The following is a 144,179-nucleotide window of genomic DNA, read 5'->3' on the forward strand; positions in this document are numbered from 1 at the left end:
TTAGACTCAAATGCATTTTATGGGGGCTCAATACCAGGAGCCTGTTGTTGCTTTACAGAGCTTTGATTCGATAGGTTATTGATTTTGGCTCCAGGGTATAAAGTTCATGTTCAAAAAATATCATGCTCACACTGAATAAAATACAGTCCAAAGCTTTAAAAATAGTAGGGAACCATTGCTTGTAGCTGTGGTACTTCAAATGGAATGGGGAGATATGCCTTATTGCCTTAGACCTCTGAAAACAGTTATGTGTATTAAATACTGGAATAATGTGATATTTTAAAAGCTTATATGCTGATCCAAGTAAAATGGTTTTAGAAGGCTTCTGGGAGTTTCATTATTTTATGACTAAATCAATACCCAGATTTATGCCTTTTGGACGTAGAAACTTGAATTTAATTGAGAAAATGGATCTAATGAGGATGGACATATTTTGTGCAGAAATACTTTTTTTTTAATTTACCATTTGAAAAATGAACCAGTTAGTTTTGATAGTCAAATGGCTTTAACTTTGGAAAAGAATGGCAAATGTGAAAGAAAGAAAGAAAGAAAGAAAGAGCTGTGGGTCCTGATGGGAGTCTGAGATCCTAGAGAATAGCTGCTGCTATTTTTATTCCTGAATCAAAGTTCCATTAATTATATAGAAAAGCATGTTATATTTCAATGTATACAGCTCAATCAACGGCATTAGTCATGTTACAACTAGTAAGAACAGAAAGAAATGCTGATTCAAATACAGCTTTAGTACTTGCCTGTATTATGAGGAATAGGAGGTATTGTGAGTTTGTTACAGTCTTCCTACAATGGGCAATTGGTTATATTTGTACAAAACAGACTCACAGGGCAACTATAAGAATTCATTTGAATAGATTTCTGTGGAATAAAAAAAATTAACTCCCAGTTCAGCAAAACACTTAGGCATGTGCTTAAGTTTATGCATGTGCTTAAGGTCCCATGCTCAGCCTATAGACAGAAACTCTTCATAATACATATGTCCTGTTCTTCTCCAGGCCCTTTTAGCATATTGAAAGGCAGAGGAGAGCTGGGAGGAAAAGCTAACAAGTGTAGGAATGTAGATGGAGGGAAGGTATTTACAGTTCATTTCTTTTAAAAACATATTTCTCCACTGGGGACATACACTTTTGCAGAATGAAGATAATGGATTTCGAGAAGGCAGACTTTAGCAAATTCAGAGAATCAGTAGGTAAGAGTCCATGGGAAGCAAGTCTAAGGGGAAAAAAGTTAAGGAGAGCGGGCAGTTTTCAAAGAGACATTATTAAGGGCACAAGATTAGACTAAACCAATGCACAGGAAAGATCGGAAGTACAGTAAAAGACCACCCTGGCTTCACCAGGAGATCTTCAATGACCTGAAACCCAAAAAAGAGGCATGCACAAAGTGAAAACTAGTTAAAATTATGAAGGATGGATATAAAAAAAGCAACAAAAGCACGTAGGGACAAAATTAGAAAGGCCAAGGCCCAAATGTCGCAAATAGCTAGGGACATAAAGGACAAGAAGAAGACATTTTACAAATACATTAGAAGACAAAGGAAGACCGGGGACATAGTAGGCCTATTACTCAATAAGAAGGGAAAGACAATAACAGAAAACGCAGCAATGGCCAAAGTGTTAAATAACCTTTTTGTTTCAGTTTTCCCTAAAAAGGTTAGCAGTGATCAGATGACTAACAGAATGTAAATGGGGTAGGACGTGAGGCTAAAATAGCAAAAGGACAAGTTAAGAATTACAAAAGATGTCTTCAAATTGGCAAGGGCTTATGAAATACATCCTGGAATACTTAGGGATCTGTCTGAAGGGAATCTCTGAGCCACTAGAAATTATCTTTGAAAACTTGTGAAGAGGAGAAATCCCATAGGACTGGAAAAGGGCAAATATAATACCTATCTATAAAAAGGGGAATAAGGACAACCGGGGGTGGGGTTAGGAGGACAATCAGCTTAACTTCCATTAAGATAAAGGAGCAAATAATCAAACAATTGATTTGTAAGAATTTAGATAATATAGTGATAAGTAACAAGTCACATGGATTTGTCAAATCAAATCTGTCAAACCAACCTAATATCCTTCTTTGATAGGGTAACAACCCTTGTGGATAGGGAGAAAGCAGTAGAGTGATGGATCTAAAATTTAGTCAGGCTTTTGATATAGTCTCACATGAACTTCTCATAAACAAACTAGGGAAATATAGCCTAGATGAACCTATAGTACTATAAGGTGGGTGCACAACTGTTTGGAAAACCGTACTCAGAGAGTAGTTATGAATGGTTCACACTCAAGCATATTGGGTGGAGGTTTCCCAGAGATCTGTTCTGGGTCTGGTTCTATTAGATACCTTCATAAATAATTTGGATAATGGCATAGAGAATACACATACAATTTGTGGACAATACCAAGCTGGGAGGGGTTGCAAGCACTTTGGAGGGCAGAATTAGAATTCCAAATGATCTTGACAAATTAGAGAAAAGGTCTGAAATAAATAGGATGAAATTCAATAAGGACAAATGCCAAGTATTACACTTAGGATGGAATAATCAACTGTACAAATACAAAATGGGAAATAACTACCTAAGAAGGAGTACTGAAAAAAGGGGATATGGGGGTTATAGTGGATTACAAATTAAATATGAATCAACAATGTAATGCTGTTGCAAAAAAAAGCGAACATCTTTTGGGATGTATTAGCAGGAGTAAGCAAGACATGAGAAGTAATTATTCCACTCCGCTCAGCACTGAGAAGTAAGGCTAAGATTTAGCCACAGGTATTTTCAGTAAAAGTCATGGACAGGTTATTGGCAGTAAACAAAAATTCATGGCCCATGATCTGTCCATGAGTTTTACTGTAAATATCCCTGACTAAATCTTAGCTTGGGTTTTTCAAAAATTGGGTTTGTTTAATCTGGAGAAGACTGAGTGGGGACATGATAGTCTTCAAGAATGTAAAAAGTGGTTAAAAAGAGGAGTGTAATAAATGGTTCTCCTTAGCCATAGAAGACAGGACAAGAAGAAATGGGCTTAAATTGCAGCAAGGGAGATTTAGGTTAGATATTAGGAAAAAACTTCCCAACTGTAAGGGTGGTTAAGCACTGGAAAGCAATTACCTAGGGAATTTGTGCATGGGTGGCAGGTCGCATAGGCTGTGCCTCCCCAAACAGCCAGGCGTGGCCCCGTCCCCTGCCTACCACCGCTCACTGTGTGCGGTTCCAGTCCTCCAGGCTCCAGTGCTCTGGCTGGGTCTGGGAAAGCTGGGGGCTGTTTTCCCAGAGCTCCAAGACTGGGGTCATGAGCACCCCCCCCCCGTGCTCCCGGTGCAGCTGGGGGCTGTGCACCCTCCCGGCACTCCTTTGGGGCTCGGGGGCTAGCCTGGTGTGGGACTGGGTCGGGGTGGGCCCTGGCTGGGATGGTGGAGGAAGGGGCGGAGCCTTGGGCAAAAGGGGTGGGGCTGGGGGCTAACCTCCCCCAGCCAGCGGTTCACTCGCCTCCCATGAGTTTGTGGAATCTCTGTCATTGGAAGTTTTTAAGAACAAGTTAGACAAACACCTTTGAGGGATAGTCTAGATAATATTTAATCCTGCCTCAGTGCAGGGGACTGGACTAGATGACCTATCAAGATCCCTTCCGAGCCTACACTTCTATGATTTAGTGAGAATTTTTCAGGTATATAGTTGTCAAGAAATTATCATGTACTGAGAGAAAACATTATGACTGTATTTTACCCACTGATATCAATGGGAGTTGTGTGTGAGGAAAGAAGGTAGGAGCTGTCCCTTTAACTATTGCAGATGATAGCCATAAACAATAGTGATAGTCAATGATTTTTTATCTGTAGTTACACAGTGACAATAAACAATATCTGTGTCCTTTCTGTTCTCTAGCCACAGTCAATAGATTTTTATTTTCTCCTATTACCTTGAGCAGGAAACTTCTGTAAATAAAACCTCACATACCCTCCTTATTAAATGTAATTTAAATGAGCATTTAGAAACACACGATGGCTTCTGTTACAGGAGGTAGGAAGGATGATGCCCTGGTTAAGGCACTGAGCTGGGAATCAGGAGATGTGGGTTTAATTTCTGGCTTTGCCACAGCCTCCCTGAGTAAGTCATTTGATTTCTCTGTGCTTCAGTTCCCCTTCTGTATAATAATACTGCCCTTCTTCATGAGGGTGTTGGGAGAGTAAATTCAATAATGCGTGTGAGGGGCTCAGAATGTTTTGTTGATGGGGCCATATAAGTTCCAGACATATACACTGCATGAGCCACTGAGCCAATGGTCTTACCCAGCTGTAACTGAAAACCAAATGTAGCCCGTAGAATATAGAGAGACAATTCATAAATAGGAGTCGCATCATTCCTCGGTAGATTCTCACTCACTATGAACTCTCATGCACACCAGTCAATTATTACCCTTACAATGTGTGCCTGGAATGCTAATTAGCATTAATGGGATTTATGTATGTGCATCAAGACCCTATAATATTTGACAGTATGTGCTCCACCCCATATTAGCCCTGAGCTTGCATTCACTGTACACTCACATCTCCCGCTGAAGTAACTGGAAGCTTTAGATGCATAGGGAATGCATAGTCTTCCCATAACAATAACATACAGTGCACAGGCTGCAGCATGTAAAAATGAGGAGCACAACATGCCTGCACGTGCATTCATGCTTGGGGAAACGTTGGGTAGGTTAAGCTGGCCCTAGAAAGAGCCCCAAATGTGCCGCTGCAGATACTTCTGTAAATACCGGTCAATAAAAATCAATCTTGGGAATGAATAACTTCAGGCTGTGCACTTTGTATCCATTGCCACTTATCTGGGATGACAGAAATTCTGGAGCAAGTCCTTCTTGTTTTATTCACATAAGTGGTGTCCTATTGAAGTTAATGGGATGACCATTAGCTAAAGTGAGCAGAATTTCTGCATAATTTTGGCTGAAATATTTGTATAGGAAGGGACCACTTTGTTTATCTAATCTGACCTCCTGCATAACACAGGCTTCATAAATAAAAATTATAGGATATCTCCATTAATTTATCTCCTAGAACTGGAAGGGACCTTGAAAGGTCATTGAGTCCAGCCCCCTGCCTTCACTAGCAGGACCAAGTACTGATTTTGCCCCAGATCCCTAAGTGGCCCACTCAAGGATTGAACTCACAACCCTGGGTTTAGCAGGCCAATGCTCAAACCACAGAGCCTCAAGCTTCAGATCTGCTCCTGACTAATACCAGAAGCGTAGGGTGCTTTACTAGGGAGTTAGTTGTATTAGATAAATAGATTGTTTTCTGACAAATTATTGGTGCTTTTGTCGCACTAATCTTTGTAGTGTCTCGCTGTTCCTAATATTTCTTAAGATTCTGTTTCTTATAAACAAGGGCTATGATACAAATTGGTGGCTAATCTCCAAGAAAATTGCCAAATGTCCACAAAGCAATTTGAAGTGCTGAAAATGGGAGCATTTTTGCATGTTGTTGTGACTTCAAAATTGGTCTTATTTTTCTGGAATGTTTGCACTCAAATGTGCAGAGCAGGACAGACCAAAATAGAGCCTAGCTGTGGACCTTCACACCACCTATGTATTGCAGAGTTTTGCTCTACAGGCACGCTATCCCTGGAAACACAGAGGAATGTTGTTGTAGGAAGGAGCAGGAATGTAGCCAGTAGATTTGCAATAACCCTCACATCAACATTTGTGTACAGGACCTTTAGTTCAAAAGCACAGGCTAAAGGAGCAATTCCATTAGGTGACAGTAGTAGCAGGCTGTTACCTTCTATTTTTGACTATCCATTAGAATGGAACATGGCACACACTTCATAAGCTTGTTACCAGTACAGCCAACTCCAAGCATTCTCAAATCACGAGTCAAGCCCCTCCAGAAATCATGGGATTAATTTAAAAATCCTGAGATTTTAAATAATAGTAAATTTGGAGTTCTGGGTTTGGAGCCTTTAAGGGTTTACATTTTTAAGCTTTTCTCTTCAACCTTGAGGGCTGGAAATATCTATTCTTTAAAAAAAATATGAAAGCTAACAGTCTCATGTAATAACATGACTCCAGGAGCTGAGGCTTTAGGAAAAACACCAAATACCACAATCATGAGTGTTGCCAACACTGCACTAGATGAGCAGAGTGGCCACAAATCAGCATGAGATCTGCAGAGAACAGCTCTAAAATGTCTATTCATTTGACCTTTCCTCAGAGATGCAATCACTTAGAGCTAAATCCTCCTCCTATCGAGACTCTATTTAAAAAAATAATACTGCACTTTTATGCCAGGGCAGTTTGAGTTAGACTTTTGCCAAGTGAATTTTTGCAAGCATGTTTTTTTTTTCTTTATTTTGTATATGAATGGGGTCCAGGTAAAATATTTTTAAATTCACTTCAGGCTGGATTAGTTTTGGGGCGGGGGGGGGAGGGGGAGCTATTTTATTCTCCTTGTTGCTACTTTATTTAATTAGTGTTCTGTTTTTAAAGTGGCAGGTTCAACTTTGCCAAGTCTGGTTCTCTGACTCATGCTAGAACAGTTTTATGATCCCAGCTGCAAGTAGGGAAGTTTAAAAAAAAAACTAGCCCCTCAAAGCTTTATTTTTAAGTCCATGGACATACGTAGTCCATTCCATTAAATTAGTACAACTGCCAGATCCTACTGTTTATATATTTCTGTTCTATGAGGACCCTATTCAAAACCCATAGACGTCAGTACGCTTTGGGTCAGACTTCTGCAGAGGGGGGAAATGTTCACTGAAGCACTTGGCTTGTTCATAAATATGTGCTCTTCTCATCGGGGGCTTTTTATAGGCGCCATCTCTACTCATCCCTACTGCTAGAATGCCCTTTCTATAGAGCAGAGAGCTGTCAGCAGTAAGTGAGACAAATAAGCAGCCAAACCCTGTTTTCCATACTCACAACAGTTGGCCTGTTGAATTTAATGGGTTGAGTTCAGATTCATCTCCAAGAGGGATACAACGTTTAACTCACCTTGTAATTCTCTGCCCTTTTTCTTTCCTCTTCCCCATTCATTACACCCCTGGGAGCAACTTGGGAGACTACTACTGCATCCTTGGTACACCTGACATGAACATTGACCTCCATGGAGGATTGGGCTCTAAGCATGTGTACACACACACACACACACACTTAGCCAACCACACAGCAAAGTGTGTGTGTATGAGCCTTCAGAAATTTTCATTCCTTTGTCCACATTGGCTTCCCCATGGAGTGTTGCATCATCATATGATGTCATCACCGACAACAACGTACAGCCGTCAGGATTGGTTAGCTCCCCCTTGTATTTTTATCTGCATTAACCGCTCCTGGCTGGACCTTTCCTGTACCTGCGTAAACATGAGCAGATAACTGAAAATCATGGAGCCTGCCCTATTACTGTGCAACATGAAACTGAGTAGAGGGCTTAGCACCTGGAACACACATGTGCCCCACAATCTATGCAGAATGCTTGGGGGATTCATGGAGGCATCAAGTTGTTGCTTGGAGACCCTGGGACTCTATGCTGCCTGCCTTTGCAGATACCTCACAGTTCACAGGACTTCCCCTGCCAGCAGTTGCCCCTCAAGCCTTCTTGTAAATGGGATTAGGGGGTTCTGCCTGTGCCAAGCATCTCCCTGTGAACAGTCAGTATAGCCCTTGTAAGCTCCCCATTGGTTTTTTTGGGAAGGGTAATGGAGGAATTATTATTATTTAATCTTTTATATGGTGACTGGAGACCCCAATCTTGATTGTTCTAGATGCTCTGCAAACACTGAGGATGACATGGCCCCTGCCTCAAAGTGCTTGTTAGAAATGGAGACCATGCTCCCCGTCGTCCTTCCTGTGCATGGGTCCCCAGCCCTAGATAGGACTCTCTGGAGCACCAAGGAACGAGGAGGATGGTGCCATGAAGGCAGCTGACCCCCTCTACCCCCACTTTTCCGTGTAGTCCCAGGCAATCTGTACATGGTGGCTGGGAAAGAAGCTGGTCCCTTCTCTGCTTTGGGATGACATGGCTGTCCTCACTCACTTTTTTCCTCTCATTTTGGTTATATCTGACCATGGGTGGGTTTTTAAATACAAATGTGTAACAAAACATTAATAATAATCTTGCATAGCTCCAATGCCCCTGATAAGGACCCAGTCCTGTTCTTATCTCCGTCGGTAGTCAAATCTCCCTTTGGCTTTGGACAGACTGGGCCTTTATGGGTTGATTTTCCTGTAAACTGGTTACTTGGACATCACGGTGTCAAATGTTACCAAATGCCCTTTTTGTTTGTAATTTAATTCGGGGCACAAAATGCTGGGTTCAGCAACCAAAGGTTTCTAGAGAATGTATCATTAGTCAATTCAATCAGCTTGTAGTTATGCTTCCTGGTACAGATGGCTTTGATTATGATGCCACCAAGGATGCTACATTTAGGAAGGGACCATAAAGGAACTTGGGCCCTCCAAGGCAGGGTGGCTGACTCAAGGCAGGTTGGTGCATCACCTTTTCTCATCATACTCTGGGATCAGGAAAGTAGTTTCTCCTAAACAGGCTGGGATGGGTGGTTCCCTTATGAAATTCTCCATCTGAGATGACAAATAAAGCTAGGGTTTGCCCTGCTTCTTGGAACTGTCTTACTGCATGAGCAAATCAGCATTTCTTCAGCTGTAACTTCATTCCTGGAAATATTGTTACATGATGTGCCCTGGCTGCCTGTCTCAGGGAGAATGAGAACACAGTCACCCTCATGTTTTCCATTGTTGAAATACTAGCATAAATCTTTCACTAATGCACTGCTGTCTTTTATTATAACAGTCACTGCAGCATAGAAAAATACGTCAAATCCCTCCTTGGTGGTACAGTCACTTGTTGGCATAGCGCTGACATGTTGTTTCTTTCCTTAAAATGGCTTTGTAAAGGGACAAAAAATGAATTACTAATCCTCTGGCAGCACCAATCATGTTTTGACAAATCTGAGTCTTAACTGTTGTACATAGGAAGGTTCAAAATAGTGGGACGAACAAAGTCCTATTGACAGGTTTTGACAAAATTCAGTCCACTAACAATCTCAGATCACACTACTGGGGCAAATTCTGTTCTCACTTCTGCCTGTGCTACACCACAGAGGTTGCACAGGCAGAAGTGAGCGATGTTGTACAGGAAGGAGTGAGGGAAGACAGAATTTGGACTGGTGGAAGTAAGCTCTCTTCAACCTGCACTGGTAACTCTGCCTGCCTTGAGACGCCACTGACCCTGTGACTCTTGTCAAATCTAGCTTTTGTGTAGGAGCAAGGTACTTATTGGTCAATGCTTCTCTCACCCTGGCACAGTGCCTCATGCCCAAGGAGCTTTCACAAGGTGGCATACATTAGAGGAGTCCGGAGGTTGTTCTAACTTGCGTATGGAGCCAAAGCAATCCCCAGACTTGGGTATGCACAAAGAGCCAGGTCCTCAACTGATGTAAATCAGCACAGCTCCACTGATTTCAGTGAAGTTGTGCCAATTTGCCCCCAGTGAGGATCTGGCCTGCTGTGTTCAAATCAAAATTGGATGTCTTTCTAAAAGACGTACTCTAGCTGAAACCTGAGTCCTTGGGCTTGATGCAAGAAACACTGGGTGATATTCTATGGCCTGTGTCATGTAGGTCAGACTAGACCAGAGGTTCTCGAACTGTGGTCGGTGGACCACCAGTGGTCCACGAGCTGCATTCGGGTGGTCTGTAGATAGTTCCCTCTAAGGTGCGCACCTGGGCAGCCGCACGTGAGAGAATGAACAGGCGTGGCTCCACTAATTAGGTGCCTAGCCCCTGAGAAGAGGCACATGTAAGATGAGGTGGTGGCTTTGGGAGAATACGGGGTAAGTGGGAGGGGGAAGTGGGGTGAGAAGAGGGGGTGGGGGGAATTTGGGACATGCAGGGCTACAGCGGCCAGAGAAAGAGATGACTTCCCCCAGCTCCAGGGCTGCAGCTGCCATGAACAGATCCCCCTCCTTCTTAGCCCTAGCTCGGGGGCTGCCGCAGCAGGGGAAAGAGGGAGAGACCCTCCCCTTCTTCCCAGCCCCAGTTCGGGGGCTGCCACAGCAGGGGAGAGAGGGAGAGACCCCCCCCGTTCTTCCCAGCCCCAGTTCGGGGGCTGCCACAGCAGGGGAAAGAGGGTGAGACCCCCCCCCTTTTTCCCAGCCCCAGCTCGGAGGCTGCCGCAGCAGGGGAGAGAGGGAGAGACCCTCCCCTTCTTCCCAGACCCAGTTCGGGGGCTGCCGCGGCGGGGGAGAGAGGGCACATCGATTGCATTAGAAAGGTAAGACTACTGATATTAAAATGAGTTGTGTGCTTCTATTTGTAGAACAAAAAACATTAATTATTATTAAGGTTTTTTTATATAGCGCTTTTATCCAAAGTGCTTTACAATAGTCAGCTAACGGTACAAACAGCATTTGGAAAGATCATAAAGTGGTCCACCGAGACCCTCAGCAATTTTCAAGTGGTCCACGAAAAAAAAAGTTTGAGAACCACTGGACTAGACCATCATGATGCTTCCTTCTGTTCTTAAAATCAGTCACCTTTGCCCGTCTTTCCTCCCTGTCAGATCTTGTGCCATGCAGATCTTGCCCAGATCTGAAGTTACTATTAAGCATTGAGTTCTTAATTTTCGCCATTCTTTAGCATCACCTTCAAAAAATGAGTGTTTACACAATAATTTTTTTAAAAAACCCTAAGATATTAGGGTGAGGGGCAGTTAGGAAGAATTAAATAAACTATTAATACAAACAAATACCAACCAAACCAAAATATGGGACTAACAACTCCTTTGTCCATCATCACCTTGACCACTTCACTTGAATCTTGCATCTCTTTCCTTGCCATCTCAACTGGTTTTTTGTTGTTGTTTTGTTTTTCTATGTTTTAAGATTCTCTGGATAGGGCCTATGTCTTTCTAGATGTCTGTATGGTACCTCGCAAAGCTTGGGCGCTCCTGTAATATAAATAATTTTTCTTTCATTTCAAATATTCTTTGTCTCAACTCTCGGCAACATCAGCAACTCAGCCTGTCTCATTGCAATACAAAGTACTGCTGTCACAAAAGCACAAACTGTTTGAACGTGTGTTGCCAAGAACAACCTACAGAGAGAGGAAAACTGCAAATAAAACACACACACATGACGGCCAAAGAGCTGCTGAGTTAAAATGTTCCATTTTCTATACAAAACCTTCCATGTCAGGACAGGGTACATTTGTTTTTAGACCCTTAGCAATAGCTGTGATCACAGCAAAGGCGACCACCCAAACCTTCAGCCTCTTGTTTCTTCCACATTCAAGTTGCTTGCCCTCACCTTTCTACACACCTCAGCCTCAGACTGGATCTTAGCTTGTTACCGTCTCTTTCTTATGTGCTGTGTGTGTCACTCCTCTGGTCTTCTTCTCCCAGTTATGACACCAGCCTTTTTATCATGCTGCCACCAGTGCTTAAAGCTGCCTTGTTCACCCCTCTTCTCACTCGCCTCCTTTAAATCTCTTTAAACTTGCTCCTTCCAGCCAGCTTTGCATGTAAAGATGGGGCACGCTTGGTGGCCACGCCCCAGCTGCTGATGTTACCTATCACTGTGCAGAAGTCTGGAGAGCAGGACGGTTGCTCCGAGGTGTCCTGGTCTGAATTTCTCATCAGCCCTTTGCTTGTCTGGGGAGCAAAGATGAGCTTTCCCCCAACCATCATCTGTGCTTCCTCTTACCTGGCTTCTGTTGTTCTCTGGCTCTGCACAGGGGTCCCAGGAAAAGACTCCGTTCTAGACACAAAGTGAGAAACAGCAGCCGTTCTGCGACTGTAGCTGCAACAAAACCTTGTGCTAGGCCTGAGGAAGACTTGCACATGAGCTCCCTGCAGAGCTATGTATAAAGGTGATGTCATCACACCACTGCGAGAGATAGGAAGTGCCAATAACCAGCATCAAAACAGCAACACTGACTCTTCACAAAGTGCTGCCCAAAGTACAGAGCAAACAAACTAAAACACCAGCCATTTTTAATCCCTGATACCTGCTTTCTAGTCACAGGCCCTGTAGCAGTTAGGGTTGCAACGACAGAAGAGATGACTATTTCAGAGAGAAGTGGTTTTTTTTTTTAAAGTTGACAATGTTCCTTTAATTAATCCTCAGGACAGTTTTGCAAAGTAGGTATTAGTGCTATTTGCCAGATAGGGAAACTGAGGCAGGGCTGTTAAGTGACTCGTCCTAGGCCGCAGATGGATTTGACGTCCTAGCCAGGATGAGGACCCTGGAGTCCCTGTTTCTTAGACTGCCAGAGAGACTAAAACTTTAACTGAGCTTCAACCTGCCAAATTTGTATGCACGTAACCCAGAATTAACCAAGTCATAGGAAGAGGGCAGCTCTGTTTTGGTCCTGTCTCGTAGAGAGCTGATATTGGAGAAGGTGATAGCTGGCCATCTGGGAAACACTTTGACTTCCAGGGTATATGCAGGGTAACATTCTGGTGCCCCCTGAAAGAGGTTGCCAATCGTTTGGCATGGGTGCAAATAAGCACAAAATGTCTGGCAGAGCTCTCGGGCAATTTTTTCCCTCTTTTCCCTCCTCTCTGCACCAAACGTTTTACAGTCTTTGTGAGCCTATATAGATCCTGGGGTCTGGCAAATGAGGCTGCAGACTGTAACAGCAGCTGGCCTTTAAACTCTGTTTTATAGACGGGGAACTCTGGTTCCATAAGGGGTGGGGGTATGATCCTTTGGCGCTTGATGGAACTAGAACAGGTTTGGTGTGGTGGGAGGGGAAGAATTCCAAGGCCATACTGGTCTATTAATTGTTTTCCAAATGCAAGTTAAGTCTGAAAGTTTTTGGCTGAATCACCTGGTTTTTCACAAGGTAATTTGTGAGGCGAGCCCAAGACACAGATGCAGGGCAATCTAGTTCAACCTAAAAAATAAACTTAACATCAATCTGAAGTGTATTGTAGCACAGAGAGCCGTAAATTTTGTTCTCAGCTATGTAGCTATTTCTTATTAAGGCTGCAGATGGATTTGGTGTTAGAACCAGGATTAGAGGGGTCCCTGTTTCTTAGCCTATCCTAGGCTGCTGGGGCTTGACTCCAGACTTAACTGAAGTCCATATTGAATAACGCCTGTGTATCTAACCCTGCCCTAAGAAGCAAATGGCTCAGATCTGCAGAATGCAGGGGGCAAGGTCTAAGAACGTATCATATATCAAAAAAGAATTAGAACCAAGATCCCTTTTGAATTATTGCAAGGACGTTTTAAAACGATTTGTGTCTCCTGCTGTTCCTTCTCTCTCCTTTCTGTAGACATGTCCATCCTGAATTGTGCCATGTCTTGCAATTAAGGCCCTGGGCTGGGACTCAGCGGCTTGGGGCTCAGTTCCTGGCTCATCCCAGATTCCAGGCAAGTACCTTAGGGTGGAGTTCTCAATCTCTCTGAGGCTAGGTCTACACTACCCGCCTGAATCGGCGGGTAGAAATCGACCTCTCAGGGATCGATTTATCGCGTCCCGTGGGGACGCGACAATCGATCCCCGAATCGGCGCTCTTACTCCACCAGCGGAGGTGGTAGTAAGCGCCGCCGACAGAAAGCGGCAGAAGTCGATTTTGCCGCCGTCCTCACAACGGGGTAAGTCGGCTGCGATACGTCGAATTCAGCTACGCTATTCACGTAGCTGAATTTGTGTATCTTAAATCGACTCCCCCCTGTAGTGTAGATGTACCCTGAGTGTGTCTACACTGACTGGGGATCGATGCTGCGGCGATCGATGCACTTGGGGTTGATTTAGCGGGTCTAGTGAAGACCCGCTAAATTGACCCCAGATCACTCTCCTATCGACTCCACCGGAAAAAGAAGCATAAGGGAAGCTGACGGGAGACACACCCAACGTGGTGCAGACACCGCAGTAAGTCGACCTAAGTTACGTCGACTCCAGCTATGTTATTCACGTAACTTTAGGTTGATTTAACCCCGTAGCGTAGACAAGGCCTTAGTCTCAGATTTTCATCTGTAATAATAATACATCCTTTGTCTATTTAAATGGTAAGTTCTTCAGGGCCGGGACAGTCTCTTCCAAGGTGTCTATACACTGCTAGCACAATGGGGCCCTGATCTGAGTCAGAGCCTCCGGATAGTACTGCAATACCAATAATTAATAATAATAAAGCAGCTTCTTAAGGTTATCAAATGACACTGATCTTGGCTCTGCCTGATTTCAGCAGTTTCCTCATGCATAACCTTTATATGTGCCTTGGCCTCCAATCATTTCTTACTGGATTGACCCACTCAAAAGGAAAAATATGTAGCTCTTTAGTAAGAAAATACATTTTTCTGGCCCGACTAGGCAATCAAGGTGAAGCATCAAAGCTTAATTTATTTCCACCTGGAATATGTAAGGAGCAAGTTATATTTGACTTTACTGTGCCATGATAAACTTCGTGTAGTATAACTTTTATAAAGGTAAAACTCATTTTCCATGACTTAAACCTTTGTGGATGGTTGCTATGCTATGGGCAATTAGATTTAACATCTCTGGAAGCTCTAAAGGCATTTTAAAGGACTCGGTCTTTTGTTCCAACTCTAGCTCTCAAAGAGACTGAGACATTTTTTGGAATGAGTTTTGATGGACTTATATGAAAATTTATATAACTAAGAATTGGATTTGTTCCTCTGGAATATTATGGATTATTTTTTATGTTGGAATTACACAAGTGTGCAGAGCTGCATATAGTTGGCTTAATGTAACTAAAAATATATCTTGTGCTTTCCAACGGGATGTTTCCAGTTTTCCCTCTCCTGTCATGACTTTATGGGTATGTATGGGTTATAGGCTATACGAAACTCTGAATTTTATATTAAAAGTGAGGGTTTGGAAATGGATTAATTGTTGGTTATTATATTTTTGAAAAGACAAATCTTGATGTGTGTCCCTGATTTTAAGCTCTACTGAAATTAAATATTTAGAAAACTTCTTTTAAAAACTGTCGCTACATGTAAACTCGGAAATGATTGAGCAGGTCATAAAATAAGATAGTGAGAGAAGAAAGTGAAAACTACAGGGGTTAGTGAATAGTACATATCCACAGAATAAGACGTGGCTTTGCAAATTCTTCTCCAGCATATAGCATTGCACATTTGCCTCTAATATAGCAGAAAAGAGTGGAGGTTATACCAGCAAGAGAAAATTCCAGGAAAATTAAAGATCACTTGCCATTTTTGTTACTGGCTAATATCTATCTATCTATATCTATCTATCTATCTATCTATCTATCTCTAATCTGTGTTTGTGTGTGTGTGTATTTAATAGAGCTGGCCAAAACTTCTTTAACAATTTTTTTTTTGTCAAAATGTGGTGTTTTGGCAAAGGCAACATATTCTGCAGAGGCATTTTGATTTTGACAAAGTTCCTGAGGTTCAGGGTGGACTGTCCAGTCCCTTCCAGAGAGAGGGAGACCCAAAGAGAAAACCTGACCTTTTTAATCTGAAAAACAGATATCTTGATACAATTCCATTTTGTGAAAACATTGGAAAGGTTTTGTTTTCATTCCAGTGCAGAAATAAAATGTCGGAGAAAAACACAGTTCTCGCTCTTTTCAAAACCTGTAATTGTCATTCTCCAGCCAGCTATAATATTTAGAGAGAGAGAGTGTGTGTGTGTGTGTGTGTGTAATTACTTTATCTACTGATAAAGAATACTAAAACTTTGGGGAAATAGATGATACCCATTTACTGGAATAAAAACGAACAAAGGATGTTCCTGTAACTTAGCTGTGCACTTATTATTACATAGCTTCAGCAGGTACCGTATAAAATAGAAGCATTAACAGGATGTTCAAGCCAGGGAGTTGTAAATACTGTACAAGACGAAACATGCATTTTAACACTATAAAACTAAATTCTCAGCTGTCTTCTTACTCCTTTCTCTGTGCTCTGTCTTTTCTAAACAGGACATGTCACTTCAGTTGTATAATTTTCTCATATTTATATTAGACTTAAATCTTGTCCTTTCTCAACTGTGCTGTGCTAATGGAAGCCATTCATGCTTTTTATACAGTTGATCTAATAAAATCTCCCTCTCTTCTTTGCTGTTATTTTTATTTCATAGAAAAACATGGCAAAGCTGCCAATATACATTGTGTATACAGTTTAATGACATTGATGATCATTTGCTTGTGCACTCATATGATTCTTTTTCCTTTTGTGCCATGTTCATTTTAGTAGAATGTTGTCTGGGGATGAACATAACTATGTTTCAGTTGCAAGATTGTCTAAGACAGAAGCATAGTTTTTCAATATTATTTTGTCGTTTAACACATTCTGTTCTGGCATGCCTTCCCTAGAATGTCTGTGAACAGCTTTTTTTTCCTTTCAATTTGATAAGGAGGCAGCATGATCCACTGGGTAGTGAACTGGCCTCGAAGTCAAAAGAACTGGGTTCTATTCCCAGGCCTGGTGCCTGTGCAAATCACAATGACATCGGTGCCTCAGTTTCCCCATCTGTAAAATTGGGATAATAATGGATGCTCAAGCATTTTGAGATCTAGATTAATTCTGATGCATAATTATGTCCCCATTTGCCCCCCAATCTATCCCATTGAGTTTAGAGGGGAGGCAGAATTTGATCCCTAGATTTCGGAATTATATTATTACCCTTATTTTAAAGTGGACATCAGACACCAACTGATGTTTCTGGAGAACAAAGCCCTTTATTAAGGGAGCTGACGCACCACAGGCACTGCTCTTTACATTGTGCCTTGACCCAGGGCACGGAGGAGCTACTGTAAGGGCCAGGAAGGGCTCTGTGTACACTCAATCCTTGGCATCTTTGCTCAGGGTGCCTATTATATTGGTGGTGCTTATGATGTAGGCACATGCCCATTAGGAGTTGGCCTGGGTCCACCAACTCATTTTATCTAGGCCACGGAACACAGATCAGATGCCAATGTTCCTTACTCACATGCAATATTTAGACAATCCAGGTCATTATGTGGGGTTCATTATTTTGCCTGTACTTGTTAGACTGTACAATTTATAGGCTGTACGATGAAATAATGTGCAATTTCTCAATAGAAAAACAACACAGGAATGATATAATCATAATAATTAGTAATTTATCTATATTACAGCAGTGCCTAAGGATCCTAGTCGGAGTCACGCCACCACTGCCAGCTTGAAAGACATTGGTCATCCTGGTTAAGCTGAGATTGTGTCAGAAGGTAAAATCAGCCCCGGAGCTCTCAAAAGTTGGAGGATATTGAAGGGGGCCAATTCAGCCTGCTCGCCTCTCTATACCTGGCCATCTTCTTAGGTTGAGGACATGGGTCCTGGGTTCTTCTCCTGCACATCTTGAGGGATTCAGATTGCCATGGAGAAGCAGACGCCAGGCCTGTGGTCTGTGGGAACAGAACTGAGTTTCAGTGCAAAGCCTGGATTTCCATGATTATTTATTTTGTTTAACATTTATATTGCAGCAGCAGTGAGAGCCCAATCATGTCAGGGCCACGCTGTGCTAGGAGCTGTAAAAACATATAGTGAATGGCAATCTCTGCCTTTAAAGTGATTACAGCCTAATCCATGTTGTGCCCTATGCGCCTTCTGTGAAGTGCAAGGCCATTTTCTCCAGGGTGGGGTGGGGGAGAGGAGGATGCAGAGGAATCTTCATGAGGAGACTCTCAGAAAGTTTGCAGTGGACGTTATCCTTTTCTGTAGGAGGGGAACAAGTGGCTCGTTGTGATTGGCTCTCTCCTCCACCCAATCTGTCAGTGTTTTATGGATTAAAAATAAAGTTGCTGAAGAAAGGCAGAGTATCAGGGAGATGTTCCCATTTACAAAATGGTGATATTTTATTCCTTGTCTTAAAGAGTTGAGGTTTCACACATTGCAGAGCTGACATTCACTTTGGCAGCACAGCTGATTCTGACAGCATGGACCAATGATGCCACCCAAATGCCTCCCACTTGGGTGAGTAGGCCTTTCTCTAAGGGAAACAAAAAACGCAGCTCTGAATTGCTTCTAGTACCTGTGCTTAACCTGTCTGTACAATGTCTGTCTAAGTCTGAATCTGATGAATGGTTTTTGTCTGACTTGTGAAAGTCAGGTATGTGTGGGAATAAGATGGATCTCTAAATAGAAAAGCTAATTTCTGGAATATTTCAGGGGGGGAATTATTCTAGCCCACTTGCTCTGCTGTCTGATCAAAATGTGCTAAATAGTTCCTCTGTGTCAGGAACATGCAGTATGCTGTATTTTACAATTAACCGTTTTATGAGGGAAGACATGAACTGTTAGTCCTTTTGGTGATTAAGGTAACATAAGGATGAAGAACATTTTCCAGGGTTTCTTAGTTCATGCTGTAGAGCACAAAAATATCCATCTGCATTATAAAACAAGAAACCAAATAGCATGCCCCCATAACCATTAGGTGAGGAGACACTTCTGTACTATTTAAAAGACCATCATTGATTGCTGCAGTGGTTCTCAAATTTTTCCATGTGCTGACCGCATGTCACAGCAGAAAAAAGTGTTGGGAGACCTGACTCATCTAGCCATTGTTGTGGTTGTGACTCTCCTGGTCCTGTTCTCACCATTTCTCCACTCCCCTACGCACAGGTTGAGAACCCATGGATTCCAATATGAAGAAAAGCTGGCTTTGAAAGGTAATTGGAAATATGGTCCCAATTCTACAAAGGCTTAGTCAAATAAACCCCGATCCTGCTAGGCGATGCACGTGGACAGACCTCTTTGCTCCTGATGAATCTGACTGAGGCCAACTGGGCAAAGGTCCTCCAGAATGCATCACATTGCAGTGTCAGGGTCATGAGTAATCTTCCTTATCTTTTCACATATGTGCATTGAAATCAATGAAACTATTTGCATAAATAAGGAAAGGAGAACTAATGTGAATAAAGGTTTGAAGGATGCAGACCTCTGTGTCCAGTTCTCCACACTGAAAATTTACTCCCCAGTAGGACATCTGGCACAGGATAGACAATTTGGAAACACACATTTTAATCCTTAAACTGGCTGAAGTTGAGAAAAGCTTGACATTGTATGGTACGTAATACAACAAAATGTAAACAGACCTATTCTACTCCACCCCCCCAGCTGAACAAGAGGCACAGAAATCAGGTACAGTGGAGTCTACTGCGCCTTTTGCCAGATGCAATATATATTTTTATTATAATAAAAAGTGTTGAATTTGCAAAGGAGACTAAAAGGCCTTAAAATATTTATAAGAAGAGTATTCCAATCTAACATTTTTACTGTACGGTCTTTTTTTAAGAAAAGAAATACACGAGTAGTTGTTGCATCTTTTTAAATCTCTTGTAAATTTCAGGGTTGATGCTCACATGGTATAAATCAGGGTATGTCTGTATTGTAATCCCAGGTGGTATCTGTACTGCCATGGGTTGTGATTGCAGCTCGAGTCGACCTACCCAAATTAGCTTTTACTGGAGTGGTACCCTGGGTAATTCTTTGTGGAGCTAGCCTGCACTGGTCCGAAGCATGTACTACCAGAGCGTCACTGATCTGAGCTAGCTAGATTAAAGCTAGTTAGAATATGTCTGCTTGAGTTGCAGTCACAACCCGTGTAGTACAGACGTACTGTGCATTATAGCTGCACTGCTTTCAATGGAACTATGTTGATTTGTACCCGATGAGGATCTGATCTTGTACACTTTCCACAACGAGCCTGTTTTGGACCCTATAGGCACTCTGTTTCTTCCGTACTGAAATCAGTGGGCTTTCTTGGAAATCTGTGAGTGCACATAGAAAGCAAATGCTGCCACAGGGCAGGCCAGCTTCAGTATGTAAACCTCCCACACGAACGAGCAACTTATTGTATTTTCCTTTTTGCTCAATATGCAGATTCTCCGCCCCTTGGTAGCTGAATTTCCATCCTTTTGTTGTCACACGTGTAATGTACAATGTTCATTTCATTTTTATTAATCAGACCCATTATCAGAAAAGAAAAATACAGAGAGTGTTACAGACTGTAGTAAGTGCCTCCAAGTTGGATACTGTCATTTTTTATCTTTTGTGCATTTTTTTATCTTTTGTGCACTCCTGTCTGTTTCCCAATACTGTTATTGCTTACAATATTTTGCTCTTTACAAAAAAAATCATACAAACAAAAATTGGGAAAAAGCGTTACTGGCTATCCGTAGGGAAATTCTCCTCTAGAAGTGTGCATTCAATTTCTATTAATGCTAATTAGAATTAAGGAGCTCTTTCCTAAACTAATGAACAATAGGTATAACCTGATATTACATAATGATAGGCACACACATTAATACACTGTTGAATTGCAGTACCCTGTTAAAATGCATCCTCTTCAAAATTCACTGGAGATTTTTTAGAGACCTTTATTGTAATTACATCTAGCATGGTTTCTAATTCACTTAATTTTCTTTTCTACCTAAACTGAGCATATAAGTGTGTTTTAAGAGATTGTATAAATACATTTTTAATTATAAAATGATGTTATAGCATACATTATTAATAATACCCCACAATATGTAATACATGTTTATGTATGAATCCATTAGGAAGATGACTTAATATATATTATTCCTAAAAGAATATCCTAATGTGTCTTATGTTTGTGGATGGAGGGAAATCCATGTTGAATGCAATAGAGAGATTTATAAAAGCATGAGACTGACCCTGGGCAAAGCAATTAGCACAGCTGGTATTTAGGAATTTTGTTTTCATCTGTTGCAAGGTAGGAAACAGGTTTTCATTCTTTATTGGCTTCAGTGGCTTGTGAAATCATACAAGCAGAATTTTCTTTGGTAATGCTATACAGTTCTTCCAAAGGGACATCAGAGAATGCACACAGCCCTGGTTAGCAAACACTCCAATTATTTAAAAAATCTTATATCCTTTTTACTGTGTCAGTTTCCATTCAGACAGTTTGTGGGAATTCTGTCAATTGTTTCCTATTAGCGATAACAGACTTCAGAAATCTCCAAGGCAAGTTCCAGACATTCACTGGTTTCGTGACAGGATTCAAAAATGCTGCAATCAATGTCACAGTCACAGTTACAGTCATTGTTGGAGTGGTTTTCGCTGGAGGTATGGTGATATCTATAGGATGGACAGCACATATTTATCAACCAATTTTCACAGGTATTAGGCAGCATTATAAGAAAGTCCCAAAATTGGCAGAACAAGCAGGCCAGGATAAGAGATGCACATTCATCTAAGAAAAAAGAAAAAGAGTGAGATACAGGAAAGAGAGAGGGCTTGATTCACTACCATAGTACTCCAAATTTAGGCAGATGTAACTACATTTAAATGAGACCCAGAAGTCAGAGATCTCTGCAGACTACAAACTAAGCTTAAAATATAATTTTGAAAAATTACAGCAGTAAAACATATTACATAAAATGATGTCCTGTGGTGTTTGGTCTGGATAGAAAAAAAACCCACCATCTTTTGGATGAAAGTTTTCCATATGAGTGAAACTCACCTTTGTACAGAGGGATTTAAGTAGGGCTGATGCCCTGGGCTGGCCCTCTGCATAGGCGTGAATTTCACTCAATGAGGATACTCTCCATTGTACTACATTATTACAAAAAAGCACAATCATATCTCTAGTGTGATGCCAGTAATTCCACTCATACACAGCATCTGCCATAAGCTACAGAATAGATTTTAATTTTTTCAGATAGGAATTTGTAATTCAATGTAGAAATCCTCAGTCCCAATCTTGTACCCCTTCTGAAGGCAAAACTTCCAGTGGGGATTTTGCCTGCATGTAAAGATTTCAGGATTGGGCCCCTGGTGTTGAAATAATATTTTTCTGGGCTGTCAGCCCATCAAAGCATTTTAGGGCCTGACCTAATGCTCACTAAAGCCAACAGAAAGAGTTCCACTGGCTTCAGTGAGAATTGGATCAGGTCCTTAAAGTCTGCTAAAAGCTTAGTTATTAGTTGTTCAGGTGGAAAGGGTCAGTTACGATGCATATGATGCTGTATAGCTGAATCACAGAATTATGGCAGATGGATGAGGATTTAGATGAATTTATGGGTGAGAGCAGAACTCACTTGTGGAGTGGTGTAAAACAGCACAGATTAATCACATGCTTCTAGTCTGATTTTTATAAGGAGTCTGATTTAATAGATTCACAGATTCTAAGACCAGAAGGAACCATTGTGATTTTCTAGTCTGACCTCCTGTATAAAACAGGCCATAGAACTTCCCCAGAGCAGATCTTTTGGAAAAACATCCAGTTTTGATTTAACAATTGTCAGTGATGCAGACACCAGTACAACCCTTGGTAAGTTGTTCCAATGGTTAATTACGCTTACTGTTAACAAATGATGCCTTTATTTCCAGTCTGAATTTGTCTAGCTTCAATTTTCAGTGAAGTTCAGTGAATGCTAGTTTGCAACACTTACCAAAAAGGGGGCAGAAAAGGAAGAGTACAGAGTAGAGTTAACACATTGCAGTTTGGTATTCTATGCTTTGCCCGGGGTCACAGTTCACCCTCTCTCTTAAATAGGCTTTTCACCTTCTAATTCACATGCTTGTTAATTTTTAAAAGGGAAAAAAATGTGGAAAAAGAGTATCAACTAGGAAAGATACATTTTAAAGGGAAGTCGTTTTCTTTCCAGCATTGTGTAAGGGAGTAACTCTTACATATCAGCAAGCATCAGCCCCAGAAGAACTAGCTTATGACTAGAGTAATTGTCCTGTAATAAGAACAGGAGTACAGACTAACACAGCTGTTACTTTGAAACCTGTCCTGTAATGTTGCAGGTGCTTTGGCAGCCACTTCATACTTACAGGATATATAACATGCCCCAGAAGTTTGCCTTAATGTGCTCACCCAGGCTCTGATTTCCCCGTGCTTGGCCCCTAGAATTGGAGCCCGATTTTCCAAACAGCTCAGCTCCCATTTGTTAGCGTTGAAGGAAGATAAGGTGTTCAGAGGCAAATCTGAACTATTTGGAAATTGGCGGAGACGCAGTTTGAAGTGTGGTGGATTCTGCCAATGATTTGCACTTCCAGTGCGTTCACTTATTTCAGAAACCCTAACATGACCTTTTCCCTTGCTCATTCAGCTTTTTGTTTCTCTTTCTCTGTTGGTTGTTATTCTTAAGCTATACTTGTGGTGATACCATGTCAGAACCCACACTTGACTGCACCTTGTAATGCCTATCAACAAAGGTTTCTGTCTTTTTTTTTTTTTTTTTTTTTTTCCTCCTGAAGGATCAACGCAAGTAATTATCAGGGCCCAAAACTTTTCAACTGTTTTTTATTTTCTTTATTTTTTTAAGGAAAATATTTCTCAGTAGTGAGAATTGTTTTCACTGGTACTTTCAGGAAAAAATATTGGATGTTATCAAATTTCTTGCTCTAGTATGACAAACTGTCAGATCCTACTCAGCAGCATTTGTCCTGTTGTGGCGTGATATATATCATGTAACATAATGCAACATGACCAGTGAAGTTAACTGAGAAGTTCACAGCCAGAAAGTTTCCAGAAGAATTTTTTTTAAAGCTTCCTTGATTAAAATAAAATAAAATAAAAAATCACTCCAACGTCTTTATTTTTTTTAAAAACGTCTATTCAGCAGGTAGAATAAAGAATAAACAGCATGTGATTGAAATTCTTTCCGTAAGTAGCATATCATTGGCAATGTTATCAATTTTAATACTTATTTCAATATGTCAAGATCTATTTAAGTTCAGACAAGCACAACTAACTTCCCAGTCAGTTCTGTAGAATGAGAATGACTAGATTTTGGTGATACTTAGTAAATTCATGCTTATATTTTTTTCTGAGTAAATGAACTGAAATAATTAGAAAATTGAAACATTTTATAAGGTGACACTGCTGCATTTAATTGTATGAAATTTACAGTGTAGAAAATGTAATCATTTTATCCAGTAGTCCATGGTGTAATTAAGACTATTCTTTTTAGGTATCTTATATTTATGAAATTTCCCCCTTGCACCTTGATAAGATATATCAAATTCAAAATAATACAGCAATTAGGGATCTTTTCAGCTTTTTTCTAAAATAAAAAAATAAGATGTGTTTTCTAATAACACAGATTTTCCTGAATTTATTAACCTTACTGGTGCTCACATAATCTTCTGAGAATAGATATAGTTCTTAAGGGTCTGCCCAGGAAAGGGACCACAGAACAAGCACAAGACTTTAATAATAAAGTAATGTTTCAGCACAAAGTCTGTGATGTGCAGTAAAGATGCTTTTAAATTCCCATCAGAGCATACACCATGAACTGTGCTAATGGATGTAACACATCTTGCAAAATCTGCATGTGTGAGGCTTTTTTGTTCTGTTTTAAGTGGAGTAATGTATATAAATAATAGATATTAGCAATTAAGCATCCATTCCTATGCATTCATTTATATATTTGAAAATAAATTAGCCACAAACTGCACAAAAGAAGATGCAATCTCCTGTTTTCTCTTCTGTTTTCCCTGCTGCTTGTGAAAGGCATTATTGCATTTATCTCAGTGAGAACAATGACCTCAGCTCTCAATTTCTACATTATTAGATTAATTGCCACAAAAGAACTATTTTTAATAGTGTTCCGGGTCTGCCTTTGCTCTACATTTTCTTGCTCTTCGTGGCTTGTGGATGTCAATCCATCCTTAATTCATACTGCTGAGTCTCGGTATGGGCCTGATCCAAATCTCATTGAAGCCATGGGCCTCTTCTCCATTGACATCAGTGGATTATGGATCAGACTCTCCTAGAGCAGTTTCTGCAAAGTGAGCCAAATTCTTCTCTCAGTCATAGCCAGGTAACACTGCTGGCTTCAGTGGGGTTCACTGGCTTTAGGGTTTTTCCATGGCTGTATCAGAGAATAGGAATTGGCCATATGTGTGCCTAATAATCAGCTACAATAACGAGTCAGAATAGATTGAATGAAGTGTTCAGTGACAAACACAAATCTGGAGTTTCCTTGCCTTTCTTGGCTTAGGTCCAGTTCTTAACATTCTTAATTGAGCACAGATTGTTTTCGTTAATTTCCTTTGCTTTTCGTTTTTTAACTGTGTGAAATCTGTTATTGACTTCACATATGTACCACTCCTGTGTACCAGTAACAATTTACGAGACCAATCCTGTAATCACTACCCAGGTAAAACACCAATTTGTGTTGGAACTGCTGGATCAGTCCCCCTTAATGGAATAACTACTTCACCTCTTTAAAGAAGATTGAATGCACTCTGCTATCGCTAGAAGTATATGAAGCACTACAATTATTACAGAATCAGTGATACAATATATCATAATGGTTCCTTTGGAGCATTGTGGTTTATTGTGTTGATCTGTACTTAGTAGTTCTTAATGCAAGGATCATTAACATGATATAGCTGACATGTTTCAGCTTTATTATAAAATGCCCACATAAGGAACTTTAGTCAAGGAACAAGAGCATCACAGATATGTCTAGGAGCATATTTAGGACTAGAACCTCAGCTGCTGTAAATCAGCGTAACTTCATTGACTTCAGTGTCGTTATGCTGGTTTACACAAGATGTAGTCTGTACTAAGTCTACAGAACCTGGGTGTTCTGCTTTGGTGCATGGATATATGATGGTTAGTGAAATTCTTATGAAAGCCAATGATTGTCTTGGCACATTAATGACTTGTGTAATAATGAAAGAGAAAGAAATAACTTGTTTTGTTCATATGAAAGAAAAACAACCCCAAATAATAGCCACACGCAAATTTTGGACCAGCAGCCGAATACATTTCCTTTTAGAAAGGGCGAACATTTCTTTGGGTTAGAGGTGCACTTGCAAAGTATGCAAAAGCCATGCGAGTTCTGTATTTTAACAGCCTTATATAGCATTTTGCTTTCAAGTTGGGAGAAAACAAGTTTTTAAAAACCCAGTCATGTGACGTACTGAGATAAACATTAGTATTTTGCAGATATGGGGTCATATTGGCTAGCAAAGGCAGGCCAGAATCAAAAGCCTTAAGGCCATGCTTCACCTAGGTTCAGTAGCACATGCCTATATTTAAGCACATTGAAGTCAGTGGTGCTATTACCAGGCTTAAAGTTAGGCAAATGTTTAAGTACCTTGTCGAATCAGGGCTTGAAAGCAGCATAAGCAGGAGGCTGGATTCTGCATAAGTAGGGGCAGAATACGAAAAGGCCTCTTCACTGAGATCCTCTGAGAGTCTTTGCAGCAGGCTCACAGCGGCAGAATTGGGACTGGGGGAGGGGAAGGGAAGGGGGAAGGAATGGACCCACAACTATATGGATCCAGCAGGCAAGCCACTGTGCATAAGGGGTGTTCTGTGCTCTTAGGCGCAGCTGCAGAAGCAATAACAATGCTATTCTGCTGCCTAGGGAGAAGGAGTCTGTCCCTCCAATGCCTACTGAGCATCCTATTTATATATATCTGAGCAAGACTATTTCCTAAGACCCATGCACAGACATGTCCCCACTGGACTTAAATTCTCGTATTGTGGCCCGGCAATAGGAACCCTCATGTCATGGGCACTTTAAAGCAATCTTCCTTAGATTCCCAAGTCTAGAGTAAACAATCTCTAGGACATCTCACGATCGCTTAGTTTCGATTCTTTAACTTCCTGTCCAATGTTTAAGCAGGTGTTTCAGGACACTCTTTAAACGGATATTATCTAGAAATCTGCTTACACTTAATCTGTTTTACAAAACATACCATCACTGTCTCTCTGATGAACTGATGCATCATTTTCGATGTAGGTGAATTGTGTCCTGCACTTCTCAAGGGAAGATAATGATGATGTACTAGAGTCTGACAATTTCTTCTCATTTTTGGTGTCCTTGGATGGAGCGTCTGTGATGCTGAATTCCGACACTGAACTCATAATACCTTTCATAGGTTTCTTGTCTTTATGTTTTTCACTTGTAAGCTGGTTATCTGGGGGAAGGGAATAAAAGGTCTACATGTAGTACTAAGCCAATGGACCAAAGGAATGACATTTTCAGACTTTCCCAACCTGTGGACCCAATCCTATAAGCCCTTACTCCCCAGCCTTGGCCTTACTCATCATAGTTGTCCCAATGACTTCAATGGGAATATTTGCCTGGGAAAAGTGTATTCAAAAAATAAGGGTTTGCAGGCTTACAGTTTAAGGTATTCTCCTACACCCAGAGAATTCAGTGGAAAAACTACCATCAACTTCAATGGGGCGTGATCAAACGAGGCTATACAGACTTTTATTCAAATGGAATCGAATTGGAGTGGCATGCTAGCCGTTGCAACTATAATTCTTGGCAGTCAACTAGGAGGCAAAAAAGTTATCTTACTAGTTTTCAATTGCATCACTGTTTTCTTTAGACTGGCAGCCAGCTACATGATGTACAACTGCATGTAGGTGGTACCTGTGTGCAGCTGAGACAGCACAAATTTTTTTTTTTTTTTTGTTTTTTTGCCATGGCTCATAATTTTCTTGCAAAGAGAGCCAGGTGGTTTCTGATTAGAACCCTTATGCCGTGTTTCAGGACTTCATTTTCATTTGTGCCTTGGATGTCCTAGTTCTGGGGACTAAAAGATGGGCTATAGTGATGTGAGAGATGCAGCTTAAAAACCAGGGGGAAAATTATGACTTTCCAAATAGCTCTTAATTTTAAGGACCAATTAGGGAATAGTTTAAGATAATTTTGAGCTCAGTCTAGCCTTGAGGAATGTCTCAGGCACTAGTAAACTTGCTCTGATATCTGCTTTCTACCTGCTCTCCAAAGTGACCGAGGGGCCAAGAAACATCACTAATAGTCAGTCTCACTGGTACTGGGATGATATAAAATCATCAACTCTTATCTCCAGTTGATTAATGCTGGCACCTCGCATCACACAAAGCCTTACTTTTTATCTAACCTAAATCTCATGATATGCTTCCTCTTAAGCTATATACAGAAAATCAATCTCTACAAACAGCTCAGTTTTGCAAACATTTAATTCTAAGAAGAGCCATAAAGGTTTTCAAGAAGCTGGGCTGCCTTCTGCCGCAAGGATCCAGAAAGAGATCCTGCATGTCATTTCCTCCCCCCCCCCCACATACTTTTGCTCCGTACTGTATAATAAGGAGCAGCTAAGGAAAAGGTTGATAGCTAGAGAAACCTTGATGATTATAGAGATTGCAGTAGCTATTTACTTACAGAATTAATTAACAATCAGTTTAAATTATCACACATAGTCAGCCTGCATGTAATTTAAATTGCCTGTACACGAAGTAATTCGCAGAGACCAAAAAGTTGGCTAGAGGTTAGTGAAGTATAAGAACATGGGGAGAATATAAAGTTGAAGTACGGGGCTGTATATTTTACTTTTTAACTTTGAGCCCTTTTTTAAAAAGAAGACAAGGTACGCTACGAAGGAACTCTGGAGTGAAAATCCCTCCTTTGTCCACATAGGCTTCTAAGGGAGCTGAGCTGTTGTTGGTAAAACTATTTTTATTATTACTAAGGGGTGCACACTCCATAGCGTCTGTAGCTCCTTGCCTCCCTTCATCCCTCCACTAAGTTTCCAGTATGCACCCTCTCATCCCCCTCCATTTCAGGAACTTCCTGCAACTCTCCCCCATCCTCTCTGCCAGAGGTTCCGTGTGCCCCTCATTGCCCCCTCCTGACATACCCAGGGTCCCCCATTTCCCCCTCATACCAACTGCTCTGTGTATACCCCATTCCCACTTCCCTCCATGGCAGGGGCTGTGTGCCCCCATGCCATGGGCTCTGTGTGCCCCCCTTTCCCCATACCATGTCCCCCCAGTCTCCGTCCCCCCAGAGGTTCTTTGTTCCCCTCATTCTCTCCTCCACCCATTCCCAGGACCCCATTTCCCCCCATGACTTCATGTTAACCCCATTCCCCTCTTTCCTGCTGTGCACCCCATTCCATCATGCTAGGCACTGTAGAAACACAGAACAAAAAGACAGTCTCTGCTCCAAAGGGCTTACAATTCAAGCAAAAAACAAGAGACAACTGGTGAATTCAGGCAGACAAAGGAGCACAAGGAAACAATAAGGCAGTATTGATCAGCATACTAGACAGTGCTTGCAGCACACCCAAGCTTGGCTGTTAAGTTTTTTGCAGGCATCAGGGCAAAAGAAAACGTTAAGGAGGGATTTGAGGAAGGACAATGAGGGAGCTTTGCAGGTGTTTAGGGGGAGCTCCTCCCGAAGTGTGAGGGGCAGCACAGGGGAGGGCTTGTTTGAAAGGGGATTTTGCTAGTTTAATAATATACCCTTCCTGAAGATAACCATCTCTTTCACATCAACTGCATAAAATTGAACATATATTGATTCATTGTCCAGCCTGGTCAGTCCAGAATGCAGTAAAATTGATTATCTTGGAGTGTATTTACAAGCGCACGAACTGGCATTTTCCACCTTACATAGATGAGGGACTAATCAAAAACGTTTCTGCCATTTTTATTTGATGACACTGTACTATGTAGTATCTCCAAGTAGGAGAGGCTTAAAAAAAAAAGAGGATGCACAAATAGAGGTATCAGATCTCTGGAGGAAGCAATTTACTTCTAACATATCAGTAAGCTTTTCTCTGACATGGGTTTTATTGCATAGTCCACACTATACTTATCTGACAAAGCAAATAAAAGTCATGCGCCTGAATATTCGTTGATAAGTACTGTGATAAGTACTCTCTGGTATCCAGTGTGTTGACTTAAACTGGAGTTGCACAGGTGTATCTGAGCAGAATTTAGTTTTCTGTGGGTTACAGAAATGTTCTGAAATGTTAGAACATGTTCAGGAAAGTGAAAGTGTTACAGGCAAATATGGAAGTCTCTACACCAGCAACCTGATTGTGCTTCGATAAGAGTTAAAGGTAACGCTCCCATTGATTTCAATCAGACTTAGAATCAGTGACATTTTCCCTCAGGTCATATTTTGTTTTAACTGATATGTTAATCCCAGTTACAAGTATTTCAAGAAGCAGGTTGGTTTACTACCATATACATCTTGTTCAAACTATAATATAGGTGTACAGATATAGATATGAAAATGTGGATGTAGGTACATATGTGGGTGAATCTATTTTTATGAGTTGCTGATGATAGACCCACCTACAATTGAACAAATATTGGCTCTTACATTAAAGTACATTTTGTTTCATTTGAATTCTAAAACAAATTCTCACTTGAAAGCCTGGTTTTCAAAAAAGGCCAGTAATTTTTTTTTTTTAAATGGAGATATCCTATCTCCTAGACCTGGAAGGGACCTTGAAAGGTCATTGAGTCCAGCCCCCTGCTTTCACTAGCAGGACCAAGTACTGATTTTGCCCCAGATCCCTAAGCGGCCCCCTGAAGGATTGAACTCAGAACCTTCGGTTTAGCAGGCCAATGCTCAAACCACTGAGCTATCCCTCCCCCACATTAGACACAATCAATGTTTCCCCCACAGTTGATGGTCATGACCAATTGCAGGCACAAGGGATAGAATTTAGACAACTACCTGATTTGTGGGTGCAAAAGACATTCACTCTCACAGGTCACTCAGGTCCCAATCTTGCAAGCAGATCCATATGGGCAGACCCCTCCATACCCACTCTGAGACCCACTGATTTCAGAATGTGCAGATCCAGGAGTCCATCCTATGCAGAGCTGCTTGCAAGATGGAGTCTAGTTAAAATTTTGATTTCTATCATTTGCACCAGCATTTGTTGGTGATCACAAACTAGTGTTTGACTGCAAATATAGAGGCCAGGTTGAGAATTGGACCCTTTCAAAATTTCCCCCTAACATCTGAGCAGGATTTTACTTTTAATAAGAAAACAAATATGTCAAGTGCTCACTTTGCCCTGTTATGTAACAATGCACTCGCCCTCACAATACACTTATTCCTTCAATGGAACTAGACTGAAAAATCAGATGGAAATAGTCAATAAGTGCCAGTCTAACATTTACTGCATCCACAGACGGCTAGTATTTGTGCTTCAAGTCAAGTTTTATCCTTGAAGTGCGTTTGAGGAGAAATCAAAACTAGAAATATAAATGCATAGACACAACCTGAATTTCTCAGTACAGCACCGTCAAACAAAAGAGTAACAAAAGATGCCACTCAAGGACTTCTCTGTTTTTTGAAGAATACGACATCTTTGAAAATACAACAAAGAGTCCTGTGGCACCTTTAAGACTAACAGATGTATTGGAGCATAAGCTTTCGTGGGTGAATGCCCACTTCGTCGGATGCAACCGACCAAGTGGGCATTCACCCACGAAAGCTTATGCTCCAATACATCTGTTAGTCTTATAGGTGCCACAGGACTCTCTGTTGCTTTTTACAGATCCAGACTAACACGGCTACCCCTCTGATATTTGAAAATACAGTACATTTTTGGTGTCAGACTCTCCCCCTAAGTAATGTTATACTTATCTTGTACAGCTAGATCGAGTCACGATGCAATCACCATAGCAAGCAACTTGCTATGACCAGCAGGTTCCTTGCTTCCAGAAAACAATGCAATAGGGGAGAATGCAGTGTACCGTTATAGATCTCCATTTCATTTTTATGCAATTACCTTAAGTTCAGCTGTGGGTCTATCTGCATTATGTCTTTTATCAATTTAATGTTTGCACAAAGTGTCTAAAGAAATAAAGATTATGCTAGACCAGCATAAAAAAGTGGGTAGCATTTTTTTAATAGTTTGATACTATAATGGTCAGTAATCGGTTTAGTGCTTGGAAAAATAAATGAAGCCAAATAATCTTTAAAATATATTATGTATAGTTGATGTTATTTATCATCAATTTGAAATGTGAATATAAAAAATAACTTACCATTAGAGATTGGCAGGAGGTCAAACCCCATTGCCACCTTCTAACTATGTGTGTAGCATAGCTATCATATACCCATTAACAGTCAAATCAACTTCAACAAACTATCCACTGAAACAAATCAAGAGGGGATGGGGAAAGAAATGCACCCTGATGAAGAAGTCTCTGTCTACTCATATACCTCCTCAGGTCCGTCTGTGCAGCCATAGACTGTACCAGAAGCTTCAGAGGAAAGTGTTAACCGCCCCCACCACCATCGTGCAATCTTGAAATAGCATCCCTATTGAGCAAGTTTCTTCCTAAGCCCAGGAAGTTAGTGGTTGGCATAAGTCCTAAAGCATAAGGGTTGAAATCTCTCATACATTTTTTAATATTAAAGCCAATATTGTTTTTAATATCCCTATGAATGTCCAAGCCTTTTTAGAATCAGACTAAGATCTTTGCCTTAATATCATGTGGCAAAGAGTTCCACTGGTTAATTATGTATTATGGGAAAATTTCCAATAAATTTTAAATATTTTGCTTTTTAGTTTTATCGAGAGTCACCATGTTCTTGTATCAGGAGAAAAGGTTAAAAAGGGAATGCCTGGCTGATCTTCTTTATCCCATTATTTCATATATCTCTGTCATTCTGTCTATCTAATTTATCATGCACCCGTCACTGTAATAGCTATGTGCCATGTCCATTCAATCCCTAGATGAAGTAGGCAGGACTACATTGGACCTGAAGGAAAATAACTCTTGTATTTTTAATGTTTTGAACTGAGCTCACTTGGCTTGAATAGAGTCACAGCAAAAGTAAAACCAAAAGCCAAGGTTTGTGTTGCCATGTGAAAAGGTGGAACTTTCTAGCTCTTTTAACTGACTTCAGTTTGGTCTGTTTTCCCAACAGCCACTGCCTTACGGAGGTACAGGGAATTTGAAGGCTGGGAAAGAAGTGGAGTCCGCGGGATTACAATGAGAATATGGGAAGGTTATAGAATCTTACCAAGAATCTAAACATACACATCCTCAGTACCAAACACTAGGTGAACTTCACTTGAGGTTCTGAATTGTTCAGCAAAGAAGCCTTTCAGGGGAGATGGGGCAGGTCCTGCAATTCTGCCACCAAGCCCCCTGCCTCCATATCTTACCTGCTGCGGCAGGTCTTCTGGGGGACTAGAGGAGCAGGCCCATTATCTCTGATGTCTTCCAGGGGCCAGTCACTGCAGGGGCAGCTGTATAGAACTCCTCGCCCTCTGCTGGATGGGCATCATCTCCCCCAGCGCAGTCTAAAGGCTGGCTAGCGAGCATACTCCTCCCAGAGCAACAAGACCTTAGGTGAGGAGGTCCTGCTGTTATGGTCCTTTAAATCTCACTGTATTTTGGTGCATTAAGAACTCTGAAATTCCATATCTTGCACAAGATCATTCCCTGTTTACTCATTGCCACTGTGAATACTTTGAGGGAACACACCTTAATAGAACTGTTCTGATTAATTTCAAAGAAAGAGAGAGCTGCAACTATTCTAAACCCAACTGTTAAAGGAGAGCATATTCATGGCCATTTTTACTGTCTCAGGCCGACCATATTTTACTGGGCGCAGGCTTTAGGATACAAGGGATTTACATGCTTATTTTTGCAGCATGGAAGCAAGGCTGTAAATACATGTTGGGCTTATCATGACATTGTGAGAGCTCCTCTCTTCTGATTTATGATGATGGATTAGTAATGCACAGAAGCTTTGGGTTTACTGGGTTTTGCTGTTGGAAGGGTAAAGCGAATGATGTGATCTCTATAGGAGGGATTTTTGACCCCATCACATAAATTCTTAGTTCATGAATCAGTGACCCAATAGACTGTAAAGTCTTCTATTGACTCATTATAAGTCTATCACTGGGCTGGCCAAACATTTTGGCCCAGATCCTAAAGTCTGACAGGAATGTGTTGATTAACCCCATCCCATCCAGTTCCATTAATACTTCTTACAAATTATACAGATATTCTAAAAATTAATTAAGCCAATATATGTATATAACTTTAACTGGTTTTGAAATAAGAAACACCCAACCCCACCCCCTCATTTTTCCACCTTCAACATTTTTTATTCATTTTGAATTTTAATGTGATGAATGAAATTGAGGCTTTGGGGTTTTTTAAAATATTGAAATCTGTTCAATGAATGGTTTAATTTACTTCCCTTTACTAATCTAGATTCAGGAAGTGAGAACAGCTGGGCACAGAAACAAGCGGGAGGCAAATGCGGAATGCAAGAAATGTGTGAGGAATAGATGGATATAGGAGGGAAAATAAAGAGGAAAGTCAATTGGGTTAGTACCAAAGCCTTCCCACCTGGTGACATAAAAATACTTGTGCACCATGGGTCAGATTATAATATATCCTTTCCCCCTCTCCCTGGCCCTTATCTTGCAGAGGCTTATTATGCATGTGCTTAACTTTATGCGGTGTGATTTGATTTGATGACAAGGTCTTTGCAGGATCAGGCCTACCCCACCACCCCGCTGCAAGGCAGAGGTCCTGAGCTTCTCCCCCGTCTGGTAGGTGGAGAATGGGGGTGGGGGGAAGGCTCTGTGAGCTCCACTTTAATGGGGTAAAAGAGCCAAATATGGCTTGCAAGCCACAGTTTGGCCACCCCTGTCATGGCTATCCACACTATATGAATATTTATACTGCCATCCTTACAGCGAGTAGTGCCTCTCTTCTGGAGTAATCCCCACTGAAGTCAATGGGACTAATCAAGGAATAAAGTGCAACTCTCAGTGAGTAAAGGTGGCAGAAGCTTGTCCAAAGAGTGAAATTCATGCCATGCAGGAGTCACAATGAGAGCTACGATACAACAGGGGACTACTGCACTGTACTCCACGCTAGCTCTGCCTATGCGGGCACGGTGGCATGCACAGTTCCAGTGGGCAGAAGGAGCCAGTTAATAGCGGTTTGGCAGGGCTCCCAAGCCAGTCCAGAGATTGGAACTAACTGCCACGAAGGGGCTTCCCTGCACCTTATTCTTGTATTGGGAATAGATTCTATGGCCAAGATTTTCAAAGTGGTTAGTGATTCGGAGTGCCCAAAATGAAACATAGAAGGGGTCCAATTTTCAGAAAGCGCTGCACACCCACCCTCTGAGATTTCTCAAGTTGGGCATCCAAAATCACTAGTCACTTTGAAAATCCTGTTCTATGTCCCTAACTCCTTTAAATTGCCTGTGTTTAGCCTATTTACTCTGGCTCTGTGCAGGCTTAAAGATGGAAGAGGTGAAGGTCAAATTCTGGTCATGTGCGCAACTCCCTTTGAAGTAAATGGGAGCCATGTGCATATATCTAAGCATAAACTTAGGCCCAAACTATCATTTTACAGCTGGCTCCCAGCTTCATGAATGCCAAGACAGTAAAAGGCTCCATCCGAGTGATCTGATCAACACTATATTTTTATTCTTAATTTAAGGCACACATGCAGTGGGAGCAGACTTTGTTTTCCTCACTCTCAAAATCACCCTCCTCCCCGGAGTTGATAACATCAGTATAAAATGTTGCTCTCATCCCACAAACGAGAGAGACAGCTGAAAATATATGTCAAATAAAATACACAACCTTATGTCTTTCTGACTCTTCAGCGGCTGTTTTTAAAAATAGATTTGTTAATTTTGACTGACTAAAAGGTTCCTTTTAGGGATTTCAGTAGGTGACATGAAAAATGTTAATGCAAGTGATCAAGACAATGGAGGTTAAAACTGTTTTGAAAATATGTTTCTTTTATAGATCTCAGCTGTTGGAAGAGTTACAGAATAAATATATGGTAGTGCTGACATTCAGTGCTGTTTCATCTTAGTAAAAGAGTTTTTTCATAAAGCAATTTCTTTTCAAGGAACATATTCTGCAGCCAGTCTTAAAAAAAAAAAAAAAAGAAAAAAAGAGAGAGTTCCCCCCCCCTCCTAGTTTAATAAAATTAAAGTAATTTATGTCATATTGATATGTCGATATGTTTTTCAATAAACTTTTTCACAGAGTTTTTTTAATTCTCTTCACTTTAAAAATTATAATTATACGTCTTCCTCCCACTTTGAAAATGGCATAAGGTGCTCATTTGCAGAGTTCTACTGTTCAAATCTTCACTGAGAATAGAAATGTCATGACTCAGTTAACAATGCTTTATTATTCACATTGATCTTTTTTTGTAGTGTTCTTTATCTCAAAAACATTGTAAATTAGATATCTTCCTCCCACTCTTTTGTTCATTTGCAAATTTTTATTATTCTAGTTTAAGAAAGCAATGGAGTGTCAAGAGTCAGTGTATATTGTTTATGTTCTTTTTTGCTTTAAAATTACTTTTAACTATAAAAAGTAAGGCTGTACAGCCTGCAAAAAAAAATAGCTGAATTTAAAGACGCTTCGAACCATGCTTGGAAGGAACAGTGTGTTTCTATTTTGTTTTCTCACACAAAAGATAACTGTAGTTGTAACGGACCTTGAAAGAAGGTTGACCAAGCATTTTATAGAATATTTTTGGATGTGTTAATCCAAAAACACCCCTATTACGTTACCTATCTTATCCACTTCAGTTCTTAGGTATAATTTGTCCTCAGAATATAGATCTCGGCAAAACAGTCAAATGCATTTACAGTGTGTGAATCTGTCTACATGCATGTGTGTATTCAGAGCATTTTGAAATGCTCCGTACTCACAATATGGGTCAGATTTTCAAAGTATTTAGTTCCCCGGCTGGCACCAAAATAAGTGGCCAGATATTCATGCAATCAGGGAAATGGCTCATGCAGACAATTATTCAATGGTGTTTGCCAATTTGGAGTGGGGTTGGGGTTGAAAATACATCAATGGTGATCATGTTTGAAAAGTTGGTCCTTTGAGTCCAGCATTATGTACTTCACGTGTACTTGGGCCTGAGCCGCCGAGTTTTGTTTCTGGATCAGAACCTCTACACTGTGTGGAGGTTCTAGTCTACAATTCTGGTTCCGACCCATCTCTAATTCCTACCAGATTTCTTTTTGGTTTGCATTGTACATTTTGGTGGTTGTGGTGGTGGCCTGAGGTTTCTGACTATAAGCTCTTCCTCATAATAATGAATCTGGCCACCTCAAGACCCCCTTTAACCTCCTATTTTTTTACTTATTTTTTTATTCTGAATTCTGTTTGGTTCAGCTGGTGGCAAGAAAATCTGTGTGAACTTTTCTATTTGCTAAGTCTTGAGAAGCAGATAAGCTCTTTGGGGCAGGGATGGTCTTTCTATTCCATGTTTGCACAGGGCCTAACACAATGGAGTCCTGGTCCTTGGTTGGGGCTCCAGGTGCTACCATAGTACACAATAATAATAATAATTAATAATAAATAATGAATTGCTTGGTCTTTTGGGTAGGGATATTGTTCTCCAATTTGTCTATTAAGCAACATATATGTTTCTTTCACTTTAAAAAATAAGCAAATAATTCTAATGTGGGGCTGGTGCAGAGAGCAGCAGGTCTTTGTGGCATTTCACCTTTGTGGTAGCTAATCTTTTTTCCCTGTTTTTAATTAATTCCCTCATGTCTGTGGCCAAGGCACACTGGCATCATGCCATGACGCTTTCTGCATTTGAGAAGGTGAGAGTCCCCTCTCGGAGACAGGGCCGGCTCTAGGATTTTTGCCGCCCCAAGCAGAAACAATTTTGGCTGCCCCCCTGCCATTTTTTTCTTAGCCCACCCCCGGCCCCGCCTCAGCTCCGCCCCTTCCCCAAATCCCCAGCCCTGCCTCCTCCCCCTAGGCTCTCAAGCCTAGGAGGGAGGGGGAGAAGCGACGCGCCGCGGCCACTCGGAGTCTCCCCCTCCCTCCAAGGCTCTCAAACCTGGAAGGGAGGGTGAGCAGCGGCGCGTGAATCAGCTGTTTCGCGCGCCGTGGCCGCTCGGGATCTCCCCCTCCCTCCCAGGTTTGAGAGCCTGGGAGGGAGGGTGAGCAGCAGCACGCGAGCGGCAGCAGCGGAGGTGAGCTAGGGCGGCCAGGGCACATTTTTAGGGGCGGCATTCTGGCGCCGGCCATGCCGCCCCTAAAAATGTGCCGCCCCAAGCACCAACTTGTTTTGCTGGTGCCTAGAGCCGGCCCTGCTCGGAGACTCCTAGAAGGTATGTCTCTGTTTCTGAGCCTGAAGTTAAGCTCCAGGTTGGATCACCTAAATGGCATAGCTGGTGTTCTAGGAGGCAGCCCCACAGGGCTTTTATAAAGAAGCTGTCCTGTTATTAGTTGTAGTTAATGGTTTTTTTTGCACTGCTCTTTTCTGATCTTTTTGCCACTAGGGATGATTGAACCAGTTCAGATCAACCCGAGCCTTTGCCTGAAACCACAACACCATCCTCCCTCTTCTGAACAGAGAACAGGTTTTATATTTATATTTATTCTTATTAATGGAGCATGTTGTGGCCTGTCCTGGGCACCAGTGCAGGGGAGAAAGAGGGCTTGAAGCAGTCCTCACACTCCTGACCTGGCTACTCATATTGTGGGCAGCAGCATGGTCAGAACCACCCTGTACGTAAGTGGGTTGGGGAGTGGGCTAGTAGGCACTGCCCCATAAATCTACCAGACAGCACAGCTACACCAGTATGCCAGCGGACATACACTGCACTGAATACAGGGCTGAGGCCAGGTCGGTCTCCTTTTTTGGAGCGGGGAAAACCAAGAGGTGAATTCAGTCACAATATGCTTCCCTGGCTACCGCTGCAGTAATGCAGCTATGTGCTGTCCCACACATGGGGCTGGTGGCAAAGCCACCAGTGAGTATTATTATTTATTACAGTTAAAGAACAATTGGAACTGTCTCATTCACAGTATTCTTCACTGCAGATGGTGAAGCTTAAGAGTACGATGCATCTTTCTACCTGTATTGCTCAGCTTGTTTTGTTTTAAAAAATCCCGTGAAATTCTAGCTTTTGCTATGTTAATTCAGTCTTCCTGCATGCCTCTCAGGGTTCATTGTTCACCTCAAGTTAGACGATCTACCAATATGATCAAAAAGAAGAACAGGAGTACTTGTGGCACCTTAGAGACTAACAAATTTATTAGAGCATAAGCTTTCGTGGACTACAGCCCCCACGAAAGCTTATGCTCTAATAAATTTGTTAGTCTCTAAGGTGCCACAAGTACTCCTGTTCTTCTTTTTGCGGATACAGACTAACACGGCTGTTACTCTGAAACTTGTCAATATGATCAAGTTTCCAAAACAAAATTTCTGATCAGAATAGAGGAGCCAAAAATGGACATTGTTTTATTAATACATTGACACTATTACTAAGGGTAAGTCTCCATCAGATACACATAATCAAAGAAATATCGGGTTGGAAGGGATCTCGAGATGTCATCAAGTCCAGCCTCTCCAACTGCAGTAGGACCAAGTAAACCTAGACCATCCTGCGCAGGTCTTTGTCCAACCTGTTCTTAAAAACCTCGAATGATGAGGATTCAACAATCTTCCTCTGAAGCCTATTCTACATGTTAGATACCTGTACAGTTAGAATTTTTTTTCCTAATATCTAACGCAGGGATGGGCAAACTACAGCACAGGGGCCGCATCCAGCCCTTCAGATGTTTTAATCTGGCCCTCGAACTCCAGCTAGGGAGCGGGGTCAAGGACTTGCCCTGCTCCACACGTGCCGTGGCTCCCGGAAGCAGCGGCATGTCCCCCCTCTGGCTTCCACGGGTAGGGGCAGCCAGGGGGCTCTGCACGTTGCCCCTGCCCCAACTGCGGCCCCCGCAGCTCCCATTGGCCAGGAACATGGCCAATGGGAGCTTCAGGGGTGGCGCCTGTGGACGGAGCAGTGTGCAGAGCCGTATGGCCGCGCCTCCACGTAGGAGCCGGAGGGGGGAATGCTGCTGCTTCTGGGAGCTGCTTGAGGTAAACACTGCCTGGAGCCTGCACCTCCGACCCCCTCCTGTGCTCCAACTCCCTGCCCCAGCCCTGCCCCACCCTGCCCTCTAAACCCCTTGATCCCAGCCCGGAGTACCCTCCTGCACCCCCAGCCCCTCATTCCCAGCCCCAGCCCAGAGTCCCCTCCCTCACCCCGAACTCCTCCTTTCTGGCCCCACCGCCCACACCCCATCTGGAGCCCTCACCCCCTCCCACACCCTAATCCCCAATTTCATGAGCATTCATAGCCCGCCATACAATTTCCATACCCAGATGTGGCCCTCGGGCCAAAAAGTTTGCCCACCCCTGATCTAACCTAAATCTCCCTTGCTGCAGATTAAGCCCATTACTTTTTGTCCTACCTTCAATGGACATGAAGAAAAATTGATCACAGTCCTCTTATTTGAAGACTGTTAGTAGGTCTCCCCTGATTTGTCAAGGTAGTTTTGAAGTCTAATCCTGTCCTCAAGAGTGCTTACAAACCTCCCCTCCTCCACCCGGGCTTGGTGTCATCTGTAAATTTATAAGCATACTCTCCAGTCCATTATCCAAGTCATTAATTAAAATATTAAACAGTACCAGATCCAGGACTGATCCCTAGGAGGGGACCCCACTAGATATGCCCTCCCAGTTTGACAGCAAATCATTGGTAACAACTCTTTGAATATAATCCTTCAACCAGTTGTGCACCCACCATACAATAATTTCATCTAGACCACATTTGCCTAGTTGGTTACGAGAATGTCATCTGTGACTGTCAAAAGCCTTACTAAAATCTAGATCTATTACATCTACTGCTTCCCTCCATCCATAAGGCCAGTAACCCTGTCAAAGGAGGAAATTAGGTTGGTTTGACATAATTTGTTCTTGACAAATGCATGATGGCTAGTCCTTATAACCATATCATCCTCTAGGTGCTTACAAATTGACAGTTTAATAATTTGTTCCAGTATATTTCCAGGTATCAAACTTAGGCTGACTGGTCCATAACTCCCCAGATCCTCTTTCTTCCCCCTTTTAAAGGTTTTATGTTTGCCCTTCTCCAGCCCTCCAGGACCTCACCAGTCCTACATGAGTTCTCAGTAATAATTGCTAATAGTTTTGAGATTAATTTAAATTGTTTTGCTCTGTTTAGTCTGCTAGAATATTTTTAAAAAATTAAAAAAGGGGGGAAAGACTAATGCTGAGTATATTAGGAGGGAAATGTTTACAAAAGTCATTTAATGAAACCTTCTGAACCACTTAAAGCTTTAAGTTTAATTTTTGTACAGTGCTATCTATTGAAAAAATGAAACATTTGCATGGATCAGAGGCCAGAATTTGTGGATTTTCCAGAAGAAAATTAGCACAGCCCCCGCTTCCTGTTCCTTATTCTTTGGCAGTGGTTTACTTTCTGAATGACAAAGTATCCAAACCTTTTGAATATGCAAAAATTGAGCTGGAAATCACAGGAGAATCAGCTATTCTCAAAATAATTTAGCCTTGGAGGTTCCAAGTTGTACGTTGAAAAATGAAGTGATTTAAAAGAAAAAAATCCAAATCTCTTACTAATTAAAAAGCTTTGGTTTACATTTGATCCTAGAAATGGATGAAGATTCTGTGGTGTCTTGTTCCTTCTGCACCGCCCAGTCCTAACCACTATTCTTATTTTTGCATTCTCAACTTCATACACTACTTGAACATATTCTATATTTGGGAGATAGGAGGAGGAAATTACTTTATTTTGAATTCTGAAGCATATGACAGTATCACCTGAACTAAAGCTCATTGAAGCCAATGGAAAGACTCCCATTAATTTCAATGGGCTTTGGGTCAGGCTCCAAAACAACTTTTGCCATTGTCCTCTCCAACTGATGTTCTTATTCAGTTATAGTTCTTGTTATCAAGGGGCTTAACAATTTTTTTATGGAACAGACAAGGATGAACCATGTTATCGAACTTTTTCCAAAACTCTCTTGTATTCTAGGGTGCCCTTACAAGCAGAAGTTCTATCATTGGGGCATTCTAAATCCATTTAATGCACTCATCTATAGTATTTTCTTAATAAATGCATTATTACACAGTCAATCCATGTCTGCACTGATCAAGGAAAGCATCATAACATCCTGCAAGATATCTGGTTAAGCAAGCTTCTGGCTAATGTGGTTCAAATACTATACGACAGTGTAAGGGTGTGGGTTTAACGACCTCCATTTTATCACAGTTCTAGAGGAGAGGAGAGGGGGGCCAAAGGAATGCAAGTTTAAGTGGGATTTCATGATGTATAAAAAAAAACTCCATCAGGCTAAAAGAATGAACTAGGGAGCCATGAATCCCTGGCATCGGATGCAAGCTCGTTTGATAACTACCTTGGAGGCTTCATCCAACTGTAGTTCATCCACTTGGAGGCATACAATATTTTGTTCTGATTAATTTGATATATCAAAGTGCCAAGAATGTGTTTGGTGCTAGAGAAACAAACAAACAAAAAAGACAATCCCAACCGCAAGGGGGTTACAACTGAAATAAGAGCAATTCTTCCTCTTTCCATAATGCCTTTTGCTGTCCCTGTTCCTGCACGGTAATCGCATCAAAAGTACTATTGGCTTGATTTGTTAGCTTTGTGGGCTTTGAAAGGCGCTTAAGAGAGTAAGGTTCCCAAAATCTGATTGATATTCAGTGGAATTTGGGTGCCTATCTCCCTTTAGGCAACTTTTGCAAATCTCATCTATAACTGCTGTGACGGTACCTCCCATAAGGTTTTATGGGAATATGACATAACTGGAATATGTTTTGTGCTGCCTGTGCCATGTAACATATCTCTGTAAAGGTTATGGTCTACTATATCTATATGGTCTACTATATCACTTTGTACCTGAGGTTAAGAATATGGTCAGTATGCTTGCTTGATTTCTAAGTAAGCTTTGTGAGGCATTTGGTCAGCTTCTTTAGGAAGGAATTTGCAAGGTTAAGTATCTGATCAGGAAGCATTTGGGGAACAATGAATTTTGGAATGCTCCAATCCACATAAGTCTTCCTGGAGACATACAAGATACCATGTGGACAATGGCTTCTGCCTGTAAAGACTGTGAGTCATGCATGGACATGTGACTTGCCCAGCTGACTCCAGAACTCCATCTTGGAGCTGGACTTTGCATAGGAGTGAGGAGGGGGTGTCTCCACCCACAAGAGAGAGACTATTTAAACCCGTGGGACACCCCTCCATTTTGTCTTCAGCTGGCTAAAGAGGGGGCCTCTCCACCCCCCTAGGATACTTGAAAGAAAGTGGAACAAAGGACAGTAACTACAGGGGGTGTGAGTGATTGCTGGACCCAGGCTAAAAGGAGATTAGTCTGTAAAAGGGAGCATTCTGGAACTGGTGAGGATCTTATCTGTATTCAGTTTAATTAGACATAGATTTGTGCATTTTATTTTATTTTGCTTGGTGACTTTGCTCTGTCTGTTCCTACTTGGAACCACTTAAATCCTACTTTCTGTATTTAATAAAATCACTGTTTACTTATTAATTAACTCAGAGTATGTGATAATACCTGGGGGAGCAAACAACTGTGCATATCTCTCTATCAGTGTTATAGAGGGCGAACAATTTATGAATTTACCTTGCATAAGCTTTATACAGAATAAAATGGATTTATTTGGGTTTAGACCCCATTGGGAGTTGGGCATCTGAGTGCTAAAGACAAGCACACTTCTGTGAGCTGCTTTCAGGTAAACCTGCAGCTTTGGGGCAAGTAATTCAGACCCTGGGTCTTTGTTGGAGCAGACGGGAGTGTCTGGCTCAGCAAGACAGGGTGCTGGAGTCCTGACTGGCAGGGAAAACAGGAGCAAAGGTAGTCTTGGCACATCAGTTGGCAGCTCCCAGGGGGGTTTCTGTGATCCAACCATTCACAACTGCTATTTGTGCAAATTAAGAGCTTGATCCTGTAAATAATTGCACACGAGTAACTCTGCTAACATATATAAGAGTTTGTGTAATGACTACTGTTGGCCCTGGGGATTGAACTCAGGACCTCCATGGCCAAAAGCATGACCCACAGCCACTTTGGTGTCCATTAGCTGGTAGGTGTAGTAGACTAAATCTTGTATGGACCAGCCACTTCTGAGGGATGTGTAACACACACAGAACAGACTCAGGCACACTCAAGTTTGTCAATGCGCATCCCAGTATCAGTATTCTTTATTCACTTATACTGATGCCACTCTTCCTCTGTCACCCTTAGGACTTCTTCACCATTTTATGGATGTATTATAAGACTGTGTGTGAAAGATATACTACGATCTGGAACCTAACTATAAACCTAACCATGAACCCATGATCAACATGAGTAATCGCACTGAAGTCACCATTGAAGACTCGTGTGAGTAACTCCTTCCCAGTGGGAGTAAGAAAGTCACAGCCTGGACCTTGGAGGTGAATTTAGACATCAACTAAATGAAAGAGGTGCCACCACTTTTACACCAAAATCAGGCAAATATCCAGGGCTAAGTCTGGCATTAATCCTTTCGGAACAGGGCCCTTGGTTTATTCCTCTTTGAATCTATTCTGTATTCAAAGCAAGTACGTTTTTTCTGTCACTATACCGCTATTGTTAACAACTATAAATGTATTAAAAACACAAGGGCATTTCAGTATGTGTATTGTGCATGAGAAATATTGTTACATGACAAGCTCCAATTGGCAAGTGAAAAGAGGTTTTATTGAAGGAAATAGCAGAAGCAAACAGTGAACTATGCAGAATAATGGTAATTGTTCCTTTAACATTGGCAGCACACGTTCACTTAATATGACTGCTCCTCTGTCTCTGCCTCATCCAGACCCAAAGGACCTGTTAGACAAGCAGGCAGCCACCTCTCTCTGGGATCAAGCTGTCAATGCAAACTTGCTTTCTTTCTCTTTCTCTGAGCTAAGCTATACCCCCAGAGCTCCAGAAGCTTTTCCTGAGTGAAAGCTTTAAAAAAGCTCTATTCTAAATTACATCACACGAGCTGTTCTCTTCAGACTGACAGAACAAAAGAGGGGGAAAAAATGCCAAAAGTGCAGTCTGAATTACTTCTTAGTTACACTGAACGATTTGCCTCATCGTGGTTTAGCAGCACAGATTGTCGCCTTGACCTTGCTCAACTACCCCTCAATGAGCTTCCTGCTAATTAGTTTCTGATCAAAGCAAGCTCAGTCAGTGGGGGTGGAGGAGAACAATCAAAAAATGCAGCACCAAACTATTGTATTCAGCTCAGTTCAATGCAATAGCAGAACATTCTGAGACCTATTCCAATGGTTACTAGTCTGATTTGTTTATTGAGTGCCAGAAGTGTGCCCGATACTTTACAAACATGTTAGATGCAAGCAGCCTATTATTAGAACATCCCAAAATGTGCTTGGTGCACAATCTTATAAGCTTACACTCTAATGCAGAAACACAGAGAAGGTCAGGTCAGGGGTGAGGTGGAGTGAGTCATGGCAGTGATCGTAATGGCCTCAATCGCCAGCTTTGTCTGAGGCATCTCATGCTAAAGGCTATTACAGAAGTAGAGGGATTGGATGGACGTTTTCCAATCCTGCTGCGGCTGAATGGGGAGAGGATAAGCAGGCAGACATCCCACTCCTTTAAGGGGCCTTAAGTTGGATTAAAGAGGTAGAGAGTCCCCTAAAGCAGCAAGAAGTGGCCAGATGTGAGGGGAGTTCTTTTGTGATCCTTTCCACTCCAGCAGATAAATAAAGGTAGGGCAGAGGTGCGATCTTTTGGGATGAGAGGTAGTTAAATTCTGGTTTAAGCAAAAAAACAGCAAGATTCATTAGGCAGCCAGCGATAGTTGCCCGGAATTTTCAGCTTTGCATCAACCCAAAGTAAACCGCTGGGTTTGGGCAGCTGAAATTCTGCAAACTGAAACAAGCTGGTTTCATGCAGCTCACATTCTGATCCTCGTGGCTATTTATCAAAAGATCTGTCATAAGGTGCTGTTGCAATATTCACAAGAGAAAGTGTTTAACCTAGGCATCCAAGCAAAGTGCCCAACTAAGGTAAAGTGGGTGAGATAATATCTTTTACTGGACCAACGGTCTAATAAAAGGTGTTACCTCACCCACCTTTTGTCTCTCATATCCTGGCACCAACACAGCTACAACAATATTGCAAACAGCTGACATAAATAAATACAAAGTGCAATTGAGTTCATTCTGATGGTATGGTGGCCTATATTCATTTCCTTCGTAGTTCTGAGTTGGATACATTATTTTATACATCTTAAACTGTTGCTGGTTCTAATAAATATGCACACACCTTCTAGAGATGGGCTGACTTGAATCAGATGACAGATCAATAAATAAAGCCAAATGATATGGAGACCAGGTTCCCTACGCAATAGTAAATTATATATAATTAAATTCTTTCTTCTGCATGACAGGTGCTATATAAATGGTTATAATTACCGTAACACCATTTAATATTCCTCACAGAAAGGGGTAGCTCAGAGAGGTGGGGAAGCTTACCTGAGTCTCCAAGAGGCTGTAAGATAGGACTGGCCAATTCTGAAAAACAAGAATTAAACAGAAAGCATCATGAGGCTGGATTTTGTAGCAGCACTAGTATGGCCTGGATATCAGAAAACCAATATATGTATCCTAAAGCCCTACTATTTTTACTGAAGAGACAGAGTCCTCTCTTGTACCACTGGCATGCCATATGTGCAGAATTCCCATTGATCAGAATGAGCTCAATTGCACTTTGTAGGCTATGTCAATAGTAACTTTCACCCTGAATGGTCCCAGAGCACTTTACCTACAGAGGGATCATTTCACCCACCAGTGGAAAACAAAGAGTTTTGCGGCTGTGTTTAACCTCCACTCTACAACACTATTCAAAAATTTAGGATGGGTCATCAAGAGGAATATCTTTTGAGATGGAGTATAGCTAGGCAGAATGAAGTGATATGTGCCCAGGACACCTGCTCTAATACTCTGCGTGTGCATTGGGATCGCAGGCAGGGCCGGCTCCAGGTACCAGCAAACCAAGCAGGTGCTTGGGGCAGCATATTTTCAGGGGCCGCATTCCAGCCAGCCTCTTTTTTTTTTTTTTTTTTTTGGTGCTTGGGCGGCAAAAGCCTAGAGCCGGCCCTGGCAGCAGCAGTGCGTCCTGCACCGGGGGCGCCCTGAGGCCGCTGTGGTTCGTGTCGGGGAGCAGCGCCCGCACCTTATAGCCGGGCGGGCTCCGAGCACGGGACACTCAGGCTGGGGGCCGCCACTCGGGGCACATGGAGCCGCCTGCAGGTGTTGCAGGGCGGCCGCCCCCAGCACCGCAGCCGGGGCTGGGCGAAGCAGCCAGAGCCGCCCAGGGACTGCGGCAGGGTGGCCAGGAGCGGGGCCATAGAGGGCGGGGCGCTGCCGTGCGGGGCCCGCGTCCCGCTCTCCGGGGCTCCGCTCCCTCTGGGGCTGCCCTGCCCTGGCTCCTCAGCCCCCTGCCGGGGCGGTCCCCTGGCTCTGTCCTCCCCGGTCCTGGCCAGTCCTGGAGGTGGGAGCCCCAGCTAGAGGGACCCTGGGCTGAGGCGCGGCCTGGGAGCCCTGCTACTTACCCCGACCCTGCCAGCGCTGGACTGGCTGGAGGCGAGAGGGGAGCCCAGTGCTGGGGCGGCAGGTGGGGTGGGGGGGAGTGTGACGTTGTGCGGTCTATATGGTTTTATAAAAACTTGATAAGTCAATATAATGTAACTGAGATAGTTTTAGAGAAAATACGGTAATAAGTGAATGTAAGTAACTGGGATATGCCTCATGCAAAAGGTCTCTTGTAAGGTATCATTACAAAGCTTATAATCTACTGAGTGTGATCATCTGATTTGTATAAATGTACCACTCTTGTATCTAAAACTAGAAATATAAAATGTAACTCTGAGGGCCTATTGTAATTGTGTAAAGTGTGGACCATTAATGATGGTTTGGAATCTTGATGACTCCCATTGTCTGCAGATGGCTGTATTTACCTGTGAGTCCTCCTGTATATGTGTGTGCTGGCAAGTGAGTAATGAAGTCTTGCAGTGACATGTGATCATGTCACCTGAACTGGAATCCATCTTTAACCTGGTGCTTTTCCAGTGAGGGGGGGTGGAAACCCAGAGAGACAAAGAGTTCCCGCCTTATGCAAAAGATATATAAAGGGGGGAAGAGAACAGAGAGGGGGGGAAGCCATCATGAAGAATCCCCTAGCTACCACCTGAGCTGCAACAAGAGCTGTACCAGGGGAAAGAATTGTGCCCAGGCCTGGAAGGTGTCCAGTCTGAGAAAAACTTACTGAAACATCTCTGAGGGTGAGATTATCTGTATTTAGTTTGATTAGGCATAGATTTGCGCATTTTATTTTATTTTGCTTGGTGACTTACTTTGTTCTGTCTGTTACTACTTTGAACCACTTAAATCCTACTGTCTGTATTTAATAAAATCACTTTTTATTTAGTAATTTACTCAGAGTATGTATTAATACCTGGGGGGAGCAAACAACTGTGCATATCTCTCTATCAGTGTTATAGAGGGCGAACAATTTATGAGTTTGCCCTGCATAAGCTTTATGCAGGGTAAAACGGATTTATCTGGGTTTAGACCCCATTGGGAGTTGGGCATCTGAGTGCTAAAGACAAGCGCGCTACTGTGAGCTGTTTTCGGGTAAACTTGCAGCTTTGGGACAAGTGATTCAGACCCTGGGTCTGTGTCTGGAGCCAGACGGGAGTGTCTGGCTCAGCAAGACAGGGTGCTGGAGTCCTGAGCTGGCAGGGAAAGCAGAAGCAGGGGTAGTCTTTGCACATCGGGTGGCAGCTCCCAAGGGGGTCTCTGTGATCCAACCCGTCACAGGGAGAACCCAGGGTTGGGGCAGCAGAGGGTACGGGTGAGGGGCAGCCAAAAATTTTTTTGCTTGGGGTGGCAAAAAACCTAGAGCCGGCCCTGATCACAGGGACCTGGGGAGAGGAACCACCATGAGCAGCAGGTAAGGCATGAGTGTGAAAAGGTGGCTTCCCCTTTCCTTCCTCAGTGACTCTAAGATGGTACAAACAAGAGTGCCTCTAGCAAAGGATTACATAGTGAAGTCCATTTCCAAATGGATGCTGAGAGTCTTCTTAAAAGTACAATTGAGAATTATGATGTCTTAAACTCTGACAGTTCCTCAGAGGTTAAATGAACATGGGCTATTTATTCAATTTCGTTGTGCCCGATTTATCTTCTGTAAAACGGGGACAACTCCTTTCTATAAAGTGATGTTTTGGACATGCCAATTCAGCTGCAGAAAGTTTAATCTGTGGTGAATTATGTTGCACATAATTACATTTCTGTAGCTATTCAGTTTATGACCACTAGTTAGCTCCAATAGCTAGGATAAACTTGATAGGCACGCAAATGTCTTTCCAGCCTGCAAGTTTTTTTTTTCCCCTCAGTCTCATTTCTACACTTGCCAATACTCCCCCTCTTGCTTCAGAGCATTAGTAATGCCAATAAAACTCAGCGTACCCAGTATATTAGCTAAGTTGTTTCCATTTTAACCAGAGAAAAATCTATTTAATTTAGTATATTTGGCATGAGGGAGTTGTATTTGTATCTGGGTTGGGCCACGATAAGCCAATTGTCTGTCAGAGGCATAGTGCATTATGTTTAATTTTGCTTTTAGCAGTACATTTACTGGAATCTTCTGTTTGGAAAGTTGGTCTGAGCTTTGGTAATCTAATTTTGGTCTGGTGGGTGGCGATGGAAATATGAACTATGGGAAACAAAATGTTATTGCCACATGTGCTGGATTGTGGTTTGGTAGCAGGAGTTGCCTGTAATCGAGTGGTCATCAAAGCATTTCTCAGGGGATGCAATATATATATCTATCAGTTTTCAAAGAGTAAAGAAAGGTACAACGGTTATTGTGACATAGGTTTTCAGCATGTTTCTGATTATCCTCTTGGCTGGAGAGTTGGGATTTCTAATTGTAAGGTTAAGGAATCCTTTTTATCTATCTCTTGCCTCCTAATCCTACGCTAGACAGAATTGTTTTCTATGCCTTTTGTCTTCTGCCGAAGGAGACAATCTCTGGCTCATGCAAACATCTTGTTAAAGTCTGTTGAGGCTTAGGGGGTGTGACAGTTTTCTTTCTGAGCCTTTTTATTGGGGATTTTTATGCCTGATTTTCAGGGAGGTCTTTGAAATGTCTTTTATGTAGCAATCATTTCCCTGTTTCTTTGTTGTCCCAAGATGTTGAGGTTGTATTTTTCTCATCTGTTCCTGTTTATATTTGGTTCTGGTTGGTTGTAACGCTTTGGCTTGAAACTCTGTGCTATTCTATCATCTACACCGTTCTGAATCTTAAAAATGTTGCTAACTGCCTTAGAACTGTAGCAAAACTGATTTTTGTTTAGAGCAAATTGAGTTTTAAAATCCCTGTTGTCACTTTAAGAAAGGATTGAGTGAAAAGTCTGAAATGTTATGAAAGGATTCCCACAAAAGACTACTGAAGAGAAGAAATACAAAGAAACCAGACAGATTTTCAATAGCGATCTGGGTCTGATTTTCAAGTAGGCCAGGTTTGCAAAAGTGCTCGGCATCCAATAGCTCGCCTCGTAAGTGTGATGCTTATGACCAACTTATCAAAAGGCCTCAGTAAAAAGGTTGGTTGAAACATTTCTAATTTGACATGTTTCTTTGAAAACTAGAAATGAGTTTTTCCTCACAAATTTTCATGACAAATTGAGCCCATTTTTTGACTACCTGTAGAGATGGCCACAAAAAATGTTCAATAAAAATGCATTTTTTGCTAAAATGTTCCCATCTTTTTTTTTTAACCAGATCCATTCAGCATGCACCACATTTTTGAAAATTGGCCAATTAGTTTGATCTGAAATGACAGCTGAGCCCTTCTGAAAAATCTGGATCTGAATGTGGGAGCTGATGTTGGGAAAATCTTGCCAATAGGGCACTTATTGCATAACCCCAGTTTGCAGTGGTGAGCACTTACTCATACTAGTAGTCCCAGAGCATTGATTATGGCTACAACCCCGCAAGCTACGAGGGATCCATGCAGACTCTGGGGTCCATCCATGCAGATTCAGGATCAGGGATTAAGCGCTCGCTGACATGAGCCAGAGCTGCATGCTCTAGTCGATAATGAAAATGAATACAATGCTTCTCTGGTTTTCATAATGGGGAAATGACTGCACCACTTCTGCCTCGCAAAAGAACTGGTGTAAAATCTTGACTCCATTTAAGTCAATGGCAAAACTCCCATTGATTTCACTGGGGTCAAGATTTCAGCTCAGATTTTTTTTCTGTATAACTGACTGCAAAACTCCCATTGATGTTAATAGGAGCAGGATCACATCCTTATTAATTGAAGAAGGAAGGGCCACCGTTTAGCCGCTTTCCTTTTGCTCTAGTAATTACCTGTACCTATTTTTGTCTCCCCTACAAGCAACTTGGCCCATGTAACACATTGTGTCCCCCCCCAAGTTTCAATTTCAGCTTCCCCAATTTTTTTCAAGGTGTTATGCCTTCTTGTTTCATTCCCCACTGCCCTTAAAACACTCTGTTCCAGATCTGATTTCATCTTAATTTATATTACCAACTGTGTGTGTTTTGTTAATGGGGTTTTATATGCAGCATAATACATATTGGTATAGCACTGATGTTTATAAAAATCAAGTTTCACACTGTACTTATTTCTCTTTCGATCATATCAAATGCTCAAACATGGCACTGTTGCAGATTAACAGTCATTTAAAAAATAGGCTTTATGTTTGTATTTTTTCTCACTCCCTTCATTACATCCACAAGTTAGTTACTTGGATTAGAGTAATGGAAATCTTGTGGGACCATCAAAAGGGCATTTATTTGCTACTGAAATATCAATTAAGATAACATGCAAACTAATATAGTAATCAAATAAACCTGATGGATAACATAAACTTTTTTAAAAGCTGCAGAGGCACGCTAACAAATCTATTTGATCAATATATGGGATGCAAAAAAAGGGAAGACAAGATTGACTGATGAATAAAATGAAACTGACACAAATAGGCTGACAGCCAGTTGTAAGTCTCTTTAGGGCAAATGCAATTAACTCAGAATAATAGACTCAAATTTGATGGTTAGAAATGCATTTTTATTAACAATCACAGCCTGAATCATTATGCACTCCTATGAATAAAATTGTACTTATACTGCGTATGTATGTGTATATATGTATGTATGTATATGTACAAAAATAGACCTCACTGGGTGAGAGCGTTGTTTTTGAGTGTCAAAGAGAATAACAGGATTTGATTTAAAATAGAAAAGCATAAACAACTGTAACTCTAAATATTTAAAACCATGACATAAAATCAAGCATACTACTTTTAAACATAAAGGCAATACGCACCCGTCTAAGGACTGCTGGTCCTTTTGGGATGTGAAATTGCAGTCAGGGATTTACAGATTTCTTTTTGAAGAAGAAAAGTCATTACTAGAAACATAAGCTCATTCTCTTTACTTTAATAGCTATTTTAAATCATTCGTTTAGAAAATACATTAACAATTTATTGTATCAGCAATATGTTTCTATTGGCATTCAGTCTCCATGCTTTTTTATTTCAAATTATTTCATTAAAAGACTATTAGAATTAGCAAAATGATCCTACCAATTTCTGCAAATGCTACTCTTGAAAAGGATATTTTCCTGATTATTAACAGGTATGAAGTATTAACATTTTTAAGGGGAGGGGAGATACTCAATTGTTAATATGTCCTTTTTCTTTTGACCTTCATTACAGAGGTCGATTGCTATTTATAAATTACTTTAAATATTATTAATCTAATTTAATTTCTGAATAAATATAATCTCTAGTTTTGCATGGATCCCACAGGACACAGATATGAAAAGAGATGCCTTGCAGATATGCATATAATGGCAAAGTGTCCTTTTTGTCAGAAATGGGTACAATATACAGTACCATTCAATACGTAGAATCTATAGATGATATTAACAAGCATAATGTAAAATGACTACACTACTGAGGAACCCACAGTGCTTGAGGGTTAAATCAATGTAAATATCATGGCTGGATGACAACAAAGAGTGCTTATAGAAAAAATAGGCTCCACACTAAAATTACTTCAGGTCAAATGCTGTCCTCTGCTTTGTGGTGTGGACAGGAGCAATGGAACAATGAATGGCCAGGAAATCAATAGAAAGGGAAGTGACATATTCTCCACCCACCCACAGCCTGAGGAAACCCTTTTGTACAAATGCCATGCAGCTGGTCAGTGCAGCGCAGGTTTGTTGGGTTGGAGCCAGGGAACAGCTGCGCACAAGTTATGCTTCTTTAAAAGTGACTTTAACTCTCCCCATTCCTAGGAAGAAAGTGAGCAATGTACAGTTACACTGGGAACCTGGGCTACATGACCTCTGGTTGGAAGAGGCCAGTGAGAACCACAGAAAGCAGAGACCAGATTCCCTTGTAAATCCTTAGGTTCAGACAGGTTTTAAGGCTGCCAGTTTACATGCCTCCTCCATATAGCCATAAAGTTCTTTGCCCGGAGGGAAGAATTTCTAGGAAACTCCAAAAGGTTAATCCTCATGGATGGGTTTGTTTGTTTTTTCAAACACTATTTCTCCTCCCGTGATTTATGACAGGCCTATTATGGCTGTCTATCCCAGGGTTTCTTAAACCTTCTTCTGAAGCAGCTGATACTGGCTATTGTCAGAGACTGGACGCTAGACTAGATGAACCAGTAATCTGATCCCATCTTGCAGTTCATATGTGGCTAGATCATCACCACATATCATGTGCATATATATGTAGATAATGATAGTATGGGGTGGTATAGCATAAAGTTGTTCTGTTCTGAAATGGAAGCTCTTAGAAGCTGTTGAGAGTTTGGAATATTAAGGAGTCCCTATGGAGATGGATTTGTGGGCACAGTTCAGGTGAAGTGGTCAAATTTGCAGAATCCAGGCAATTTATGTGTGGCTCTTCAACCTTACACACTTGATGATGATATCCATATATCTGTCACTGGATGCTAGGGGGAAAAAATCTTACTTCTTGCCTGTGATGTCATCAGAAATGCTGTATTTTGTGATTACAGCATAACTACTGTCAAATCAGTCATTTTTAAATGAGGGAAATGCCCTAAAACAACTTACATGCAGGGCTTCAGGATGTAAACCAACTAAAGTTAAAGGGCCAGATCCTCAACTGGTGGAAATGGGTGCACCTCCTATTGATCTCAGCAGAGTTAAACCCATTTACACCTGCTGAGAATCTGGCACTATAGGCTAGAGCCTCCTTTCATTTCATTGATTTTAGACCAGTGTGACTCCATTGATCTCCATGCAGTTATTCCTGATCTACAATGGAGTAAGTAAGAGGAGAATCAGGCCCTGTATGCTGATTCTTCACTGATACGATCATCCTCCCACAAAACAAGAATGATTCATTTTATCCATAAATGTCTCGAAGCTTGAGACGGGTCACATTTAAACTGGTTTCACACCAACCTCACCCCATTGATTTCAATGTCACTCCTGAATTACATGGCTAATGTGAGAGGAAAACCAGGCTCTTAAAATCATATCTTACATAATTTGTCTCTTACTAGTCTCTTAGAAATCATCTCTCTCCAAAAAATCAGCAAGCGAGAAGGAGGCTGTTTTTAAGTGCATGCTATTTTTCTTAACACAATTGTCAGTAACAGCAATATACATCTTCAATAAGTGAGCATTTTCCACAGTGTTTACATTTTCTGTTCCCCTCATTCATTTTAAAACTGTATTTAAACTCAGAGCTTTGCTGGGTACATTCTCTGATGCCCCGGAGAGTGTTTAAAAGGGGATTGCTGGTGTGTAGGAATGCCACGGCAACACCCTTTATGCCCCAGTTGTGTATAGATGGCACAGAAGTTTTTCTGTGCCATTGGAAGACAACTATATAAAGGGGAAATCCTCACGTAAGATGACATAAAGACTGCACCAAATAGCCAGATTGAATGGAGAATTTGGGCCAAGGACTGTAGAGTCTTCCTTTTAGATCATTTCAAGCACTTATTTCATTCCTCCTCCTCTCACCAGTGAGGTCCAGGAAGCAATGGCTAATTGTCCTGTTAAGTTAAGTTAATGGAGATATCCTATCTCCTAGAACTGGAAGGGACCTTGAAAGGTCATTGAGTCCAGCCCCCTGCCTTCACTAGCAGGACCAAGTACTGATTTTGCCCCAGATCCCTAAGTGGCCCCCTCAAGAATTGAACTCACAATCCTGGGTTTAGCAGGCCAATGCTCAAACCACTGAGCTATCTTCCTCCCCCTTCCTGTGTTCAGAGCGATAAGGATTTATGCCAATAATCCACCTTCCCCATCAGTTATCCCACCCCTTTCTCTGATTAGCATGCCGTGCATGTGACTGTGAAGCAATAAACAGGCAAATTGGTCAAAAAGGCCATTTATAGTAGTAGCTTCTGTTTAAGAGGTGCATCGCTAATCAGATTCACTGAGTCAGCATCAGCCCCTAGGCTGGCTTCTACTAGCCATCATGTTGACTTAGTGCTACAGGCATGAACTGGATGAGCCTGGGTTTTGAAGCCAAAGAACAATGCCAACAAGAATCACAGTGGATGGAGTTGGAAAAGACCCCATGGGTCAACTAGCTAAACCTCTTGCATGGAGTGAAATTTTCCTGTAGGCTAATACCTTAGGTGTTTTCTCTAACCTCTTCTTAAACACCTCTTAGTGACAGTGCCTCAACCTCTTCCTTAGGCAGTTCATTCCATTGCCTAATCATCTTTGCTCTTAAGACGTTGTTTTACCATCCAAGCTAGATTTTTCCTTTTCCTAAATAAGCAGCCTGGCAGATGTCCTGCTGTGGAAACAGAAAAAAAACCTTAATGTAGTTTGGGGGGAAGAGTGGGGGAGGCAGAAGGGATTGGGAAGAAGTAAAGTGAAGCCTGCCCGTTCCTGGATTTACTTATTTATTTTAAAATATTAAAGGGCTGAATTCTGTTCTCTCTCTCACATCTACCTAAATCTGGTGTAATGCATCAAGACACAAAGGGAGTTACTCTGGTTTCACACTGATGTAAACAAGTTCTGAATTTGGTTCCAGGTTGCTAAGCTATGGTAGCTGTTTTATATATATTAGGTAATGCTGTGGTAATAAAATAAGATTGAAATTATTTTAGTTATTAGAGTAGCTCTAATAAGACAGTTCTCTAGGGTACTGAGTAGCTGGCACCCAAAAAACATCTAACATTCCCAGTATTATAGTACATAAATACCTCCAGCAATCACCTGAGCTGTTTGATTTTCTAGTAAAACACAGTGACCCAGCATTTTATTAATAGTAGTAACAACAGTGGCTAGAGACCCCATGACTGGAGCTCCACGTGCTCTACATACACATAGATGGAGGCAATCCGAAAGAGCTGACAATCTAAATAGAATATGGAAGTCTGAGGATTTTACACGTGGGAACTGTAGCACAGAGAGATCATAGAAGATTAGGGTTGGAAGGGACCTCAGGAGGTCATCTAGTCCAATCCCCTGCTCAAAGCAGGACCAATCCCCAACTAAATCATCCCAGCCAGGGCTTTGTCAAGCTTGACCTTAAAAACCTCTAACGAAGGAGATCCCATCACTTCCCTAGGTAACCCATTCCAGTGCTTCACCACCCTCCTAGTGAAATAGTTTTTCCTAATATCCAAACCTCCCCCACTGCAACTTGAGACCATTACTCCTCATTCTGTCATCTGGTACCACTGAAAACAGTCTAGATCCATCCTCTTTGCAACCCCCTTTCAGGTAGTTGAAAGCAGCTATCAAATCCCCCCTCATTCTTCTCTTCTGCAGACTAAACAATCCCAGTTCCCTCAGCCTCTCCTCATAAGTCATGTGCTCCAGCCCCCTATATCATTTTTGTTGCCCTTTGCTGGACTTTTTCCAATTTTTCAACATCCTTCTTGTAGTGTGGGACCCAAAACTGGACACAGTACTCCAGTTGGGCCTCACCAGTGCTAATGGGAATGCTCACGTCCCTCGATCTGCTGGCAATGCTCCTACTTATACAGCCCAAAATGCCGTTAGCGTTCTTGGCAACAAGGACACACTGTTGACTCATATCCAGCTTCTCGTCCACTGTATCACCTGCTTCCTTTTCTTCAGAACTGCTGCCTAGACGTTCGGTCCCTAGTCTGTAGCAGTGCCTGGGATTCTTCCTTCCTAAGTGCAGGACTCTGCACTTGTCCTTGTTAAACCTCATCAGATTTCTTTTGGCTCAATCCTCTAATTTGTCTAGGTCCCTCTGTATCCTATCCCTACCCTCCAGTGTATCTATCACTCCTCACAGTTTAGTGTCATCTGCAAACTTGCTGAGGGTGCAGTCCACGCCATCCTCCAGATCATTAATGAAGATACTGAACAAAACTGGACCCAGGACTGACCCTTGGGGCATCCGCTTGATACTGGCTGCCAACTAGACATGGAGCCATTGATCAGTACCCGTTGAGCCCGATGATTTAGCCAGCTTTCTATCCACCTTATAGTCCATTCATCCAGCCTATACTTCTTTAACTTGCCGGCAAGAATACTGTGGGAGACCGTATCAAAAATTTGCTAAAGTCAAAGAATAACACATCCACTGCTTTCCCCTCATCCACAGAGCCAGTTATCTTGTCATAGAAAGCAATTAGGTTAGTCAGGCATGACTTTCCCTTGGTGAATCCATGCTGACTGTTCCTGATCATTTTTCTTTCCTCTAAGTGCTTCAGAATTGATTCCTTGAGGACCTGCTCCATTATTTTTCCAGGGACTGAGGTGAGACTGACGGGCCTGAAGTTCCCCAGACTTCCCTTTTTAAAAGATGGGCACTACATTAGCCTTTTTCCAGTCATCCGGGACCTCCACTGATTGCCATGAGTTTTCAAAGATAATGGCCATTGACTCTGCAATCACATCCGCCAACTCCTTTAGCACCCTTGGATGCAGCGCATCCAGCCCCATGGACTTGTGCTCGTCCAGCTTTTCTAAATAGTCCCGAACCACTTCTTTCTCCACAAAGGGCTGGTCACCTCCTCCCCATGCTGTGCTGCCCAGTGCAGTAATCTGGGAGCTGACCTTGTTCGTGAAGACAGAGGCAAAAAAAAAAAAAGTGAGTACATGAGCTTTTTCCACCTCCTCTGTCACTAGGTTGCCTCCCCCATCAAATCATTTGTATAAGCTCACACAGGAAGTCAGTGGCAGAGCCATGAACTGAATGTTGCTCATCTGTCCCGTAGGCCAGCACCTTAACCACAAGCCATGATTCTCCAATTTTATATAGTCTTGAAAATTATCATCATCCTACACTGGGTTTCCTGAAATTATCATTTCACTTTATTCCCTGATCAAAGAAAGGGCTACATTTCCTATGTATGATTTATGTTTAAAAATGTTGGAAACTCATTTCACTATCCTCAGCAATAATACTAGCCTCTTCCAAGCTATGCTGTCTGCGGTGACTGTGCATTCATGGCTTACTGAAGACCCTCACGAATCACCTTATCTTTCATTTCAGCCCCTTTTTAGTTCAGTTTTTATTTTTGCAGGTAAATATTTGCCTAATTCCAGTGACACTCCTGAAATTGTACCGAGAGAAGGTGAATTTGTGAAATTTCAAACTATACTGATCTTAAATCAAAATCCCAATGAAATCACCAGGAAGCAAAATTCCATTAAAATCAAAACAAAATAAAGCTGTAAAATACTATTTTCCTGTTTTTTTAAAAAAAGGATAAAATTAGATAACTATTATTCTCTGGAAATTCACACTTGTCTACCTAGCTTCATAGATTTGTAAGGCCAGAAGAGACCACTTGATCGTCTATCGTGGCACAACACAAGCCACAGAATTTCACCCAGAAATTCTTTCAGTGAAGAGAATTATTCTTCTTTACTACATAAGTGAACGCTGTCAAATCCAAACAGTAAGGTCAATTTAGGCCCCACATTTAGGGCTAGATCCTGCTCTCCTGGAAGTCAATAGTTTTGCCACTGATTTTGATGGGAGCAGGATCAAGTCTTTTATTTTCAACTTGAGGCACATAGGTTGGAATTATAAAGAATGATTATTTAAAATAGCAATGATGTAATATCAGTGTCAATTCCATTATTTTAACAGATGTAAATTTGCTCTGCTCTTGAACTCTGGTGAATTGTAATGGCAATATTAAAGAGATACTATTAAGACTACTTAAAAGAACTATTTGTAAAAATTGTCTCAGATAAAAAAACAGTATAAATTGCTTTTTTATTCAGTCTGTGCAATTATTTATTTGAATGGGTTTGTATATTATTACAAATTAATGGGAATAAGCCACTAAAAGAGACATGTTAATAATACTAGTTGACACTGGATACAGGAGAGCGTACACTGTCTTGAGGATGAAGATGGCCTTCCTCTAAAGCAACTGCTAGAATAATCTTAGCTGCAGAGCAAACACAGTTATCGCAGTGCGCAGCATTATAGCTCGATGATGTAGAGAGATGCTGTAACTGAAAATCATCAGGTTAAGTATGTTTAACTGATGGAGCATATTTGTGTGTGTGTGTGCAGGGCAAATGTCCTTTCTGCAAACGCTACGGGGCCCTTTCACTGCCCTCTGTTTTCCCAGCATTCAAAGCATGGGTGCCGAGCTTCTTGCAGGATTAGGCTCTTATTTTATATAGTGTTTTTCATGGAACGTGTATACCAAAATATTCAAGAGTTAAAAAATAGAAAGCGAGAGAAACAAACACTGAGAGGTATTAGCAAGGAGGAGAATGTGTAGCTACAGCAGAGGTTGGAAATGGACTTTTCCTAACCCGTATACATCTCCTACCCAGAGAGGGCTGTATTTTTCATAGATTCATAGATTATAGGACTGGAAGGGATCTCGAGAGATCATCAAGTCCAGTCCCCTGCCCGCATGGCAGGACCAAATACTGTCTAGACCATCACTGATAGACATTTATCTAACCTACTCTTAAATATCTCCAGAGACGGAGATTCCACAACCTCCCTAGGCAGTTTATTTCAGTGTTTAACCACCCTGGTAAAGTAATGGAGATATCCTATCTCCTAGAACTGGAAGGGACCTTGAAAGGTCATCGAGTCCAGCCCCCTGCCTTCATTAGCAGGACCAAGTACTGATTTTGCCCCAGATCCCTAGGTGGCCCCCTCAAGGATTGAACTCACAACCCTGGGTTTAGCAGGCCAATGCTCAAACCACTGAGCTATCCCTCCCCCTCATCCAGTTCATGTTAAAATAACCAAACTTTCCTTCCTGAAGCACTAAGGGCCTGATCCAAAGCCCATTGAAGTAAATAGGAGTCCTGACTGCAGTATGAGACTGAGAATCAGGAAACCTAGACTCTAATAATGCAGTACTGACACTAGGTCACTTTGAGCTCGATCCTGCTCCCACTGAAGCCAGTGGCAGTTTTAGCTCCTTGTGCTGTTGGGCCACATTTTTCAAAAAAGGGCCAGTGATTTTGGGTGGCACAAGTTTTGGTTGACCAATTTAAAACACAGAGGGCCTAACTGTCAGAGCATTTACAACTCCAAATGAAGTCCATGAGAGTTGCATCTCTGAAAATAAGGTGCAAGATGGGCACTCTAAAATGAGGTAAACAAGATCAGTGGCCACTTTTAAATGTTTGCATTTCTGTGCTTCAGTCTCTCAACCTCTAAGATAAAGGTTATAGATAGGGTGAACCCAGTCTTCAAAGTTTTGATCTGAACTTCCTCAGGGTTCGAGAAGGTTCACCTGTAAGGTTTGACTTGGTTCATTATAGAAATAGGATCCAGCCACAAAGTTCAGATCTGGAGCAGAGTTTCACTCAAGTTTCCAAAGTTTTGGGTCAGGCCAACCTTCAAAGGTGTGAGGCTTCGCTCGTTAAAGTCAGCCAAGTACATTGACATCATATAGTGGAAGGTGTAAAGCATTATTAGTGTCTTCTCACCTGTCTTATTGGAAAAGTCAATGGTTTAAAGTTCTCTCTGCAGAGCTGTAAACTGTTCAGTCAGTAGAACTATGCAAAATGACTAGGTGTTCCCCCTCACTGAGTATTCATGGGCCCAACCAGAGATTTTCTTTTTCACAATTACTCATGAATTTGATCAAAGCTGAAATGCGTCTACTTCCATTAGCAAAGGCTGCTCTGCTCTTTTTTTCGGTGCAGATAAAGAAATATCGCAAAGGGCAAAATCCTGAATCCCTCCCCCGCCCCCATTTGCCCCTCAGGGTGTAAAGCAGCTTTTTTCATGGTAAAATGGCAGTCTTTTACTTGTGTAAAATTGCCTCTCATTTCTGTAAAAGCCAGGAAAAACCCAAGGAAGCTAAAGGTATAGTTGAAAGCAGCAGATATAAAACCTCTAGTAGTAGAACTCCAGATTTAGTAAGTTGTCCATCCTGAACCCCATTAACAGTTTATCTATTAAACTGAAACACCAAATGCCCAGTTGCTTCCAGTGCTTTTTTTTTTTTTAAGCAAATGGCCACAACTTCACCCTGATTTGATCTGACTGACCCAGAGCAGAGTGCTCAGTGATCTCAGGCTCTCGGAGAGTTTCAGCCTCTTTGTAACACATGTGGCTGGAGCAATCGGAACTCAGTCAGCACAACGTTTTAAAGGGCAGCCAAACCAACCCGGATGGGCACAGAGCAGTGAGCTTGGAAGGGCTTATTTGCCAGAATCCAAGCTCTTGATCTGCAGTTTTGCTTGTGTCTTAATGGTACAGTCTACACGGTGCTCTTGAGAATAATGAATGTATAATCCCATACGCCACAGTCCATTACCACACCGTATTTGAAAAAGTTCCCATTAACAAAACAAAATACACACAGGTAAAAATATCAATATGTCTCACTAAAGAGGAAAAATGGAAAATATGGCCAAGTCCTGGGCCACTAGGCAAAGCCACAATGGATTTACACAGGTGGAGTCAGGGGAGGACAGATTCGTACCTACCCCGTCAGAAAATCAAAGGAATGGTGCTAAGTAACATTGCACCTGGGCCACAGAGTGTATTACAGCCTATTGGCAGAAGTAATGCCCATAGCCTTCCTCATCTTCCTACCGCCTCCTGCCGCCTACCGCGAGGGTTCTGCTCCAGTCGGCGGGGAGGGAAGGAAGAGGACTGCCCTGCAGAGCGCTCTGGTTCTCCGCGCCGCCGCCCCCTACAGGGCGGCCGGAGCAGAACAACAACAACAAAAAAAGCGGCTATGCCGCCCTAGGATTGGGCAGAATGCCGCCTCGAACAATCTGCCGCCCCAAGCTCCAGCTTGCTCAGCTGGTGCCCGGAGCCGGCCCTGGAGAGTGCTATTGAAAGTGACAGATAGGCAACACTGGTATTACCATCTTCACCAGGCAGCCTGTACTCCTCAGTCCTGAATTACTGTACCTCTTGCTGGCCACTGAACAGCAGGTGTTCAGTCTGTGGGCAACGTTTGTAATGTGAATAAATGGTTACTAGGTACACTGAGATATTTGCATGAACTCAGAGAGCATTAAAAAGGATCATACGCCTTACTGTTATTTATGAGTCAGTAAACTCTGTTTTAGCACCTTCCCTCCTCTCCATCTTCCTGTGAGGAGTCCTGCCTCCTTCCCTGAACCTGTTCCATTTTTTAGAATATCAGGGTTGGAAGGGACCTCAGAAGGTCATCTAGTCCAACCCCCTGCTCAGAGCAGGACCAATCCCCAGACAGATTTTTGCCCCAGATTCCTAAATGGCCCCCTCGAGGATTGAACTCACAACCCTGGGTTTAGCAGGCCAATGCTCAAACCACTGAGCTATCCCTCCCCCCTTTCCAACCCTGAAATAAAATGAAGTAAACACGGTGGTTTCAGCTGAGTTTCACTTTTTGTTTCTGGAGCTGTTTAAACTCAGGAGGCACAAATCCACAAAAAGTGATACTGGGCAGAAAACTACATCTTTCCCTCCAGACTCTACCAAGCTATACAGCTCTGCCAATGGGGCCTAGTCCTTCAAAGCCTGTATTAACAGCTCTGTACTAGCACATCTCCAAGAGTAAGAGGTATGTTGGCTTCTTTTAAACCAGACACCAGGATGTACTTGGGAGTGATGCACCCTACATTTGCTGTGCTTCACACTGAGTAAGAATCTTTCCCATGTTACCTCCAGACCAAGCCATCCCGGGAAGTGTTTTTCCCTGGATTGCCCTGAACCTACAATGAGCACAATGAACTATTTTACCATCAGGCAAGCACCTGCCCTGGATCTTCTTACCACACAAGTCAGAGAAAGACTAAGTGAGATGGGGTAGCTAGATTGGTCTCCACTGTGATATTGTGTGTCAGTAAGGGCCAATGTCAACTTCCCAGTGAATTTATGGGACGTGAAGTGTACTTGAGAACTTATGCAGTTTGCATTTTTAACAATGAGGGTAACTAGCCACTTTACAACCTCCTTTGTTAATCCGTTTAATTCTCTGTTTCTTGGAGTCTTTAAAATCGGATGGAATGTCTTTCTAAAATATATGCTGTAGTTCAACCTGCTTTTGTTAGCCAAGATGCAGGAATTTCTGGATGAAATCTATGGTCTATGTTCAGTCTATGTTCAGTCTAGACAAACATAATAGTCCCTTTAGGCCATGAAATCTGACTCTGTTTGAATGACAATGTTCAGAAGTGAAAAAATAAATGGATTAATCCTGGCTTCAGCTTGGTTCATTCTGCACAGACATCTGCCTCTAAACTGTGCTCAATATCTTTATCTGATTGAACACGAGAGATGTCCAAAGCCCCTGCCACTTGGGATCATTCAAGTGTTTACTGGGATAGAGGGGGACCCCAACCAGCACCTATGCAGCACCTATCAGTTTGGTATTTAAGTTGAAATTCACCTCCATGCAGAGGGCCTTCATGAGGAAAAACCCCACAAAACAAGAAGGGGAGCCTAGAGAGGAACCTGCAATGATGGCCCTGTCCAGCCAGGACCTCTGGCCTAGTAAGGGTGTTGCTATGGTAACATGGCCTAGACCCAGACCCTTCAGGCGATGGGCTTGGCTGGGAGGCCTGTGCCTAGGGACTTAACCCTCGCCCAGCTTGGAGAGCTGAGGAGACACTCTAGGCTGCTCCTCTAGACAGGGTCTCTATGATTAGAGTCCTCAAGGACTTTAGACTCTAACACCCCCACCCCTGCAAAGGTTTTAACCATAGAGTGGAACTATGGCTACAGTGACATGGATCAGCCATTTCTCCCTGACCCCAGGGGCCTGCTAGCTATAACTAGGAGCAGTAGGCAGGACAGCTAGAGCCCCTAAGCGAGGGGTAACGAGCAGCCAGGCCTAGGTACCCAACTGGAGCTAGCAGCCCAGCCAGAGCTTCCCCCAGCTGATTTCAGGTGCCAGCCTACCCCTCCAAGCCCCAGCCCAGGGCAAGCAGCAGCCCGAGCAACCCCACCACAGTTTTTTAGGACAAAGAGCAAGCAGGGCACCAGGCGAGTTAGCAGGAGCACTGCAATTCCTGTGTCCTTAAAGCTCATTCCAGGCTGCAGCCTCATCCATCTTACATTCTGGTAAGCAGGACATTTGCTGCCATCCGTGTAAACAAGATGATGCATGTTAATCAACTAGGCAAATTAAGTCATGTGAGTGAAATCTCCAGATTTCTGAAACGTCAGGCTTAACAACTGTGCACACCTAGCCTGGTTACACAGTGATACAATCGTGTTAAGAAGCTATGCTATGGTCCCACACTATGGTGGTCTGTAGAAGTGCAGTAGCATGGCTGTTTTCCTTGTCAAAACTGGCTAGGGAAATTGTGCTAGCAGTCATGCTAGCGATGGTTGTATTTGCAAGTCAGTTGCAAGCACAGAACAAGATAGGTACTGCATTTCGAGGTATGGTGTGGTCAGGGCTTCGAAGGCTAGAAATGACAAATGTAGATGGCCGAGACTGGGTCTGGTGGAGTTTCAATCAAATATGTAACAGCTTGTCTTATTCAGCGGCGTAGGGCAGCATGAGAGAATAAATCTCCCATTCCTTTGTTAGGCCTACTCAGCCCTGCTCTTGGGATACTCCTCTCTTACAGGCAAATTGATAGAAAGTGGCTGGAGAGTGGTTGGTAGTTGTTGGACCCTTGGTTCTTCTCTTCCTTCTTGCTGGGCAGGTGTAAGGGAGGAAATACACTACATTCTTTCAAGGGTTGCAGTAGCATACTTTCCCTCCTGGAGCAAGAAGAGGGCCTCAGTGTCATGCTTGTGAGACAAAATGCCTCCTAGGGTTGTGCACTACCCCTTGCTCAGATTTGGGTCTAAAAGCACAATCTAGCCGGAAGCATTTTCCAGAGCTGATGAAGATATGTCACTATATCCAACTAAACGCCTCATTGTTGTCCTAGCTAAGCATTTTTGGTTGGCTGAAAATTATACACAGATAAAAAATCTTGGGGAAATTGTGGCATTTTATGTATAAAACTGTCTTATTTAAAATCTAACTGAAATTATCGTAATGAGTTATGTTAGGTGAAATATTGGGTTTTCCTTTTTCTTTCTTTCTTTGCCCTGGCCTCACACAGGCATATTAATGATTATTTGTCAAAGTCACACTGTTTGCTTACAAGGTACGAAGGCTTTTTAGACACTATAATGACAGCTTTTGATTCACTTGATAATATTTAGAATAAGCCATAAAAGCCAATCTCTGAACGAACAGACCGTTTTTATTGGCTTTTAGTGCTATTACTGCTATCATAAGTGGTAAATTGGCCTAATGTAAGTAATACTGCTGTGTCATACTGTAAAACCGCTGCTTAGTTTTATATTTTATTTATTTTACATGAAAACATTTTAAGGCATGGAGACTATACTATCCTTTCATGATTACTGGCGGTTCCCTGCTGGAACAATGTGGAGAAGTTTGCACTGCTGCTTATGTTCTATCTATTTTGTGCATAAATTCTCCTCTGGGTGAGTGGAGATCACATTGCTCAAGGCAGAGCGCATGAGAGCCAGGGACAAAGCATTCTCATTTGAGGGGATCCAGCTGTGGAATGAACTTTCAGAGGAGATTAGACAAATCCAGAGTCTGAGCACCTTTAGGAAATGCTGCAGAGCTTTCCTATTTGATAAAACTTTATCACGATAAAGAGAGCGACATTCTCAACCACAACCAACTCACACTAGCCACTTAAAATCATCCCTACCCCACGCAGATCTTTCTATAACCTGAAATAGAAAAAAGAACAGGAGTACTTGTGGCACCTTAGAGACTAACAAATTTATTAGAGCATAAGCTTTCGTGGACTACAGCCCACTTCTTCGGATGCATCCACGAAAGCTTATGCTCTAATAAATTTGTTAGTCTCTAAGGTGCCACAAGTACTCCTGTTCTTTTTGCGGATACAGACTAACACGACTGCTACTCTGAAACCTGAAATAGAAAGACAGACTCCCTGAACTCCCTAGGGCTTCACTATTGCTAATCTATTTAATGCAGAAGATGCTCAGATAGTATTGATAATGGCTAGCAATACACAGCTTCTAAAATCTGATACAATCCTTTTAACTATGGTGTTATAGAAGAAGTCTCAAAATATAAGAATGGACTGCATAAACAATGAAAAAGTATTGGAGAGGATTGCAACTCAGCAAATGCTAGTCAGAATCCGATGAAAAGAAAGATTCAATTTGCAGCCGATATGTATGCAGTGTTGTTGAAGCCATGTCGGTCCCAGGATATTAGAGAGATAAGGTGAGGGAGATAATATCTTTTATTGGACCAACTTCTGTTGGTGAGAGAGACAAGTTTTCAAGCTACACAGAGCTCTTCCTCAGGTCTGGGAAAGGTACTCCAAGAGTCACAGCAAAATGCAAGATGGAACAGATTGTTTAGTACAGGCAGTTAGCACATAGTCTATGGGACCATTCAAGGGTGGTGTGGCCCATTAATATTAAAGTAGTGTAAGTTGTACCAGTTTGGCATTCAATGGGTATGCAAAATGAGTGTTAACTCACAAGGTGGAAGGGTGAAGGTGGTCTCAGGAAAAGCAACTACTGGGTGTATGTATATAAATCAGGGTTGCCTTTGCATAATTGGAATAACATGAGAATGTATCCTAGGCTTTTATGCAGCACCTATCAGTTTGGTATTTAAGCCCTATGCAGCTGAAATTTATCTCCATGCAGAGGCAGGGCTGGCTCCAGGCACCAGCGAAGGAAACAGGTGCTTGGGGCGGCCAATGGAAAGGAGCAGCATGTCCCGGACTTCGGCGGCAATTCGGCGGCGGGTCCCTCCCTCCCTCTTGGAGGGAAGGACTCGCCGCCGAATTGCCGCCGAAGAATGAAGCAGTGCGGTAGAGCTGCCGCCGAAGTGCCACCGATCGCGGCTTCATCTTTTTTTTTTTATTTTTCACTTCGCCACTTGGGGCTGCAAAAAAGCTGGAGCCGGCCCTGTGCAGAGGGCCTTCATGAAGGCTTAAGTGGGAATTAATTGATGCATGGACTTTGTGCTGGCTCTGAGCACACAGAGGTAAATTTCACCAACTGGAATAATACTTGGAAAAACAGAAATGGGAAATACCAGTATAATTTTGCATTTGGCTTTGGAAAGTGTCTTTGGGTATTTTTTTTAGTTTGCAAAATAAGGGTGGTTGGAACCGGGGTTCTGTATCTGAATAACCAAAGGTTGGAAGATAAATGATTCTGCTTTGGGCCAAAGGGATATTCTGTTTTAAATTAAATGAAAATATGCAGGCCCCAAATCTCCCCCACGTTGCACAGAAAATTCATTTTTAAAAACCCTACTCATTAGTTGTAAAGACTGAATAGCAATTAACTGAAAAATATGCATGCAGCTAACACAGTGATTGTGTTTAATATAATTTACTTGTTTTATATATGCTACGGGAATAGGAAGGAGATTTGCAGATTCAGACTTTGGTTTTGGCATCCAAATGTCTGTGGGTTCCTGTAGGTTATGTGATCTCCTTTTTGCCCACACACATTGTCTGTTTTCCATCGGCATAAAGCTATTTTGTTTTTGTTTTTTTCCTCTGTAACTGCTTTTCAGTGTGTTGTTTGATCTAATACTTTTTATTTAGAAAATTGCCCTCTATAAATTACCAAATAGACAGGACCTTTCTCTCCTTAAATTTTATTCCTGATTGGTTTGCTTCAATGGGAAGAGATTAATAGGCCCTGTATTATTTTACTCTCTAGACCCTACTTACACGATCATATTGAAGCAGAGTACATATTTTCCTTTTCATTATGGATGCAGTGATACTGCTAAATTGTGTACCCATCACATCTATTTAATCTCTAAAAACTTTAGAGAACTTGGCACCTGCATCCTCTCCAAATGTTGGAACAATATTTCCTTTCCTTTCAAATTGCTTATGGGCATATTTCAGCAACGATGTAGGGAAGCTTAATTTGTGTTAGTAATCAGTTCAAAGATGCATCATCAGCACTGAAACCTTTTTATTTGGCTGGAGGAGCTCAACAGAGAAGAATTCATCTACTTTTCTATCTCTGGAGCTTGTCAACGTGTTCACGCAGAGGTTTTTGTTACACAGATTTCTGGAGTGTGTCTGTATAGAATGTGTGTGTAAGAATATATAACATTATCTTCTTAGACAGCGCAGTCATGGGTGCATTAAGAAGATAATAAACAATCTGTCTGAATTTATCATTTACCTAATTTTGCATGTTGTTTGAATGTGTTCATTGGGATTAAAGCCAGAAACTAGAAGGGAACTGGAGAAACCTGAAGAGGCTGCTGCCTTACGTAGGGTGAAAATCACCTTGTGGAGAGGGCCAGCCAAAGCTTGCCCACCACTTAAGTGGTATTTAAATCATGCATAGATCTCATGTTGATCCTTTGCACAGGGATAAATTCCACCTATAGTGAATAAGGCCCTACTTTGTTAAAAGAAAAGTGGGAGACCTTTGACCCTCCATAAAAACTGATCAGTGCCTCAGCTCTAATTTATTTTTCATTTTGAGGAATTCAATCAGGTCTTGTTACTTCAACTGTCGCAGGGGCACTCCTCAGAATGAATGACACTGCCTGATTCATTCTTCTTATCAATACATAACCTCAAAAAGCTGCAAACTATTTTCTGAAAATGGTACCTGTGCAAAGAGAAACTTTTGAACTATGAAAAAAAAATCTTAAATGGTAAAAATGTGCAGGTGTCGCACTGAAATACTTCCCTGCCAATGGATGAAAGTGGACTTCCATTTGAAAAGATGCATAGGTTACTTCGGAATGTATGCATCTGAAACCTGTTTATTTGCAGAAGGACTATAAACTCATTCAGGAAATAGGGTCCATCACCAGGTATGGTAGTTTAGAGCAGGCTCCAGCTTGCTCTAACCTATGCTGGTGTGATTGCCACCAACTTATTTAGAACTCCCCTTCAGGCTGGGTGCAGCTGAGAATCTGACCTATACAGCAGATGATTTCTGATGGGTTATCTCTTAAGTAATAAAAAAGATTTCTAAATGAATTTTAGGAAAACCTCAGTGAGACAGTGACAATTCTCACTAACAGGAGTGCAGACTGCTTTTTCACAGTAGTAAGCCTTCAGATACACACACAATATATGTGGCTTCATCAGGCCTTATCCTCCCCTGAGACCAGTATAAATCAAAAGCTACCCACTGAAGTCAGTACAATTATCCCAGAGTACAATTGGTGTCAGTTATTATTTGTTTTTTGAGCCTTCAAAAATGTTTCCATTGGTTAAGGAAAGTAACTTTATGCTCCCCTTTACCTTAGAAAAAAAGCAAACAGCTTACTGGAAATGATAGATGTACTAGAACAGGGGTGGGCAAACTTTTTGGCCTTAGGGCTGCATCGGGTTTTGGAAATTGTATGGAGGGCTGGTTAGGGGAGGCTGTGCCGCCCCAAACAGCCAGGCGTGGCCTGGCCCCTGCCCCTTATCCGACCCCCCTGCTTCTTGCCCTCTGACAGCACCCACCCTGCCCCATCCAACCCCCCCTGTTCCCTGATAGCCCTCCCATCCATCCCCTGCTCCCTGTCCCCTGACTGCCCCTGGAACCTCTGCCTCTGACTTGCCCCCGCCACCCCATCCAACCCCTCCTCTCCTTCCTGCCCCCCCCAGGACCCTTGCCCCATCAACCACCCCTTCTCCCTGTCCCATGATTACCCCCAGAACCCTGCGCCTGACTGCCCCCCGCCACCCCATCCAACCCCCCTCCTTCCTGACTGGCCCCCGGGACCCCTGCCCCCATTCAACCCCCCTGTTCCCCGCCCTCTGACCACCCTGACCCCTATCCACACCCCTGCTCCCTGATCACCCCCCAAACTCCCCTGCCCTCTATCCAGCTCCCCCACTCCCTGCCCCCTTACTGTGCTGCCTGGAGCACCAGTGGCTGGCGGCACTACAGCTGCTCCGCCCGGCTGAAGCCAGCCACGCACTGTGCAGCACAGAGCACCGGATCAGGCCGCGCTCTGCAGCTGCGCTGCCCCAGGATCTCGCAGCCCACAGCCCGGAGCATTGCGCCAGTGGCGGAGCGAGCTGAGGCTGCGGGGGAGGGGGAACAGCAGGGGAGGGGCCGGGGGCTAGCTTCCCAGCCCAGGAGCTCAGAGGCCGGGGACAGCGGTCCCGCGGGCTGTAGTTTGCCCACCTCTGTACTAGAGTCAAACACCAACAAATTCTTGTTAGAGAGAGGATTTATATTCAGGACCTTTAACAATTCCATTATGAGTCTTCTGAAATACTCACCACTTTTATTGGCAGTAAACGTTCTTTATAATCCAACATAGTTATTGTGCCGATTCACATACGTGCATCTTTCTGGCTTCTACTGGAGTACAACAGACCTGTTTCGCATTTAATAGGTCCTTAACCGAGGTGAGAGGGCTTATGCTGAGACACCATGTGAATGGAATGTTTGGCTCTCGCTGCCTCCTGAACACCTGGCTGTCTCTGTCTGCAATGTACAGAATCAAAGATGGTTTCTACTGGCTACTTTAAACATACTGGGGCAAATTTAGATCAGCTGTAAGCCAGAACAACTCCTTTGCTTCAGTAAAATTGGTGACTGCTTCAGTAAGATCTTGGTCTAGCAGCTTGTAAGCGCACTTGAGCCAAATTCTGCAGTCTTTAATTGTTGACACCTAAGGGGACTAAGGAAATGTGAGTTGGAGTCTATTCTGGATTGCACATCACCAAGAAAATTGTCAATTAAATTGTAGCTCTGGCGCAGAATTCTGCCCTTGGTTATACCTGTGCAACCAAGGGCAAAATTTAAAGACCATAAAGTTGCACAGAGCAGAATTTGGCCTGCAGAATCTTTATTGATGCATGAGACAAAAAGAACATAGCCTATTTTCAGAGCTTGGCTTGTTTACCAAAATGCTAGTTAGAACAACTAGTTTTTCCTGGCAACTGAGCAAATTTGAACTGAAAGGAAACAAGACTTAACAGACGGGGAACCATTTTTACAGTTGACTTTCAGAGTGGAAGTTTACTTTTCAATATCTTCCTATTGCTGGGGAACAGTGTGCCTTCTTGTTCACATACTGTACATTAGTACTATGTGGCTGTAGTTGATTTTTTTTTCATTTCCAAGGGGTCTGCGGTGTAGAGGTCAAGGACTACTCAGTTTATAAAACTGCCATTAGGAGCAGTGAACTGGAATCATTCTACATTTCATATACTCCATTTCCATTGGAGGAGAGTCTTTAAATCTACTGTTTTACAACTTAAAGGAAGGGTTGTCTTAATTAATTCATTTGGTCATAGTCCTGAAGCTGACATGGCACCTTCCAGGAATTTCAACCCTCTGGGATCAGTAGCATCAGCAACATGTCTTCTTTTTCTTGTCATTCTTAGCTGGACAGTGTCAGCTAAGATTACAGCATTCATTGTGTAGGTATTTGGCTATTTTATTTGTTGCTGTATGAATAGGCCTGAAAGATCCTACTTCACCATCAGCCTTTTATAAAACTGTCCAAACCCATTACCAGAATTCATGCTGGAAAGAGAGACTGAAAGCTTCTGAACCAAATCCCTGCCTTCAGCTTAATTTGGGAAGCCAGTTTATGCGTGTGTAAGCAGATTTGGGTCCACTGATTTCTGAATCTTTAAGGGTTCTAATCTGCTTAATTAACCTCCTGAATTTAGGATATGTCTACACCTCAAACTAAGGTGTGGGTAGGCATCGCTGCGCTAGCTTTAATCTAGCATGGGTAACAACGGTAGAGACGTAGTGCCCTAGTATAAGCTCACTGGGGGTGCACTCAGATTGCTATTTGCAGTGAAATTCATGTCATGACATCTTGACTCATATTGTTACCTCTGTTAGCTAGATTAAAGCTCGTGTGGGTATGCCTACCCACACCACAATCACACCTTAGTTTGCAGTGTAGCATACCCTCCCATCGGGAGGTAAATTAAATAGGTTTGGACTCTTGCAAAGAATCAGAAGTGAGTGGACCAAATTTACACTGTAGACATATGTTTAGATCCCCTAAGTTATAGTGAGGGCTGCTAAAACCTCCAGGAGCAGTCCAGAAAGCCATCTTAGCCCTGCTCCAGGCTGAGAATTCTGTGTGGTGCCATTAAGAGATGCAGCACAGGACCTTACCCCGTGGGACTACTTGAGAAGTAAGGTACTAGTTGGTGTGAATATCATGATTACAATCAGGTCCATAATAGAAGCAAGACTCACTTAATATGTACTGCCTTCTTTGGGAGGTTAAATTTACTCCTGTGCAGAAGTCTTTATCTATTACTTAAACCCTATTTTGTGGTTAAATGCTGACATTGTTCTGACCGACTGCACTGGGCTCAATTTCACTGTAGGGTGAAGATATATCGGTTAGAGCAGGGGATTAAAAGTCAGGACTAGAGATGTACACACTATTTGTAAGAAAATGAACCAACAAAAGCTATTTTTTTGCCAAAATGTTACTAATATATAAGAACTTTAGAGTGGAAAGGGGCTATTTTGGGGAAAGGCTGGAGATTCGCATTTTTTCACACGTTTGGTGGAGGAGCGAGGAAGCCAGTTCATTCAGTTTTCACAGAAGTTACATTTGGAGGGGGATGCATGTGTGCAGAGCTGAGCGGACTGAAACAGTAGATCTTTGTGTGAAAATGTCATGGAACAAAATGTGAATTTTACACAAAGAAAATTGTTCTAGTGTCAGTTCCTGGGTCCTCGCTCTAATCCCTTTGGGTGAAACTGACTGCTGTGCTTGGAGCCAGCACGAGGCTTACGCACCTCTTACATCCCATAAGTCCCACTGAAGCCCTTACAATAGGCACATAAGTGATGCATAGACCTGTTCTGGCCCCTGGCACAGGGGTCAGTTTCACCCTTTACTACTTTAAACAAGTTTCGTAATCTCTCTCTGCCTTAGTTTATCCATACAGATATAATTAACTCATGTTGTGAGACTAAATTTAGTGTTTGTACAGAACTCCAAGGACTTCTTTTCAGTTGGAACTTTGAACCAGGTCTTCAGCTGGTGTAAATTGGTATAGGTTATTGACTCCCCTTTACCCCAGCTGAGGCTCTGACCACTACTGTGTTACCACTAGACCACTACAATGATGCAAGTGAGAGTTTGGGGGCCATTGATCGGTTACTTTCCCTCCCTGCATTCACATTTTCAGAAGTATCTCGGTGCTGCTTTAATATTGTCTTGATTCAATTTAAACATTTAAAGAGTGTTCAATAGCCCTCAGTGTTGTTTCTTACCTGGGGTGTGATGGTCTGGTGGTTGCACATCTGGCTGGAGTGTGAAACCGGTGGGAACGATGGGTTACGACCGCTCAAAGGACATTTCTTTAACACTACCTGCAAGTTACATCAGTGTCTCTTTACTCATTCATATTTAGTACACTAATAAAATAGATGAAATGATGGGGATACTGATCCAAATTCTATGTTGGCATAACTGGGCAAAACTCCACTTAATTTAGTGGAGCTGTATCCATTTATGCTAGCAGAGAATTTGGCCTATCGTATTTTTTAGAGAGAAGTAGGTAAATGATTCTATACAGTAACATTCATTTGAGTTGAGATGTTACATATATGTTTTCAATGTTTCACTTCGTGCAGTTTCACAGGCCGCTAGTTTTATAATAGCACAAAATACCTGGTTTCATTGTGAAAGCTGTTTGTGCTTAGGATATAGGTCCACTTCTCCTTATTATCAGGCCTATTTCAGTAGAAAATGAGCCAGTGTTTGCTTCACAAAACTGTTTGTGTACCTTAGCAAAATTTTTCAACCAAATGGAATGCAAAATTTTCCTCACAGTGAAATGCAAAAATCCTTGAATTTTGAGTTGTTTTGCATTTAATTACCAATATTTTATATACATAAGGCCCTGATCTTGCAATCAGATCAACATGGACCCATCGAGAGTCCCATTACCTTCAGTTTGCAGGAAATCCGATTTATTTCTAGACGCATTGACCAATCTCTGCAGTCCCAATCCAATTGGAATGAGTGAGCTAGCCAACTGGAATGAGTGACAGAGAGAGTAGTTCCAATTATGCCTGTTCTGAGACCAGTTGGCAGCCTCATCTGATGGGAAAAGCAATCAGAACAGCTCACTTGTGGGACTATGAGGGGCCAGATCCTTGGCACCCCATTCTAGCTGTTTGGCACTGCATTGGGAGCACAAAGCAGCTGGAAAGCAACTCTAAAAGAGAGAGGGGCATCATGAGATGGCAAAAAGCCTACATACCAAACTCTACACATCCACTTCCAGCTCTCCATTGAAGCAAATATATTGGAAGTGGGCTGCTGTCAGGAAGAGCTGTGGTTGAAGTCTCCAGTGATTCCTAACCGGTGGAATGAGGCCATTACTGCTAATTTAACTTACAGCAGCCCTTGCGGCAGTATTATGGTTCTAAACCTGTGGAGTCTTTCATATGGTGATCCAGTTCCAGGTCTACAAGTTTGACCCAAGAGGTATATAAATGTGCTAGGACCCTTTAACAGGCTAACAAGACAGGGCCACTCATTTTCTAGTTTAATTTTCTATAATTATTCTATATGATAGTGCCACAACATGCTAGATACTATACAGACATAGGAAGAGACAGTCGGTGCTTTGAAGACTGGCTTGTACAATAGCAACCACCAAAGCAGGAGGGAAAGGGTTAAAACGTAACAATATAGTCAACGTTTTCACCGGTGAGCAAAGCTCTGCAGGTCTACTGACTGTGTGAATCAAATGAACATAATATATTTTTATAATGCCATTAAGACCCATTTGATGGCTCTCTTGCTTTTGTGGCCAGAGGTTTCACCCTCAGTATAGAGCTTTGACTCTTACCCAATGCTAACACTATAATACAGAGTCAAAAAAGCCTCCTGTTAGCAGGGCCATACTTTGGAACTAATTTAACACTAAGATCCTTTCAGCTAGTGCTGATGAGGTGGAAGTTCAATATCCCTTCCAAAAGAGTAGAGAATAAATAAAGAGTTGATATTCGGGTCAACGTTTCCTCTGTCAGTTAAACAGGTTCTTATATTCAAGGCCGATGAGCACATGATGGGTCTTTCATTTGCATACAGAGTCACTGCACTACAATACATAAGTTATTACTTTATAGAGCACTTTGGGAAACCTAGAGTATGACAGACACTATATAAAATCAAATTCTAAACTATATTTCCTATGCGTATTTCTGCTACTATGTGGTTCATGATTGTTTTTTCAGAAGGAACAAATAATCAATACAAAACCATGAATAAAAATAACTTGTCTTTAAAAGTGAATGCTAAAAGAACATACAGCTTTTACTCTGCCTAAAGAAAACTCTTTCTTTATTGGGATGGCTGAAAGCTATGTTATTATTTTTAAAATGTTTAAACATAGAAGTCGAGCTACTGCTGCAGAATGTTTGGTTTGCTCCTAGCTTGAAAATCGGAAGCGATACATAAGTATTTAAAATAATGTTTGCACACACACAAAAATGTAAAAACTATTAATAAAACATACAAAATCAATAGAAATAACAGAAAAATAAAAATGTCTATCTCTTCCAAGAAATGTCACAACCATTTATTAACTCAGCCACTGTGAAAAACTTTCAGGGCCCAATTCTACTCTCAGTTACCCTCCACAATAAATTGTCATCAGTGAGTAGAATTTGGCTCTTAGCCTCCAGAAGCACCTGATAACCTGAGAAAAATATTAGTAATGCTAATGAAACATAGGACCCTGGCTCTACTTATCATTTCATCAATCAGGCATCCCTGAAACACACTCCTCAAGAGAATGAAGTAGATACATAATGAAACAGATTCATAGATTCCAAGGCCAGAAGGAACCATTGTAATCATCCAGTCTACCTATATAACACAGAACTTCCCCAAAATAATTCCTAAAGCATATCTTTTAGAAAAAGAGCCAATCTTGATTTAAAAGTTGCCAGTGATGGAGAATCCACCCCGACCCTTGGTAAATTGGTCCAATGGTTAACTAATGCATGCATTATTTCCAGTCTGAATTTGTCTAGCTCCAGCTTCCAGCCATTGGATCTTGTTATAACTTTCTCTGCTAGATTGAAGAGCCTGTTCCCCATATAGATACATATAGGCTGTAATCCATCACCTCTTAACCAGTTCGTTAAGCTAAGAAAATAGAGCTCCTTGAGTCTATCATAAGGCATGTTTTCTAATCCTTTAATCATTCTCATAGACTTTAAGGTCAGAAGGGACCATTGTGATCATCTAGTCTGACTTCCTGCACATTGCAGACCCGAGAACCTCACCCACCCACTCCTAAAATAGACTCCTAACCTCTGACTGACTTACTGAAATCCTCAGCGCATGGTTTAAAGACTTCAAGTTACAGAAAATTCACCATTTACACTAGTTTAAACCTGCACGTGACCTGTGCCCCATGCTGCAGAGGAAGGTGAAAGAAACCCAGGGTCTCTGCCAATCTGGCCCAGGGAAAAATTCCTTCCTGCCCCCATGGTGATCAATTAGATCCTGAGCATGTGGGCAAGACCACCAGGCAGATACCTGGGAAAGAATTTGCTGTAATCGTTCTTGTGGCTCTTCTCTGAACCCGCTCCAATTTATCAACATCCTTCTTGAATTGTAGACCCCAGAACTGGACACAGTATTCCAGCAGTGGTCACACCAGTTCCAAATACAGAAGTTCCAAATTAGCCTATCTGCTCCTACTTGAGATTTCCCTGTTTATGCATCCAAACATCATATTAGCCCTTTTGGCCTCAGCATTGCACTGGGACCTCATGGTCAGCTGATTATGCATCATGTCCCCCAAATCTTTTTCAGAGTAACGCTTCCCAGGACAGAGTCCATCACCCTGTAAGTATGACCTATATTCTTTGCTCCTAGATGTATACATTTACATTCACCATATTAAACACACATTGTTTGCTTGCACCCTGCTTGCCAAGCAGTCCAGATCACTGCATCTTTTTGACGTATCCTCTTCATTATTGAACTCCACCAATGTTTGTGTCATCTGCAAACTTTATCAATGATGACTTTGTTTTCTTCCAGGTCATTGATAAAAATGTTAAATAGCGTAGGACCAAGAACCAATCCCTGTGTGACCCAACTAGAAATACACTTGCTTGATGATGATTCCCTGTTTACAGTTAGAAGACCTATTGCTTAGCCAATTTTTAATCCATTTAATAACAATTATACATAATATAAATAATAATTATAAAAAATTATAAATAATAATAATAACTTTGTGCTACGTTAATTTTATATCATTCTAGTTTTTTAATCAAAATGTCATGTTACACCAACCAAGTCAAATGCCTTTGAAGGAAGTCTAAGTAAAGTATATTATTTCAACACCTTTATCAGCCAAACTTGAAACTGCTTCAAAAAAGGGTACCAAGTTAGTTTGAAAAATACTGTTGATGAGAGTTATCAGCCTATAATGCAAGGATCTGCGGATCTAAGAGACACAAAAAAGCTATATCCTATTTGAGCCCATGCGGACAAATGGATATGATTAGGGTCAGGAGATCCAAACTCCCAGCCCCCCTCCCCCCGGAGTCTTTCTATGATGTTAGGCTAGTCTCTTAACTTCCCTGTGCTTTAGTCTCCTCATCAATAAAATGGTGAGAATGATGCACCTTTTGCATCATGTCAAATTGTGTGTTATGCTGGAATGGATTTGGTCTCATTCAGTTGTAGTTTTGATGTTACAAGTGCTAGTGCAACATTGTCTTGTTGCATCAGAAACTTCTTTGGTTGTCTCTATCGGAGCTATTGTCTTCTGTGACTCTCATCCTGCAAACCTTGCATACACAGAGTTCCCCCTGACACTGGATTTGTGTGCAGAAGGAAGGAAGTTGTTACTGTTCAACCAAAAAGAGAACCTCTGTTGCCCAATCAGTTTTGCCCAATGCTATGATTTTCATTCTTTGGAAGTGCCACCTCTACAATGATCCTATCAGCACAGGGAGTGAGAAACAAGAAAAAACTCAAATCTGTTCTGTTTAATTGCAGGGCCAATTACTCCCAATGACTAGACCTTAAAACTCAGTTAACATACAGTAGGAATAACATAAATATAATTTTCTAGATTATAATATAATAATTAATATAAATGAGCTCTTCTTTCTTGCAAACCTATGCATCTAGTATTTAAAAATAACAGATCACTCCTTTTTACCCCTCCTAAAAATTGTTAGAATTAAAAAGTCATTTTATATAATACAAGCCATAACGCATTCCTGAGCATGGGGTATGTGAGAAATGCATTTCATAAATCTTGTAATGTTTTACCTTTAGAATCTCCACTCTTTGGTGCACTGTTATCATATATACACTATGTGAAGTATTGTGAAGTATCATACAGTGACTCCACTAATCAAAGTCTTTGTGTCTGTTTATATCTTGTAATTTGTTATGCATTAACCTGGAAGATCAAATTTTAGAGTGTAAAATACTGAAGAAACTTCCATCTTTACAATTGTAGCTATGTGCAATTATGAAATAAATAACATAACCTTATATGTATTTTCCCTCTTAAATGCTTTTAAACAAATCTTATACTTGATAAAATCTGAATGCTTTTAATAACGATTAGCAGTCTCCTACTGTGGTACTTCTCTTCACTTTTCTTAACATTTGGTCATCTTCCTTACGCACAAAAAGAAAACAATGCTAACGGATGGATATTGGAAGTAGATTATAATATCGTCTTCCCCTAACATGGATAATGTAGAGCCAAACTCCAAGGTACTTACTTGTTACCCATCTCTGTATAACCCGTACAAACTTTGATTCACTTTGTATTTTGAGTTAGTAAAACCTTGGAAAGGAGCTTTGGGTTTGGTCCATAATGCTTTGTGGACGTAGCAGGTTTATAATAATAAAATAATTATTATTGATCATTAATAAACAATATAATTAATAAATAATAATAACGCTTCCCCTATGATTGCAAGCTCAAACCATTGAGCAGCTCTAAATTCTGAAACTTAGCCCATCTGGAAGACACAACAAAATCACTTGCACGTACTTCCAGCTAGAGGACTCTCAGGATGAAAGCTGGGCCCTATTGAAGTATTCTTTTGTCTTTCTGCTGCAATAAGTTTTAATAAACCAAAAGAATTATATCTGAATATAAATAGAAATTGTAATAAATAACAATGCAACCTACCTTCATTCAACCAAGGGATATTTTGCTTGTCATTTTGAAAGCTTTCAGTTGCTCTGATTTTTACCTTGTCTGTCTTGTCTTCTGACATCTATTTGGGAGAAAAGAATTTGGGGATGTCAAAAGTTCCTCTCTAAACCAATGTTCCAAAGAAGAAGTGTATTCTCTTCTTAGATTGCTGATATCATGCAATGAACTGTGAATACATATACTATTTTTTTCTGATCCCTGATATACTGTATAATCTCTCACACAATACACTCATATAGTGTTTCTAAATCAATATTAAATGATTGCTGATTGTAGATGCAGTCTTCAGTAATATTACTATAAATTATATTATGAAATGCATTAATAATACATTCTTAACATGGTGGTAATACAAGTACATTATAACACATTGCATAGATACACTACGGCTAAAAATATCCACTCAGCCTATTTAATGCAGTTATAAAGAATGCTATCAAAGTAAGCGATAATTAAATAAATAACAATAAAGTATTTATAAAGGTAACTTTAGCAAAGTGTAACCAATAAAATCTTTACTATCACTTTCAGCAATTTGTTTGCTCTAACGAGAATCATCCAACCCAAAGCATGCAAAGTTACAGTACCTGAGGGTATTATATATACAGTAACTATTAGACCGTACATTGTAGTTTACTTCCATCGTTTGCTAGGAATAACATTAGGCTGTCCAGTCTTCTTCTAACTGCTTTTTTATTCATTAAGTCCAGTTATCTAAAGCATTTCAATATTTTTACCTGTATATTCCAACCAGAAGAGGTAAAAGTCGTGGGTTTGGAAGCAGTTCAGCAGTTCTTCCTGCAGCCTCCTTTGTTGTCTGTTGATGTCCAGCATTCCCTTACACAGACAAAACTGAAAGGATGAGCAATGCGCTCTCTTCCTCCCTGACGCGTGGTGCTGGATTTGTCTTGCTGCCAGAATCAGCCAACTTACTGCTGGGTTGGTTTGGGTTTTTTTTGTTTTTTGTTTTTTTTTTATGTACTATCAAATGTGGAGAATTGGGGGTGGGGGATGGGGGAGAACAACATCCCAGCCCTATCAGAGTTGCATAAAAACATCATCTTTACAAACCAAGAACTGTTTTGAAACACATTTGTGTTGCAGTTCATAACTCAGTGACTCTGTAAAAGAAGGGAAAAGAGCCGGGAAATTAATAGCGACAAATCAGATAAACGTACCAGAATGTTTTGGCTAAATACAAGTTAAAATAATAATGGATGTGTGCAAACGAGTCCAGAAGTGCCCCTTTAGGAGAGATGTAACCTAATCCTGTGAAGTGCCATGCTCTTTCAAACTCCCAGTGAGTTTAGTGGGCCATTGTAGTGAATGGTGCCAAAGGGAGCAGGCCTGAATTAAGTAGGATTTATTTATAATTATTAATTGTATTGCAGTAGTGCCTAAGGGCCTCAATCAGGGACAGTCTCTGTCCCAAAGAGCTTACAGTCAGCGCCTTATAGGTTCAGAGCTATTGTCTCTCTCTGGCCTGATCTTGTGAGGTGCTGTATGCTTTCATTAATGGGCTGTATAATGCTCTCATCAGAGTCATTGGCAAAACTCCATTGACATTACTGGAAGCAGGATCAAGCCCAATGCTAGTGGGATTTGAGGGTGCTCAGAAGCTCACAAAATCTTGTTTCCAAAAAGATGTGTAATCTGCAGCAAGAAAGAAAAAGCCACTCATTTCCAGGGCTGAATTTTGAAAATATTAATTGTGGAATAAATTCAGAGTTACCCATTTATCTTACCTTTTTGCAATATTTACAAAATTTCAAGCAGTATTTGTAACTAGATACTGTAATCCAAGATCCCAGTGCTTAAGTGTGGCCAATAAATAATAACACATTCCCTTTGTTATGACAATATCTTCCTCTCCTCTCCCATCACATGTCATTCTTTCTCACAGGGAAAAAATATTGTTTCTTTCTCTTCTTAAATCTCCGGTGCCAACATGACTGAGATTCTTCTACTATCCTGGCTAATTGTGAAATGCATATTAGGCTCTTATTATATATCACCATGATGCAAGAATGAGGCTTGTATTGGTTTAAAAAACGTAATTTAAACAGGGTAATTTGGGAATGACTGCAACCACTGGTTGGGTGGCAGGGAGATATAAAGGAGTATGTCCACACTCACATTTTAATATTCTGGGTGGAACTTCAGGAGTCAAGTGTTCTCACCCCCTGGCTTCCCCCTTCAACACACACATATCTTTTTCATGTGGTTACACCTGCGACTTTGGGTAAGGAAGATAGGCAAGTGCTTGGAATCTACAAACAGCGATGCTGATACCATAATTGGATCCACATTGTTGCAAGCAGACTCCCATGTCTGTGTAGAGTTCCACTGCTTTGTTCCAGGGATTTTCTCAAGGTCCCTAAAGCCAAAACAACCCCCAGAACTACCACACCTCAAAAGTGTTCCTGGAAGGCGTCATCTTCTGGAATCCAAAAAATATATGTAGTGTTGCCAGTCATTGACATTCCATTGGTAAATGTCTCCCTGCACACCTGTAACGATTCTGTTTGTCAAAAAATGATTAAATAAATTGGGGCATGTGCTCTATAACCGAAGAAAGAAAAGATTCTCCTCTGATCTTCTAAATAAAGATGGCTATAGGATCCCTTTCAAAATAATAGAGCAATATATGTAGGACACGAAACTTATGTTATGGTTTAATATGAAGCAAAAGAAGGAACCTCCAAACTGGTTCAGAAGAAGGTCAGAAGAATTTCCTGATCAAAATGGTCTCCATTCCTGACTTTCAATGAATGGTCCTAGTATGTTTTCTATTCAGGAACATTAATTGAAAACTTTTATTATCTTGGTCAACTAGTTTTCAACTGAGACATGTTCCTGTGTGCTATTTTTGGCATCATTTATTTATTTTGGATGAATGCATCAATATTTTTATTTCCTAATCAGTCTTAAAAAAGCTAGAGGAAAGGCCGCTGTCATGCATTCTCGGCAGTGTTAGGCTTTGAAGGGGAGAAAAAAATAACATTATGCAAGAAGGTAGTTAATATATTGAGTAAACTTGTTTCTATTAAAATGGTAATTGAATTTTTAAAGCCATGGCCCATTTTAAGCAACCGAACTTTAGTTTATGGGTTCATAATTCATTTTATTTTTATTTTATAGGTTTTATTTTATAGCTATTAAATGGCTATGGGCCATCACTTGTTCCTTTTCTTCCAGATTGTGAAATAGGGCATTTATATGGAGGATAAAAAAAAATCATCATGCCAAAATAGATGTGATATCAATCTGTTGCCAGATAAATGTACTGCATCAAATGCTTGTTGAAATTTAGGCGTATAAAAGAGTTTATTTTTCTGGTCTGTGCAACTAGGAATGCAATCAAGAACTTCATAGAAAAGGATCCTTTAACAGCTTGTAATATCCATCAAATCCAGAGAAAAAATTCATCTAAATCCCAGTCCTAGCAAATCTCCAAACTGTCAGGATTGCTTTGCATGCTTAGGGCATGTCTACACTTACCTCCAGAGCGATCCATCCAGCGAGGGTCGATTTATCACGTCAAGTGAAGACGAGCGAGAAGTGTAGGAGTTGACCTACCGCAGTGAAGACACCGCGGTGAGTAGATCTAAGGGTATGTCTACACTACCCGATAAATCGATCCCTGATCGCTCTGCCATCGACTCCTGTACTCCACCGTGGTGAGAGGTGGAAGCGGAGTCAATCCCGCGCCATGAAGACATGAGGTAAGTCAACCTAAGATACGTTGACTTCAACTACACTATTCTCGTAGCTGAAGTTACATATCTTAGGTTGATCCCCCCCGCCATTGTAGACCAGGCCTAAGTACATCGACTTATTCACGTAGCTGAAGTTGCGTAACTTAGATCGATCCTTCCCGGCCCCCCTCCTCCCCCCCCCAGTGTAGACCAGGCCTTAGTGTTAGGTCAAGAGTCCAGGACCATGTTCAGTCTCTGAATCTAAGTGAGGAATAAAGATCTAAGAAAGTCCTAGGTATATCCAGATGGCACAGAGGTCAACATTATATTTCTGTGTCTTAAGTGACTTTTCTCTGAATATATGAAGTATATCCCTAGTGGTTTCATTTCCGAGAGAGGTCATGGTAAATGATGACATTTGCATGAACAACCACATGAAACGTCCAAAGCACAGCATTCGGTCCAGCAGTTATATTTCTCTTTTGCCTTATGCTGACAGCATGTAGTCAGCTCAGTGTGTTCTGGCAAGTGGTGCTTTGTAGGATTTGGAAAATCCCACGCTACAGTAAATTTGCACAAGAAGCTCCATTCCTCTGCTTCTTTTTTTTCCATGATCATTTCCAATAATAACGTATAATGGGATGTGTCCTGTCAGAGTTAAGGACCCTCTTCTTGATCACACTTCTGTAGGTAGAATATTACATTGAGGGAATATAAAAATGTACCGCCAAATTATTCTGGTGACTTCATGTACCATGTGTGATCTTTTCAGCCACACCGTCCAGTCTTGTGAATGTTTCAAATGCAAAATAGCTTGTTTATATGGACCTCCTCAAATTTGAGATATCAAACAAATGTTCTATATATTGCAACCACTCTGAGCAGTACAAAGAAAATAAGGACTTTGCAGAACTTCAGAAAGCTAATGAGTTTTGCAGAAACTCTGTGTACCACACTGCGAGCTGTGGAACTTTGTTTTACTTTGTTACTCACTGGCACAGCAGACTTGTGATGTGTGGCACTGTGTTTAAAGAGGGGGAGATGGGGAATAGACGATTATAGGGGTTTGCAGTAGAAGTGTAGCCAGAGGTTACTAATGTCATAGAGGAAGCAGTAGGAGAAAAATACTCCAAATACTCCCATATTCCCACTGTAAAATTAAAAAGAAAAATACCAATGGCTTGGCTACATGACAGCTTGTTTACAGCAAGCTGGGATACAAATCTACCCTGCACTAGCCTGCTGCGCAGTGAGTGTCCGCGTGACACGCACTAACAATTCGTAGTGTGCTTTGATCTGCTCCCATTTGAAGGCAGGGGAGAGCAAAGTGCACTACTAAAGAACTGTTAGTGCATGTCAGTAGGGTCCACATGGACAGTTAGTGTGCAGCAGGTTAGTATGGGGTAGATTCACACCCCAGCTTGACGCAAACTAAATGTTTGTGTCCCAAGAAGCAATGGTAATTGTGAGAGCAGAATGTCTTTTCAGGTGCTAAGCCTTGTTTTCTTTGCCGCCAAGTCCTTTTTTCCTTTATTACTTCTCAGTTGGTGCCTGTGGTTCAAATGATATCAGGGCCCAACTGTGCTGGGTGTTGTAGTTACACAAAGTAAGAGAGAGCTCCCTGTCCCAACCAGTGTGCAATCTGTATAGATGACAGACAAAGGGTAGGAGGGAAAACAGAGGCTTAGAAATGTGAAACAATTTGCCCAAAGTTACACAGCAGATCAGTGGCCAAGATGGGAATGAAACTTAGGTGTCCTAACCCACAGTCCAGTGCCCTACCCACCCGCAAACTCTGCCTGCCCTTTCAGGTGTTAGTTCTTTCTTACTCTCTCTGTTATCTGGCCTTCTCATTCTTCCTCTCTCCTAACACAGTCTATTTCAGCTTTATTTTCCAGCCATCTCCTTCCTGGCTAGTTAACCTCAATGGGCTTCTCTTTACTGCAGTGTGAGCTGGAGGTGTAACACGGGTGTTGCCCCCAATCCGACTTCTGTCCAAACACAAAAATCTCCAGCTTGAGTTAGGTGGCACTTTAAACCCAAGCTAACTGGCCTATATAAGGGTATGGGCTGAAGCTGGAATATGGCTGTTCAAGTTAGCAATGCAGTGGGGACGCAGCTGTCTGTGATGCTAATCCACTCAGTTTGAGTGTTGTTTTGCAGTGTGGCTGCTTTCACTCGAGCTAGGCTAACGAGGAATTAGCTGGAGTGTAGATAACTTGAAGTGAAGATATACCCTATGTCTTAGTTCCAATGAAAGCACTGTGATTTTAAACTGGAAGAAAACCAGACCTAAGCATTTTCCCTATCTGTATAGATGACAGACAAAGGGTAGGAGGGAAAACAGAGGCTTAGAAATGTGAAACAATTTGCCCACAGTTACACAGCAGATCAGTGGCCAAGATGGGAATGAAACTTAGGTGTCCTAACCCACAGTCCAGTGCCCTACCCACCCGCAAACTCTGCCTGCCCTTTCAGGTGTTAGTTTCCCCTGTTTTTTTGCACTTCTATATAAACTACTTTCCACCAGTCATCCTTAAAGAAACATGGCTTGATTGCAGAGCTACGGAGCTCCTACAACACCAGCTGAAGTCAACAGGAGCTGTGGGAATTCAGCACTTCTGAAAATCAGGCCCAGTGTTTAAATGAAACTGAACTTCAAAAAGGGAAATAGTTTTCTGGTCCTTTTGGATCCCAGAATAGGTATTTATTCTAACATTTGATCAGCTATTCACAAATGATGCCTTTGCATCTTTAAAATAACTACAAACCAAATTTAAAACTGGAAGCTCTCATCTCTAATGTTATCTGCAGATAAGATAAAGCTTTGAAGCACTAACAACGACTAATTGGAACAGAATACCAATACAACCCCAAATTAATGGAAAACACAAGAACTGTGTGGGGGTCTGTAGCTTTAAACTAGGACCATTTATTCTCAAATGCTATAGAATTTTTTTTTTAAAAAGTTCAGCTCATTCTCTGGAGTGTAGATGAAAGACCAGAATTTTCTGATTCAATGTATGATGCTGCATACTTCAAAAACAACCATGAGACATAAAAATACAATTAATACAAAACAAAATAATTTTACATAACTATCAGCCTTTGTCAAAAATAAAACCAACTAGAGCTGTATGGAAGAAAAAATGTGTGCTATAGGTGGCAATGGTACCAAATGTACATTTTTGTTAGTTTCTGTAAAGTGGCTCATTTTTTTAGGTTTTTGATGATTTTGGGAAAGGATTTCTTCCATGAATATGAACCACAATTGTCCAAAGTTTCTGCAAAAAACAAAATTCAAGAGCTGTATAGAAAAAGCATGCACCAAAGATGAAAATATTTGTTACCAACTCTAGGTCTTTGACTTCTATAGGTAGATAATGGAAGACGTCATCAGTTCTCAGAACGTTTCAGTGATATCAAGGAGACTAAACTCTTGCCTCATGGCCCCAGCCTAAAACTCCATGGTTTGGCCACTTCTGGTACCCCTGCCACGAGGGGTGTTCCAGGGGCAGGGAGCAGGTGTGTCAGGGCCAGGAAGGACTGGAACCAGAATATGATGCATTCTGGGGAGCCATTATACTTGATTAAAGTTGGAATAGTCCTGAGGGTGCTCTAACTTCCACTGGGGGCTGTGTCAGCCAGTGGTCCTTCCTATGAGCATGCAGGCAGTTCACAAAGATGGGTGACCAATGTCCGCATTTCTAACCCCACGCTGCATAAAGAACTGCTTTCTTCCTTTGGAAAAAGGTGTCATTTATAGCTACATGTAAATGTAGCTCTTTCCCTTTGCTTTCTCTCTAATTTAAACTATATTGTATAAAACAAAACCAAAAGAACATTTAGATTGCAAAGTCAAGCACTTGAAAGTAGGAAATGCCAAAATTAGGTTGCCCAAGCAACCTTATTACTGCTCCATTATACTACAGTTTTTAAATTATATGAGCGCCTATAGTCTTTTCCACAGGACTCCTGCCATATGCTGGTCTCAAGTTGAAGGCCTGGTCTGACTCTATTCCCCCCACTTCCAGAAAGGCTATTTGCTCCCAGTGCAGTGTGTGCTGCTGATGCATTGATGGAGGCATGGGGCCAGCTCATTCGCGTGTTCAGGTTGAGTTATTATTTTGACATGCTGCCAATATTTTGCTGACCATGAAAGTGACAGAAGGGAATTATCAAAAGTTTATATCTCTGTCAAACCTCCATGGAAACTAATGGAACAAAGGAAGGCATTTCTCTGGCCCAAAGGTTCTCTCTCTGACAAAGGTCAAAGGTGGCTGCAAACAATGGCGATGTTAGAACTTCTTTTAAAAGGTTGCTGGATCCACCTTACAAAGTTTTTCTCTCTCCCACACACTATATTAGTTTGCATGCATTGAACATTATGCTGTATTTCAATATACTCAGTATATTTTTGAGTGTTTTTGCCTCTCTCCTTGGTTATGAGATTTTGTTTAAATGATACATGTGGTTTATCAGACTTTAAGAAGGAAAACATGATGTATGGCAGTGGGAAACTTTTGTTAAATCAGTGACAGCAAATTGCTTTTCTATCAAAATTATGGCATGTAGCATCCAAACTAAATGCATTTCTGCACAAACAAAATGTTTATATGGATTTAAAGATAGAACAGGGAACATGGTAACTTGCCATATGAAACATGGATTCATGTTCTGAATCAACACTGAAGTATTCAGAACACATACAGTGATATTAAAAAAATTTTGAAAGCACCCCAGAGAACACACACACACACAAGATACACAACCTTTTAAAGTATTGATTAGAACACATAGAAGTTTCAAGAAAGGAATATCTCAGTAGTAATCTACATAAGAAGTAGAAGTAAAAAGTGTATGGAAGTAGCTACGATGGACAACTTAGGCACGGAAAATGTACTTCTATGGCCTTGTCTATACTGCAAAGTTAACTCAAGTTATAACTTGAGTGTTGGGTCTAATCTGACTCCCATTCACATATAAAAACCTCTAGCTTGAGTGTGGTGATGTTTTAAATTTGAGCCGGTTGAACTGTCAGTGGGTCAAGGTTGAAACTGGAGTCCTTCTAATGCTCAAACTACTGCTAGCTGCCTAGATGCAGCTAGAGTCCATTTGTGTGCTGATAATCCCTTGATGCCTTCCCAAAACTCCCCCTGAAGTCTTTGTTCTGTCTGTCTACCTACCTACTCACTGGTTCTGGACCAGAAATGACCTCCAGCCAGTATGAAAAGCCTGCTTTGGCCTGTGGCTCTCTATACCGGTAGAATTTTTTACAGCAGTTGTATTGCGCTTGTCAGATCAAAGGGCATCTAGGAGAATGTCCTCCCATCATACAGCTAACAGGCCTGAGGCTGACACCAAAGTTATGGCAGACCTGTGACATGAGGCCACCAAACCTACAATGTTGGGTTTAGGACCAGAAATCAAAAGCCTTATGATGCTATGTCTGTGAAGCAACCTCAGGAAGGGATCCACTGGACTGGAGAAGAGTCAGGAGAAGAGCCTCAGTAGGTGCCCTTCCAACAGTGAGTCATCACTCCAGGCATATGGCAACCACACAGCTGCACTGGCTTACCCTTCCCACAGAGCCTGCAGTGACTCAGCCTCCAGGCATGCGACACCAGCCTATCCCTAAGCAGAACCTGGGTCAGGCATTTCTCCAACTCCGCCAGAGCTGCAAATCAGCCTGTGCAGCAGCACTAACCTGCTGCCTTGCAGTGTATCAGACTCTCAAAACTCCCAGACTGCTCTTGACCCTGTTCCTGTTCCTGCCCCACTGTGGCCTGAGTCCTGTTCCAGTCTTGTCTTTGCCCTATTCTGACCTTGTGCCAACCTTGTTATTGACCTCAGACTCTGAGTAACTGGCTTTGACCTTTGGCCTTTATATGGACCCTGGCTACGATATTGACTTAGTTTGCCCCTGGACCACTCGACTTTGACTCCAGCCTTGTGTCCAGATTCCAGCGATGGTATTGATTCTGGCTTGACTATAGACTCTGATTTCAGTTCCAATCGCAGACTGTCTCTGGATCTCGATTCCAGCACCACCCTTGGCCCAGTCCCAGCCCAATGTCTAGCTTTGACCTCCGCTCCAAACACTAGGCCTGACTACTAGGAGGCATTACTGACAATTGCCTTCTTCCCTGATCCCCAAAACTCCTCCTTCCCCTGGCAAGGGCAATGCAAGATTTTTTAATACATTTTAAACATGCGAACATTGCTTTATTGCGGCACACACTGCTGCATGTGTGAAAACCAAGGATTATTAATACAAGCCTAGCATCCCTGAGAAGTCTGAAGCAGCTTTAGAAAAGAGAAATGCAGAGATGGTGGAGAATGAATGCCAAGGAGATAAAAGTTGCAATTTTTCCTTTGGAGTGGTGCAGAAAATGGAAAGGAAGGAATATTATTTTTCTCTCCAGGGGTTGGGGAGAATAAGTATTTCATTGCTTTTCAGGGCCATCTGCCCCAGTGCAGGCCAGGCACCCACCTAGGAGATCACTGACAATCAGCACCAGGGTCCAGCACTTCCGAAGCAGAAGGAAGGGATGATGTGTTGATGGCAATGCACTGGGATTTCATCAGTAGGTCAGACTGCCTCTTTGAGCTGCAGAAAGAGATGATGGCGCAAGACAGGCAAAACAAAGCTGCAGCTGAGAAGATGCTGGAGAGGGAGCGGAGAATAGTTGCAAACTGCATTGCCCATGAGGGACCAGGACCACCAGCAGCAGAGTGACCTGTTTTAGCACATGCTGAGGCTGATGACCAGAAGTTCCAAGATCAATCCAGGTCCGGCCCCAGCGTAGGTTCCACCCAAGCCTCCTATCATGACATCCCCTCCACATTACCACATCCTGAAACCAATAACCTTGGTGGGACGTTAGCCAGTCCATGGATGGATTTGCACATGGTCAACTGTACCCTGTTCTTCATTCCAACCCTGTGCAGTTGTGGTGGAGGGGCAACAGCTACTCTAATGATGTCCACTTCCAGTACTGTGGCATGGTACTGCACCGCTTGTGCACTTACTAGAATTGCTTGGGAATTAATTGACAACACATTTTTCCCCCCTCAGAAATGCCAATTCATCACAACTAAAATTATTTGTAGGAAAGGGTCAGTTTTGATTAATTGTCCCATTCAAAATTTTTTTTGAAAAAAGTTTCAAAATTGTCAAAACTACCATTTTAACATTATTTAAATAAGGGTTTTTTTTCAGTTAGAAACAACTTTCATTTAAATTTTTAGTTAATTTTTAATAGAAAAGTAAAAATAAATATAGAAAGGTAAAAATAGAAATGAAACATTTCAAAATTATAAAAATGAAAGGTTTGGTTGACCTGATCTAAACTGTTTTTCAGATTAGCAATTCATTAATATTTTTGAGATTTTGATTTTTCAGCCACAAGAACATGAATGGCATTATACAAGCTGCAGTCCAAACAGGTTTGTGGGGAGTGCCATTTGGCCAAAGACACAGTCCACCACTCTCCTGCATTTGCTCAGTGTATAATTAAACCTTTATCTTACAAGGCTTCATGAGCCAGGGGAGTGGCAATACAGGACGGCATCCTATGTCAGGGAAGGTATTCTAGTAACTCCAGTCTCATCATCAGGACCAAATGATGTCATCAAATGACAGGCTATATAAGTGAAGCAAATGACTTATCAATATCTACAAAACTTCATCTCCCAACTGGCCAACTCTTGTCTTACCCATCTTCTCAGGACCTTCACTCTACTGTGGAGATTTTAATTCATGCCATTCCCATTGGAGCTACCCTGATGATGATGTAGATGGAGTAAGGCTAGAGGCATGGATGTCAATGGTGGACCTGCAGCTTCTATATGACCAGTAGCAGCCACCCACTTTCAATAGCAAAGGATGGACCTCAGGCTCTTTTCCTGACCTGACCTCTTCTGCAACTGAACAACACCCTCCCATGGTCATCAAGTGTAAAGTGCTTAATATATTTCCTCAATCCCAGCATTGGTCATGCGTGATCACAACAGTCATGCAAATTCCAATTACAAGCAGCCTCCACAAACCTCATTGGAATTTCCAGAAAGCAAGGTGTGATCTGTTCCGATCTGTGTTGGGAGTCTCTTGTGGATAAAGACTTGGAATCAGCTATTTGGAACAACATTAGTGCCATCCACCAAGCTTTCTGGGATAAAGTTCTGGCTCCTACAAAGAAATATATACCTTGGGGATTTCATCAACAATTCATTCCTGTATAGTCATTGATACAACCAGACTATATCACAAATTTAAATCTGCCAAGAACTAACAGGAGGTTTTTGACAAAATTAGAGACCTTTCTTAACCTTCCAGACCAAACCAAGTAAGAGTGATGGAAAGAAACTGTTTACAAACTGAACCTCATGTATTCCAGTCACAAAGCCTGTCAAACTATTAAGAGATTGATCTGAAATTCTAGTCTGGGCAAGAGAGAGACCCATTCACAGAAAACTCCATCACATCCCAGTTGGTGCCAACAGCAGAGCGCCTAACCCAGACTAAGTTTTCAACGATGCAGTTAAAATGATGGTTGCTGAGAAACTGCAGGTTCCGAGTGTGGACACAAATCTGATGGCCCCTTTTACTAATCAAGAGCTCCATCTGGCTATACATCAGATTCAGCCTAACAAGGTTCTCGGTCTAGATAACATCCACAAGTGTGGCTCTCACTTTCGCCCAGACATTGAAAGCTAGCTGCTTCCGTTTCTGAATTGTTATACCCAGGATTGCAGTATCCCAAAAGTGTGGTGCAGAGCAAATGTCATAGGTATTCCCAAGCCAGAAAAACCACCGACAGACCCAACCAATTTCTCCACAGTATGTTACCTATAAGCTCATAGACTAATCCTGTTGAGTTCTGGCTGGATTCAGGTGAGGACGATGTACCCGTAGTGTGTCTGACTCAAGACCTAGAAAACACTTTTGAGTCAGGAAAGAACGTTAGTGCAGTCTTCCACAAGGGCCAGTTTTGGCTCCCCTTTTCTTCAGCATATACACATAGGACCTTCCTGACACGAAGGCTGAGATGTATGTGTATGCTGATGACATCTGTATTCCTGATGCTGGAAATGACTTCCATAGGATTGAAGGGAATCTCCACCAAGACATGTATATTTTGACCTTTTACTTTCAGCAATGGAGTTTTTCAAAGAAATTTTCAAAGAAATCAAGACAGTGGCAACTATTTTCCATTTAAACAATCATCCTGCCAATCAATGCATCTTCATCTATATACAAGAACAGCTACTGCCATTCCAATGAGTTGTCACATGCTTGGGAGTGAAACTCGATCATAGTCTCACATACTGGCCTCACCTGAAACACCTGAAAATAAAGATCTTTCCGCACTGCCTTGATACGTAAATTAATCAGGAACCTTCCAACCCTTTGGTCCTTCGTGCATCTGCATTGGCCTTGATGTTTACTCCAGCTGAATATTGTTGTGCAGTTTGGAGTCTTAGCTACCATGCTCAGCTAAATTTGGCCATTCATATTATTAGTAGCTGCTTGACCAACTTCCAGGCTGTATGTGCTAGCACACATAGTTCTGCCAGACCTTCAATGAGATGCCATTACAGTGACGTCTGCCTGGAGAGCTGTGACAGGTTAAACCAATTTATTACATCTCCAGTTAACTGAGGCCCCATTTTCAGACAGGAAACAACATGCAGTGCTAAATCAATGGTTGATATTCAGGGAATGAATCCAACTCCTGTAGACTGGAATGTGGCACTACGGCTGATCTCTCAACATGCCTTTGCTATGGCACACTACTGGCCCTTTAGCACGCATGGAGGATCAGCACCAACAGGGAACTGAAAACGTTCTTACAGAGAGGAAGCATCAGTGGGAAAGAGAGTCTAACACACTAAGTAAATTCCATAGTTCATCACTGCACCTGCCTCTTTGTCCACTTCATCATAGATTCTGAGCCAGGCTCAAGAGGCAACTCTTTGTGAGGATTCATGGGCCTGGAACCTGGGTGTGAAGGGCGCTGGATGAGTAGCACTTCCATGCTGCCATCAGGCAACCTGGGCAGAGCTATGGTCAACACACCATACATCCTGGGATACCAGTCACTGTGGGAAGTGCTGCCCACAATAGAGATGACTGGCAGCTCCTCCTGTGCCCTCTGATTGCCACAAATGTATTATTTAAGCCTGGAAGGAGCACCTGGAAGTTGTCTTTACAATAAGGCAGATCGCTGACCTGCTGCTAAGACAGACCCTGCCTTGTTCCCGGTCCCTGCTTTCTCACCTTGTTGCTGGTCGTCTCTGCATGACAATGTAGTCCCACCATTCTGTGCTTGTGGTCTGATTCACAACCACTGATGTCTAAACCGCTGATCCACTCCTGTGATGTCTAAATGCACCTGTATGATCTCCTAGATCAGTAATACTCAGATTGAGGCTCGCAAGCCGCAAGTGTCTCTTTAATGTAACTCCTGCCACTCTTTGCAGCACATGATGTCAAAAAGCTGTGTGATTTAATTATTAACCAGTCTAAGTTATTAACCAATCAGGATGCTTTTACTATGGTATTAACCAATTGTAGTTTATAAAATAACAATACTTGGTCAGTCTTCTGTTGTGAGAATAATATATATATTATTATAATGTTTATCAATTATAATATGTATAAAATAGTAAATGGAACAATGTAGTCACACTACTGTGGCGCCTTTGGATAATATTGATTGCTAATTAGGCTCCTAAACCACTGAGGGCTGAGTATCACTGTCCTAGATAAAACACACTGCCGCCTTCTGAGAGCAAGAAGTCACTGCCAAAAGGACCTCCTCTACGTCTCATGCCCTGTATCTGCCTCCTGTTCCCAAAATGAGAATTCCATTAATGCCAACATTTGGCACAGGTATTCATTCCGAGTGGAGTCTATGCCTTCGCACCAGAATGCAGGCTGCAAACACAAAATCAGAAGTAGTTGTACTATAATGATCTGCTGGTCTAACACCATTTCTCTCATGTGCCCAAAAAAGACAGAAAACTTTTCCTGCAGTACCCTCTGAAAGATTTGAAAGAGCATCTCACACTCATGCAGTGCTAAAAAGCAAGCAATGTGCCCCCCAGTAGGCTCAGCGCCTCGCTTTGTTCAGCAGGCGAGGATGCAGTCACTAGAATATGGCGTGAGTTATCCTTTGCAGTGTGGATGCTCTCACTTGAGCTCCCTAGCTTGAGTGGAGAAACCCAGCTGTAGAAACTCGAGTTAACTCTGCAGTGAAGACATACCCTTAATCCTGCATCTGGAAACTGCTTTCACTTTCACTGACCCTTAATTTGTATTATGTGTACCTTCCTTACTGATGAAGAGGTAGGACAAAGGAAAAATACGGCAACAAACAAAAATGCATTTCTAAGAGCCAGTCTGATGTTTAATCTTATGCGCATGAGATTCTCTGATGTAGGTTTACACTGCTTCATATTGTTTAATACAAGCAAATTTACAATCCTCTCCTTTTCTTAACTGATTCTGGTAGAAGTCATGTTTACTTACTTAGAACTCTGCAGAGCAAGAACATTAAAAAATAAATGTATAAATATATAACATTCTGAGTCCAATTTCTCCATTGAAGTCAATGGCAAAACACCCATTGACTTCAAAAGGAGTAGGATTGGGCCCATTAACATATAAACAGTTACTTTTGATGTCCATATAGCCAAAAATATATATTGAGTTATTAAGACAAACTATTACAACCTAGCACAGTGAGCTTTTTTAAAAAAATAAACAAAGCCACTTCATAGCTGAGTTCAATTAGCTCAACTCTGATCCCATTGAGTGTCAGAGGGAGAATCACAGGTTTGCAGATTTCTTAATTCTGTTCAGCAAAGTAGCTACCGATCCTGGTGCCCAGGAATTGTTGTGATTATTCTTTGCCTTGATTATGACATTCAGCATATTACTCACTTTTATTCTCCTTTACCTTCTACACACTAGTTATTTCCAGCCTCTCTCTCCTACTTGCTGAGTGATTCCAGGCTGTTGTTATTCTTGTTCAACCTTTGCTGCAAACTGGTCAAATCTGATTTCACTGTATAGTAAATGAAGCTTTGAGATTATTGTATTATTGCATGTGTTCTACTAAAGCTTGCATAGACCTTACCATATTATGAGAACCTGGTAAGGGAGCTAGTGTTTACTATACCACTGTTATCAGACTTAATCAACCTCCCAGTTTAGTCCACACCAAGCAACCTCACCTTCTCAAAAATCTCATTTATTCAATCTTGCATTTAGGCATTCTTAGGTCCTGATCCTTAAATGAGCTCCATGCAGGCAGACTTCTTTGCAGGATTGGGGCCTAAATAACATTCTACTCCACTATGCAGTTAATTATTGCTGGTGCATATACTACAAATTCAACAACAGAGGAAAACCCGAGTCAGTTTTGGAGTTTGAAAATATGCACTCAGTTTAAGTTTATATTTTACAGCCTCTATCCTGCAAACACATGCTTAACTTTACTATCATGACTAGTCCCATTGAAAACAACTCTCTACCACCAGCTGGTTGGTATTAGTAATTTCAGTGAATGGATAAAATGTAGCAATGTTTTGGTTCCTTCAGTGGTATCAAATAAATGAACCATCTACTTTCTTTTCTTAACATGATCGTAGTAAAAAATTCCAATTGTCTAAATTTGCAGAAAACTATCGCCTGCATAGACAAGAGCACAATCTGTATTGATCAAGTCCTGGTAAAGTATGGAATTTAAAAGAACAAACTATTACTTGTTCAAGATTTTAGAGTAAATCTCATGAAATCTGTTGCAGAGGCTTTGTAATTATTTTGTGTTGTGACAGACAATACAATATGCTTATATAGCACTTCATGGATCAAAAATCATGTGTGAGGTGAATGATGTAACTTATATATTGGCAAGTTGGCAGAGTTGTAGTTGTGTGTAAATTACCATAATTTAAATCTCTAAGGGGCAGAAGGCTGGGTGCAAAAAATATATTAGAGATTGTTATGGAGTTGCACTGTTAAAGCACAGAAGGGGTTAATACAGTCCCAAAAGAGGCAGGAAGTGGACTGTCTGGTTAATTTCCTGTCAGCTCTGTGTCTGTTCTGGCCCTGGTCCTGTGCAGTAGCATTCTAATTTGCACAGCCCTAATAAGTAGTGGGAAAATGATGTATAAGTGGTACCTGTGGGCCTAAGGATACCCTCCACATTTGGAATACTTGAGACTCAATTTAACTAGGTTTTTTCTTAGAAAGATCTTCTCAATATTGACCTTATTTTCAAATATTATCAAAGTGGGAGAACATGAAGATTTGTAGATCTGTGGTTAGAGCCCCTTCAAGAGTGTAGTTTGAAAGAAAAACTTGGATTTACCATTTTCATTCTTATATCCTTAATTTTCTTTTTTAAAAGCAAATAATTTCTCTCGTGTCCCAGTATTCTAAGGAGTAAATACAGTATCAGCAGCTTGTTGAGTCATTGTCTATTGCTTTTTCTCTCTGAAAATGTGGAAGCTGGAATGTTGCAATTCTGTTAAGTGCTTGTTTTCCCTGATAAATATTCTGCACTGTTGCTATATTTCAGTTGTTAGGTTTCTCAGGGGGGAAAAAAGCATAAAGAAAGAAAATGAATAAACAGCTCAAAGTCTTGAGTGTCCAAAATATTGTAATATCTTGCTTTGAATAATAGAAAATTGCGAAGCTTTATTTGGGTACATTTCATCACTTCTAAAGGTTTGTATACAAATCTATAGTCTGCCATTCTCTCTCTTTTCCCTCAAACATTTAGACAGCTGATCTTTATAGTTTTTTTTGTTTCTACCAAAAGAACAAGCTTAAGAGTTATTTAAAACTAAAGGAGGTCGCACCATGGACTAGGTTGCAAGATGGCCTGTAAAGGAAACAAAAAAATGAGCTTTGGCCTTCTCCACCCCCTTTTTATAATGTACAAAGCCTGTTTTTGTTTTTTTGTTTGTTTGTTTGTTTTTTGCTGCTTGTAATTTACCTGAGGAAAATCAGGAATGTCTAATTGGTGTTGTGTGGTTTTGCTGTAGCACTCTTTTGAAGTCTCATGGGTTGTGGAACTTTTCTCAGCCTTAACTGGAAGGGCTGGAAATGTTGGATCTAACAATAATAATAATAATAAATACAGAAACAGCTCTTCTTCCAATTTTTTATTGGGCAATTGGAATCACACAGGAGTTAAAACAATCAGGCCAAGCCAAAGGGTTTTAAACAGTCTGACTAAATAGCTTCCTCTGTTATTTAGGACACAATCTGAAAAACATTGAGGTCAGTGGAAAGATTCCCATTGACTTTCATGGACACTGGATCAAGCTCTCAAGCTCGTTTCATTTGTATGGCATCTCTTGTGTCAGAATCCATTCAGTTCTTCACTTGTCCATAGAATCAGGAAAAAACGGGGTCGACAAGGCCTAATTTTCTAACATAAAAATCCAAGCTGGAAAAAAGCTTCAGTCTTGCCTTCCCATTCCCCCAAAACAAAAAAGCCAACCAATCCCTGCAGAATGTCTCCCTTCTCCTTCATTCCTCTCTCTCCCCTTCCTTTTCTCTTTTTTGGACCTGCTCTAAACCCCACTGAAGACTATGGGAATTTTTCCATTGACATCAGTGAGATGTGGTTGGGACCTTTAAAGGCACTCATTGGGCCGCCTAACCTATCTTATAATGTTTATTTTTTTTAATAGGTGGACAATTTTTAGGTATGCATCCAAGAATATCAGCTTAGCTTGCCTAGAAATCCTTAATAATTAATGGAAATTCAGAGTTGAGACATATTGATGATTTACACTATCCACTCTCAAAGTTTTCCAGAGCAGCACTCTTAGTATCTAATTAACTTTCAAAGAATGAATACTGCTCCTTTCACTGGACTGATTGATCAAGGACTTAATTGCAAGTCATATTTTCCAAGTGAATCCCAAGTGTCCTGTTTGTTCTTATGAGTTTTGCTTAAAAAACAAAACAAAACAAAACCGGCCAGTACAAGAGTAACTCCTTCTAGCTTTTCATACCTTATGGTTGAAAAACCCAGCTGTTAATTTGCATACGATTTTACACAGGATATTTTTAGCAGAGGAATTTTCCATGTTCAGATATGCCATTATATGGTTTAGCTTGTGTTTTTCTCAGGCAAAATAGAGCCAAAAGGACTCAACCATCGTTACCCAAACAACTTCCACGCCCCATAAAATTCTATTTTTTCCAATAGTGGTTCCTCATTGAAAGTGTCTAGAATCATTGCTCCTTTTACCTCTTCTGGTTACAGAAATTTGGTGTTAAAGCTATATTGTTAATATAAATTACTGGAAAGGATTTTGAGCCAAGGAGTAGCAACTATATCTTAATTTTATTGTGTTTTTACAGAGTCATCTTTTTGCAATGCACAATAACCTCTATTCTATAACTATCTGATAAGCTAAAGGTATCCATCCTCCTAAGTATATATTCAAATGCTTTCTTATATTCTAGTGAAGACAACTAGCAAATAAATACTAATATACAGCATTTTAAATGAGTATTTTCCTAGCATATGTCTAACAAGCTCTAAGGCCTAGCCCAGTTTCCATTGTCATCACTTACAAAATTTCCACTGACTTCAATAGTGCAGGATCAATCCTTTAATACTAACTGTAACCAAATTGTTTCTTCATATTGTATAACAACTCGGTTCTTCTTCAAGGACTTGTCTAGGTGTATATATATTCCACTGTTGGTGCGCATGTGCCCAGTGTACTTGGGCTCAGATTCTTTTGTCCAGCAGTGTCCATTGGGGGCCATGCCTGCACCCTGAGTGTCCTCATGTCTCCCCACGGAGAGAGACAACCTCAGTCACCCTGCAGTTCCTTCTCACCGCCCAGTCCTACGAGTTGGAACTTGCAGTGTCTTTGCTCACTGTTCACAGTGGTAGCCTTGTTAGTCTGTATCTGCAAATAGAACGAGGAGTACTTGTGGCACCTCAGAGACTAACAAATTTATTTGAGCATACACTTTCATGGGCTAAAGCCCACTTCATCAGATGCATGCAGTGGAAAATACAGTAGGAAGATGTGTGTGTGTGTGTGTATATATATATATATATATATATACACACACACACAGAGAACATGAAAAAATGGGTGTTGCCATACCAACTCTAATGAGACTAATTGATTAAGGTGGGCTATTATCAGCAGGAGAAAAAAAAACTTTTGTAGTGATAATCAGGATGGCCCATTTCAAACAGTTGACAAGAAGGTGTGAGTAACAGTAGGGGGAAAATTAACATGGGGAGATAGTTTTTAGTTTGTGTAATGACTCATCCACTCCCAGTCTTTATTCAAGCCTAATTTAATGGTGTCCAGTTTGCAAATTAATTCTAGTTCTGCAGTTTCTCATTGGAGTCTGTTTTTGAAGGGTTTTTTTTGTTGAATAATTGCGACTTTTAGGTCTGTAATTGAGTGACCAGGGAGGTTGAAGTGTTCTCTGACTGGTTTTTGAATGTTATAATTATTGGTGTCTGATTTGTGTCCATTTATTCTTTTGCATAGAGACTTGGCCAATGTACATGGCAGAGGGGCATTGCTGGCACATGATGGCATATATCACATTGGTAGATGTGCAGGTGAACGAGCCTCTGATGGTGTGGCTGATGTGATTAGGTCCTATGATAGTGTCCCCTGAATAGATATGTGGACAGAGTTGGCAACGGACTTCGTTGCAAGGATTGGTTCCTGGGTTAGTGTTTTATTGTGTGGTGTGTGGTTTCTGGTGAGTATTTGCTTCAGGTTGGTGGGCTGTCTATAAGCGATGACTGGCCTGTTCCCCAAGACTCCAAGACTGCTCCTATTCTCTGTCAGTAGGTAGGTAGTTAGCAGTTAGTCATTAGGTTTAGTAGAGATTTTTGGAAGCTTTTCCTTTCTTCATTTAGAAGGAAATGTGCTTATTTATTTTCCCTGAGATTTAGCCCCAGTACCAGGATCAGTCATTATGAGTGAACATAAGTCTACAGGTTTTAAAATTGCCCTTCATGCAAGACTTTTATGCTTCTCAATGATGTGTGCTGTGTCTGGGTGAAGGGCACATTCCTGAGAGATGTGCCATCTGTAAATCTTTATATTGGAGAACCCGGAGAGCTTGGGAGTCTGGGATGAAAATGTTCTTTCTGGAGAAATCAATGCATCTCTTATTATACTCTGGGATACCTGAGGCAGAAACGTCCGAGCACTTGTCATGTAAAAGTTCTCCTGCTGGCTCCTCTGTGCATGGAGATGAAGTTCCTGATCCTAAAGACCATCCTACTGAGTCACCAGAGGGAAGAGAACTAGGTCTCCTTTACCACGCCCTTCCTCAAGGAGCCATAAATTCTGTAGAGCCTCAAATGAAAAGAGTAGCATAAAGCATAAGGATCCCTCTGGCACCCAGTCAGGCACCAGTCACTGTGTCTCTAGACCAGCTCCCTTGGTATTGCATGAATTCTGTAGTACTGGTCTCCCAGTACTCATGTCCCGGTATCAGAGTCCTATCTGGCACTGAAAGACATACTGGTTCTTTGGTATTGGACTCCCCACGATTAGCGGTAGTGAAGGTGCATTCTACAGTATTGACCGCTACCAAGCATATCTGTGGTACCAAAGAGAGCACAGTCTGAGGACACTCCCAGATTTCAGCTGGAACTGTGCCGGTGTACTGCCAGCTGAATAGATTGGTCATGGCTCTGATGGGGAGCCACAAGCAGATCATCCTCTATTCTGGCTCACATATCATTATCATTATCATTATCTCCAGGTGAGGCTGTGGTTCCTGCATCATCTATCTAGAGCACAGAGGATACGAGATGTTCCAGGTCTTGTTACAGGAAATGGCTGACACACTGGAGACTCCAGTCAAGGTGATCCAAGAAAAATTACACAGGTTCCTAGACATCCTGCACATCTCCAGACCAGGATTTTTTTTTGCAGTGCCCATCAACAACGGGCTTTTCGAGCTGGAAAAGTTGCTCTGGCAGATGCTTGTTTTTCTGGCACCAAACTCAAAAAGAGCAGACCATTGCTACCAAGTGCCTTCCAGGCTTCAAACAATTTTTATATGCATCCCACACTAAGGTCTTTCGTGGTTACTGAGGCAAATGAGAGGTCAAGACAGAGCCAACACAAAGCAACACCAAAAGACTAGGAACTCATAAAACTAGGTTGCCAGGAATTATGGGCTTGAGTTCCTCAGTGGGGCCTGGGGTTAGGAAGCTCAGCCCTCAGACCAGTTAATGAGCCCAGCAGGGCTGTGACAGAATCGTCTGATTGGCCGGCCTGCCCGATTGGCTGCAGGGTGACAACAGGTCCGCATTTAAGCTCATCTACAGTGACAGGTCACCAGTTGCTCAACACTTATGCTTGCAGCTGAGATCTCCCCTTTGCCTGCCTTGTTCCCAGTCTTGTTCCTGTCCTGCTCCAGACCTGTTCATTTGCCTGGTTCCTGACTCTGAATCTGACCACTAAGTCAAACCACCCACTACCTGGTTCCTGACATAGATTTACTTGGATGAAAAAATTATTCTACATCAAGGCTCCAAATGAGAATCACCAGTTAACAGGCCCTATTGGCAAAATAGGATTATTTGAATTGCAACTCCCCAAGACAACAGGGAGAACTTTGAGTTGCTAATCACTGAATGTCAACTTGTGCATGCTGCATCAGGAGTGGCAATCACTTCTGAATTTCAGACCAGTGGAAGAAGTACCTCCAGATCATGAAGGAAAGGGGTTGTACTCATATTCTCTTATTCCCCAAAAGAAAGGGGGCTAGCCCCCTATTCTGGACGTGAGATCGCTGAACACCTTCATTCACAGGTGACTCTGGCCTCGGTAATCCCAACCTTAGGTCCACATGATGGACACTCGGCTATAGTGATTCACCCCGCTCACAGAAGGTGTCCAAGATTTCAAATGGGCAGTTTCTGCTGTCTGTACAGGGTACTTCTTCAGGGTGAATCTATAGAACAATGTATAGCTGAAGAGAGAACTCACTGCTACAGAATGTGAGAAAAGGGAAGGTTGTGGGGAGGCTGCCATCTAAGAAAAAGGGCAAGTGCTGAGTTTTAGATAAGGGAGTGAGAGTTGTAAGGGGAGGGTAGCAATGTCAAAAAGCAAAAGGTCAGAGTTTTTTAAAAAAGCAGGTAATTATTTTACATAGGATTGGTCTGATTATATAATCACTATCTAATCCAAGACCATTTCACACTTGTGTTGAGAAAAGTAACCTCAACTTTGCAGACAACAGGGCTTTCCTTAGATAACAAGGATATGCAGAGAGGCTGAGACACCATGAATAAATTAGTGTAGGACTCATTTTACGGGCTGTATTGATGCTTTTGGACATGAATATTGTGATGTATCTTGTAGGAGAAATTCACTGTTCTCACCCCCCTCCCTCGTATAATGTATTTTTGACCTGCACCTGTTTGTTATGAAAATCCTGCTCCATGATGGGGTGCAGAATCAAGGGGGCAAGAAGCATGGTCTGAGTTCAAACAATAGGGGAAGAAATGCATAATAGTGAGAAAAAAACTTACATTTTCCCATAAGCTTGGGCATGTAAGATACTGCAGCCTCAGCTCTGCTGTATCCTATGCACAAACAAATTATGCATGAGTTTGCTCAAGGGACTACTCAGCTACTCAACAATAATGGGTAATTGCCCTAGCAAACTTATCCTCATATCACTCATACACACCAACACTTATACTAAAAAAAAAAGATGTGAAGAACAAATTTCAATATAAAACACATTATTAGTATGAAAATGACACATTTTCATTTAACCCTTTGTTGATAAAAGAGCTTGCTGCAAATCTCTATGTTTCCAGGAGTTGGGGGCTAGGAAATTTCGAACCTCAGTACCAGTCTTTTCCCTTTGGAAGGCAAACTCAAGATTATTTTACTTGGCACATTCATTTGTAGCAAAGGCTTGTGGGTAGCTCATGACACACTGACAGAATGGCATAGAAATTTGGAACAAAGTCCCCATTTTCAATACAATCGAGCAGATTCACGCCATATGGAAATCCTGCTGTTTAATGCAATACCCGTAAAAGCCACATATTGCTAAATTCGTCTTTCAAAGATTTTTGCAAAAGTTGCAGGAATAATATTATTTATGAATTTTTAACCTTTACTCAGACTCCAAGGCGCTCCGAGCCAAATACACATTTCATAACTGGAAATCAAACTGCTCCACACATTGTAGATGTTTTGATTTCTCCAAGGCATCTAGAAAATAATCTAGGTGTCTTACTCGTTTTTTTTTTTTTTTTGGTTAAAAAAACATACAAAATAACAGTAGGATCAGTGATTGGGCAAGACGTAAGCAGTGACTACAATTCATTACCCTAACATATGTCAGAATTTGTCCTCCACCTCTTTACTCTATGAGTTTGTTTCATCCATCTATTTTATTCTGTTGTAACCTTCTTTTCTATATTGTAAGCTCTTTGGGGCAGGCAGTGTCTGTGTAATAAGTGCTTATACAGTGCCTATCATTGAACAATGATTGGAGCCTTTTGCCATTACTGTAATACAAAACAAACTAATAATAATATCCACCCAGAACATTATTTCCCCTACAATCACTTGGGGAAAGCCCAAAACAATAGATAGGCCTTAAAGCCTGCTCTTATGGACGTGCTAAAACAGCAGACAACAAGGAACTACTGGCAGCCATCTAGCTGCTTAATCCTACAGTCAGATACATTCGGGCAGCCCCTTCCACCCATGTGGATCCCCATTGTCTTCATTGGACTGCACACGGATACAAGGATCTGCCTGATTTGAGGGTAAAGGCCAAAGACAGTCATAGAATTTAAGGCCAGAAGGGACCACCACATCTACTCTGACTGCATTTATACCATAAGCCACCCAAACGACCCAGCACCCTCACACTAAACCCAACAACTGAAATCAAACCAACATTGATACAGCCCACAGGAGATGAGACAATTATGTGCAACTGGGAGAAAATAGGAGAGACAAAGGTACTCCAGTGCCTGAGGCTAGGTCTATACTACCCGCCTGAATCGGCGGGTAGAAATCGACCTCTCGGGGATCGATTTATCGCGTCCCGTCGGGATGCGACAATCGATCCCCGAATCGGCGCTCTTACTCCACCAGCGGAGGTGGTAGTAAGCGCCGCCGACAGAAAGCCGCAGAAGTCGATTTTGCCGCCGTCCTCACAACGGGGTAAGTCGGCTGCGATACGTCGAATTCAGCTACGCTATTCACGTAGCTGAATTTGCGTATCTTAAATCGACTCCCCCCTGTAGTGTAGATATACCCTGAGGCTTCTACAATGGCAAAGAAGTGATTAAGTGAGATATACCCAGATAATCCTGGCAAGTGACCCATATCTATGCACTGCAGAGGAAGGTGAAACCCCCCCAAGGTCAATGCCACTCTGACCCGAAGGAAATTCCTTCCCAACTCCATATATGACAATCAGTTAGACCCTGAACATATGAGCAAGAACCAGCCAGCCAAGCACCTGAGAGAATGCTCAGTGCCACCTCCGAACCCTGGCTCTCGCCATTCTGGGTCCTATCTCCAGCCATGCCCCCCCCCCCCCCCCGATGCTTCAGAGGAAAGAGATACAAAATAAATAAAATTCCAGAATATGTTGAGGGAGGAAAATCCCTTCCTGACCTCTGCAGGTGGCCAACTGGAACCCTGATACATCAGCAAGAGAGGATTGCAGAGGCAGAGAACCAAGCCTTCCACTGTAGTATTTGTTACCCTTGGAGTGATTGAAACAGCTTCAGGAACTTCCCCCATACATTTCAATGGAGCATTTACTCTAAAGTTTAATAATGGATATGTCAACATTAACTATTTTGCTTCAGAGAGAAATGAGTGCTGATGGGATCCCCTGCCACATTTCTAGTATATATATTAACTGAGGCATCTGTACTTCCTGTTGATGTCCTACATCCATTTTCACAGTATTTCCACCAGCTGGATACAGAGTCCTAGGAGAAGAGAGATTTCCATTGTAATTCAACCAAAAGAGTTCCTTCTGGTTTGAGTCAAGACTAAAACTAGTTAAAGTGATTCAGTAACAAGCAAAATTTCTCTGACTCAGCCCAATTTGATATGCATTCTAGGAGCTAGTTTCAACTTTCCCCTAATCTATTTTGGTTACCAGTGCAGGTGTTGTGAATGGCATAAGACTTGTGATATTTGTAATCCGTAATCATGATTCACGGACAAACTCTTGGATGCCTTCACACATCTGGCGTTGTGCTATTCCTCAGCTGAATACTGTACCCCTATGTGGTGTTGTTCACCTCACACTAAATTGATTAACGTCAAATTGAACTCAACCATGCGTATCAGCACAGGCACCCTGCGCCCCACTGCTATCCCATGGCTACCAGTTCTGAGCAACATAGCCCCTCTATACATTCATTGCATAAAGACTACAGCCAAACTGGTGGAAAAACTACTTGCCAATCTAGGTCTCCCATTGTACCTGGACATTTTCAGTCACCTCAGAGCATGCGTTACCTTAAGGCATCCATTGTGGCCTCAACTGCCAGATAGGAATCTGTCAGCACCAACCCTATGATGCAGTGAGTGGTAGGCTGAAGATGTTTGGCATGGTTTCCTTGTTACTGATCCGACCATTCAACCGCCAGGATTTGACCTGCCACATCACTTTTGGACTCTGCTGAACAGGTTCCAAACTGGCCAAGGAATATGCGCAGCCGACCTCTACGCATGGGGTCTGCGCAACGACCTACTTGTCAATGTGGCCTCCGTCAGGCAATGGCACATATTTTCGATGAGTGCTAACTGACTAGATTTCATAGGGCCCTTCATTCTGCTGATGAAGCTGCTATCAGATGGCTCAGCAAGCACTTCAAACGCTAGAAGAATGGACAACCTTTTTGGGTGACTCATTTGTTAATTTGGTAAAATCTCAGATACTTGCTTAACTCACTTGCTGGCAGCCTTCTAAAAACAATGGTTCAACTCCAGAGTTGCAGTGAGAAAATTAAGCTCTCTTGCATTTTCAAAAGAAGCAAACTGGGTTTTACATCTCCTTAGGGAAATAAGCAGCATAACACCAAACAGCCAAATGAAGGGAGGGACAATCCTTCAAAGAAGGTCATCACAGTCTGAGTAACAACTCGGATAAAAAACAAGCTTTGGATCCACAGGCTTTCTCAGTCTGCCTAACGCATTTCCAGCAAGCCACATGTGTCTTTGTAGAAGGAGCTAGTGAAACTTTGTTTGAGGGCTGTGATGACATTTGTGTGTCTCTGTTATATTTATTACAGTGCAGAGTACTCATGTGAATCTGTCACATATTTTTCCTTGTAGGTATGTAGAGATTTAAGCAGGTGAAAATGTGTCCACAAAGGACCATAAAAGAGAAAAGGAGTTATAAGGTAATGCAACGAAGGTACTGATGCATGGTTATTGCAAGTAAAAATGGCTAGCATGGAGGCAGGAGGTATATAAATGACTGCGAGCCACTTTCAAATGCGTCTTTCTCTCTTGCTCTTAGCAATATCACTTGAATATAATAAAATATTTTTACACTGTTTTGCCATTGTAACTCTTGCAAATTAACAGCCATCTTAAAATAGGCTACAGGGTGCATGATAATTAATGTGCGTACCTTTGTATAAGCCTCAAACAACAGTAGGCCTTATCATTTTCCTTCATGGGACTTTTAGGGTGGGATTTTCCAAAGCTCTTATAATTGGCTTAATTTTCTTCCTACTGAAATGAGTGGTAAGATTTCCATGGGGTTCTGCGCAGGCACAGAGGTCCATTTGAATGAGTGAGCTTATAGGAGTGAGGCCATTGTCTGAACAAGTAGTAGCACTGCGTGTGTGATGTTTCCCCATGTGTAAATCTAGGAATATTTCTAATTTATTATTTTAAGAACAACAAAGATGCATGATTTGAAAATTGTGAAATGCTGTGTGTACGTTCTCTCCGGCAGTCATATGCCTGTTTACTCACAGATTCCTCCAATGTGCATTTCCTTAGGCATTCATGTCTTCCAGACCTTCTCTACTTTTTCTCTCTCACGTATTTTTTAAACACAGTCCTGTGTGCTTTTCTTTACAGACCTGGTTGAACATTACCTTTCACTGGGCTTGGTTCCTTACTATTATTCTCTCCCCAAGTGCCTGTTGCTTGGCTTTCTTCCTCCCATAGTTAGGAGAATTTCTGACATAAACAACAAAACATCTTTCTCCCCAGCAAATGCCTATTAGAGAGGTAGGAAATGGTTCTTCCTTTGTAGGAGAATTTTGAAGATATTGAAATGTTTTCCTGTCCCCAAAGTCAAAATCTGTTCAGCCCAAGTCCCCTACTGTGAATCTAGCCCCTACTCGCTCTGTCCTTCAGCTCCCCAGCTGTACCGGGGGATAATAACTGTTCCTTCCTCCCACCCTCTGTGTGTCTCTTCTAGTTAGAATGTAGTCTCTCCAGAACAGGGACCATGTTTTAATACAGTGCTCAGTGCAGTGGGTTCCTGATCTCGGTTGGGGCTTCTAGATACTGTAATTAAAAAATATATCATCATAAACATCTCTAGTCCTCTGGAAGAAAAGATCTACCTACTAAATGTGAGTTACAACAGCCTGTCCCCTCATCTGGCATCATTGAATGGTCTCTGTCATTGAACTCCCCTTTCCCTCTCTGTACAGAAAGATTATGTTTTTAAAAAATAAATAAAACCAATGTGTGTGTGGGGGGGGGGGGAGGTTGGTTTATCAAAGAGTTTGTAGTCCTGATTAGGAAATCTATTTAACCTGGTGTCAATTAGCCGCCTTGATGTGCAAATCTGTCCGAGTCCTGTGAGGGTGCGAAGGCAGCACCCCAGCTGAGCATTATACAGGAGCAGCTCCATTTAGAAAGAAGCATGGGGGAAAGCAAAGGCAAGCAGAACAGTCAAGAAGGGAATAGAAAGCCTCAGCAGAGGGTTAGAATGAAAACCATTCACAGGTTAGTGCTGCGGTTTTCTTTTAACCGTAGCATTCTGAGGCACAGCCATGGGAGCGTAAAAAAAAAGGGGGGGTTGTGACTAGAAGGAGAGTCCTTGGTGTTACTTCCACGGGGTTGCTGGGGCTGTTATTAAAGTCCTGCCAATGGTTTCAAGTGGAACAGCTAATGTTTCAAGTGTTCATAAATAATTGTTTAATGTTCCCAGCACTTCAGGAGCAGATTTTAAAAACTAGCCTTGGACTGATAATTACCATTGCTATAAAAGCATCCTTTGTACAGTAGCTTTGTATGTTGTTTACAGGTTTCTATAAAAAGTTAATATAGAAGGATGGGCCTGAATCAAAACCATGGGCCTCTTCATACAGTATAAAGCTAGGTTTCAGAGTAGCAGCCGTGTTAGTCTGTATCCGCAAAAAGAACAGGAGTACTTGTGGCACCTTAGAGAGTAACAAATTTATTTGAGCATAAGCTTTCTTAGGCTACTGCCCACTTCTTCGGATGCAAAGCTAGTGGATCTCACCACCACAGAAGACCCTGGGCTTAGGGGGAGTCCCCACATGGTTTAGAACAGCTTTCTAACTCTATAATTCAATGTAGTTATTCTACAAAGTTTGATCTCTAAAGTAGAATTTAAGGTTAAGTCTTCCTGGAATAAGGAGGAGGCACTCATTTGTGCCATGAAGCAGAATTCACTTGGAGCCAGGAAACTTGTTTGGTAGAACAAAAAAGCTGCTCCTTCCTCAAGGAGAAAGCTGATTGCTAGTCTAAGATAGCCATAAACCCAGACACCAGAAAAACTCATTCCCTTGGGGAGCTGTGAACACATTCAATATCTGCGTTCCAGTGAAATTAAGAGTATACGCAGAACTGGTGGAAATACTGCGAGAATGGACGGGCAGGGGCCAGACTGAATAAATTTAAATATCAGGATGCTATTACAAGTCTGATTCTGATCTCACTTATGCTGATGTAAATTCCATCAAAGTCTGCTGGTGAGTGAGATTAGAATCGCATCCATGACCTTAGAGATACGAAAAAATGTTCTGCACCGTTCACAAAACTGACAACCCATTTTCCCTCACCTGGTCTTTGCTATTGGTGAACACTTGCAAATCATGGTGAGGATATAGTCAATCATGCTGCTTGTAGAAATTACATTGGTCATGAGTTCCAAAGGTAGCTAGTGATTTTGGTTGCTCAGCTTGAGACATTGTAAAAGAGGCCTGATAGTCAGAGGGTGGATGCTCAACATTTTATAAAAATCAGTCCGCTTTAATGTCTCATGCAAAGAAACCCATGTGGACAAATATCTGTTTAAAGTAAAGTCGACAAATATCTGTTTGGGAAGTGGGGAGCTATTGCAGAATGTCCAATGTAGTGTCTATCCCACATAAACTTAAAATTCACATTAGCTTCATTAAAGAGACCCTTCCAGTCTTATCACTATAATTTTCTGTTTTGGGGCTAAATTGGCTGAGTTTTCTGTCGGTCTGCTCAAAGAGAAAATTAAAACAACAGATCATTTAAATATTACACACAGTTCCCATACTGATGGGTAAAATTTAGCTCTTTATAATCCACTTTTATTTGCATTTTTAAAAATTATTTGGGACCCAATCCCTGCAGACACTTACATACACAAGTAATATTACTAGGACAATTCACAGGAGTAAAGGTACTCATGTACAGTAGTATTTGCAGGATTCGGGACTTAAATTCAGGAGAAAAAGCATATTTAATTGGCAATTCTTTTCTTGTTGCAAAAATTTTGGTGTAAGATTTTTTTAAATCTGGAGATAACTGTTAGATGGGTCAAATTGTTTCAGTCTTTTATTTGAAGGTTTATTTATATAAAACCTATTTGTATTGGGGAATAAAGAGGGCAGGAAGGTTATACAAACATCAGTTGTTAACACTGAATCTGTGACTCTAGTTCTTAATATAGAAATGTTTTATAAATACCTTGTCTGTTATCTTGGAAATACAGTGACTCCTATTCAGGTTTAGATAGTAAGCTGTGTGTGTAGTGAGCTGGACTGCCAAAGATACATTTGTCAAAAAAAGAGCATTAGGACATTAATTTGATTTGAAAAATATAAGGAAACAACATTATAGTTTCTAGGCTTAAGCAGAAGTGATTATTCTTGCTTGACTGCCCTCTGCTGGAATTGCTGAATTATGCACTTAGTTCAAAAAAAGACAAAGTGGGTATTCAAGGGCTAACTTAACGATTAATATGGGCAAGCTTATTACAGAGTATAAATGTACAATAGACCAGGTATAAAACACAGGGTGTTAAAACTGAGCTAAATACATTTAAATACAGTGGTGAAATGTTGATTTAATTAACCATGAAAAATAGCCAGCGTCTGTGTGAGTCAAAGACAACAATTATACATAATGGACGAACTGAAAACAATGGACTTTTACTGAATGAAAGGACTTCTCTAATTCATCCAAAAGATATACTCATTGCTAAATGAGGTGGAGGGAGGGAAAAAAAGCTCCAGATTAGATTTATCTACTGGACATAATATAGCTGAAGCAAGGGGACAGTTTTTGACTCAACACAGTAGAATTTCTGTTTGTAACTATGATTGAAAAAATATAAGCATCATGATTTTCCTAATTTGCAAATGATACCAAAATATGTAGAAATAATAATGGGTCTATTGTGTGAAAGGGATACATGTTTTTCTACTTTTGTTTTTTTAACTGCCTCTGGTAAATGCACATTAGTCATATTTATCCCACTCATGAGAGAGCTTCTTCCTATAACTAACTGCAGATTAACCCCTTCGGGGTTTTCATGAAGTGTCAGCACACTGTCTCTTTTAGGAGGATGGCAGTATCTAAACCTATCTTATTACTGACTACTATTTTCCCTTGATATTCGTAAGGTCCTGTGGAGTTAAAGAATAAATGTGCATTGAAAAAGGAGCAGCAAAATTATCCGCATGTCCCCATTTGTGTCTGATAGTTCTTATCTTGCACAGGGGACTGGGAAGAGGTAGAGAAGAGGATTAAGAAAGTGGTTATGAGAAAAATAAACAGGCATTAATGTCCCTTCACTTTTTTCCTTCTCCTATGTTCTCCCAACTCCTTCTCTCCTTTCATTCCATTTTCTCTTTTTTCCTCTTTTGTATTTCCCACCCCTGATAAGTAAAGTGATGGAACTGTCTAACACTCGCACTGAAACTGAATGATCAGCATCCTTTGCCCTTAAAACTTCCTTCTTCTGTTACATTTACATTGGGAACATTATTAACTCCACAGAGGCCAAAGATGTAATCCAGAGTAACCTGAGAGCAGAATACATCCATGATATCAAAAAAGAAGATATTGTATAAAAAAAAAATCTACATGCTCTTAAGATGTCACACATCATCTATACTGTGTGTCTGTTCAGTGTCATAAGCACATTTACATAGACTGTCATGAATTTCAAATTGCACCTCAAATCAGTGCCAGTTTAAAATTACCTTCCAGCACAATGCCGCTTTAAGTTAAGAGTTAATCTTATAGGCCGTGCCACGTCTGAAAATAGCATTGACCTTCCTATGTCACTTCTGGGTCATTATTTATAAAGCATTTACATAAATTGCCCCCACATGTTTGTAGTTTTGTGGCACAAGCAGCAGGCAACTGTTGTCTAGTGGCTACCCCTTAACCATTTTCTTAATGACATCAAAGTGAACAATGCTCTCGTGTGATAGATAGAAAAACACTGTTAGCGGTGAGGCTAATTGGAGTGCGGTGTGTAGATACTTGCTTATGGTTCTGTTCTGCCAGGCCATTCATGGGTTAATTGTCATAACAATCACATGGGGATTATACTCTAAGTGGTATAATGACTATAGAAATTTAAGCAGACTCCTATCAACTGTGATATTGTATGCAATAGTGTTGTAGCTGTGTTGGTCCCAGGATATTAGAGCGACAAGGTGCGTGAGGTAATATCTTTTATTTGTATAAAAAAAGGTAAAAAAGGCATTACCTCACCCACCTTGTCTCTCAACTGCAATATTGTTGAAGTTATCTAATTGCATGTGTCTTGACTATGGGAAATGACAGCTTGAGTTTGTCATTCTCAGGTTCAAGGCAAACATAAAAGGCCAAATTCTTCCTTGTTGCAACTCCATTTAATTCATTGGAGTTGCACAAGGGATAAACTTGGACCAAAGTGCTTAGGCCAAACAATTTCTTCTTGAACAGTTTTGGCATGATGGCTCATCTTGCTGTCTCTTGCATTTGATATTCAGTAACAGCAATAATCCTTGCAGTTGTATCTACTTGAGTTACTGGAGGTATCTACAGTTAAGAAAGGAGGACACCAAAGAAACTCTGAGGAAACAACTTTTTAGAGCATGACTCCCAGAGACAGCATTAGCGGCTTAAAAACTACATATTAAAAGAGAATAAAACAGGCACTTGGGGTGGATGGGGGAGGAAGTGGTATATTACAGGATACAAACATCAGAGACATAGATGCTGCATACCCTCTTTTCTTCCTATGGCCCTTTTCTTAGGGCCTATCTACAATCCAAAGAGTCAGGGAACCCAGTTGCAGCATGGTTACAATTTGTAGTGTAGACAGAATCTATGTGATGATCCTTAATTTACTAATATTTACCTGTTTTTATTACTGAAGTGCCTAGAGACTCCAACCAAAATCAGGACCCCATTGTGCTAGGTACTGTATCATAGAATCATAGAAGATTAGGGTTGGAAGAGACCTCAGGAGGTTATCTAGTCCAATCCCCTGCTCAAAGCAGGACCGACCCCAACTAAATCATCCCAGCCAGGGCTTTGTCAAGCCGGACCTTAAAAACCTCTAAGGATGGAGATTCCACCACCTCCCTAGGTAACCCATTCCAGTGCTTTGCCACCCTCCTAGTGAAATAGTGTTTCCTAATATCCAGCCTAGACCTCCCCCACTGCAACTTGAGACCATTGCTTCTTGTTCTGTCACCTGCCACCACTTAGAACAGCCTCGCTCCATCCTCTTTGGAACCCCCCTTCAGGGAGTTGAAGGCTGCTATCAAATCCCCCCTCACTCTGCTCTTCTGTAGACTAAATAAGCCCAGTTCCCTCAGCCTCTCCTCATAAGTCATGTGCCCCAGCCCCTAATCATTTTCATTGCCCTCCACTGGACTCTCTCCAATTTGTCCACATCCTTTCTGTAGTGGGGGCCCCAAAACTGGACGCAATACTGCTGAATAGAGGGGAATAATCACTTCCCTCAATCTGCTGGCAATGCTCCTACTAATGCAGCCCAATATGCCGTTAGCCTTCTTGGCAACAAGGACACACTGTTGACTCATATCCAGCTTTTCATCCACTGTAATCCCCAGGTCCTTTTTTGCAGAACTGCCGCTTAGCCAGTCAGTCCCCAGCCTGTAGCAGTGCATAGTATTCTTCCATCCTAAGTGCAGGACTCTGCACTTGTCCTTGTTGAACCTCATCAGATTTCTTTTGGCCCAATCCTCCAATTTGTCTAGGTCACTCTGGACCCTATCCCTACCTTCCAACATATCTGCCTCTCCCCCCAGCTTAGTGTCATCCGCGAACTTGCAAAGGGTGCAGTCCCTGCCATCATCCAAGTTGAACAAAATCAGCCCCAGGACCAACTCTTAGGGCACTCCGCTTGATACTGGCTGTCAAGTAGACATGGAGCTGTTGATCACTACCTGTTGAGCCTGATGATCTAGTCAGCTTTCTATCCACCTTATAGTCCATTCATCCAATCCATACTTTTTTAACTTGCTGGCAAGAATACTGTGGGAGACCATATCAAAATCTTTGCTAAAGTCAAGATATATCATGTCCACCACTTTCCCCATATCCACAGAGCCAGTTATCTCATCATAGAAGGCAATCAGGTTGGTCAGGCATGACTTGCCCTTGGTGAATCCATGTTGACTGTTCTTGATCACCTTCCTCTCCTCCAAGTGCTTCAAAATGGATTCCTTGAGGATCTGTTACATGATTTTTCCAGGGACTGAGGTGAGGCTGACAGGTCCGTAGTTCCCGGTAGTCAGCCCTGCCCCAGAGACTTTATGATCTACATCAACAAGACCTTCTAAGAATGGAGAAACAGAGGCACAGAGAACTCTAGCAATTTGCAACAGAAGTAGAGCCAGGAATGGAATCCAGGCCACCCGAGTTCCAGTCACTCCCCTACAAATAGACCATACTGTTTCTCCCAGTTACACATAGTTACATGTGTTGTAACTGGGCCCCCTGACTTGCTTAGTGTTGGAGATGGACCCTAATTGCCAGGAGATGGACCCTAAGTTTCATAAAGTTTCACACATTGCAAAGCATCAGTTTCAGGTAATTTAAATCATAGTGTGAATGTGCCATGGGTAAAGAGCTATTTGCCTTGGGTCTCCATCTCTGTCTAGCTTCATTGACCTACTGCACAGACCTGTGTCATCAAGGATAGACTTCCAGAAAATATGGGAGATCTTCTAGGTCCGATGCCTGAATTTTTGCATGACCTGATGCATAAAGATGCTGGGATGCTTCAGACTGCAGAAAGTTTGAGAATTTCTGGATGGGAGGTGGGGGCGGGGAAGGAGCACAAGGGGCTATGACAGTATGGTGATGAGGGCCATGTAAATACCTGTGTAGATAGGAACTTTCCAAGCAGGAATAGGGGCCCGCAGGTATGTCCTGGATGCTAGTCAAGAATGGAGGGAGACACCTTGTTAAACTGTTGATGGATATTAGTTCAGAGAAATGGGTTTCAGGCTCCTGTAGGCAGCCAACTATCAGGCATGTGCTCTGGCCATGATAGCAAGTAGTCCTGTAAAGGCTCTGATTGGAGGGAGAGAGCATATGTGGAAACACTACTTCTAACATCACAGATGCTGGTGTTTGCAGGCAGAAAGCAAATATTTTTGTGAGTTCTGGGAAGCAGGTGAAAGCTCCCTATCATCTGTCAGTGAATACAGGCTAGAGGCAAGCACATGACAGGAATCCCAGTATCTTGTGCGAGTGTGAAGGTCATGAAAATTTCTGTGAACATGCATGGACAAATTAGAATTGCATGAGTCGGGACACACAGGAATGTGCGTGGCATGTACCAACCTACAACCTACCAAAAGCTATATCAGTAGTATGTGAATGAGTCAGCCTGGGAGCATGTGTGTGTGTGTGTGTCTGAATAAAAATCTCATGTATGAATGTGAAATGCCTTGTGTGAAGTGACATTATGGAAAAGATACACTCACACTTACCTCTAGGACAAGTTATTGTGGTGAAATTCAGCCCTTTGGGCACTACTCTCACTTCACATCAATTTGCTGCAGGTAGAAATATCTTTAAGAGAGTACACAACTCTGTCTTTCTATATAAAAAACGTATCCCTGGCCACTTATACTCATCCAACACCATATAGAAATTTTGACCAGCACAGAGGTGTGATGTCTTGGCTAAAACCTATCTTGAATATTGGCCTTTTGTATACTTAATTCCTTCACCTGAAACAACAGGGGAAATATCTTTTCTTTTTCCTCCACCTCCCAAAAGCTGGTGTACAGAGATGAAAACAGAAAGGCTGTTCTGTTCCACCCCCGAGGTGGCTGCAATCGGTGGTGAGTGAAGTAAAGCCTATATATAGTCAGTGAAGCGCCTTGGGGTAGCTCTGGATAAAAAGTGCTGTATAAATGTAAGGTATTATTATTATTAAGGTATTATTATTGTAACTGTGCTGCAAGTTACAACAAAGCTGTCAAAATTACCTTGGAGCACCTAATACTGGCACGGCTGCAATCTAAAGTTCTCTGGTTAATCAGAAGTGCCAGGTAAAATTAACACAATATTGACAGACAAACTGATCTGGGATATGTTTACTCTCTTGATTTAGAATTCCTTAATGGAAAACGCACTAATGACTGAACCAAATAAAGTTGCACCCCTCTGGCATCCTTTATAAAAATCAGCTTTATAAAAATCAGCTGTGGTCACACTGAGTCTTAAACACTGTTCGGTTGCCATCATGCTGATTTAATCAATCCTGCTCAGGTAACAAAAGGTAGAAACTGGAGAATAATATGCCTGATAATATATTTTAATCAAATACATTTAATGGAAAACAAAAGTGATATGGAGAAGACCAAAACACGTCCTTACAGCGTAAAAAAAGCGCCGAACATAACAAAATAAGTGTATAATTTCAAGCAATGATTTTAAATGTGAACACCCTTAAAATATGCTTCAAAGGGAAAGATGCTACTTGGAAGGAATGTGGAATCTCTGTGCAACACAGAGTGAAATTCTAGCTCTAGTCTGAGAAGTGATGGTAATAAGGGTACATATAAGGTGCAATTGAGACGTACACTTTAAGGTAGCAAGGCTACAAAGGGAATTTAGCAAAAAGTTCTATTGATATGTGGCCAGAATAGCATAATTGCTGGTAGCCACCTAAAGAGATAATACTGTAGTGTTCACTATACCTGGAGGTAATGCGACTGTATGTGACTATATGATTATTATTAAGACACTTACCTCTTTTGCAACCACTTATGCCTCTGTGTGCGACTCGTTGCTGCTGATGGCTCCAAAACTACAGCTAGTGAAAATTTTTCAAAAAATTTAGAGGAAAAGATTATTCTAATGTTTTGCTTTTTTTAAAAAATGGTTCTACCAGCCACATGACTGTGTTAATCTCCCTCCCTCCCAGGACTACATGTTCTTCAATGCTAACATAAATAAAAAGTAATAATAATGAAAAACCCTATAAGCCAGATCCTTAGCTGGTGTAAATCTGCATACACTGGTTAAGTCAGCCAAGGATCTGCTCCATAGTTTTTCTGAGAACAGTAATAAAAATGTCTCTGAATCCGCACAAGGAGCAGATCTTTTGAGTAGGAAGGTGCCATTTTTACACAGTCACTGTTCAGACCATAGTCACACTTTCAACCAAAAATAGAAAATATATTTTACAACCAAAAAATTCTCTAGTAGAACTTCACATTCTCTGACTTTTCAGACTCTCAGGTCTGCTATCCTGATTGCACATCTTCTAGTGGATGACATGTCATCAGCTAAAGATGGATTTTAAACACAAGTCTTGTCAAAAGTTTCATTTAACCTCTTCAATATAACAGGCTGCTGATGGTTTACATTTCTGACAGTAGAGGTAAATTAATCTCTGCCGGGTGCTTGGAGTAGGGAGAGAGAAGAATTGAGAAGAATGAAGATGAGGTAAAATGGTAACCAGTGAAGATACTGACATCTTTAGCTGAGTGTTGAGGGGTGGGTGGGAATGTGGGTGTGTTTAATATGTTTAATATAAAACATATCTACATATGTGTACACATTCTTTCTTTTTTATATACATATATAAGTGTTTTCCATTGTATTATCAAATGTCAAATTTGCACGAGGAATAATATTTCCAGATGGGCTGGATATTGGAGAATAGGGAGTAGGTTAGAATTTGTCTAATGAAATGTTAATTTTTTGGCAGACAGAGGAGTTTGGGGGTAAACCAGTTAAGCCCAGAGATGATTAAAAAGAGATCTGTGAAACTTCGGAGAAGTAATTATTATTAATTGAGGCCGTCACCAGTTTATATGATAAAGGTAGTGTGCACGCAATCCAATTTGCTGGGTTCTATTTCCTCCTTTCAGGGGGGATGTAATAAGTTAGGGAGGGGGATCGTGTTAGCAAGCAACCCCAAAAGGCACAATGCTGAAAAACATTGACACAGGGAACTTCAGCTATGAGACAGTTGATTTCTCAGTTGGGAGATGCTTTGGGAAGATATGGCATCTTGCCTTCTCAATGAGGACTTGGTAATAATTCTCACTATTCATGAACAGATGTCTTGGTTAGATTCCCTAGGTGTATTTGAATTCATTAAAGGACCTAGGGAATCAAGATATTAATTCTAAATCATTACATATTATAGATGTTTTCTCTGGAAGAAGGAGAACGTGGCTAGAGGGGGTTATAGCAAAGATGCTAAGTGATGTTCAGATAATCTGTCATGGACTTTCTACTTTTAGGCTGTTCTGGATGTCCTTTTTGTGTTAGCTATTCTAAACAATTTAGTGAAAGAGTGAAATGTCAGTTCTATAGGTCTGTGGGCTCATTGACACATATAGCTCAGGGCGGGGGAAGAGAGAGATTTCTGAATGAGAATGGGCTAGATCTTCAACTGATATAAATGAGTGTAGCTCTACTGATTTCAGTGGAATCTGGCCCATTATGTTGAAGTATACTATAATTGACAACCCAAGTTATGTTGCAAATGGAAGTCATCAGAGAGGAAATATTAGTAAATGGTGACCTAAATGGATTGTTGGAATTGGACTGGCACGATCTCGCTCTAATTCTCAGTTGTCAGTATCTCCATATTTTAGCACTGGATGGTAGCTATAGTCTTCCTTGCATATGTAATCTTAAGTGATTCCTTATTTGCTGGCTCAGGTTCTGATTGGCTTGGAGATCTTGGGGAGAGGGAGGAATGGATCTATGAAATCATGAATTACCAAAGGCATATCAGGTCCACCTGGCAAAACTCTGCTCCAATACTCTACTTCCTTAAAATGTGTGACTCTCCAATTCTTGTCAATGGGAGCTCAGGAGAAGAGTATTAATCACTGAATGTTTGTAAAATGCTTTGAATCCTCTGGAAGAATTGGACTGGGCTTGAGAAATTCTTTCTAATTGTATTACTGTTACTGAGATTAGGAGGGTTTCTTTCCCACTCTGTATGGATATATATTCATGAAAATGAGGGGAATAAGATTAGGGGGAAGGAAATAGTTGAGGGAGGAGAAATCTGCTCATTTATCTTCTCCCTGCTAGTTCCTTTCCCTCTTTCCTTCTAATCTCATTCTCCACAGTTCTTTCTCCCTCCCCTTCTACTCTACTTGCAGATTCTCCTTTACTCATTGTTCATTTTATCCAAGGTTTAGTTAAGGATAACAAAGCCCCAGATGACTTCCTCTCAGGTCTCCTTGATGGACAATGTATTTTGTCCACTCTTGAGTCCTTGATCTTCCTCCAGTTGGAAACAGTCTGAACCCATCATGGGGGCATCCAGCCCCAGTTGGCTCTGCATTGCACTCAGATGCAGTCCTGCATTCAGGTACCTTCTCAGTTCAGTGTCAGAATCCAAGGATACTGGTTTAACCCACTCACTAATCTTCTCCACTTTATTTATATTCTCCTTTCCCTATTAGTTTTCTTTTTTCCTTAGGACCTTTTCTTCTTCTTCCTGTGAGCATTCTGTAATGGAATTAGTTTGTGAACGAATTCTTCCCACTGCCATGGAAGCCATATGTGATGGGCAAGCAGGGAACATTAATCTCTGTGTTGGAATTAGTTCTATTTGCAGTGCATCTTGCAAGGTCCTGTTTAACCATCTCTTATAGCACATATTACCAACACTGAAATGATTAATTTCTTCAAGAAAAGAGAATCTGCATTTCTTGAACTAAGCACCTGAAAAATCCCTCCAATCAGCCCAGATACTTTCTCACTTGGCCATGGCCCAATGCAGTATTGGAAATTTTTTTTGCACCGTTTCCAGAATTACGGAGTTTTGTGACATATAAAAAGTGCTTAGGTGAGTAATTTTTCAGGTTGGTGCCTGGCTTTCCCCCCCTAATTGTAGTGCAACATATGATTTAAGCTGGTTCTGATAATGTTTTTCAGTTACATTCATGTGTGATGTTTGCAGTGAGTTTCTTGGAGTAATTGTAATTCAGAAGTTGTCTGTAGCCCTGTGATATGTGCATAATTGTCTCTGTCCACTGTAACCAACAGCACCCCTTGTCAGCAGGATTGATGGTAATGTTTTGGTTCCTTTTTTAATAATTAATTGCTGTTCCTTCTAATAACAGGGGATTGGAGTGGAGCTTTTGTTGTTCTAAATTTGAAATCTTAGGTCTGCAGAGATATTTCCACAAGGTATTTTTTAGGTTTAACATGTACTCTAACCACAGGTGTTGTATCATCAAAGAAATAACCGATATGCTAATTTCAAAATAACAGGCCTGTTTATTGTTACTGTGCATCATCATCAAAGAAAACAACAACCACCTGTCTTTTGCTGTATAATTAAATTGATGGGTCTTTATTCTGTGCTAAATGATATGGTAATATATGGATATTGGGAATAATAATAGAAATCATAGTTTTAAAAAACACTTTAGAAATTTTTTTAAAATGCTTTTAAAAACAGTCTTTAAAATCGGAGAGTTTTTAAAAATCCATCAATATTGATGTTCCCTTGTATATCAATGCTTGCTTTTTCTCTTTCTACCCCATATCAGAATCTCACCTTTCAGTAGTTTTGAAAGGCTATGTGTTTTTGTATTCTTTCTCTGTGTGGTCTTCTGTGATCCTTTCTGTCACACCCCTCTCCCCCCCCCATATGCTCCCCTTCATTGCCACCCTCAAAGGCTCATATTTCATTAATTCTCCCTATGCCTCTCCAAGCAAAGGCTAACTAAGAGTGACTCAGAGAACTTTTTTCTTTTCTTCCTCTTTCCTATTCCACCTCAGGGGCTCCCTGTGCTGCCCATGTAATTCTCCGAGGTCCAGTCAGCCTTGAAGAGCGAGGAGCCTCTATGCAGAACCTTGCATAACACAAAACTAACAACAACACAGCATGTCTTCTCAAGCATCAAAACTTGCTCTCACTCTAAGAAAAATAACATGGGAGACTATGTGCAACAGCACCAGTGGATGATGCCTGCCATAACCATAGACTTTTAACTGAGAACCGAAAATAGGAAACAATCAGGACTTTGGGAACTCATGAACAGCAGGTTACATATGTAACAAGTGTGTTTACTCCATGTTCTCTACACATCTACTAGACCAGGTAGATAAGTCTCATTTAAATCATCCTCTTGGATGTCTTGCTAACAAGTTCAATTTACCGTGGCCACAACTCAATTCCTTGTCTTCCCTCCCAAAACCTTTTCATTCCCCTTCTCTATCATTGTTAAGAAAACAGTCATTCTCCCTCTTACTCATGCCCATAAGTTAGGTATTAGCTTCTTCCTCCCTCCCTCTCTCTCTCTAGCAGCACACATACAGACTGTGTCTTCTTCCTCCAAGGCAAGATGCAGCCCTTTTTTTCAGTCCCTACTCCTATAGCTCTCATCCAGGCCTTGATCGCTTCCTATGCTGATCGATGATACCTTATCCTTTCTGGTCTTCCTGAAACCCCCTTTCCACTCTCAGTTCCATTTAAAATGTTGTTGCTATAATTATCTTCCTAGATTTTGTTCTGACCATGTTAGCTACTATAGGGGGGAGGGATAGTTCAGTGGTTTGATCATTGGCCTGCTAAACCCAGGGTTGTGAATTCAATCCTCAAGGGGGCCATTTAGGGATCTCAGGCAAAAAAAAAAAAAAAAAGGTTGGGGATTAGTCTTGCTTTGAGTAGGGGGTTGGACTAGATGATCCCCAGGGTCCCTTTCAACCCTGATATTCTATGTCAAATATCAGGGGTAGCTGTGTTAGTCTGTATCTACAAAAACAACAAGCAGTCTGGTGGCACCTTAAAGACTAACAGATTTATTTGGGCGTAAGCTTTCGTGGGTAAAAACCTTTCACTCTATACATCTGAAGAAGTGAGGTTTTTAACCACAAAAGCTTATGCCCAAATAAATCTGTTAGTCTTTATGATTCTATGTTTATTCTAAGTCCCTCCACTGGCTCCATCTTCTCCACTTCTCATATACTAGCTTCTTACCTTCACCTTCAAAGCCCTTTGCAACTGTCCCTCCATTCTTGTATCTTATCACATTGGCCCCCCACCTCCACTTCTCCATCTATAATCTTCAAGCATTCTTCCTTTATGTATGGAACTCACTCTCTAGACTGATCCATAAAGCTACTACTCTGTTCTCCTTCAAATACCTCTTCAAGATCCTCTTCTACTCTGATGGCTATGGGAAACTAGCAGATAATGGCAAGGTAGTGATTTCGTATATTAAATAAATAAATATATTATACAAAGTGTAAATGACTCAAAACCATCTAGATATGTTCACACTGGGTCTATATAATGACCTGTCACTGTTACCCTCTATCTCCTTACTTATTATCTCCAGTTGTGTAGCTGCTACACACCCTTGTTGCATCTAGTGTTAAATTAGATTGTAAACTCTTTGAGGTAAGGATTGTCTCTTACTATGTGTTTTCACAGCATCCAGCATAATGGGCCCCTGATATTGATTGGGGCTTCTGGGAACTACTGGAATACAAGTAGTGATAACCTAAATCAGGCTGAAAGACTGCAAAAGCTGATTGACCTAAACCTTGCAAAACTTGATGGGTTTCGTAGATTGTGACCAGTCCAAACCCTGGATTTTCAACTAAATCTCCTATTGAAATTTTGGGTGTATTTGAATTTGGATTTCAAAGCAAAACTCAGAAGGAGCAAAGAGAAATAAAACAATTCTTTATGAACTTCCTGACAACTTACTTCTACCTCCAGGTTCTTGCCATGATGGCCAGAAAATTTTGACATAAACAACAATATGAAGCAAAAATGAAATTTTCACCATTATTTTCTCTCTGTTTTTGACCAGTTCTATTACAAACCAATATCTACACTAAAATTTAATTTAAAAATAAAGGAGCACTTCTTGTTTTGCTACTCTAACAGTGGGAAGTGATAGTCTAGAATTCTAAACCCCACTCCACCCTGAATATTCAATATTGAAGCAGGATAGGAGGAGAGAAAAACAGTGTTTCCAGAGCAAACAGTCGGAGTTTGAGCCATAGAGCTCAGAAAAGTTGATGCCTTAGATATTGCTAATTTCACAGAGGAAGGATCTTCAGAACATGACAGAAGCAATACTGAATTGCACATAGTGCCCATATTTTCTGGATAAACAGAGGACTTCAATCTCCAGAAATGGTTGCAGCATCTTGGAGTTTTCCCTCCAATAATAATAATGATGATAAAACTGAAAAATAATGCTCATTAAACTTCTTTCCAACTCAAGGTCTAACTCAAGAAAAATAAGTTAAAGGAACTTCTCCCCTGAAGTGCACATTTTGCACAGCATTTTCTTTTCAAGGCTAAATTGAGGCCCCTTTTGCAATTCACAAGACCAGTAAACATAGCAGTGGAATTATAGCCTGCAAGAGTGTGTTCATAGCAAGAAGAAATTACTCTTCACCTTCAATTCTTGTTTCTACAGTTTCATAATTTGGTGACTAATATCTTTTACTTAAGTGCAAATTAGATCACTCCCTCCTGATTATGGTCAATAACAGATCAATCGGCTTTTGTGGAAGATTTTGGCAATTGTTTTCTTTTTGTGAAATCAACAAAGTTAGATGAGAATTATAGATTTCCACCCAAGACCTTCTGGGTCTACTCTGTCCTTCTGCTCTTTTTAATTTTTCCTTGCTGTGTTTTTAAGTAGGGATTATACAGGCCAGCTCCTTTAGGCCCATTTGAAAATGGCAACCATAAAGAAGTTAGGAATATTGAGTTATCTGAAAGTCTCTCTTTCTCCCTACCTGCAAATACACAAGAGGGTATCCCTGCATTTCTGAAACGTCTGCTTCCAGAATTCAGTGTCTTCTCATTTAGGCACATTTTCATGTGTGCGCCTTTTTATTATCTCTGATTCTTAAAGCAAGAAAAATGTGTCTGCCGGTAAGGGATGCTTTCTGGGTGACTGAATTCCTATGGGTAGTAGGTTGGTATCTTTGTAATGACAGTCATGGACTTATTATTCTGAGTGCAGTAGTTTGTTTTCAAGTTGCGTTGTTGAAGATTAATGAAGCATATGTTCTTTACTGTGCAGGTAGTTAAAAAGATGCATTTTCTTCAATGGAATTGTCTGAATGAATTAATGCCAACCAAGAGTACTTTCCAGGGATGTTTGTGGCTGTTCTATCTTTAGGCATTGTTTATGAAGTTGGCAGCGTGAAAGATAGAGTTGTTATATCATATTAGTTAATGTGTTTTAAACTGAACAATAAAATTATATACTTGTGTGTACAGCAGGCAATATTGTGAATTGTCTTCTGTATAACATAGGTTTGGGGATAGTCTGCAGAAACTACATTAGTCATTACCTTTGAGTAATGAATGTTGCAGTAAACCTGACACCCCCTTTTCCACATGAAGTGGACCACAAATTAGTTCAATTACTCTGCAAGGGTTTGTTTAATGTTTGATCATTGGTTTGAAATTGGTTTACACTGTAACAGATAACATTGTTGGTCAAAGTCTTTGGAATGTTGCAAGGATAGGTTTTTAGTTTGTTCTGCAATTTCACCTCCGGGGTACAGCCTATACTTGGTTGTATTGTCAATACATTTTTGTAATCTTTTCAGTACTTTTTCTACGAAAGTATTTTCCATGGTCTTAATTTCAGTCACCCATAGGTAGGCAGGCTCACCAATTTAGGTCTGTAATTGTGAAGCTGGGAAGCAGTATGACAGTACTCTCTAGCTGTTGAAACCACAGACATAGGAATCTGGAGTGAAATCCTGGTCCCCTTGATGTAAATGGCAAAACTCCCATTGATTTCAATGGGGCTAAGATTTCACCCGTGGCTGCTATTTCAGGCTCTGCCAGAGACTTCCCATGTGACACTGGGTAAGTTATTCAACCCCCTATGCCTTGGTTTACCCATCTGTCAACTGCAGATAACAATAGCCATCTGTAAAGTGCTTTTTAGATCCTAGGACAAGACACTAATATGAGTGGAAAATATAATTTGTATCTATTTTGGAACATTGTATTTTCTCTATTTCCATTTGCAAGGCAACTTGTTCATTACTTTGCAGACACGGATTCTCTTTCAATCTCTCAATGACTCTATAGAAAGAGTAGGGTCAAGCCATTTTAATCAATTGTGTGATGAAAATGGTACTTAATTATCTTAGGGTTAGAGACATTAAGACCAGCTCATTGGGACTGGTTGCGCTGGGCACATGTGTAAGTGTTTGCAGGATAATGACCTAGATTTCACTTCACAGTAGAGGTGAGCAAATATTCTACCATTTTTTTTCTCTTTTTCATCTTGTGTTTATTAAAACTCATTGATTTTTTTTAAAATCATGGATATTTCTGCAAATTTAAAAGCATTTTTGTTCCATTATTTTTGGTAATTTTTTTCCTTAATTTCATGTGTGAAAAAATGTAAATGAAAATATTTATACTAGTCATTGGAAACATTTAAAACGGAAATTTTTAATTTTGAAAAAAATCCACCCTGGAACTAAGTGGACCAATCAAAACTGGCAATGCAACAGCCTAAAAAAATGAAAACCAAAACCATATCCTCCAAACTGCAGTTAACAGAACTAGCAATAGGCTAAATACTTTTCCTAATAATATAATTTTTTTTAAAAAAAATGGAAGGATAATCTTGGAAAAATTCTTTTCCAAAAGGTCAAAATTTTGAACCAAAAATATTTGTTTGAAAAGGTTAACTTGCTTTTATATTCAGTATTTAAAAATACTAACAAATGTTTAGGCATGCAGCTTGTGTGCAAACAGTTAATTGTAAATATTCATGATTCTTGTTATGTTGATTATTTACTTGTCACATAGCAATGTTTGTGTTCACTGAGAGCTGATTTATTAATGAAGCCCTTGATTCCAGAAAGACACATGGATGTTAGGCCTTGTCTACACTACGAGAGTAGTTCGATTTTACTTAAATCGAATTTTTGGAATCGATATTGCAAAGTCGAACGTGTGTGTCCACACTAAGGACAGTAATTCGACTTTGTGAGTCCACACTAACGGGGAAAGCGTCGACATTGGAAGCTGTGCACTGTGGGCAGCTATCCCACAGTTCCCGGAGTCCCCGCTGCCCATTGGAATTCTGGGTGGAGCCGCAAATGCCTTCTGGGTAAAAAAAATGTGTCCAGGGTGCTTTTGGGTAACTGTCGTCATCCGTCCATCACTCCCGCCCTCCCTCCCTGAAAGCGCCGGCGGGAAATCAGTTTGCGCACTTTTCTAGTCAGTGACAGCGCGGACGCCACAGCACTGCGAGCATGGAGCACACTGCGACCATCGCTGCAGTTGTGGCCGCTCTCAACGCCTCGCAGCTTATCATACACCTTTCCCTGAGGCAGATGCAGATAAGTCAGGCGAGGAGGCTACGTCACCGCGGTGATGGCCTGAAGTCTGAGAGTAGCACAGACCTCTCAGAAAGCAGGGGACCCAGCGCCGAGGACATCACGGTCGCAATGGGTCATGTTGATGCCGTGGAACGGCGATTCTGGGCACGGGAAACAAGCACTGAGTGGTGGGACCGCATAGTGCTGCAGGTCTGGGATGAATCCCAGTGGCTGCGAAACTTTCGCATGCGGAAGGGAACTTTCCTGGAACTTTGTGAGTTGCTGTCCCCTGCCCTGAAGCGCAATGACACCCGGATGCGAGTAGCCCTGACTGTCCAGAAGCGAGTGGCCATAGCCCTCTGGAAGCTTGCAACGCCAGACAGCTACCGGTCAGTCGCGAACCAGTTTGGGGTGGGCAAATCTACTGTGGGGGTTGTTGTGATGCAAGTAGCCAAGGCAATCGTTGATGTACTGCTGCCAAAGGTAGTGACCCTGGGAAACGTGGAGGCGATCATAGATGGCTTCGCAGCGATGGGATTCCCAAACTGCGGTGGGGCCATAGATGGAACTCACATCCCTATCCTGGCACCGGACCACCAGGCCAGCCAGTACATTAACAGAAAGGGCTACTTTTCCATGGTGCTGCAAGCACTGGTGGACCACAGGGGACGTTTTACAAACATGTACGTCGGATGGCCGGGCAAGGTTCATGACGCTCGTGTTTTCAGGAACTCTGGTCTGTTTAGACGGCTGCAGCAAGGTATTTACTTCCCGGACCACAAAATAACTGTTGGGGATGTGGAGATGCCTATAGTCATCCTCGGGGACCCAGCCTACCCGCTAATGCCCTGGCTCATGAAGCCCTATACTGGTGCCCTGGACAGTGAAAAAGAACTCTTCAACTACCGGCTGAGCAAGTGCAGAATGGTGGTGGAGTGTGCTTTTGGCCGTCTCAAGGGGAGATGGAGAAGCTTGCTGACTCGCTGTGATCTCAGCGAAACCAATATCCCCATTGTTATAGCAGCTTGCTGTGTGCTCCACAATCTCTGTGAGAGCAAGGGGGAGACCTTTATGGCGGGGTGGGAGGTTGAGGAAAATAGCCTGGCTTCTGATTACGCACAGCCAGACAGCCGGGCGATTAGAAGAGACCAGCGGGACGCGCTGTGCATCCGGGAGGCTTTGAAAGCTAGGTTCCTGAGTGAGCAGGGTAACCTGTGACTGTAAAGTTTGTGTACAGAGAAGCCGAACCTGCCCCCGTTTCTTTACCCAGTTAATGTTGACTATCCTCTCCAGTTACATACCCCCTTCTCCCCCCCTTCCAACACACGTTTCGAAATAAAATCAGTTCTACTTTGTTAATGAACACCGTTTTCTTTACTACTGTTTTCGCGGGAATTTTTTAAAACTGGGACGCGGATTGTGGTGCGGAGCGGGTGTAGTGTAGTGACGCAAAGAAAGCTTCTAAACTCAAGGATTGACAGGCTCCGCTGTGGTGGGCTGGTTCTTTCAACGGAGCCTGTCACCCCTCCTGATCGGGACTGTGTGTATGGGGGGGCTATGTGACTTTGTGGCAGGGGGAGGACGGTTACAGATCTCCTGCTGTGTGGCTCTGTGATCCTGCATAAGGACCGCCGCTTAAGATCTGTAACTGCCCTCCCCCGCCACAAAGTCACAGAGCAACCCACCCCCCACTACAGAACATGAAAACCACCTCCCAGACTGACCAGGGCAACTAGTCACTGCACTGTGTATGTGCCCTGCTGCTGTACCTGCCCCCGCCTATGTACCCTGCCAAAGGTGACTGTCCTGTCCAATTACCATCCCCCTTTCCCCCCCTCCTCCAAAAGAACATGATGGAAACATTAGTTAACAGAAACATATTTTTTATTATCAACTACACATGGAACTGGGAGGTGAAACTTGGACGGGGGCTTGTGTCAGGCGGGAAGGAAAGAACTTGTCAAATTTTGGGGAATGAGAGCCTTCTGCTACTAGAGCTCTCTGCAGGGGTGGAGTGAGAGTTGGCGTGGACTCTGCCGCCTCTCCTTCTGTGCACTTTGGGTGAGGGGGGTATGGGACTTGGTGGCGGGGGAGGGCGGTTAGAGATGGACTGCAGTGGGGCTCTGTCCTCCTGCAGAACATCCACAAGGCGCCGGAGCGTGTCCGTTTGCTCCCTCAGTAGTCCAAGCAGGGTTTGAGTCGCCTGCTGGTCTTCCTGCCGCCACCTCTCCTCCCGATCCATGTTTGCTTGCTGCATTTGGGACAAGTTCTCCCACCACTGGGTCTGCTGTGCTGCCTGGGCTCGGGAGCAGGCCATAAGCTCTGAGAACATGTCCTCCCATGTCCTCTTCTTCCTATGCCTAATCCTCGCTAGCCTCTGGGAGTGTGATGCCAGGCTAGGTTGTGAGACAGTCGCAGATGGGGCTGTGGGAATGGGAAAAAGGGAGTGAATTCCTCAGAAAGATAAATGTAGTTGTGAACAAAGAACATAGTCTTTCTCTGTGAACAAGACCATGCACAGCACCTATCACATGCGCACTCAGCACAAGGTCGAATTCTCGGCCTTCGCATTCAGTGCCTGGGGTCTTGCACAGCACATTTGAGAACCGTGTCAGGACAACGGAATTTCTGTTGCAGGCAGACATGGTAAGCCGTAGACTCGTGGCAGCTTAAAACTTTAATATTAGCAATGGCCTCATTTCACATTGAAATCAATGTCGGTCCCTGCTGCCAGCAATCCGGCAAGCAGGAACTCTGCTCCTGTCCCACACCCTCGCGGCTGTCCCCGGGAACGATCCCTTTCGGCTGCCCCTCTCCCGCCTCCACCGCGTGGCTGCAAACCAGCGGTTACAGTTCTGTAAAGGAACGGTAAAGCAGTCCCAACACTAACATTCCCCTACCTCATTCAAAGCAGGTCACCATGAGCGACATCACCCTCATGAGGATCTCTGACAGCGAGAAAGAGAGAATGCTCCGGGAAAGCCTCCAAAGACCAGGGCCGTATGCCGCCCTGCTGTGCAGAGCAATGATTCCCGAGTACTTGCTTGTCTCGTGGCGCGGCAACGTGTCGTACTACGGAGGACCCAATAAGGCCGCTCTCCCCAGGAACCTAATGCAACGGATTTCCAATTACCTCCAGGAGAGCTTCCTTGAGATGTCACAGGAGGATTTCTGCTCCATCCCCGGACATATAGACCGCATTTTACTCTAGCTGCTGTAGCAGTGACTAAACAGTAGAGCGGCTTGGGCAGGACAATCATGCAAAACTGGACATTGCTAGATTTTTTTTTCAATAGTTGCACTGCCCATGACTGAACCGTTAAGCGCCTAGGGCAAACTAATCATGAGAAACCCATTTTTTTAATTGTTAATATTCCTGTTCTGTTAAAAATAAATGTTTAGATGTTTACAACACTTACTGGCTGATCCTTCCCCAGATTCTGTGTCCGGGGTAACGGCTGGGGACGGTTGGTAGGGGATCTCTGTAAGGGTGATGAAGAGATCCTGGCTGTCGGGGAAACCAGCGTTGTGAGTGCTGTCGACTGCCTCGTCCACCTCTTCTCCTTCCTCATCTTCCCCGTCCGCTAACATGTCCGAGGATCCGGCCGTGGACAATATCCCATCCTCAGAGTCCACGGTCACTGGTGGGGTAGTGGTGGCGGCCGCACCTAGGATGGAATGCAGTGCCTCGTAGAAACGGGATGTCTGGGGATGGGATCCGGAGCGTCCGTTTGCCTCTTTGGTCTTCTGGTAGCCTTGTCTCAGCTCCTTGATTTTCACGCGGCACTGCGTTGCATCCCGGCTGTATCCTCTCTCTGACATGTCTTTAGAGATCTTCTCGTAGATCTTTGCATTCCGTTTCTTGGAGCGCAGCTCGGAAAGCACGGACTCATCACCCCACACAGCGATGAGATCCAAGACTTCCCGATCAGTCCATGCTGGGGCCCTCTTTCTATTCTGAGATTGCACGGCCATCACTGCTGGAGAGCTCTGCATCATTGCCAGTGCTGCTGAGCTCGCCACAATGTCCAGACAGGAAATGAGATTCAAACTGGCCAGACAGGAAAAGGAATTCAAATTCAAATTTTCCCGGGGCTTTTCCTGTGTGGCTGTTCAGAGCATCCGAGCTCGTACTGCTGTCCAGAGCGTCAACAGAGTGGTGCACTGTGGGATAGCTCCCGGAGCTATTAGCGTCGATTTCCATCCACACCTAGCCTAATTCGACATGGCCATGTCGAATTTAGCGCTACTCCCCTCGTCGGGGAGGAGTACAGAAGTCGAATTAAAGAGACCTCTATATCGAACTAAATACCTTCGCGGTGTGGACGGGTGCAGGGTTAATTCGATGTAACGGCGCTAACTTCGACATAAACGCCTAGTGTAGACCAGGCCTTAGACATTGAAGTCAGTGGAACTACTCTGTGTGTAAACTTAAGCACCTGTGTAAGTCTTTGACATACCTTCCAAATGTCATGCATCTTGTGCGACATTCACACATGCAGACCACCCCTTGTGCATTGCTGCAGCCCAGCCTGAAGGTTGTGTGTCCAGCTGGTTGTGTGTCCAGCTGGTTGTGTGTCCCAGAGGCTGTTTTGACAACTGCTGTGCAGGCACCCAAGTGACCTCTGTCTCATTACTCCTCCGACTGGATCCTAGTGGGTTGAAAGCACCTGGAAGAGCAAGCAAGCTGTGGTAGTGGAAGCAGTAGTAGCAGAAAAAGGGATGTGGCAGCAGAAACAGAACATGAGAGGCCCCAGGCTCCTCCACTCAATAACCAGCTCTTCCTCCCATTCACTGAGCACCCCCTCTTGAACAGGTTCCAGCTGCCCACAGCTTCCACCCAGTCCTCAGCCCCTCCCCCCATCTTCCTCTGTGGACCCTCCTGCAAATTCAGCTGTCCCCAGCTCCACTTCCCTCAGCAGACTTCTACTCCATCTTTCCTTCCCTGGATACACCCCCAAACCAGCTTCCCTTAGCTACCCCCAGCTTCTTCTTGCCACTTCTACTCATCCAGTGCCTCTGGCAGCCTCCGCTACTCCCACATTCCATACGGACGCCCCACAAACAAATCTGCCCTGGCTTCCCACTTCTCCCCACACACCCTTTAATACCACAGTGGCCAAGTTTTGTGCTGCTCCATGTCCTTCCCCCACCATTCCTTGGGTATACTGACCTTCATTTTTATATTATCATTTTTATATGACCCTTTATTTGGCAGTATGCAAATTATGTACTTGTCATATCTAGAAATTATTTGCAAAAAATGTCATACATGGAGCTGCACAAAACTCGGCAGCTATGGTTATTGCAGAATCAGGGCTCAACACACCATAAATTGCATATTTAAGTATACACAGGTGGGCAGGGGGAGTTCAAAACTCATAAGACACACCAAAATACCATGTAATTTTTTAAAAAAAACCTCATGATTTGGGGGCTGATCTCATGATTTCTTGGGGTCTGACTCGTGATTTTTGAATTTTGGTGGTTAGCAATACAGATTTAACCATTTTTTTACCACTATCAAGTTGATAATTTGCTTTTTGTGAGTAGTTGTGCTAGTAAACCTGTGTGTTAGGATATTCCTAGAGAGTGAACAGAAAAGGCTTGTAACCATAGTCAAATCAAAATCTACTTTCAAATTTAAATGTATGTGGACAATTTTTCAATTTGTTTTGCTCACAGTAAACGGAGTTGCATGACTCCCGGCAAGAAAGGGAAGCAGGAAATGTATTATCGTTTATTAGTAGTACTGTAGGAGCATGTTGAGGCTTCAATCAGTGATTAAGTACTGTTCACACAGAATGAAAAAATGGTTCCTGCCCCAAAGGGCCTTGTTCCTGCAATTCACTGTGTATGGGGCATTCGTGTCCCTGTGCACTGGGAACTGCAGGTTCGGGGTCTAATTATGCTGAGACACAACAGGAGAGTACAACAGACATTCAGGAGAAGTGCAAGAATACAGTGAGACAATTAGGATTTGTCACAGCACACCAGATTCTCAACTATTGTGTTTTCAGGCATCACCACAGAAGTGAATTTAAGGAGAGATTTGAAGTCGAAACTGTCATTAATCCCAGTTCAGGGTTTGATCCAAAGGTAACTGAAGTCAGTTTTTTTTTTTACTGAAACTCTTACTTATTTATTTTTTCACAGTGTTCAATACATTTCTCTCAACTCAGTGCATTTTGGAATGCACTGATATAACAGTGTGTGAAAATCGGGAACTATTTTTTTAGCAGAGCAGGAACTCTTGATAAGAGAATATTCTGCTACAAAAGCTAAAATCATTGCCAGGACCTTTCCCAATCCAGACACAGTAGAACTCTTATATTGCTTACAACCTGCTTTGTTGACATTCTGCTAACATTGCATGTATTGTATATTTTCTTTGCACATGTATAAATAGCATATGGAAACAGGGACACTATTTAGGGAAAATACTAATTAAAATTAACAATAGAAAATGGGAGAGCTTATGTTTCTAAAATTTGAGGCTGGTTATTCAATAATAAAATAGCTCTGTCATTATTAGTTTGCAATCCCTCCTTTCCATTGTCTGCCACACATGCAGTATTGTTACTCATGTCTCCTGTCTAAACGTGGTTTCACTCCAAAATTCTATATTGTTTGCTAGCCCCTTGTTACAAAAGCTCCCCAGCTCTGGAGTTTATCTGGCAAAGGAAAATAAGAGGAAAGCTTCTCTCTACATAAAATGAGGTTTTGAAGGAATAAAATGTATTCTATATTGGGTGCACTTTCATGAACATCCTGCTAAATATTGTGTATTAGCATCTGATAATCCTAGAAAGCCAAAAGCTCAATCCAAACTTCTATTAATCATTAGTAAGTGGCGTATGCTGTATTTGATGCATCAGTTAGGTGTGTGTTTGGTTACCTTAAAGGGAAAAATTAGTTGCCGGACAGGTGCCAACCCTAGTCACTTTATCTAGGCACATGGCACTATTTCTGTGACTAAGGCAAGAAGAGTTTGGGCCTATATTAGTAACTATAATAAATACTTGTTGCCAAGCTGGTGGCATAGCAACAACAGTGCATAGGCCTGGGCTTAGGAAAAGCATTGGGTCTTCTGCTTTCAAGACTGGTGGAGATCTCAGGTATATCATAGAGATCATATGGGTCTGATTTAGCTCCTTAGCATGCATAAGGGATAATGGGTGTGGACCCTCCAGTTTTGGGACACAAACTAATCTTGGCTGGTAGAGGTATTTCACCTGTGGGCAGGACAGGTGACTGCTGACTTCAGGATTTTTTGAATCTTCCTCTGGCCACTGTTGGAAAAAAGATATTGGACTCAGTGGACTATTGGTCTAATTCAGTTTGGCAGTTCCTGTGTTCCTAGGTATAATAGCTGCCCTCTTGTTTGTTTTTCTTTTAAACCCGCTCTGCACTTGATCTGCCCTTGATGCTTTCTGTGCCTTCTGTTACTCCTTTGTTCATCTAACACTCACCTCGTCTCTTCCTCTGAACACTGTTGATACAAGAGCCTTCTCCTCTGCAGCTGGAATATTCTTCTTGCATCTTTCCACCTCATCGTCTCACCATTCTATTTCAAATCTGAGCTGCAAAAGTCGGGTCATATGAACTGTTAAGGACCCCAGAGCAAAGGTGGGATACCACCTTTAAGACTCTCCCCTGACCTCCTAGCTGGTTTGCAGGCCGGTTGTGGTGCCATGCCTGCTCCCCACCATCAGGGGCACATATACCAAAGTTGCGAATGCAGGAACTTCAATTGTGAATTGCCCTTCAATAGGCAGGAGTTCTTAGCTTCCTTCTCTCACTGTTTGCCATATTAGGGGCCAGTCACAGTCTGGCCCATGCCTTTTAATATTTAAACATGAGGTCACTTTCTGTGCTGGGGTTGCCTCATGCCATTACTTGTGTTTGCATTGTTCATCACTGTAGAGTGGTTTGGAGCAGTTTGAAAGACAGTGAACAAAATAAAATGGGATTGTATTATCTTTGTTTCATTGCCATTACGGCCTGCAGCAGAAGTCCAACAATCCAACTCTATCAAACGAGAGAAGGGATGTGGAAGGTGTAGGAATCAAAGTGTGGGCACCAGGGACTGTATCAGGGGAAACAGAGAGAGGAAGAGAGCAAAATTCCCAGGGAAAAAAAAATGAAAAAAAAGGACAAAGGAGGAACAGGAAAGAAAAGGCATGAGAAGCCATAAAAATCCAGTGCTGTCAGCTGAAAACTGGGGCGACCCCATTATATTAATGACAGGAAACTGTACCTCTATTGGCTTTCACTGACAAAGCTCCAAGCAGCTGCTGTGGAAGGAAGGTGACTGGAATGTGGGTGAAAATATCTAAGACACTGTGCATTTGTTTTGTAGAGAGAGAATTTAGGCGGGGAGTGAGGATTCATCTGTCATTATCATATCCTCTGTCAAATGTATGTTGCCCTTGGCAATGGGTGCACAGTTACTAATTTAATTTTTGTTGTTCAGCAGCTCTGTTTTCTTCCTTGGTTCACTTAGCTGCTGTGATTAAAAAATAACTAGATTAGAAAATAAAATTTAAAAATACCTTTTGATTCCTGGTAGCCCACATCAACTGGCACTTAAAATGTCAGGTGCAAACAGATTGCTTGTTACTTGCTATACAGTTACATAAAGGCAGTAGGGAGGGGACCTAGCTCACTGTCCCTGTTCCAGATAGAGCTATATATCTGTTTTTGACAAAAACCTGTGGGAATTGTGTGTCAGAGCAGCCTCTCCCCAGCAAGGTGAGCCATGCTCCAGGAATTGTGAATTTTTCTTTCCCCTCTGTATTTAAAACCATATGGATCATTTAACATTCAAGATGAGGACACCAGACTTTCCTCCCCTGGAGTTATGTCTCACGTTCATTACAGTTGCTATTACTCCTGGCCTTGCCACCACTAGCTTTAAGTTTGGTTCTGTTTTTGCTTCAGCATAAATCACAAGCGAACCCAAGAATAACAATTTTACCTTTAAAGGCTGGTATATGTTGAGTGGACATCACTGATTTCATGAAAAATACTAGTTTTGCACTCAGCATGCCTTAGATCTGCTCTCGTTCACACCAGTGTAATTCTATTCACTTCAGTGTCATTAATCCTCTTTAATAGCACTGCAACTGGCAAGGAAATCAGGCTCTGTAGGTATTCGCTTCCTAAAAGAGAGATATAGCATGACTCAGTGGATGAGGTACTGTCTGACCTGTGAGTCAAAAAACCCCTGTTCTATTCCCAGCCTGAGCTTGGAATAGTAGGTGTGGTGCTTTTTCAAGCCAACAGGTATAAGTGAAGGTGGCACACTCTATGATCATGCACCACTGTTCATAATCTTCCTCTGCTCTGCTATTATTCACCTTTTATACATATATATATATTTAGATGGTTGTTTGTTTGGGGCAATGGCTGTTTCTTTCCGTTATAAGTATTTGTACAGTGCCTAACACGGCTGCTACTCTGAAACCTGTACAATGCCTAGCACAATAGTACCTCAGTCTCAGTGGGGGTCTCTAGATGCTACCATAATATGAGTGATAATATTAGAGGCTGATTTTCAGAGGTGCTGAACAGCTTCTATTCCTGTTAACTGAAAATCAAGGCTGTCATGCATTTGCATTTAGTTCAAATTAATTGATGGAATTAAACGGAGGAAAAATATTGTATGTATAAGACACTAATCATTAACTGGAGAAAGCACATATGGGTGTGCGATGCTGTTAAAAAGAAAGCAACATTTTTAAAACAATTTTTTCTGTGCTTTCCGCTCATTTAGTATTTTAAAGACGTAATAAATAACACTGCTGGGTATGATTGTAATAACATGAACAATTCCTATGTATCTGAAGCGCTATTCTTTGGCCTCCTGCCTCTCATGATGACTATAAGTCATGCCATGAGCTATTACTTGTACTGTCTATAATTTCCAGTATCCATTGAGATCCAATCACTCCTCTGATAAAGTGATTTTCAGACTATTTCAGCCGTGCTTACATAGCTGTTTGTGTATGTGTCTGTAATTTATCTGTTTGTTATAATTCTAATAAATGAAAAGAAAGTGAAATGCTATCATAAAGCCCAGCATGGTAATCAGTTTGTTGTTATCACTGATCATGAGAAGCATTTTAAAGTCTGCATTTCGCTTAGAGGTACACACTACATTTTCAGAGTTGCATGGGAGTTAGCCATTGACTCTAATGAAGATGAGGTCCTGTAGAAATGAAAGATTTAGGCCACAATCCAGCAAAGCACTTAAATGCATGTATAATTTCAAGCATGTGAGTTAACCTTTTACCGTGCGGGTGACTTCTCACATGCACAAAACTAGTCAGGCCAATTGAGGAAACAGTTTAAAGGATTGGGACCTTCATCTTGATCTATAAAACCTTAAGTATCATGAGTAAGGTGATCTTGATTTGGTTCAGAAGAGAAACAAACTTTCTATATCTACATTAGCTTATATTAACGATAGGAAAAGACATTTTTAGTTTTAAGTTATGCATACAAACCAAAGCAAATTAAAATGTAGACTAATATATAGTCACAGGATAATGGACACATAACTATTTGTAGCAACTAAACATTCCAGGAGAACAATCATAAAATTAATTTGATCGCTTGCACAGTAATATCAATGGGAACAGTTCCTCAGACAGTGGTCAAACAGGTTTCTAACACTGATGGATCTGAGCTAGGAAAAGTATTGAATTTTATTTCTCATTAGCCTTTTTTTATGAAATTGCCTCTTAATAATTTCCCTTCATGTCCAGTGCATAAAGGTATCTGAGTGTTCGAATTTAATTTATATCCCAATGATGTTTTATGCATTGTCTTGTCTGCATCTCATTACTGTCATTAATAAGCACACCAATACATCTCGTTACAAGGTTAATTGGGACAAATGTAAAATATGTCTCCCTTTATATTGTAAATATGATAACTCCTGGCAGTGCATTCCTCCTGAATGGACACAAAAGTTACCTGTTCCATTAGATATCCTGGTTGCACTCAGCTACCAGAGTATATTGTAAATACAGCTGTATGGGAAATTGCGCATGCAGCACAATCTAAATGAAATGCCTTTTTCATACAATGGGGTGAAATCCAACCCAGTGCAAAGGCCTCTGCACTGCTTAAGCCATATTTTGAAGCCTTATATAGGCCTAAGTGGTACATAGTTCTTGTGCAGGCTGTCTGCTCAGGGGTTAATTTCACCCTTTCTGAGTGAACATAAAAATCTCCTCTTCACAAGGTCCAGATTTGCACATGTTCATGAAGTAAAAAAGTAGTTTGCAAAAGTAGAAAGTGCTTTCAATAGCATCCAGAACACAGCCCAGAATCCTTCCCTCAGGCCACTGATTAGATAAGAACCTCTCCACTCTGGGTGGTCTCATCTCAAAATATGCCTGTCTGCCATCTTAACTTCAGACAGTGTAATCCGTGGTTGCCTATTTTGACAGGCCTGGGGAGCCCATCAAAATGTTCTCTCTGTAGGACCAGGGGTGAAAACTGGGGGAGGGTGGGCACATTTTGATGAGGTCTCCATAGCCATCAACATGTGCCTTCCTATACGCCTCAAGCCAACCCCCTATATCATACGGCAGAGTCCAGACAAAGTCTGGGTTCCATGGTGGACAAAAATGCCTGGGATCTGAATGAGAGGGACTTTCTGGAGGCTTCACCCCCATCTACCACAGTTCAGTCTCACATAGTATTGCAGAATCCCTGCACTGATTCAGTGTACAGAGAGAAAAGGAAACACTCATTGAAATTTGAGGGCAAATGGCAGGTTAAGGTCAGGGGATTCACTGAGATGTCAGTTCCCCAACGGCACATGTACACATGCCCACAAGATATGTTCACAGCAATTTGCACATGCTTCACAGCAAAAAGGTCACATTTTGATGCAGGGCACACTTCAGCATGACAGTTAATCTGTAAAGACATGGATCCATTAGCCTTACCTTCTAAATCCCAGGTACACTGAGTCAATAGGAGCTTCAGTGGAGGAGATTTATTCCCTATCCTATGGATGAAATTCATCTCTAGCCAAGGACCTGCGCAAGGCTTATGCGCTGCTTAAGACCTGCTTAGCCCCTCCAAAATAGAGCTTAAGCAGGATATAAGTGCTGTAGTGGGCTTGTACTGTTTTCTCTGCACAGAGTTGAATTTCATCCTATATGCTTTAATTAGATGGCCCTGAACCAAATTCCCAGCTATGTACAACTCCAAACTGAGGTGTGGTTTGGAATCCAAAACTATGTCCAGATCCAAATTTAGCAAATAGTCCCTATCTTTATAATGAGTAGACTCCAGCCCTCATCCTGGCATTATCAGTGTTTTGATCTAAACTCTGTGGTTTGAGTTCATCTCTAATTCTATCAAGTTTTTTTGGAGGACAGACCTGTGGCGTACTTGGAATAAGAGAGGGAGAAATAGTCTTCAAGAGCACTTGCTAAATGAGGCATTGGAATATAGGAGTGGGGATTTTGGTTCCCAATTCAAGAAGGGTGCAAAAGTAATCAACACTGAACAAGAAAGCTAGTACATTTTCAGTTTATTAAAGAAAAATTTTAAAAAATCCATTGCAGGGCGTGCATTAGTAAAATAAGTCCCGTTATTTTCCCATGATGTAGAGGGCAAAGTCTCACATCCCCAAGCATCGACTAAGTAGCTTCGCAGAGCTGAGTAGCTTAGCCCCACTTTAATTGGTTCAATATTGTTACTACAAACAAGCCATATTAACGGCTATTGTCTGTGTACTAGACCCTAGGCAACAATTAATTTTGTGTGTCATACCAACAAATATTTCATTTGGTTTCTGATATGTCACTGCCATTAGAACAACTTATGTAAATACAATATTCTAATAAAATACATAAATTAATAAAACCAGCAGCTGCTTAATATGAATTTGTGACAAGAAAAATAAGAGAAGCTATATATTCCAATATGCTCAACTGAATTTGCTCAGGGATTCTGCTAAACAGAAAGGACAATAATGCAAATTAAAATTTCTAGCTAGCCTAGATGAATTCGGCATTATTGTCTGGATGATTTCTGGGACCATTTCATGCATTGTAAGCATGCCAAGGGCTGGTGGTGCTGTGGAGGCCTAATCCTGTAAGGTGCTGAGTGAAGCCAGTCTTTCTGAGTGGTATTTGAGGGTCCCCAGAGCCCTTCAGGACCTGTTCAGCACCTTGTACGATTCAGTCCTAAATGCATCGTGCTCAGCTATTGATGTACAACACTCCAACACTATGGAGGTACAGCTTGGTTCAGAAAGGCAGCTGGCAGTTTCACGCCTGTAAAATTTATGCTGATGTTCTTATAAGGTTTCCACCACTTTCTGCTCGTGGGGCAGTATGGCCGCTCATGGCTTCTAACTCAGAGTGGGCTGCAAGTGCCAATTCAGCCCTGAATAACTGAGTTTCTTAAAGGAAGGCTCCCCCCAGTGAGCTAGTACATAGCAGGAATGAGACGCATCCTCTGCTCCCTGTTATACTCTTCATTATACTGGATGCTCATGGTAGCAAAGTGGTGAGCACATGTGGAGAGAGCCTGAGCAGGATTTGTGCCTACCTGACCAGATCAGTCACTGACTTTGGAGAGTAATTCCCCTCTGGAGTCAATAGGAGTGGCTCATGTGGAGGGCTTCTAGGGTCACTCCCCACACACATTTTGAGAAACAAAAGAGAACCTGCTCTTATTATTTTATTGTTATTATTACCATTGTGTTTCGGAGCACTAGTCCAGCACAGGACCCCATTGTGCTAGGTGCCATATAAGCATAGAACAAAAAGACAGTACCCACCCCAAAGAGCTTACAGTCTAAGTAAAAGACAAGAGACAGCAGGTGGATACAGACAGATAGATGGGAGTACAAGGAAATAATGAGATTATATTAGACACTGTGTCCGGGGTCCCAGGGAACCACGCTGAAGTTACTCAATTAGGGTGAACTGCAAAGAATGGGTCAGACAATCCCCAAAGCTGGTGGATAGTCCAATACTTAGATTTACCAAACCAGCACAAAACAGCTTCTATAAAACCTCACTGGTTACCCAGAAGCCAATAACACAGTTCCCTTAAAGCAACCCAGCCTTAGGCCTCCACCCAGACACCCAAGTCAAATATGATGAGGATTACTGAAAATCTTATTCATCATATAAGAAAGTTCTACCGATCCCAAAGGTTTGGACACATTACCTCTCAGGCTAATGAATATTCCAGATCTTACCAAAATACACACTTACAGCCAATTCTTATTAACTAAACTAAAATTTATTAAAAAAGAAAAGAGAGAGAGTATTGGTTAAAAGATCAGTATACATACAGACATGAGTACAGTTCTGAGATCAGATTCATGGTACAGATGGTGAGCTTTGTAGTTGCAAAGAGTTCTTTCAGTCCATAGGTTATAGTCCAATGTTCATATCAAGGGTGATCTAGGTGGGACTGGAGATCTCAGTCTTACAACTTAAGATTCCCCTGCATGAAGCATCAAGCAGATCTGAGATAAAAAGGATCAGGACCCAAGACATCTTTATACAGTTCCAGGCCTTTTTTTTGACAGCTTGGAGTCCTTAGGTAAACAATAGGCAATCCTGGAGACTTTGAAGTAGACCTGTTTCCTAAGCATCACCAGTAATTAGCTACAGGGATTAACATAAGGCAATTGCTTATTTTCCGCCATTCGCAGGTGATTTGCTATACATTTCAAAGGGAGATTAATAAAGTGATATCACTATTTTTGCAGTTCATTTATATGTTAGGATCTGCTTTTGATCTCTGAATTAACAGAATACAGCATAGACAAGGACTGTTTGATTACAATGTTAACCTCTAACAATATATATGTAAACACACAAAAACACAAACATTGTTACCAAAATGTCTCTAAGGGTTGAATTTGGGTAATTTATCCTGCAGGATGCTTAACCCTTTCTGCCCACGCATCACAGTCAGAATGACAGACACTGGTAACAGTGGACCAGTGCCCTAACTGTCATCAAGTTTTTTGTCGGCATCACAGCAAAGGAGAATTTTAAGGGTTTTTTTGAAGGAGGATAACAAGGTAGCTTTGTGGATATTTACATAGAGCTCCTTCCAAAGATGGGGGATAGCATGGGAGAAAACACAAAGGTGCTTATTTGAAAATTAAACAAGTGGGCAACGGAGGTTGGCATTATGGGTAGTCGGGGCTGTGGTCAACATTTCAATAATGAATGTGCTCTGGTCGTGAAGGGCCTTTGGAAGTGAAGACAAGCAACTTATGACTGATGTTGTCTTTCAAGTCTGGGGAGGCTGGTTTTGGGTGGAATATGTGAATGTTCATTTTCTTCAGAAGAAGAGATATTGTTAATACGTAGTGAAATCAGTAATCAAAGTGTCCTCTAACTCTAGAGTTTTCAGACGTTATAACGAGGAATCATCCCGATGAGAATAATTCATAGAAGTTTCTACCATGTGTGAAGAAGATAACAAAGCATAATTTAATAATCCTAATGCATTGGCTGCAAAGTCCATCAGTCTCTCTTTTGTCAAGTTATGAATTCCTTGATAGAATTTTCCTCACCCTAAAATACATATGAAGATTTGGAGATAACTTTAGCAAGTGTGATTCTCTGCTTGTATTCCTCTACTACTGTATTATAAAAATGAACTGTTCAAATGTGCTTAAAAAGCTGAAGCAAAATGAAAGGAAATTTCAAAATGAAAGGAATTTTTGTCTCTGACTCATCCACTTGTAATATCTGAAATACTTGAACCCAAAGGGTCTCCAGTTAATACCAACCAAGTAGCCCAGCATCTTGTTCCAAACATCCCATTCCCTAGGCAGACACTAAATACTTTACACAAATAAAGTTCTATACTATATAAAGAATGCTTTTCTCATGAGAGTCAAAGTTTGAGATGAATCACCAGCTGTTCCTAACTCCCATCCTTTGCTTCACAGTTGTTACCTATTACTGCAGATGCAATCCCCTCTTATGTGGTTTGTAAAATATTTTTAGGCATGTGAATAACTTAACATTTGGATTCCTTCTCAAACAAGTCCAGGCTACTTCATTGTGGCAAGTTGCATAATGAGCTGCAGGGATGGCGTGAATTCTGTTTCATTGTTATTTCTTACATTAAGGACACTGACCTTTAGGGGGGATTGAGAGATCTGTGGACTAATGCACCTTGGACTTTTCTCAGCATTTTTCGTAGAAGAATGTTAGTTCATTAAGTTTAACATCTCAGTTCCAGAAGCCTTTTTGTATGAAATGGGGTATGCATGCATTGCACACGCTATAAAATAGGGAGTACATATCTCTTCCCTACCAGATAGCATCTCATTCTGTTTCTAGATTGCTATCCAAACAAAAACAAGTATTGCATGCCTAATCGGTGATGGTATTTTGATTTCCTTCTCAGCAATAAGTGCCATAAAACCACCAGGCAATCAGCAGGGGGAAAAAATAGAACATGTTCTCTGGATCTATTTTTAAATGCAAGTAATTGGCGTTGTAAAAGCAAAAAAAGAACTACTACTTACATGAGTTCCAGGTAAGCACAGTACAAATTGACCTCATCACACAATACTCTTTGGAAGAGGGGATTAAAACAGGGGACCAAACAGCTGTGATTTGTGCCTATCTCCATCCCGTTTTCTCCTGATACAATATCTTGACTCGGCATGTGAAACAATAGCCTCTGCTTAGTCACCTAAACAAGTACCATCTCCAGTGATTCAGCTAGCAGAAGGGCCTATCTGGCATAAGCAGGTTAGCTATGTTCCAGCAGAAGGCAGTGGTACACATATCCGTTATGTGCAACCTATCTAAAGATATTTCCTAACTAGTTCAAATATCAGCCCTTATTTGAGAATCTAAATATTCTAAATAATGCAGCATCCCTTCCCCACAATCCCTCTCAGGCTTTCCTTCCCTGCCCAACTCCAGGATCCCACTTCCCCCCCTACTGGCTCTGAGATCAACCTTTGTCTCCGGGGAGTCTAAAGACCCCTGCTCAATGGAACTTCCCCAGACAACTATCTTTAGGGGAGCCTGCTGAGGCTGCTGTGTCCTTAGATCTAGAAAAGGGTCTTCGGGGTTTGTAGGGGGTTCCTGGAAGCAGTGAGACCCTATTACTGTAGCAATAATAGAAGGAAGAGGTACTTTCCTGCTACTGTGCCACTGCATTGACCCCCTTGGCCCTGAGACAGCCCAGGTCCTTTGGTGGTAGCAGAATAAATCTCTGCCTGAGGCCCTGAGCAGTAGGAAGAAGAAGAAGACTGGAGTGTCCCTGGCCCCAGGAAATCAGTGCAGTGTTGTAGGGGTCATTCTTGCTCTCTCTTTGACAGTTTAGCCTGTGGGAGCTGTTTCTTTGTGCCCCACATTTTGTGGATTTGGGATAGGAGAGAACAGTTTTATTAGGTAATCCCTTCCAGGTGGCTTCTGATTGAATGGTCACTTGACCAAATAGTTGGAGTGGAAAATAGGAGCAGTCCCCTGCCACGAAGAGCTTTGCTGGCCCCTGGTCCATATTCCCACCCCTGCCAAAAAGACATCAAAGGTAATTCCCAATGCCTTGGGTGAACAAGGTCCAGATCGGGAATGTCCAAATATCTGGATCTCTGACTGTAAATTGCATCTCATCCAATTGCTACATTATGTGTCCAGCCTTAACATACACACTCACACACATGATGGACACCATCAACACAAGCTTCTACTCCACTGATTTTGAACACACAGACCCATTCCCTCAATGTTGTATTATATTAGTGGAGAATGTGAGTCACAGTCCTGTGCTTTTTTTGGAGCAGGGGTGAGGGTATTGTAGCTATCTAGGTATTCATTCTGTGCTTACCTCTGTGGCATCTGAAAAGAACAGTATACGGTTGTTTCAGGATGAGGAAACCAGAACCTCTTGTGACTTCTGATCCCTTACATCAGAGTCCTTAAAGTTCACTTTAAAATGTTGGAACTGATTCTCCCCTTATGTATACGCTGGTGCAAATCAGGAGTAACTCCTACACCAGTGTAAAATGGGTGTAAGAGGAGAATGAAGCTGTTGACGATGTTT

General features: G+C 41.7%; 1 protein-coding gene across 1 annotated transcript; it reads right to left on the bottom strand.

Annotated features, from left to right (window-relative positions):
* Positions 1–19,938: 19,938 nt before the first annotated feature.
* On the bottom strand, positions 19,939–80,134 carry MDFIC2 (MyoD family inhibitor domain containing 2). The gene is made up of 5 exons (XM_054035570.1): positions 80,046–80,134; positions 79,282–79,369; positions 46,137–46,175; positions 26,677–26,898; positions 19,939–21,199 (listed from the first exon to the last, which is right to left on the bottom strand). The coding sequence occupies exons 2-5, from the start codon at positions 79,367–79,369 to the stop codon at positions 20,940–20,942; spliced, it is 609 nt and encodes a 202-aa protein (XP_053891545.1). The 5' UTR covers positions 80,046–80,134; the 3' UTR covers positions 19,939–20,939.
* Between the last annotated feature and the right edge of the window lie 64,045 nt (positions 80,135–144,179).

This window comes from Malaclemys terrapin, chromosome 7, assembly GCF_027887155.1.
Source record: "Malaclemys terrapin pileata isolate rMalTer1 chromosome 7, rMalTer1.hap1, whole genome shotgun sequence".
Lineage (NCBI taxonomy): Eukaryota > Metazoa > Chordata > Testudines > Emydidae > Malaclemys > Malaclemys terrapin.

Bases quoted from the DNA above. Each gene is read 5' to 3' on its own strand.
- MDFIC2 (XM_054035570.1), bottom strand. From the start codon at position 79,369: ATGTCAGAAGACAAGACAGACAAGGTAAAAATCAGAGCAACTGAAAGC. The intron at 46,176-79,281 runs GTAGGTTGCATT...CTTGTTTTTCAG, and splicing joins TATCCCTTGGTTGAATGAAG to AATTGGCCAGTCCTATCTTA. The intron at 26,899-46,136 runs GTAAGCTTCCCC...CCCTTCCCCCAG, and splicing joins ACAGCCTCTTGGAGACTCAG to ATAACCAGCTTACAAGTGAA.